The sequence below is a fragment of the Saccopteryx bilineata genome, chromosome 6, assembly GCF_036850765.1.
Source record: "Saccopteryx bilineata isolate mSacBil1 chromosome 6, mSacBil1_pri_phased_curated, whole genome shotgun sequence".
Taxonomy (NCBI): Eukaryota; Metazoa; Chordata; class Mammalia; order Chiroptera; family Emballonuridae; genus Saccopteryx; species Saccopteryx bilineata.
The window spans coordinates 78,961,384-79,105,562 of record NC_089495.1 but is presented as its reverse complement, the minus strand read 5'-3'; positions in this window follow the sequence as shown (position 1 = coordinate 79,105,562).

Genomic DNA, 144,179 nt, shown 5'->3' with positions numbered 1-144,179 from the left:
TATGGACTCTTGGTGGTACAGGTCTCTTTTTCAAATCCTGTTATTTTTTTACTTTGCCTTTTTTCTCTAAAACAAATAACTATTTTTCTTTCTTTTTTAAAAAGTTTAGTGAGAGCATTGGGGGCAGAGAGATAGACTCATGCATGCACCCTGACCAGGACCTACCTGGAAAGACCTTTATGGGGTGATGCTCTGCCTATCTGCATTGATACATTGCCCCATTGCTTCACAACTGAGCTATTTTTAGTGCCTGAGGCAAAAGCCACCAAGCCATTCTTAGTGCCAGGGGCCAACTCACTTGAATTAATGGAACCATGGCTACAGAAGGAGGAGGGAGGTGTGAGAGAGAAGGAGAAGGGGTAGAGAAGCAGATGGTTGCTTCTCCTGTGTGCCCTGAGCAGAAATCAAAATCAGGACATCCACATGCTGGGCTGACATTCTACCACTAAACCAACTGGCTGGGACCCAAATAATTATTTTTCAGTTCACCCTATCTGCCAGAAGCAAAAGTTGACACTCCATTCCTCTTTTCTAAGATTAGAATATTTTTAATACATGGAGGATATACAGTATTATGCAAATAAATGTGTTGTTAGAATTTGATAGATTCCTTATCTCATATCTTGAGTTATTCTGAATCTTTGGAAACCTTGTTTTCCAAGTGGTGACTTTTGGTCCAGATGCATCAGCATCTGTTGGAACCTAGGGGAAATGTGGAAACTCAAGCCTTATGGCAGATTTACTGAATTAGAGTCTGCATTTAACAAGAACCCAGGTGATCTGTGTGCACATTATAGCTTTAGAATCACTGTCCTAGGACACAGCTTTGGGAAGATCTGTTGGGTAAAATATCACCAAGAATACAGTTAGACTAAAGGGTACTGATTCACCTGTTAATCGTGTGATGTCAGAAGGCCACGCCTGATCTAAGAAGCTCCAAGGGGCTTAATTATAAAAAATAATAATAATTTTACCTAACAGATTTTTTTTTACTGGCAACAGTTTGAATCTCTCTTCTTGCGGAATAAGAGAGGGGGCAATGATGTTCATTATTGATTTGGAGTCATTATAGAAAGAACATCATAAGCCAGCAAGAGATGGCAGAGATGGCTGGTGTGCTTATCTGTTAAGTGGGCACCATCAGAGAGATACAGGAGCTGGCATTTACATAAAGAGAGAAGGGCAAGTTTTTGCCTTCATAAATATTTGCCAACCATGAAGTCAGAGACACCCAGAGGAGGCATGTGTTGGGAAGTTAACTTCAACCATGAGGAAAGTATTGCTGAGTTCACGTTGCGATACTTTCAGAATATTATGGCAATTGGAATTCCATGTGCATGAAGCTATTGAGAACATTCTATAAAAATATTTATATTTTCAGCTGCTGTTGAGTAAAATTGTATTCTTTCTTTTGATGCTATTGTCTATTGCACACCTCTTGCCTATTATCAGTCACAATCAGGCCTAAATTATTCTGTCAAGTGAGAATCTAGGAACTTTACACCTGCCAGTGCAGGCTGATTTTTAATATTGTGTGAAAATGCCAAGGAATGACCTGTCAGTCTGTATTTGTGACAAGAGTCCTATTTATGGTGCTCAATGGTTTGTAGAGTGTATCTTTGAAGAATTATTTTTATATGGTCCAGTACATCTCAATATCCCAGACAATAATTATCTTGAATCCTGAGCTCAAATAAAAGTAGTGGGATAAAATTGAAAGGTCATCTTTAGTTAGTAATTATACGTGAATGTGTTGGGAAATTTTTTTCATCTCATTTTTGTCTGAGTCTGTTCAAATCTCAGTTGTGAGCAAACACAGTTTTTGTACATATGTAAGCCTGAGCCGTTATGATAACTGATACAAAACCACACTAAGAAGAGATTGAATATCTGCGGCAGAAGGAGTCAAAATTCTTTCCCAAGTCCTGTGAAGCCCTCTGAAAATTAGAATGAAGCTTTTGGAGCTTTGTGGTAAATTGCTTGTATTATCTTTTGGATACCTTTTTTTATTCTTACTTTGAACAAGGGTCAAAAGAGCAGAGCTAGGAGGTGATAACGAATCTGTTTTATTGATGACCTCTGCTGACAGGCCTGAACCAAAAATACACAGAAAACAAAACAAAAAAACCCCCCTGCTTTTCTGCTAGTTTTGTGTCTGGCCTCAAGGTTAGGTCTTCATGCCTTGCCTGTGCGTACTAAAAGCTTTAGGCTGCAAATACAGGAACTAATAAGAGTAGCTGGCACTCTGAATGCTTAGTATGTGTATAAACTCATGTAATCTGCTTCGAACAGGCCTATATGCCAGACACTGTTCTCAGCACTCTACAAAAATATCAGCTCGTGGAATCCTTATAACAAAACAATGTCCCTTTTACTGATAAAAAGACAAGGACTAAGAGTTAAGAAACTTGCCCAAGGTCACACAATCTGTAAGTGACAAAGCCAAGATATAACTGCAGGCAACCTGGCTGCAGAGTGCGCCCTGTTGCACTGCTCAGCTGTCTGATGCACTGTTCAATGTAGTGTTAAAGCTGGAGTGCTTTCTCCACACCATGCACTGTGTCGCATGTGATCCTCATAGCAACCCAGTGAAATAGATTGCACTATTGTAATCCCCATTTTACAGATGAGAAAGGGGCCCGCGTGGTTGAAGGACACAGAGAGATAGAGAAAAGTTATGAACGGGTGAAATATGACTCTCATTCCCATGTTCTTAAACCAATTCGCTATATCTAGATCTCAAAATTCGGTAGGCTACAATAATGATGCTTTTTATTAAGACAAAGCATATTGATTATGAAGAATGAAAAAAAAATGGATGAGAATGATGATTAGGTTTGAAGTTAGTTATCAGAGGGGAAACCTGATTCCTTTCCTAGAGGGTGGAATCTAATCTGCACTCCAGTCAAGACCTGTGGTGGTGCAGCGGATAAAATGCTGACCTGGAATGCTGAGGTCCCTCGGAATACTGAGGTCCCTGGTTCGAAACCCTGGGCTTGCCTGGTCAAGACACATATGGGAGTTAATGCTTCCTGCTCCTTCCCCCCTTCTCTTTCTCCTTCTCTTTCTCTCTAAAATGAATAAAGTCTTAAGAAAATAATGAAATTAACCAATTCTATAAATAAATTTTTTAAAAACCGTTCAGGTTTGGAGTACGGCTATCCTCGCAGCTCGAGTGCCCATTGTCAGCAAGCTGCTGATGTGCTGGGGTACACTGTGCCCTGCCCAAAGACTTCCTCTCTCCTCTGGCCACCTCCTCAGCTATTGCCCCCCTTCTGGGGAACACTATATTAAGACTCAGTTCAGAAGTCACTTCCGCCAGGATTTCCACCTTGACCTTCTCCTTCATACTGTATGAGGTGCCTGCGTCCCTTCTGTGGGCTCCCCTGTTATCCCTTCTTCATCTCTCTGCAGTGTAACTTCCTATTATGTGTCTGCTCACCCAATGAGAGAATGCCTTTCACAAAAGCAAGGATTTTGTTTTGCTTCTGTTTGTGTCCCCAGTACTTCAAATTGTGCTTGGGAGGTGGTAGGCTCTCAATAAGTGATTACTACATAAATGTACTAACCAAAAACCCCTAACAGCAAGGTTCTAAGAGCCTCCACTGAAAACCATAAGCCTCTCTGCTTGTTTTTCAATTTTCAGAAGACAGATCAAGAGCAAGTCAGAGATTTAGAGTACAAATCATAAATATTTAGGGATGAGGAGGATGAGTCAATGGTTCTTTGTGTGACCCTAACATTGGGTAGAAATAGAAGAAAAGAAGAAAGTACACTAGAGTTTTTTTTATACCATGACACTTAAGTTATCCAGAATTAATGAAGCTCAGACAACATCAAAAGGATTATTTTTTAGTTTTATTAACATTCTTACTTAGAATAATCTTGTATTTACAGAACAGTTACAAATCATTTATATATATTCCTCACCCAGATTCCCCTAATGCTATCATTTTGCATGACCATGGCTCACTTGTCAAAACTAAGAAACCAACAATGGTACATTACTATTAACTAAAGTCCACAGTTTATTCAGATTTCACTAGTTCTTCCCTAACCTCCTCTTTTCTGTTCCAGGATTCCATCCAGGAAGCCACCTTACCTTTAGTTTTCATGTCTTCTTAGCTTCCTTTTAACTGTGGCAGTGTTTCAGACTTTTATTGTTTTTGATAACCTTGAAGCTGTTTTGTAACTTCTCTTTTGACTCAGAGTTCAACAAGATTCTAGCAAAAAATAATATATATATTAGATTGTAATCCTTGTTATACTTTTCTGAAATGCCATGAGCCCTGACAGATACAGTCCTTACCCCACTCTGGGATTCCCTGAGCCAACCAAGTCTGGCTCACCTTGAATGACCTTTTCATTATTGACCCCTGGAAATCATAGCATCACGAGTTCCCTGTGGTTCAGGCAGCACTGACAACCATTTAAGATCTGTGCAAAAGCAGTCATTTTAAAAATACTTACTGATACAAAATGCATCTTTCAATAATAATTCAACCCATGAAAGTATGAAACTTTAACAGATTCATTTTAGAGGGTGCATAATAAAGTGGAAGCACTGGCTTTGAATTAGAAACTCTCCATACATTTTCCAACTGTGCCACTTAAAAACCATGTGGTTTCAATCCTGGCACTTAACCTCAATAAACCTATGCATATCCATCTGTAATTATAAGTCTAAAATGTGACAGCATCTGTAAAGAATTTCTATGACATCTAGAGTTTGATACACAAATTATTTTTATTTGTCACCATTAATCCTAAACTAGGTAAAAACACAAACTTAAAGGTCTCTTGTGTGTTATAATTTTTATTTCAAATTTTTCTTCTTGGTTATATCTGATTTTGGAATAGCTATGAAATGTATTTTGGTTTCCATAACAAAATATTAACAGGCTACTGCTATTAATTCTTACAATGTAAAAAACTTTTATAGAACCTTCACTAACTCATAGGTAGTAGTATGATTCCAATTTCAAATGTGGAAAAACGGAGGCCCAGAAAGCTTTATATGACTTGCCCATGATCTCACTACAAGGAAGTAGAGCAACCATGGTACAAATTCAAGTAGAATGGTTGAGGCGCACCATTGAATGGTCCTAACCATGAATCTATAACACCTTTTAACAAAACTTCTCCAAAGGTGTCATGAGTCACAGAGACTGCTGGGAGATGGTGCTCTTACACCAACCTGGGAGAGCATAACTTGGAGTTGCTACCACATACACTTCCTATCTTTTGATTACAAGCTGAGGACATTGGTCTGTCTCCTCGATTGTAACTCTCATTAAATATAAAATTACTACTTTCCCTTATTCCAGATATTTAATGGTCAACACTTTTCCTACATGGTCTTTCAATTAGTGATATATCTTTAGATCTAAAGCACCTAAAAATTATAACAAATTGAAATAAATAAGCATTAGTCACAAATAATTTATTTATGTAGGAGGAAGGATGGAATATTTTGACCATTTTTTAAAAGATCTGGACCAGGAAGCTTATAAAGCTGACTCAGAATAACCTATCTTCCCTGAGACTCTGTGTGGCTGTGTCAGATGCTTGGAATCTATTTCAGAATGGCCAAAGTGTGAAGAATTCTGCAGCATGAAGCCACCCCAGAATGCATGGTGTGTGTGGAATCATCCACAGTCTGGCTTGTGGTCATTGGAGAGGCTCTAGAATGGCACAATAAGACTCTCCACAAGGAGCAGATGTTATCTAATTGATTCAATAAAGTGAGAAATAAACTTCTGTCCAAGTTTGTTAATAACTGTAACAATTAATACTGGCATGTACTTACTGTTGTATTCTTTTTCCTTTTCATGATGTTTTCACAATGTTGCCTCTTTAATACTAATTCAAAGTGGTGGCATAATAAACTTTAGACATGCTTTGACCTATATAGTATCCATTAAAGAAAGCTCACAACCAGGGATTGCATTTTATAGCATGATTCATTAGCTTATTTAATTAGAAAGATATTCAATATGTAAATTACAAGACCCACTTGGAGTAAAGCTAGTTATTATAGTCTCTTTCTCTACCACGTCCATGCCTCAGGAACCCCAGCCGCCTCAAACTCTTCCCAATATTTCTAAGAGTTCCCAGGGGATGTTTCACCTGCACTTTCTCTGTTGCTGATGCCAACCTGGGTCTGGTCCAAGACGGGCTTCCCCAAGTCCACCAGCCCTACTGTCGTCCATGCTGCTGAGTCCCTTTACTATTGATTTCCCACGGAGATGTTAGCAAAACTATTCTTTAAGAATTTGCTTGCTCTGATGTTATAGATGCACCTTCTCAGTTGTCAATGACGTGCCCAGTGCTATGATCGGACCCTCCCTTCGCCCGATCTCACTGCTCCATTTCTTTCCTGAGTCAAAGTCTTTTCCAAGTAAGCTCCTCATTTACATGGAAGAGGTCGGGTCTTACTTCACAGTTTTCCAGATGTGCCGATTTCTCTGAACCCTAAAGTGAACACCATTCACGCTTCAGTTTTCTACATCGCTATCTACAGAGGCCAAGTTTCCATAACACTGGTAATGCAACAGTCATAATGAAAATGTATTTCCTTATTATGTAAGGGCTGCTTATGAAATCCCAGTACATTTCTCACAGCCAGATTAAACATTTTATTGCCTTTATTTTTCATCAAGTATGCAAATTCTTTTTAGCAGATTTCATTTTTGATTTAAAACCATTTTTCATGAAAAACTAAATCATTTACAGCCATATGGTCTCATGACAATGCATAGTTAAGAAAAACTCAGTGAATTTTATACAGGAATGCTCTTTGATTTCCTTTCAAGTGAAATAAACACACTTTCTAGCCATAGAGTAGGAAAGAACTCTAACTGCTGTTAAACCTGTAATGTGGATGCTAAAGAGAAAAAAAAAATGTATGTCAATACCATCCCTTTCCTGTTATAGAAAAATACATCGTAGTTTTGTCTTTAGCAGAAAGAGTGAAAACAATGTACTACCATATATTATTTCAAGCTAGGAAAGATGCAAGATGAAGCAAGAACCGATTGCTCCAACATGCAGCTTGCACTGACATATCCCACATGCTTTCTCTTCTAGATGCGTGAAGTTCAGGGAAAACCACAAGAACTGCCAATAATAGAAACAGTTATTGTGGAGTAAGAACCGACTATGTCTTAGGCACTGTAATATGAGCTATATATTTATCAACTTATTTACATTCACAACAGTATTGAAAATTCCCATTTACAGACAAGGAAACCGAGGTTCACAAAGAAAACGTAACTTTCCAAGGGTTGATAGTTAGCAAACAGCAGTGCTGGGATCTGAGGCATGCCAGATTTCAAAGTCCACACTCTTCCCACAATTCTATGACACTTTTCAGTAAATAAATGAATGAATAAACTGAGCTGTTACGTACCCTTTATTCTGGACACCTCCCAACTAGAATTATTAGTTAATCAGAGGGCAAGTACCATGCAGTCAGAAAGCAAGTTCCAAGCAGTCAGAAAGCAATGTGGTAGGGTCTTAAGGAATTCTGGTAGGAGAAGTCACCAAGGCTTGAGTTTGAATCCCAAGACCACCATTTATTAACTCTATCCTTAAGAAACTATTTAAACTGCCTAAGTATTTATTTCCTCATCTGAAAATGAGGACAGTGGTTTTATTTTGAAAATACTTTTTAAGGAATTAAATGATGTGATGTATATGTCACCTGCTTCTATTCTGTTGAGATAATATCAATATTTATGGCTACTGGAGCTCACTTTCATGGACAGAGTTTTCCCAATATCCTAGTTATTTGTGAGTTCCCCATCATGTTCTTTACATGGAACCTCATCACAATCTCTTCTTTCTTCTTTCTAGGAAAATGCTCCTCTTCTAGACTCAGCCTTCCTCAGCTGATAGTACTTTTCCTGTTCTGCCAAGGGGTACTACACATGGTGTAGCTAGAGTAGGGAAGCAAATAGCTTTCCCCCCAGTTTGGGGCCATACTTTATTATGTAAGTCTCTGAAGCAGGCTTTTGTTTCCAGCTCAGAACACAGTTTCTTTCACGAATACAATTCTGCACATATTGTTCAGAAACCATCTCTTCTTCGGCTCAAAGAACAGTTCCTCCAGCTAGCACAGCACAGATGCCATGCATTCCCCCAGCAGGGTCATTTCTTCCTTCCCTCTTCTCCTTCCTCCCCCTCACCTCCATCACTCTGCCTTCAGCCGAAGTACAAAAGCACCCTGCGTATTCACTTCCACAACATGATACCTAGAAGAGTAACTACCTCATCCACTTGCCAAGGTCTGGACCCTGAATCCCATTTTGGCTCAAATCAACCTGATGAGGAAATGTCACAGCACAGTGTCTATTATATGACAACTAGTAAATGCTAATTGCCTTTCTTAATCCTAATATTTTTGGGCCTTGAGAAATTTAAGACAATGTAATCAAGTCTTTTTAGGGTATGGCAATCAAAGACAATGTTTTGAAACCAGAGCAAAGTTTAATATACAAATAGCAAGAATTAGCAATAGAATAAATGCTTACAAAAAGACTCTCTATAAAAGTTAGATATGAAAATTTTACATTAATAGACAGAGTTTTTCCTTATCTTTTTTTTTTTTTTTTTTTTTTTTTTTGTATCTGAAGCTGGAAACGGGGAGAGACAGTCAGACAGACTCCCGCATGCACCCGACCGGGATCCATCCGGCACGCCCACCAGGGGCGATGCTCTGCCCACCCGGGGGCGTCGCTCTGCCGCGACCAGAGCCACTCCAGCGCCTGGGGCAGAAGCCAAGGAGCCATCCCCAGCGCCCAGGCCATCCTCGCTCCAATGGAGCCTTGGCTGCAGGAGGGGAAGAGAGAGACAGAGAGGAAGGGGGGGGGGGGTAGTGGAGAAGCAAATGGGCGCTTCTCCCATGTGCCCCGGCCGGGAATCGAACCTGGATCCCCTGCACTCCAGGCCGACGCTCTATCGCTGAGCCAACCGGCCAGGGCCTTCCCTATCTTTTTATTTGGGGAAGATATTCGTGGGAAAGTTTGGATCTCAGAATCTGGTCAATGAAGATTTTAAAGGCTTTCTCCATTCCAGGAAAAAGGTCCAAGGACTTGGTGTGAAGTCTAACAAAAATTCTGAAGTGAAGCATGATGTGTGGAAAACAGCTGTGTTCAGTTTGCTGGCTGGTTTACCGGCTGCACTCAGTTTGCCTGATTGGTGCGTGAGTGTAGGCAGTGCCAAGTGTGTGTGATCTATGTACTGCTGCGGGTGCTAGCCCTCAGGGCTACTCTTCCCGACCGCTCTCCTGCCACTGCGAGGTGCGGTTTTCCTGCTCCCTTGCCCTTACTGCGAAAAAATAGGTTTTCCTCTGTTTATTAGGCCTTTTCCTTTTTTGTTTATTTGCGAGCCTCTCTTTGCAAGCTTCCAATAAACAAGTACGGCCCAACACTTTCCAGCTCTGCCGTTCCTCTACCATCAGCCTGAATTCAATGAGAACCTGGCTGGCTTCAACCTCCAGCATTAGATATGATCATCCAAGAAGTGGGAATAGACAGAAAAGCTTAGGGAAGTAAAAAAAAAAAGAACGGTTACCTCTGTTTTAAACTGACGGTGAACATACCTGGAAGCATAGTGTGCTGGCCTGGGAAATAAACAGATGCGGCGTGAGAAGTACAAAGGGAAACATTGTCATCAGGATGAGGATAGAAAGCAGATGACTATATGGAGCAGCATTGCATCCTGAGCTGAGAGTGAGGGTACATGAGAAGTAAAGAATCTTATTTCTCAATAGAAATAATTAGAAAAATAGTGCATCTTCCTCAAAATGCCAGTGGAATGTCACCATCTTTTTATAAACATTTAATACATCACATTACTCCCCAAGTCCCTAAAGTAGCCTTTAAGACCCTATGTAGTCTGCCGCGTACCTAATTCTCGCAGCTGGAAAGAGTTCCTTCAGTTCCGTGGAATGTGTTGTCTCCCTAAATTAGAGCCTTTGTTCACGCAGCTTTCTTCGATCAACACTTGGCTTCTGGTCTTGGCAATAGTATTAACTTGCTGGGCAACTTCATACAAGCCACTTCAAGTCTCTGAGCCACAACAATGTCTCATATTTTTAAGAGGAAATTGGGTGATAAAAATCTCTAAATTTTCCTTTATATCAAATTGTCTGAGTCTATGAATATTCAGGAGCATGTTATTAGCATAATTCCAAGCTCAGGGAAAAAGAGAAGGTAATTGACATTTATTAAGAGGCTACTACTGTATAATGCTTTATTTTGACCTAGCAAGAGAAACGCATGCTTGACTTACAGAATTTCCCCACTTGCAGGTATTGTAATAAAGGAAAAAGTAATTATATGACATGTAAGTAGATGATAAAACTATTTCTGCTAGTCTGACTGGTGGTAGTGCAGTGAATAGAGCATCAACCTGGGACTCTGAGTTCCTAGGTTCAAAATCTAAGGATACTGGCTTAAGCATGGGCTCATCTGGCTTGAGTGTAGGATCATTGACATGACCCCATGGTTGCTGGCTTGAGCCCAAAGTTCACAGGCTTGAGCCTAGTGATCACTGGGTTGAGCCCAAAGGTCACTGGCTTGAGCCAGGGGTCACTGGCTTGGCTGGAGCTCTCCAGTCAAGGCACATATGAGAACCAATCAATGAACAACTAATGTGCCACTAGAACAAGTTGATGCTTTTTATCTCTCTCTCTTTCACTTCCTGTCTCTTTCTCTCTTTAAAAAATTTTTTTAAAGTACTGTTTACTAAATACATGAAAGTCAATAAAAACTATTTCTATTATAACTACCAACCTTAGTCATCATTTTTTACTGTAGTTTTGACAACTTGACCCTTTTTCTTTTAACCTTTCTGTTACCTTATGTGTTTACTCTGCATGCCTTCTGAAGCTCATTCTAAACTTTTCAGATTCCTTAGTCTTTCTTTTCCACTAAGACTAGGAGATTCTAATTGTTTTCAAATAATTTTTACATATCTTTCTTTAGTATATTCTTTTTATTCTCAGATTTCCTTCACTTCCTTAATAATGTCAATCCTCAGGAAGGAGTTAGCCAATGTGACTTGTGAATTGAGGTAAAGAAAGAAAGGACAAAAGAGAATATGGAGTCAGTCCCAGAGAAAGCATCCCCTGAAAGGGGTTAGTTATCATAATCTAGGTTTGTAGAGATTGTGGAAACACAGTGAGAAGTCTCACAAATCTGGGATGATTAGATCAGGGTCCACTTCAAAACTCTAGGCTGATGCCATGTTCAAGGTCAGCAGCAGAATGGATGGCGGAAAACCTCAAATTTCTACTCAAATCAGGGGAAAAGAAGCCAGTATTGACTGGATGGAGAAGATGCAGGAGCACAGAAAATTGGGGCAAAAACAGGGAACTGAGACAAGCTCAGAAGATATGGACCCTTTCTTTAAAACAAACTGAAATCACAAGGTCTTCTTCAATACTTCTGTCTTCTTAGCGATTTTGTCACAGTCTTGTTTCCCAAATCTGATACATGTGAGAAAATATATATTATACCATATATTGACTAAGAACACATCTATAAATAGACAATAAATGCAGTAATTGTATAATTTTTTTATTTTTGCCAGGCAAATATTTCCTTTAAAAATATTGAGTAGCAGACATTGATATAAATGAGACAATTTAATTAAGCCATAGTATGAACATGATAATATCATTTATTTTAAATTCTGCATAAATTCTAATGTTTGAAGTTTTAAGTGCAAATTTAGACCCCTAACAACAATATGAGGTTTTCAGTTACATATACAAACATGAAATAAGACTCTCAGTCCGGTGACAGAATTATAAAACTGGTCCACCGTTTCAAAGAATTTAGTCTAGGGAAGATTTTCCTGACTTGATAATCCTACTCTACACAGTGTAGAGAAGGTGGAATAACTATAAATAAGAACACACTATATTCCTACCCAACCTCCAAAAATATCTGGCTAGGTTTATGAGTTCTTATTCTAGGTTCTTGAGATCCAGCACAAGAGACCAGTTTGTTATGAAAGATGAATCTGACCGCTGACTCATGCTGGCAAATCAACTAGAATGAAGTCATAATCAAAATCACTTCTATCTGTTGTTCTTTCTGCAAGTAAGGTGTCCAAAAGTTTTACATAGGTTAGGGCACAGAACTTTCAGAAGAGCTAAAGCTGTTTTTTCAGAAAAATGATGGTCCTTTCCAGACATACACCTTTACACCACCTACAGTGAGTTTACATTACCTGAGTGAGAATACTTGCAAAAATTCCAAACTTTCACAGCTTTATCTTGAACAGTTAGTATGAGATATATGTATGTATGTATTTATTTATTTATTTTCAAGTTAATTTATTGGCGGTGATATTGGTTAACAAAATAGGTTTCAGGGGTACAGTTTTACAATACCTCATCTATACATTGTATTGTGTGTTTACCATGCAAATCAAGTCTCCTTTCGTCACCATATATCCCTCCATACCCTCTCTTACCTCCCCGCGCACCACTTCTCCTGTCCCTCTATGAGATTTTGATGTTGTTGTTGTTGCTTAATCCCTTCACCTCTTTTACCCAGCCCTCTTACCCCATCCTCTTGTCCTCTCTGACAGCTGTCAGTCTATTCTCTGTACCTATGAGTCTGTTCCTATTTTGTTTGTTTGTTAGTTTATTTTGTTTATTAATTTCCACATATGAGTGAAATCATATGGTGCTTGTCTTTCTCTGACTGGCTTATTTCACTTATTATCTGAATTTAATCCATAGCTCAGAAGATAGATGGATACTTGAGGCCCGCATAAGCAAATTCAACTTTATTTTGATTGTGATGAACTATTTTTTTTTTTTTGTATTTTTCTGAAGCTGGAAATGGGAGGCAGTCAGACAGACTCCCGCATGCGCCTGACCGGGATCCACCTGGCACGCCCACCAGGGGCTATGCTCTGCCCATCCGGGGCATTGCTCTGTTGTGACCAGAGCCATTCTAGCGCCTGGGGCAGAGGCCAAGGAGCCATCCCCAGCGCCCGGGCCATCTTTTGCCCCAATGGAGCCTCGGCTGCAGGAAGAGAAGAGAGAGACAGAGAGGAAGGAGAGGGGGAGGGGTGGAGAAGCAGATGGATGCCTCTCGTGTGCCCTGGCCGGGAATCGAACCCAGGACTTCCGCACACCAGGCCGACGCTCTACCACTGAGCCAACCGGCCAGGGCATGATGAACTATTTTTTAAATGATCAATGATGATACTATTGTTGAGAGGAGAGCAGTATTTGTTTTTAATATGGGTAGGAAGGGTGGCAACAGAGTAAGGCATTTGACAATCACCATGAGTATTTCTGCACATTCTACCCTGACTGCTAAAAATCTGATATTCAGGTGATTTCATTCCTTGCAAATTTGTCCTCTCTCATTCCCTTGCCTCTCCTAACCTACGTCATCCTTAACTCCCCAAATTAAGCATCACATCTTCAGAATGACTGTTTCTGATAGGATAAAATCCTCTTCCTCGGGTTTATTGAGGCCATTAGAAGACCATAGAAATAAAAATATTGTGGTTTCCACTAACATTAAAAATTAAAATAATCTGACTAGTCTAAATAAAAAATAAACCTAATATACTTAGCAGAATTGCATGTATACAGGAATTAAAACAACATTTTTCTAGATTTTACTTCTATATTCTTTTTCTCTTTTTCTTATGCTTTGCCCTTTGTGTTATCCAGCACTGGTTGGGGCAGAAATATTTGAGGACCATTGATGTAAGGGATGTTAACTTTCTATTCCTCCAAAAATTCTTCAAATGCTATTACTGACCTAGGTGAGGGCATCTGAAAGTAATATACTTGGACCATATTACCTTATTTTCTGGAAAAATGCCTTCACTGAATTATGATTTAATTTTATGCCCTCAGCTTTTATAAAAGGTCATTTTTGAAGAATAGTCATTCATCCATTTGGAGAGTCATTCTGTATCTTTTGCAAAAAGTTAGTGAAAGACTTTGAACATCATGTAACCTAAAGTCTCTTACATGAACATTCATATGACACACATTTTTTCTTATAATTTAGTGACAGGAAATTTTTTTCCCTCTCCAGTTTGTATTCTGCTTTTGGGGGAGCATTTAAAAGTACGTAATTCAAACTATTTTCTACTTTGTTCATTATAAAGTACACAATTAATTTCATTTCTTTATAATTATGACTAGTTCACACTCCCAAAGGAAAATGTTTCCCTGAGTTCAGGATAAAATATCATTCTACCTCTTCTGAACAATACTTTGGTTTTCACCTAATGGACACCGAATCTTAACCCATCATGTGTTTCTCTGCATTACCTTTTAAGAAAGATTGAAGCCAATTTTATATCTTCAACTTCAATAAGTGTATAAGGCATAATGGGGACATTTTGTTAATAATTTCATTCCCCTTCCTTACCTTTGTTATTCCCACATTTCCCCTGCTTAGATCTATTTTAGTATCTCAGACCACATTGCTAATATTTTTGTAAAATGAATGAATAGAAAATGAATGAACAGATAAATTATTTTGAACAGTTACCTTAGATTTTTTTGTTACATTTATTCTTCTTATAATTACTGCTGAAATTTTCATTCTTATTTTTCCATTTTAAAATCATGACTGCTTTCTGGAAGTAGACATGGCAAAATGATATTGAAATACATTTTGATAAAATAATAATAGCACTAATAGTAGTGTTAAAGGTTATATAGGAAGAAGAGAGGCAAAAAGTTTGGTTTAATGTGTAGGCTGAGAGGATGATAAAAGCATGTGGTTCAAGCTTGAGAAAAATTGTGAAAAAATATGGAGGACACACAAAGCATGACTAATTTTTATTGATGAGACATTCTCCAGTTCTCCTTTCCTCCTGATTTCCTCTTTGTCTTATTTTCTTTTTTTTTTATTCCAGACACAATTTCTTTGTTGAAATCTCTCCATTTACTTATATATTTCTTCTTTCTTTAGTATCTTATTTGGTATTAAAAATACTCTGAAGTATGGACATAGATTTAAATTGAGAAAATGTAGATAATACAATAAATAAAATTCCATGGTAGCTACATAGCTAAACTTCAATTCCTCTTAGAAATATAAATCTGGTAAGCACTGACTATGGAATACCTAGCCAAGACAAACTCATTTTACTGTTAAGAAACTGTCCTCATACCCACATGTAGAGAAGTGAATGTGGGCATAAAACTCACAACACCTGAATTTTAGCATGAACTTATACAGATTTGTAAGATTGATAATAGTAATAATTAATGGAAAACTATAAAGATGGTGTGGGGGATGGAAACACGCAGCTCTGAGGATCTGTGCAGATAATCAATGATGTAATTTGGTAGGGCTAAATATTTTGTAACGTGTTTGTGTCACTAATTTATGGCTTCCTTAAGAAATACCATAGTAGCTTATCTTTCAGCATTTTGAATGTTATCATATATATCAGTGGTTCTCAACCTGGGGTGAGGATGGGGAGAGGGAGGAATGATTTTGCCCTCCTGGGGACATTTGATAAAGTGGGGACTTCTCTGGTTGTCACAACTAGGAGGAGGGATCCTACTAGCATCTAGTGGGTTGAAGCCAAGGACGCTACTAAACATTCTGTAATGCACAGAACAGCCCCCACAGGAAAGAATGATCAGGCCCAAAATGTCAACAGTGCTGAGGTTGAGAAAGCCTGCTATGCATTAACCCTGTGTGACCATCTGCTTCTGCACTCAGTTATTTTGCACTTTATTGTGCATCCCATTCTGTGCACAATCCCTGGCTCACTGGAGGGCGCAGCACAGGATGCGGCATAATCTGCCTCCTCACAGAGCTCGCAGTAAATCCAGCCCAGAACTCGCAAACAGCAACAAATAATTTAAAGTCAAAAGCGATAAGTACATTTAGGCTGGTTTTTAAACACACAATGTGAAAACAAAAAGAAGAGATCTTTTATTGCTCCCTTGGCAAAGAGAAGGGAAATCTTCAGGCATGGGTGGCATTTAAATAAGATTTTTAAGGTCAGGAGATATGACCGCATCATATAATATGCGACTACACACAAAAAAGTATTTTCTCAAAAACATAAACATGCTTAAAATACCAAGTTTCTGTCATTTACACTACAGTGGTAAAACATGCATGCAAAGATGTTCCCTATTGTTTATTTTTGTTGTTTAAGAGAAAATATGTGTGACGGTGCCCTAACTGTATTAGCCATTGTGCTGCCTTGGAATTCTCCACTACGCGTTGACCCAAGGGACACCTACTGATGATCTTGAACTACATTCAGCAGCTTCTGAAACCTACCTGACCAAAATGTGCTTTTGCACTTCTGTGTGAAACCGGCTCAGCCAGGGACTGCCTCCCTGCTTTCAATCAGCTGAAGCAGTTCCATTGAGAGAACAGCGTCTATACACAGGTGGCCTGATTAATGCACAATTTTCCAGCAAATTTGATCTTTATGAAAATACCAAGAGTATATTTTAATTTTCATTTCAGGGAACCGAATAACTTGCATGTTTACTTGCGACAGCATTGTGTTTAAAGAAACAAGATCAAGAAATAACGGAGGTCCTAACTAGATAAAAATAGCACGAGGGCACTCTGAAAAGAGTAAAATTCAAATGGAGTAAGTAGCCATCGGTCATTCACACTTTGATTCACCCAAGAGAGGACACTAAATTAAAGATCTGTGGGAAAGTGACTTTAAAAATCCTTCTTTTGTTGGAGACCTTTTAATCATTCTAGACTACAAGCTGTTTTTCTGAAAGTATCTATATCTCAATACTCTGAGAAGCTGTTGCAAACATAATAAAGCCCGTTTCTCCCCTGATGCTGAAGTACTAAAGATCTCCACCTCTAATCATAGCATTTGTGCGTTTTATAAATATGGACAGACATTATGAGCAATAACTCAAATACACATTTGTGAAAAAGAAAAGGTTAAACTGTACATATTTAATAACATCTTAGAAGACGGCATGTGTTCCTTGCTTTATGAACCGCATTGTGCAATATCTTACAAGTTGCACTTTAATCCCAATAAAAAAATTTTTTTAAGTGGAAATGACATTACGACGCGAAGTGGAAGTGCCGACCTGGCTCCGCTGGGTGCGGCGTCAGCGCTTTCCAAGCCGCTGATACAGATCTGCATTCGAGTGTCGCAATCGGGGTCACAACCAATGTTTGGTTTCCACCTCAGAAAAGTAATAACTCTTACAACTGCCCGGCCAGATAAAAATCTGATTAAAGAAAAGTCTAAATGAATCTGAAGATGGTTTGTCTGCACAGAGATGTAAAATTGTTCTTCCTCCTGGCTGGCTGGCGGGCTGGCTGGCAGCAAGGCTCGCAGACTAGAAAAGGAATGTAGGCCACGCGCAGAGAAAGCCAGCACCGCAACTGATGGAGTTTCCGACGGTCGAACTTTTCAGTTGTGTGTTTTTTATATGTTAAATATGGCTCAGAAGATTAAAGTCTTCATTTTAGTCGAAGAAAGGAAATAATGTTTCCTGTCCCATTTGCCAGGCTAAGTGAACAACTGTTCCTGCACAATTAGAATTGTTAATTGATTTGAAAACACAGGGCTTTGAAGGTGGAAAACTGCTGACATTATTTCAATGGGGAAATGCACTCCTGAGAGAGAGCACTGCGGTACAATTTCTCTCCTTGTTTTGTTGAATATACATCTATAAAAACACTGTGAATCATGCAGTAAAAACTGCTGTGCTGATATCATAAATCTCTGATAATAAAAATTTCATTGTTGAAACAATAAAATAGACTTTTATTATAACACAGAGTATCCACCTAAACATTGTCCTTTTAGCTTCTTCGAGTTAAATATATGCACAGTTTTACAGTCTATAAACAGATCTGGAATAAAAGTTAATAAATGTCAAAATTTGCATTTCAAAAAATTCTTGCTGCATTTTAGGGAAGATCAATCTATGAACCTTTCAACATTATGTCAAATGAAATGCTAATTGTACCTTTAGGAATTTCAGAGACAGTGACAAGAAACTAAATGCTCTGTTCCTTTGCATCAGCAAGTCGAGGATAATTGTATATCTACTCCTGTGAACTTCTAAGAAAAAAAAGGAAAAAAAACTAAGAAAAAAGGGTTTTCTATTCTTTAACTCAGGAGGGTAAACTCTTTCAGCCACCCTCCATCAATCTACCTTCAAATAAAGTGTGTTAACATGTTGACAGTGGACAAATCACACAGTGCTGCATTTATTCATTTTATAATAGGTTTGTCAAATGAGCTTCAGTTAAAGAGATTTAGGAGTAAGAAAAATTTTCAGCCAGAAATAACCGACTTATTCCATTCAAAGTGATGTAAGGTTTAAAGGGGTACTTCTAAAAAGCCTAATCTTTATTAAAACGCACAATTTTTGAAGGGTAAGTCACAAAAATAAATACCAGGAGCCCCAAAAGTGCTTTTATTTTTCCTACCCTTAAGATAAAGCACTAATACATTCCTTCTCTATTCTGTAATAAATCTTAGCACTGTATCTCTAAGAGATACAAATTATCCTCTATACTGTCTTACAAGTGTGAGTATAGATTGAACCAATGAGCAATGTTATCTAGAAAATAGCACTTAGTGTAAGGTTTGTACCATTTTTTTGAACATTATCCTATTTGTGGCACTGCCTTCATTTCAGAGTCAGGCTTCTGAAATATTTGGTATACCTCCAGAGCAGTGAAAAACGAAGGTTCATGCAACGGAAAAGCAGCTCATGTTGTTAACCTGCAACATTTGCTCGCCTCTCGCCACTTTCAAAGTAAAATAGGCGTTTCACCTTCTTCAAATACCATTATAGATAGTGTTGGGTGAAAGCAAAGATTGTTCCCCTCCACATTGCTGTATCTCTACACGTGTGTTGATATGTGTGAGGAATATGAGGCAAAAATCACTTCTAATGTTTAAAAGATCATTTGCAAAATAGATTACACAGGACAATTTTCAGGCTCATTTTGGACAGCTGATTTGTGATCCTCCTGCTCATAGGGGGAAAAAAACACCTGAGCATCTTACACAGCAGTCACAGTGGATTTAATCAATTCTGAGTTTTAAAAAATTCAGGTGAGAATAGTACATATTTCTGGCTCTACTACGCCAAACTACTATATTTTATATAAACTGAAAGTTGCCTAACACATTTATATTGTATATCTTAATTTTACTCTACAGATTTTTTTACTACATCTATGGATATATTTTATTTCTAATCCTGTTAATCCTTAATAAAATTTGGAATTGTCTGCAAGTCAACAAAAAATATATCTATTTAATGCAAATATGTAAGTAAATACATTAGCAGAGACTAATAAATATTATCACAAAATAGCAGCTTCAACTTATTTCTAATGTTGACATTCCTGTGGGGTAAGCAACTCTTTGTGATGGCCCACTGGAAGCGTCCTTTTGTACACGTGACTTGGATGACTGGATATGGATCCTATTCCATTCCTGGGTAGAAAAGAGTATACCTTTAGTGGCAATGAAACAAGAGGGGATAAAATAGCCTGCACCCATTTTTTTTCTTTTTAACTTTAATATACAAGAGTGGTTCTTATGATGAACAAGTGGTCCAGTTATAAGAAAACATAATATTTTATGGGTCACAAGTTTTACAGAAATATCTCAGCTCTCTCTAATATGTATAATTCCCAAAATAAATGCAAAACTAGCAGATATTCTGAGAACCCTTGGAGCAAATTTCTCGAGACAAGCTTTGTTATTAATCATCTTAATTCTGTTCATGTTGTGTTACATTGGGGAAAAATAGTTGTACAATGGACAAGTATACTACTAAACAAAAGGCTCATCTTTTTCTTAAGAGTCAAAACAGAAGGCTAATAAAGACCATTTAAAATAAAAGGGCCCATTACTCCTCAGTTTTATATGAGCTTACATGCTTTCATTGTGCAGAGTGTGTTATTAATTTCACATGCCAGATTCATAGGTTTCTGCAATATCAGGTTTGATGTATTCATTATCGGCACTCAGTACATTAATTCACGCTGAAGTCCGGTAAATCAAAATTATACCATCTGGCTTCCTGTTCTTAATGATGAATTTGATGTAGGGGTGATTAAGATTGTTAGGCTTTTGAATTTTAATGTAAAAATTAGGGGATTAAAAAGGCATTTAGAAATGACCAATAGTTAGAATAAACTTACTGACAGGATCTAATTTGTGTACTTGCTAGTAAAGCTCCATTTTAATTAGCAGCCACACTCCTTCAGCACAAGCTCAAAGAGACAGAAGTTTAGTGATTAAGAAGATGAAGCTGTTAAATTGATAAATTGACCTTGAAATACTTGTAACTGTGGGGGACGGCCCAATAACTCAAATTGTTAGTGTGTTGCATCACCACATGGGGAACTGAGTCCAAGAGTGACCCCAGACACAAAATTTCGTTCTTCTTTCTTCTTCCTCGTGGTTTTGTTTTGTTTTGTTTTGGTGGTGAATGTTTGGCTGACCACCTCATCTTGGGGGTGGTGGTGGTGGTGGAGGAACAGAGATAAACAAATGCAAAACCTAAAGACCTGCAGGGTTGGCACTATGCTAATAGGAAGGTAGATTTCATCACTGTTCCAGAACTCCTTGGTGGATGACATTTGAATACTGTGTCTAAACTTGGAATTGCATTGGTCTTCTTGGTTTCCTGCTATAAGGATGCTACACACATGCATGAGATCTGCGAGGGAGACACTCAAGGAGTGAATTAACTCAGGGAACCTAGGGCACAGCCACCAGTACTTTCCCTTCTGTACCATATTTCATTATCTCACGCAAACTCCGTATCCTTTTGTACCATATTTCAGAAGAAATGTGGAAATGGAAGCATTCTAAATATCTGCAACACAGAGCATGTATATAACACATAGCCCGTTGCGCTCAAACTTGACATGAGATTTCTTTTAATTGAAAGACTAATCTGACATGGATGTTCCTTTGACAGTTAAAATTACCTCTGATTTTAACAAAAGCATTTGAAATGTTACACCGAACTCATTACACCTTTTCTGCATAAAGAAGTTTAATAGTTAAAACAAGTTAAGAAAGAATAGACTTTTAATGTAAAATATTATTAGAATAATATAAAGAAACATCCTCATTTTTTTTTCCAAAGACACAAAGCTAAAAGTGCAAGCCATACAATAGAAAAGTAAGGTGGAAAATAAAATTATTTCCCGAGAAGAGAAAAAAAATGTACTACCTTGGGCAGTCCTATAAAATGTGGTGCTTTAGCTCCTGTGAATTAATAAATGTAGTCACTAATGCACTGAAATAAAATACAGTCAGAATGACTTACATCAGAAAACAAGTACATCTATACATATCAACAATTTGAAGGATTCTGATTCCTGGCAAGTCAAGGAATATTTTAGATCTTATATTTTAGAGGAAATCGAATCTTGACTAACCACTGCAATTTATGTCATTTTAAATAAGATATATTTGAATAAGTATATTTTTCATGCCCTAAAAAGACTGATGTCTTCTTTTATAAGCTCATCCTGTGACACACTTGAGTAGGTAGGTATATTGATTTTTTTTTCTTTTTCTGATGGCAATGAAGTGTAAATGGAAAATATCAGACTTGGCAATCACTTAAACCATGTGAAAATTTCAGAGTGAAGGCTATTAGAGTCACTTTGTGATCTCTCCAGATGACCAGAGCGGGGGAGGGAGAAAAAAGAAACATTTCTACATTTCTTCAGATCCTTTGTGTGACAGCTAAGGAGAATAACATTCTTTCTAATACGCCAGTTTTCGTCTCTAGTTGAGAATAACCTCAGTGCTTTTCTTATGTCACTGGCTGAGAGAAGATGAAAGACCCAGCCTTGTGTAAATGGCTTTGTCTAACCATCAGTCTTTAGCTCTGCATGGCAGCTGTACTATTGACATTAGCTTGTGCACTGGGTGAAATTGAAGTGAGTTAAATGTGACCTTGGCTTAGTTGTTGAAGTAGAAATGAACTCTACTGGGAGTGAAAAAAAATAAGACCAGTTTCTCTAACTTCATTTTTTCTTTAATGAGTTTAACAGCACTCTTAGGATTTGATACATTTTATAAAAACGCTTTTATTTCCTTTTTTATTTTACACTGAGTAATCAGCATTAGTAAGGTTAGTATGTCCTTTTGTTATGAAATCCTTGTTTCAGGTGTTTTTGTGTCATATTCTAAAAATTTGGCATATTTATTTTACTTCCCCTTTTATTGATTATAGGGACAGAAGATTTTCCTACATACATGTTCATTGATTTGAATAACAAATACTGGAATACTGAAATTCTTTTAAATGCCAAGAGTTTCTGACAACATTGCATTGTCCACTGGGTTTCATGTGCATCCACTGAGCAACCTGCTGGTAAATCATGTAACATATGGGACCTACAGGTAGACAGGACGTGCTGACATGCTTTTAAGACTGCACTTCCTTTGTTTTCACATGCAATATATGATAGTATTTGTATCAAAAGAACATAAAACTTATGATATTTTTTTAGGTGGAGACAAATCAGAAAGTCTTTGAAGTTTTATTTCTGTTTCGAACATTACTAATTCATATATTCACAATTATATTAATTACATGTTTATACATATAAATATGTGTGTTAATGTGTATATATGTTTATATGCATATTATTTAAGCTTATAATAATGATACATTTGCAATAAATCAGACACTTCAAGTCCAGTTTCTATCATCAAATTTATCAAAGGAGACTCTAGCCAGTTGGCTCAGTAGTAGAACATCAGTCGGGTGTGTGGATGTCCCAGGTTTGATGCCCAGTGAGGGGACACAGGAGAAGTGCTCATCTGCTTCTCCACCCTTCCCTCCTTCTCTCTTTCTCTCTCTTCATCTCCTGAAGCCATGGTTCGATTGGAGCAAGTTAGCCCCAGGTGCTGAGAATGGCTCCATGGCTTGTGCCTCTGGTGCTAAGAAGAGCTAGGTTGCTGAGCAACAGAGCAATGCCCTAGATGGGCAGAACATCACCCCCTGTGGGCTTGTTTGGTGGATCCTGGTGAGGTGCATGCAGAAGTCTATCTCTGACTCCCCTACTCTCACTGAATTAAAAAAAAAGAATTATCAAAGGAGCTCACAATGGGAATATTTTAATAGTCTATTTAATCCAACTTGACCAAGTGTAAGCTAAACTCCTTATACTGTATAGTTCCTATATCACCCATCATGCGTTTCTGCTACTGCCTTATAGTGGTACCATGGTTGGGAGTTAATGCAAACTGCCCTTTTGGCTTCTTTCTTTAATCATTTTTAACTAGTTTAATGTTCCAAAATTTTTACTCACCTTGATTGGTTTTGGTTGAAATGATAGTTCCCCAAAATACCCACATATTAATGCCCAGAGTTGGTTGCCTATTGGCAAAAGGAGTGTCAATGTGGTCAAGATTAGGATCTCGAGATTAGAAAATTATTCTGGATTATCTGGATGGCTCCAGGGTGACCATGAAGGTTCTTATCACAGAGACAAAGGACAGTCAGAGTCAGAGACCGGGCTGTGACAACATAAGCAGAAGCCAATGAGTTGACATGATGAGCTAAGCAATGCTGGCCACTTCTAAAAGCTGGAAAAGATTGGGAGGGAAAAGGATTCTCACTCTGAGTTTCCAGGCAGAACACAGCCTTGTCAAAATAGCATTAGACTTCTGATCTCCAGAATTACAAGATAATACATTTGTACTGTTTAAACCACCATGTTTGTTAATTTGTCATAACACCAGAAAACTAACACATTGATACATTTAGATATTTGTACAGAGTAATATAAACTATAGCATAGTTACCAGTCATTTAAGTAATTTCATTATTATTTATTGTTTTCTTACCTTTAACTGTTTTAGGAAAGGTTCAGCAATATTATGGATTTCAAAAGAAAAAAGAATCACCACCTGCAGTCTTTAAAAATAATTGATAAATGAAAAAGCCTGCAGGTAATGTATGTATTTAACTGTGACACGAAAATGTGACTATATGCAGGTCAACAGGGTATGAACAGCAAGTGGGAAAGGTTTTCACTTGGATGAAGTGTGGGCAGGTGACATGGTGGACAGCTGGCTAGATGCCGTTACTTTCAGAGTAGAGGGTCAGTTTTGGTTAGAATGAGGCCTCTGAGGCGAATCAAAAGGTCAGTTGACCCCAGCCTGAGGGCTGCCGACTCAGTCTAGGGCAGCATGGTTTTGTTTTTTTTTAAAGCTAGAACTAGAGAGAGTTGCTATGCCTGTGCAGGCACTTGCTTACAGAGTACATATCCTGAACTGGAAGATAAGCTGACTAGGTCTGGAGTGAAGCACTTCCCTATGGGCTGTGCTGTATATTTAGAGTGTCTATAATCAGAAGACCTTAGTCAGGCTAAATCAGCTCTGCTCTTGGCTGAGGACTGCAGGCTCAGTGAGGTGCTTGGACATGGAGGACTGAGCAAGGACTGGTGATACATTGCATCAAAACTTCAACTCCGCCCATTGGCGGGGGTGGGGAGGGAAGCATGCTTGAATAAGTGACCCAATCTCTCCTAGACTCACTGTTCTCTTCTACAAAACAAGGCTAATGATACCCACTTCACAAGATTGCTATTGGGTTAAAAGAGAGAGGGTTCCAAGAACATCTAACAATACCTGGCATGGAGGAGGTGCTCAGTGACAGGAGAGAGGCTACAAGCATATCCAACTACCATTGTGACCTGAAGTTGGCTTTGGCCTGCACGCCCTTGAGTTTCTCTTCAACTTTACACAGTCATCATCTCCCCGTACCTATCATTCTGAAGACCTGCTAAAACTATTCATAGTCCCCAATTCTTTCCTTGAATTCTTAGGCCAGAATCATATTTACAACATTCTCAATTACTTCTCTTTAATTCCACTTACAAACGAGAGAAAAGAGATCATAGTTATTAGATGGTTGCTTCATGCCAGGCACAGTGCCCTGTATTTGCATATATAACAAGTATCATTTATATGTTATAAATGTAATCCATTTAAGCACATTATACATATATATATGCACATTATATAAATATATATATTTATTCTGAATATTTCTATGAAATTTAAAATGTTAGATAAATATATTATACCATTATGTGATAAGACCACACTGTTCTTGGTATTTTCATATAATTGTATTACTTATTCTATAGGTATAAAAGTAAATATATATGTATATATATATATAAAATATCTGAAAATTAATTAGAATAAGTTGATTGTAGGATGGTTTTAGGAAAGGAAATATATTATTATGGTGCCAAAATATTGAAGATATAAATTTAAAATGGAGCCATATATAACTTAATAACTTGTGTAATTAGGCAGACATAATTTGTTTTTTTTAATTTTTAATTGAATTTATTGGGGTGAAATTACTTAATAAAGTTATATAGGTTTCAGGTGTATAATTCTAAAATAGTTCATCTGAAAATTGTATATTGTGTTTACCAGATAATTTGGATGGTTGTGTATCATGCAAGTGGTATAAATAAAAAAATTTTCAATCACCATTCCATTCCATTACTCAAGGGGTCAATACAATGATTTTTTAGCTGGCCGGGGGAAACTCATACCTAGAGCCAGTGTGTGTGGGGAGGGGTATCAGAATAACTGTGGGGTTTCTCCAATAACACCGATTTCCTACCCAGATTTTGATAAATTCCCTTCAGCAGAGAAATATCTGCTCTCTCCCAGTTTAGGATTACCCAGATGGGTCAGAGGCATTTTCCAAATTATTCCCCACCCTGATCGAAATGGTTAAATGCTTTCTTGGGAAGGTGCTTATCTTTTTGATGTTGAGATTAATTTCTCCGAGGTGAATCACTGCTCCTAATGAAGTATGTTGGCATCTTGCTTGTGTGCTAGTGGGCAAAGCTGGCTGGTAACCACTTTGGTAGCCAAGCATTCTTAAATTCTTGAAATTGCCCACAAAATCATTATAAGAATTAGAGGGAGGTGTGTTTCTTTAACACACATATAGTAATATGTAACAGAATAATTCTCATTATAGACGCTCTATTACAAACACATAAATGCAATTTTTTAAGCATTAAGCAGAATTAACACACATATACACTCACAGAGAGGAATATAAACAGAGATTAAAATTTTACAGCATCGCGGAACCATACTGGACACTTTTATGTATACTATCTTACATTAGTTTTATTCTGCCTTAGTCAACTGGGATTACCCCCATTATTTAGATAAAGGAATGACTGACTTTCTTATTTATACAGCTGTAAGGTGAAAGAGAGAAGATCTTGGTTCTAGGATATTACTCCATAATACTGTCCTTTGACAGTTAATTAGGCCTTCTTTTGTTGGCCCAGTGATAGAGTATTGGCCTGGCATGTGGCTATCCTGGGTTTGATTCCTGGTCAGGGCATACAGGAAAAGTGCCCATCTGCTCTCTACCCATCCCTCTCCTCCTTCTCTCTCTCTCTCTATCTTTATCTTCCCCTTCTGCAACCATGGCTCAATTGTTTTGAGAGAATCAGCCTGGATGCAGAAGATGTCTTCGTGGAGCCTGTACCTCAGGTGCTAAAAATAGCTAGGTTGCAAGCATAACCCCAGTTAGGCAAAGCATCAGCCCCAGATGGGGGTTGCTGGATGAATCCTGATTGGAGTGCATACGAGTGTCTGTCTCTCTATCTCTTCTCCTCTCATCTGTAAAAGAAAGGAGAATAAAGTTAAATAAAGGCCTGAATGAGAAACTGGGGATGTATGAAATGCTGGGGAAGAGACCCAAGTATAAAGTCCAACCACCAGAGTAAGATTTCCCAAGAGAATGAAGAGCAGCCTTACATGGACTTTTCTGTAATTCTGGTAAGACGTGGATGAAGCATGCTATGGACAGAGCAAGAAAAAAGACAAACTAGAAGGAACATAATATGGAAATCAGGAGCACTGAAGTCATCATTTAAGAAGTTCTCCAGTTTCAAAGTGGACCACGCGGCTTAAACCCACCTCTGTGGCAACATTGGTCACTCACACTCTCCAGAACTTCCTATGTATGTATAGAATAAGGATAAAAAGGCGCCCACATGAGAGAACAAAGCACTTTAGTAGGTGTCTGGCACCTGCTAAACACTTAATAAATATTATTTCTTATGGCTGTTAAGTCAGCAGGGAACAGATCAATTTGTCTCTCATGCACAGACAGGCCTTCGGTCCTTTGAATAAGGCATGACAGGAAGAATTTTGATAGAGTTCTAAGAAAAAGACAAAAACTCAGTTACTAACACTAGAGTTCTATGAGTTTCCTTGATACTGAGTCACCTGAGTAACAGAATTAGGCTTTCCATCCTGTGAAAGTAAGTGGTCCCGTGACCTGGGCAGTGAACCTTCCCTGTTTAGAGGGTCAAGTGGTCTGCAATGTGGGCAGAGACTGCAGGCGTGCAGAGTTTTTGAAATGGGAAGTTTGGTCTTTGAAAGTATGAAATTCTGGGATACTTCTCTCAAAAGATTTTGGAAAACAAGCTAACTGAAAAATTTTACAAACCAACATAACCTTGAACAAATTTATGTATCTGTTAGTGGCACAGAAATAAGGTCGTTGCCCTGGCCGGTTGGCTCAGTGGTAGAGCATCGGCCTGGCGTGCAGAGTCCCGGGTTCGATTCCCGGCCAGGGCACAAAGGAGAAGCGCCCATCTGCTTCTCCACCCCTCTCCTTCTCCTTCCTCTCTGTCTCTCTCTTCCCCTCCCACAGCCGAGGCTCCATTGGAGCAAAGATGGCCTGGGCGCTGGGGATGGCTCTGTGGCCTCTGCCTCAGGCGCTAGAGTGGCTCTGGTTGCAACAGAGCGACGCTCCCTGGTGGGCGTGCCGGGTGGATCCCGGTCGGGCACATGCAAGAGTCTGTCTGACTGCCTCCCCTTTTCCAGCTTCAGAAAAATGCAGAAAAATTAAAAAAAAAAAAAAAAAAAGAAATAAGGTCATATTTTCCAAGTAAATAAAAATTGGTACCTGTGTAAAGAAAACAACTCTTCTGTCAAGCCTGGGCGAGTCATCCCGCTGTCTGGGTGTCTGTGGTTACAGCAGGACAAAGGTACTGTCCCCCCTGAGTCTGAACTGAATGGAAGCTCACTGGAGTGTGCAGGGTTTACCTGAGGTGTAAGTCACAGGGTTCTCCAGACAAGCAGCCACTGTGGCAATAGGCACAGTCTCTTCTTTACATTCTTGTCTTGCTTGTTCCAGTTTACCTTTCTTTTTTTCTTATTTATTGCCGAGATCTAATGCACTACATAATTCTGTTTCTGTCTCTCTTCTCCAACTGGAGTATTCCTATTTCAAGGGCAAGAGTCTTGATCAATCTGTTGACTCGTATATATGTCCAGTTCAGAGGAGAATGTGTGGAATGGCATGGGTGTTCAGAAATTATTTGTGGCCTGGCCAACTGACAAAATGGTTTAATAGTAATAGTAACAGCCTTTGTGGGCCTCTCTGCCCAGGGTTTGCTCTAATAAAGGGGTCGGAACCAATGGCTCGCAAGCCAGATGTGGCTCTTTTGATGGCTGCATCTGGCTTGCAGACAAATCTTTAATAAAAAAAATAATAACTTTAAAAATATAAAACATACTCATGTATTACAATCCATTCATTTCCTACCACTCATGTTCATGGTTGCGGGTGGCTGGAGCCAATTACAACTGTCCTCCGGGACAACACCAAATTTTTATTGGATAATGCTTAACATATACAGGTCGTTGTGAGGTCAGGAAGTAAACGTCCCTCCTTTTAATCAGGTAGACAGCTAGCTAATTGCAGAAACCCTTTTGATGAAGAAGATGGCTAAAAAAAACCATGAGGAGTATCGTACTTTACAGCAGAAATGGACAGAGGAATTCGCCTTTGTGGAGAGAGCAGGTTCTGCTTTGTGTCTAATATGCAATGATAAAATTGCATCAATGAAACGGTTAAATATAAAGTAACACTTCGACGCATGCCATACTACATTTGCATTGAAATATCCAGCGGGGAACAGCAGGAAAAAAGCATGTCAAGAGCTGCTGTGCAGAGTGCAAGCTAGTCATCAGCAACTCCGTGTTTGGACCCAACAAGGTGACTTGGAATTCAGCTAGCTTTGCTGGTGCTTTAGCAATTGTGAGAAATGGAAAGCCATTTACAATGGGGAGTATGCTGAAACATTCATGCTTGATGTTACCCATGAGCTTTTTGACGACTTTTCAGATAAAGACAAGATAGTCAAATGAATAAAAGACATGCCTCTGTCGGCAAGAACTGTTCACAATTGTACCATCATGATGGCAAATCAAATTGAGGCAACACAAGTGAAGGACATAAATGCAGCACCATTCTTTTCTCTCGCTTTGGATAAGTCAACAGATGTAAGCCATTTATTCCAGTTCAGCTTGATTGCAAGGTATGCTGTCAGTGACACACTACATGAGGAAAGTCTTGATGGTTTGCCTATAAAAAAGACAACAAAGGGGAGGATTTATTCAAGTATTTTACTGAATTCACTAAAGAAATAATCTACCAATGCATAAACTTATTTCGGTGTATACTGATGGTGCTCCGTGCATGGTGGGGAAAAACAGAGGATTCATAGTGCTTTTTCATGAACATGAAAAGAGAGCCATCCTAAGTTTTCTCTGCATTCTACATCAGGAGGCACTTTGTGCTCAGATGTATGGCGAGCAGCTTGGTGAGGTGGTGTCGCTGGTCATTCGGGTGGTCAACTTTATTGTTGCCCAAGCTTTAAATGATCGCCAGTTTAAAACACTGCTGGATGAAGTTGGGAATAATCATCCTGGTCTGCTTCTGCATAGCAATGTGCGTTGGTTGTCAAGAGGGAAGGTGCTCAGCCATTTCGCGGCTTCTCTGAGCAAAATCCGGACTTTTCTTGAAATGAAAAACATCAAGCATTCTGAGTTAGCTAACACTGAGTGGCTCCTGAAGTTGTACTATCTCCTGGACATGACTGAACATCTGAACCAGCCCAATGTGAAAATGCAAGGCATTGAAATACAGTCTTATCCCTTCAACAAGCAGTGTTTGCATTTGAAAACAAGCTGGAACTTTTCATCGCTGATATTGAAACAGGTCGTTTACTACACTTTGAAAAACTGGAGAGTTTAAAGATGCATGCATAGCAAGTGACCCTGTTCAATATCTTGATCTCCAGCAGCTAGCGGGCTTCATATCTAATCTGCAGTCATTCAAAGCGCGCTTTGGAGAATTTCGTGAACACATTTGTCTTTTTAAGTTCATCCCCTATCCATACGAGTGTACAGTGGACAGCGCTGAACTGAGTTACAGCCCCGGTGTCTCCGTCAGAGATTTTGAGCTACAGCTGCTGACCTAAAGGCCTCAGACATGTGGGTGAATAAGTTCAAATCACTGAATGAAGATTTGGAAAGACTTGCACGACAGCAAGCAGAGTTGGTGAGCAAACACAAGTGGAGAGAAATGAAAAAACTTCCACTCGCGGACCAGCTGATTGTCAAAACTTGGAATGCGCTTCCCATCATATACCATACACTGCAGCGTATGAGCATTGCTGTACTGACAATGTTTGGCTCTACATATGCATGTGAGCAGTCTTTCTCACATCTAAAGAACATTAAGACCAACCTACAATCATGTTTAATGGATCAAAGTCTCAATGCTGCATGAAGTTTAACCTCACCACATATCAACCAGACTACAAAGCCATCAGCAAAACCATGCAGCACCAGAAGTCGCATTAATGGTAAGAAGTACTTTATTCATCATTGGTTAGCAGAGCATAACAACATTATTAAAAAGAATTCAGAGACTTTTTGTACTTTAAAAGTGTTGGTCTTACATAAAATGCACACATTTACTTGTATTTAGTATTGAACATATTGTATGGTTCTCACGGAATTACATTTTAAAATATGTGGCGTTCATGGCTCTCTCAGCCAAAAAGGTTCTCAACCCCTGCTCTAATGCTAGAGCCCCTCTGATCTGGGCCTCAATTCTGAATTAATTTTATACTTATAGAAAAGTAGCAAAAGTATTACAAAATGTTACTGCATAGCCTTTACCCACATCGCCCCAATGTTAATGTTTATGACATCCATCTTATCTTTCCTCTCTCCTGGAAATGCACATAAGAATTAGTTTTAGCAACACTTTAAAGTAAGTAGTAGACATTATGCCTTTTACTCACTGTAAATCAAGTCTACAACCTCAGCACAATCATAAAAATCATGAAATAATATTGACACAATATGATTTTTACTTAACTAAACATATTCAATCTTTACCAATTGTCCTACTAATGAACTATATGTAACATTTATTTTTTTCACTTCTCAGACCCTGGACGCAATCCAAGGTCACATATTACAATAATTGTCACGTCTCTTTAGTCTCTTTTGGTCCGGAATAGTCTATAAGAAATTCTTGCTCTGGCAGTTTGGCTCAGTGGATAGAGTGTCAATTTGGCATATAAACATCCCAGGTTTGATTTCTGGCAAGGGCACACAAGAAAAGCAACCATCTGCTTCTCCCCCTCATTTCTCTCCCCCTTCTCTCTCTCTTCCCCTCTCACAGACTATGGTTCAATTGGTTCAAGCATTGACCTCAGGCACTGAGAATAGCTTGGTTGATTTGAGCATCGGCCCCAGATGGGTTTGTCAGGTGAATCCCAGTTGGGGCACATGTGGGACTCTTTCTATCTCCCCTTCTCTCACTTCAAAAAAAGGGGGAAATGTTTTATTGTTCTTGAAGCATGCAGTTATTTTCTATTGACTCTCAAATTGGATTGATGTGATATATACACCTGATTGGATTCAGGTTACCCATTTTTGGCAAGGATATCTTAAAAGCAAAATTGTATCCTGCTCATTGGATCATATCAGAAGGCACATGATGCTTTTTTGTCCCCTTAACCTTATTATAAGTTAAGATATATTGACTCAGTTTTACCACTAAAATATCCCTATTTGACTCTTTCTAATGGGAAATTACCTTCAAGGGAAGGTACTGGGAGACTCCCTAATTTTTCTGTTTCTCATAATACTCTTACTCTCATTTTATATAAAGATCTATGACAGTGCCTTCTCTGTGAAAGTTATAACCATGAGCTGGTTTCTGGATATCTGGGCTTAGTGATCTAAGAATAAATTGCCCTTGAGTCATCATTTGTATAAACCTATTATAACTCACCTTCTTATTTTGTATACTCATATTCTTTATGTTATGGGTGAAAAATACTGGAGTACTACCCCTTAAAATAAAGGGACTTGTTTAAGAGTAGAAATCTTCAAGAATATTATTTATGAAACCGGATAATTTGGTCTCACATATACAAACATTTTTGATTAGTCAAAAATGTTGTTTTTATGTTCTCTTGCCTTTCTCCCCCCCTTCAAAAATATTGTTTTTATTTGGGGGTAAATGTTATATAAAATTCTAAGTTTGAATAATATTTTTGGAGACAAAAGTATACCAGAGAGATAACTCTATCAAAAAGGTACATTTTAAATATTTCTTTTTTTATTATTATTCCCTGATGGAGAAATCTAAGAGGGAAACTATCATAATTGTGACTGTTTTGGCACAAGAAGAAACACAGGTTCATGGGCTATTGGATGGAAAACCATTTACCTAATCAAATATTGAAGATGTGAAGAAATCACTGTTGAAGGTGAAAATCTAGAGTTCTCACAGTAGTCATTGTATAGGAACAATCTACTTACATTATTTATTTGTTCATTTTAATTAAAAAAAAAACTAAAATTGCCTGACCAGGCAGTGGCGCAGTGGATAGAGCATTGGACTGGGATGCAGAGGACCCAGGTTCGAGACCCCAAGGTCACCAGCTTAAGCGCGGGCTCATCTGGTGTGAGCAAAGCTCACCAGCTTGGACCCAAGGTTCCTGGCTTGAGCAAGGGGTTACTCGGTCTGCTGAAGGCCCACGGTCAAGGCACATATGAGAAAGCAATCAATGATCAACTAAGGTGTTGCAACAAAAAAAAAATACTGATGATTGATGCTTTCTCTCGGTTCATGTCTATCTGTCCCTATCTATCTATCCCTCTCTCTGACTCTTGCTCTGTCTCAAAAAAAAAGGAAAAAAAAAAAGTGACCCTGCCTGGGTAAAAAAAACCTAAAATTTATATCCAAGTTGATCATCATTAGCCAAACACTGAGCTAAATTAGGCAAAAATTTGAGTCTGTGGCTCACTAATTTGAATTATCTCCCTGCGGTTCTAACAAAGTTGCCTTCCTATCATCCTGGCTCTGTGACTTAACATTGGTGCCAAGATATCTCTTTGTCTTGGTTTCCTCATAATTAAAATGGAGGTGTTAGTAACAGTATTTATTTGTGAGGTTGGCATAACTAATGAGTTCATTTACATAATTATCTTAGCAGAGTGCCTAAAACAGAGTAAAAGCCAGGTACGGGTTTAAGTTAGTGTGTCAGGGTCTCTAGGACCATCCCCAGATTGGTTTTTACTACAAACACTCCTAGGGCATAGCATATAGTCAGAGCCACGGCTATGAGTTACGCTGGTGAAAGGATGCAAAGAAAAAATATCAAAGGGAAAGGCATGTTGAGTAAAGTCCGGAAGAAACCAGACATAAACTTCTGACAGTTCTCTTCTAGTAGTGACAGGACATGCTTAAGCTCCCCAGCAACGAGTTGTGACAACATGTGGGAAGTATTGATGACCAGGGAAGCTAATTAGATACTCAGTGCTCAGGGTCTTTTGTTGGGGGCTGATTAGATAGGCACCTTCTGCCAAATGCATACCAAAACTCTGGACTCTCAAAAGAAAAGCAGGTGTTCAGCATAAACCATATTGTTTGAACAAACAATTTAGATGAGGTGAGCAATTCTACTTAGTTAAGCTATTTGAAACCTTCCATATGTACAAATTCTTAGATTCCTATCAAGGACCAACCTTGTAAGTGGACCTTTCTAAGGACAGTGGGTTTGTTATGTTAATTCTTTTCTGCACAATTAGATATTGCCATCATAGTGTGCCTAGACACATAAATCATATTGGCTGATATGTACCAAAATCAAAATCAGTTGCATACTACCAGGTGTTGTTTCTAGACAATAACCTCATGAAAATATTTTCCATGTACTATGAAACCAAGGTGATATAATTATTACTATCTACAACAGGATAAAGCACCTTTTTTAAAGGAAAAGATATACTATATTTTCTGGCAGGTTGCATTTAATTCCTCAGTTTCTTGTCCTTACATATCCATTTTTCCAGTAACACTTTCCATGCCCCATTTAAAAACAGGCTCAATTTAGAACTCAGAACAGCTGTTTGTCAAAGGTGTTCAGACTAAAAAGATAAGATAAGACCTGCAGTAGGAATAATGCCAATGGAGATAGATGCTCCAGTATCATCTGGAATCTGCAGAGGCAAAAGACTCCAGCATTGATATTTGATAACACATACAAGACTTACTAACAAGCATGTACTAAGAATTTCCAAGCAAAGAACTCAACTCTCGCTTATATGCTGGCATAATTAGAGAGTGTATTAGTCCTAGACTCTAAAAAGGCACATGGTCAGTCAGCTCATCAAACATTTTTATGATACTGAATTGGTACTAGACAATAAGGTCCTGACCTTGAGGGGTCATAATCTCTGGGGGAAACACAGACATGTGATTTGAATACAATTCAGTAAGGTATAAAAATATTGCCGAGAAGTCTCAGCAGAGAAGTTTCAAGTTAAGGTATTTTGTTTTATGAGCTTGAGTAAGTCATTTAACCTGAGTTGAAGTTCCCCCATATGTGAAACATCATAGAATTGTGCTCAAATTGTAAGATATCAGTTAAGAAAATCTCTGTCTCACTCCTTAGAATTTACAAAGGTGTTAAGGGTAGATAAGGTGATTGTGATATCCTATTTTACTTACCAAAAAAAATTATGAAAAATAACCTTTACATCCTAGGACATACAAAATACTAAGGATGTTTTTACTCAACAAATTTTGCTGTGGGAAATGAGGGTTTAAACATTATTCCTTTAATCTTAGTAAATTACTCCAAAAGTAAAGTGATCAGTATCTATCCGTGGTGGCTGTCAAAGGCATGATTGGCAAAGATTGTGCTTGTTTCCATCAAAACATAATTTTAAAGTAAAACTGTTCCAAAATTAATTCTTTCTTCCTTGCTTTATTCAAAGAAACAAAACGTAGGGTGACAGAAGATGATCTGACTTTGGGTGATGGGTATACAGCATAATCGACTGTCCAAATGATGTGGAGATATTTTCTCTAAATCTGTGTACTCTGACCAATGTCACCCTGTTAAATTTAATTGTATAAATATAATAAATTAATTAATTTTAAAAAAGACAGCATAGAACTTTTTGTTAGAAGCGGTAGCAGGTAATAAAGAGAATACTTTCCTGGTGATAAAAGTAGAGGTACACTTTGATTAAAGGGGGTTTTGAAAGAAACAGGGATTTCATAGTTCAGTTCACAAAATGTAAAGAGATATACTGATGTTTGAAAAAAATTCTAAAAGAAACACAGCAGCTTATCACAAAAAAAAAAGTTACAAAAACAACAACAACAACAACAAAATAACTACTGGAGTAGCCAGTTGGTTTCAGAGCTTGTAACAGACCTGGCTAGTGCCACAAGATGAAGTAAGAGCCCTTAAATCATTGGCTTCAAACTTTATTGAAAAAGTCATTTAATAATTACTAAGTTATTAGTATAGAGTTTTAAACAGACACTCCAAAACATCTCACACAGCATTTAAAGATTTAACGAAGTATTCTGGCTGGACAGAATTTTTGCCTCGTAGGTTAAGAAATCACAAGGTGTCTAGAAAACCCGATGTAAGGCTGAGAGAATTGATATATGGGTATTAATTAGGTCTAAAGAAAGTGCGCAGCACTGTGAAAGAAGTTATTGCTTCTATTCCGGAGCAAAAAATGAAAAGCTGGTTATTGTGCAACAAAAAGTTATGCTTACTATAAAATAAAGTATAATAGACTATCTCTCTTATATTTACCAACATACTTATGAGCTAGGCTTGCATAGAATTACACTTTTTAAAAAGCCATGTGGTAACACCTGGTAAGGGGTTGAATCATTGGGCATTCCACTTTGAATTCCTTTCCTACCATGATTGGAGGCTATCAAGCAGATGAAAATGAAACATCTGAAGTTAATCAAATAATTGTCAAGAGAAAGAAGAATGCAAATGATAATTTTGCACTTTGGACAATATCATCTCCAAGGCCCACTTCAATACTAAATTTCTATGAAATGTTAATTTTAAGAATCTAGAATAATTAAAAAGATCACATTAGGATATCGTGATGTAAAGTCACTTTAAGAAAGTATATAAGGGCCCTGGCCAGTTGGCTCAGTGGTAGAGCGTCGGCCTGGCGTGCGTAAGTCCCGGGTTCGATTCCCGGCCAGGGCACACAGGAGAGGCGCCCATCTGCTTCTCCACCCCTCCCCCTCTCCTTCCTCTCTGTCTCTCTCTTCCCCTCCCGTAGCCAAGGCTCCATTGGAGCAAAAGATGGCCCGGGCGCTGGGAATGGCTCCTTGGCCTCTGCCCCAGGCCCTAGAGTGGCTCTGGTCGCGACAGAGCGACGCCCCGGATGGGCAGAGCATCGCCCCCTGGTGGGCGTGCCGGGTGGATCCCGGTCGGGCGCATGCAGGAGTCTGTCTGACTGCCTCCCCATTTCCAGCTTCAGAAAAAAAAAAAAGAAAGAAAGAAAGTATATAAGTAAATGCCTGTTACAGAAGAAGCCATGGAATCCAAAGGAGGCATTTTTAAGCTAGAAAAATATTGAAAGTACCTGGTTTTATTCTTTTCCATTGTTATTTTTTTTCAGTAAGATATTATTTACTTGTCCTTTCATTGCTCCTCATATCTGTTGTTAATGGATTATTTTGGAAATAAAGTATTCTTAGATCAATAAAAAGCACTCCCTCGTGTGTTTATTGTTTAAAAATAAAGGTGACAGCAGGGTGATCACTTATAAATTATAAAAATATCTAATAACTATGTTGTTCACCTGAAACTAATTTAGTATTTGTATGTTAACTTCAATTGAAAAATTAAAATAAAGTCAAAATCTGTAAACTTCTTTATATCACCTTATTTTAAATCTCATTTCCTAATCTATCAGCTCAGAAACACTATGGAACTTCAACTATGAAGTTCCACCAACATTTTTCATGATTCTTTGCATGTTTCATGATGTTCAATCTTCAAGGATGTTCTCAAGACCTATTTAAATAAATGAAATTAATTGTAGCACAGTCCAAACTGATTCATATTTGTTGTCCAAATATCTTTACCATTAAAAAGAGAATTTGGGGTAAGGGATTATGAATTTTGAAATCCAAAGTCAACAATAATTTAAAAAGTAAATTTAGCTAAGATAGCTCTCTGTCTATTAAATTAATAAACTTCTCACATCTGCTGACTAGGATATATCCTAGTCAGCCATACCCAGCTAGGTCTCATCAGGTATTTATGATCACATAGATAATACATTCATGGAAGACATTATCTTTGACATCATGAGGAATTACCCAATAATACATTTAAGCTGTCTTTCCAGATTGGTTACAGAATTTTTTATGTTCTATATCTTCATTCTTCCAATAGTTAGCTCAGTATCATGTATCTCAGAAGATAATACTCGTATGGATAATTTTCCTCAGCTAAGCCAGAAAATCTTTGTCAATGTTTTTTATATCCCTGAGTCTTAAAGCAAGACTGAAAATAACACAAAAACTTGAATATAACACATCTACTTTATTATTCTTATATAACACTGCCATCAAAATTGAGTTAGTAGTCTTAAATCTTATCATTTTAATATTTCTTCATTGACTTAAAAATAAAGTTTGAAACTTCATAGCATCTCATTCACACATGTAGCCTAACTTTCTGGTGACACCTCCTTCTCCTTTTCTCATGTCTGCCTGTAACTGATCAAATTACAGATCACAGACACAGACCACAAACAGCATGATTTTAAAATTTTAACAGAAAAAAAAGGTAAATAGGGCTTTTTAGCATTGAGAAATGTTTAAAATATATATGTAAAAGTATATATTCAATAATCTGTTTAAAAAGAAACAGCCCAAAGAAGTAACAAAGAAACAGCACTGTACATTGTAAATGATACACAAGGAGGTGAGAAGAGAAATGGACAAATATGAATGTTCTGCTGAAAATCATCCTGGGGTAGTAAATATGCAGTGGAGCCTGGGCAAGAAAGAGAAAGATTTTCCTTGTTTTCTGGAGCCTGGATTCCAAGGCAGGAAAATATCTGAAGGTTCTGGAGCTTCAGCTATTCCCCATATTTCTTGAAGAAATTCAAGGAGTTAGTCAGAAATTCCAAGTTGGGTTTGGACCGTGTGGGGGTAGGTTCCTAAGAGACAGCAATTTTAAATAACAGATGCAAATTACCATTTATATGTACATATATTTTTCATATTTTTCCCAAATCCTCCTTAAATATTAATCTCTGGTCACTAGGGGAATTAAAACAGTAGCCATGTCTGTGTTTGGGATAAATGGCATTGACTTAGAGAAGTCAATTACAAGACAAGCGGTGACCGCTGTGTGTGCTGTGCTGCAGCCAATGAGCACCAGGAAGATTTGTACAGAATGGAAACATTATTTGGGTTTCCCAGAAATTTGGAGGCAAGCTATCTTAACAAATAACAGACATACTCTGGAGACCTTGAGCTAATTGATGTTTGGTCACTGAAGTGAAATTACTCACTACACCATCGGAAGAAAAAATTCTGACTTAAACCATCTACATTAGACTTTTAAAATTTAAACAAATTACTGTTTATTACTTCCCATTCAGTATTTGTGTGTATTTTGTTATAATCTATAGCACAGTAAATATTTTCAAAGCTAGAACTATCAGAGACTTTTACAACTTTATTAGATATTTTATTTTCAATGTTTTGAAAGGATAATTAAACACCTATGCACACACTAAACTTTTCAGTCTTATAAATAAGCAGTCCTAGATACACTTTTAAATTTTATTCTCATTTACTTCCCTTTTTTAAGATTTTATTTATTTATTTTAGAAAGAAAAGAGAGAGAGAGAGAAAAAAAGAGAGAGATAGAGAAAGGAAGGAGGAGCAGGAAGCATCAACTCCCATATGTGCCTTGACCAGGCAAGTACAGGGTTTCGAATCGGTGACCTCAGCATTCCAGGTTAATATATACTTTATCCACTGTGCCACCACAGGTCAGGCTACTTTCCCTTTTTATCAAAGGAAAAAGTTCATCTCTTTTTCTACAAGGTGGGTGATTTCATCTGTACTATATCTTACATGCTTTCTCATTTCCTTGAATATTTTCTCATTTGTTTGCCACCAATTATGCCCCCTTGTCTTTTATTTTTTAACTGTTCTCACTAAATCACAACTCTCATTCTAGCATTTTTCCATTAAAAAAAGACTAGATCTAACAAACATTTTGGAACATAGCAGCTAAAAACAGCAGGATACACATTCATCTCAAGTTCTCATAGACTGTTCTCCAGAATAGACCATATATTTGGTCACAAAATAAGTCTCAATAAATTTAAAGACTGAAATCATACAAAGTATCTTTTTGAACCAGAATGGAGTGAAGCTAAAAATCAGTAACAGAAGGATAACAATGAAAAAAATTAAACCATATGCTCTTAAGTAATAAATGTTCAAAGAAGAAATTTCAAGGGAAATTAGAAAACACTTTGAGATGAATGAAAATGAAACAACATACCAAAGATTTAAAGGTTTCCCCCTAAGATCAAGAATACAGCAAGGATGTCCAGTTTTGACACCTCTATTCAACATTGTGCTGGAGGTCCTAGGCAGGCCAATAAGTCAAGAAATGGGACATAAAGCGCATCTCTAGTGTAAAGAAAGATTGGTGGTTGTCACAAATGAGTGTTTTTATAATTATAGTTTTATTTTGTTTTCACTCATTATTATGTTTGAGAGATTCTTTCATAATGTTATTTATAGCTATAATTCATTCTTTTTCACTGCAATACAATGGAAATGAACCAATTTGTCCATTTTAGTATTGGTCAATATCATTAATTTTATTAAATTATTTGTATTACAAACAACATTGCTATGAATATATATATTATATATCTACACACACACATACATATATATTTTAGCAAGAGATCAAGAGACAGACAGACAAGAATGGCGAGATGAAAAGCATCAACTCAGTTGTGGCACCTTAGTTGTTCATTGATTGGTTCTCATACGTGTCTTGACAGAAAGGGAGGGAAAAGGGAGGAGCTCCAGTTGAGCCAATGACCCATTACTCAAGCCAGCGACCTTGGGCTCAAGCCAGTGACCTCAGGATTTCAATTGTGGGTCCACAGTGTCCCAGGCCAATGTACTATCCACTGTACCACTGCCTGATCAGGCTGCTATGAATATTCTTATATTTTTGACATGGTGCAAGAGATTTGATATAGTATTTTAGAAAAGAGTCAAATTGCTATGTCACAAAGTATGTACATAATTAACTTTAGTTGGTGTGAAATAATTAAAACTGCCCTCAGTTCAAGGCACAGAGCTGCTATAACCCTTGTAATTTTCTAAGTGATGAGAACACTAGAAACATCTTATATCCAATATTTTATCTTTGACAGAGAACTCTTTAACCTCCTGGAATTTCCAGGGTGATAAAAGTCCCTTTTGTTCTAATAAACTTACTCCTGGTGGGCTCCTAGATAGCTTCAGAAAGACCAAACTATATTAGAAGCCTAGAACTTTGAGTTCCACTTCCTCCATTCCAGAAAGGGGAAAAGGGCTGAAGATTGGAGTTAATGATGAAACTTCCACAAAAGTTCCAAAATATGGGATTCAGAGAGCTTCTGGGCTGGTGAACAAGAACACATTTGTATGTTTGTAGGGTGGCACACCCCAAATGCCACAGGGACAGAAGTTTGAACTTTTCTGGACCTTGCCTTGTATATCTCTTCATCGAGCTGTTCATTCATATAATATCCTTTGTAATAAACTGATAATCTATTAAGTAAACTGTTTTCCTTAGTTCTGTGAACTACTCTAACAAATTAATTGAACCTGAGGAAGGGGTTGTAGAAACCTCTGATTTATAGGGATTCAGCCAGAAGCATAGGTAACAGCCTAGACTTGTGAGTGACATCTAAAGTGTGTGTGGGTTTGGCATGGGCAATCTTGTGGGACTGAGCCCCTAAACCTGTGAGATTTGATGTTATCTCCAGATAGATAGTGTCAGAGTCAAATTGAATTGTAGGATGCTCAGCTGGTGTTGCAGAATTTCTTGATGTGGGGAAAAAAACCCTACAATCACAAACCTAATATCATAACCCACAAACACAAATTTAATGTCATAACCCACAAATGCAAATCTGATATCATTAGTGTTTTGAGTGTGAGTTTTTCTTAGATACTAGATAACAGAAAATTTGTTTTCAACATTGGTTAGAGCAATTTATATTCCTCTTGCTGGTGTATGTAGGAGAAGTTGACATTTCATGACTTATGTCAATAAGTAGGGTGTGAAATGGCATCACATTATAGTTTTAACTTGCATTTTCATTTTTTCTTAATAAGTTTGAACATCTTTTATATTTGAGGTTCATTTATGTTTATTCTTCTATGGAATGTCTATTTATGTCTTTTGACAAGATGCAATTTGCTTGTTTATCTTTTTCTTACTGATTCATGAGTATGTTTTATATTTAATGTACTAATATTTTCCAGTTATATTTGTCATACATATTTTTTCCAACATTTAACTTGTTACTCACATTTAGGTGTCTTTTAGTTTAAATTTTTAATATATTCAAATGTATCCCCCTTTTTCTTTTTGATTTGTGCTTTTTTCTGTTTTAAGAAATCAATTAGTACTCATGAAGATAAGTTCTCATAAAAGTTTTTATATTTCACACTGAATACCAGTCCCTTTGGAACTTATTATTATTTATGATATGTAGTGGGGATTCACTGTATTTTCCTCATAGATAACCTGTTGTTATCCAAACATTATTGAATAGCCCATTCTGTCTCCACTGACAGTGAGAGTTTTAATATAGTATTTAGGGACTCTGGTAATCTTTATGTCTATTCTTTCAATCATATCGTACTTTTAAATTTTAAGTCCACCTCTACTTAGTTCTTAAGAGAGTTTGGTTCTTTGACAGTCTAAATAAATATTAAAATAACTAGCTAAGTTCCATAAAAAAGTCTTTTTGGGATTTTGACTAGAATTTTTTTGAATCTATAGATCAATACAGAGAGTTTCAACAACTTCTTGTTTATCAATAAGGTATGTCTCTCCATTAATTTAGGTCCTCTTTCATGTCTTCCAATGATTTTTTATAATTTTTTCCAAATAAAAGATATGTTTCTAGGTAACTTATTTTTTTGTTCTAGCAAAAATAAATGGTATGTTTTTTAATTGCCAATTTTATTTTATTGATAGTGGTTTAAGGAAACACAAATAGCTTTGTAGTTCATAGCCGGAAAACTTGCAAGCGTCTCTTATGTTTTTTATTGATCTATATATAGATTGAGGTTTTCTAATAGACTATCATATCATCAGTGAATAATAACTGCCTGTTTCTTCTTTTCCAATTTTTATACATTTCCTTTCTCTTATTAGTTGTATTAGTGTCCTAGAACTGCCATAACAAATTACTGTAGAGTTTGGGGTTTAAGACAACAGAAATTTATTCTGTCAGTTCTGGAGGCCAAAAGTTCAGAATTGAGATCATGGGAAAGCACATTCCTTTTTAAGGCTCTTGGAGAGAATCTTTTTATCCCTTTTCTAGCTCTTGTTGGTTCCTGATGTTCATAAGTGGGTGGCAGAATAACTCTAATCTCTATTATCCATTTTCACATGGTTTTCTTATGTCTGTCTTTGTGTGTGTTCAAATCAAATTCTCCTTTTCTTTTTTTTTTCTTTCTTTTTAAGTAAGAGGAGGGGAGGCAGAAGGATCTACTCCCTTATGCGCCTCGAATGGGATCCACCCAGAAACCCCTGTCTTGGGCTGATGCTCAAATCAACCAAGCTATTTTTATCACCTGAGGCTGATGCTCAGAATAACCAAGCTATTCTCAATACCTGGTCCTGATACTCAAACCAATCAAGCCACTGGTTGTGAGAAGAGAAGAGAGAAAAAAAGGAGGAGAGAGAGGCAAAGAGAAGCAGATGATCGTTTCTCATGTGTGTCCTGACCAGGGATTGAAACTGGGATGTCCACATGCTGGGCCAACACTCTATCCACTGAGCCAACCTGCCAGGGCCATAATTAACAATTTCAACATTTCCCTATTGAATATGACACTTTGCTGCAGCTGATGCAGGTGTTTTTTATTGAGTCAAGACTGTTTCTTGTCCTCCTCACTTGCCTATATTTGGGTGTGTTTTTAAAATCATGTATGCTTATCAAATTTTGTCAAATAAATTTTTGAATCTGTTGAGAAGATAACATTTAAATTTTCAGCTTTAATCTGTTACTTAGTAAATTATAGTAATAAGTTGTCTATTATTGAACCAAAAACCTTGCTTTCCTATAATTAAACCAATTTAATTATAATGTATTATTTTTTCCTTTTTAATTATTGGCTTTAGTTTGCTAATATATATTTATTTTTTATTTTTATTAATTTTACTATGGTGACATCAATAAATCAAGGTACATATGTTCAAAGAAAACATGTCCAGGTTATCTTGTCAATCAATTATGTTGCTTACCCATCACCCAAAGTCAGATTGTCCTCTGTCACCTTCTATCTAGTTTTCTTTGTGCCCCTCCCCCTCCCCTTTCCCTCTCCCTCTCTCCTCACCCCCTGTAACCACCACACTCTTATCAATGTCTCTTAGTCTCACTTTTATATCCCACCTACATATGGAATAATGCAGTTTTTTCTGATTTACTTATTTCACTTCGTATAATGTTATCAAGATCCCACCATTTTGCTGTAAATGATCCGATGTCATCATTTCTTATGGCTGAGTAGTATTCCATAGTGTATATGTGCCACATCTTCTTTATCCAGTCATCTATTGATGGGCTTTTTGGTTGTTTCCATGTCCTGGCCACTGTGAACAACGCTGCAATGAACATGGGGCTGCATGTGTCTTTACGTATCAATGTTTCTGAGTTTTGGGGGTATATACCCAGTAGAGGGATTGCTGGGTCATAAGGTAGTTCTATTTTCAGTTTTTTGAGGAACCACCATACTTTCTTCCATAATGGTTGTACTACTTTACATTCCCACCAACAGTGAATGAGGGTTCCTTTTTCTCCACAGCCTCTCCAACATTTGCTATTACCTGTCTTGTTAATAATAGCTAATTTAACAGGTGTGAGGTTTTTTTAGAATCCATTTTTTTGCACCCATGTTCAGTAGTGTGATTAACCTATAAACTTTTCTCTTGTGCTCTTCCTGTTAGTTTTGATATTAAAGTTATTACCATGATTAGAATGAATTTGGCAGTAAATCTTACTTTTCAAAAAGATTTTATTTTTCCTTGAATGTTTGGTAGAGCTGAATGACTTTGGTTCTTCCCTTTTGGAAAAAAAAATTATAATACTGATAAAATATATTTAATAAAGATAAAATCATCAAATGTCTTTCATTTTTTAATTAAACTATTTTTTCTTCTTATGAATTTTACCTAATATTTCAATTATATTGAAAACATGAAATATTTTCATTACTGTTTCTGTAGTTGTATCATCACTTCTAATATTTATTGATGACTGCTCTTTTTTTCCTGTTCTAATTTCTCAGTCTTCTCAAAGGTCTGACATTTGGCTTTGCTGATCCTCTCTACTGTAGGCCTGCTTAATAATTCATTAGGTCCTACATCTGTTTTTGTTTTCTGTTTCCATTGAATTTATTTTATTATTTTACTTATTTAATTCTTGTCTGATATAGAAGGCCCACTGGTTCAATGTGAGATCAACTTGAATTAAGTTGCCATTTGTCACTTGGCCTCTACAAGCCTCCACTCTGGAGAGTAAAGTAGGATGGTGTTTTGAGTCTCCTAGTTTTCACGTCAGCTGAAAGTCTCTCTGTCCAGTGTTCAGTTAATCTGATAAATGGCCACAGGTTAATTCAGGGAAAGATGGGGAGAATACAGAATTGGGAAAAAGTAGATTTATAACTGTTTATATGAAAAATAATACAATTATTAATAAATAATAATACAAGAATAAACTTTGTGTTTTGCCTGCTCATAACTGTAAACCTACTTTTGCCCCACCTTGCATTTCTCATATACACTGTGGCAGTGTTTTAGGGTTCCCACTCAAGGGAACCCAGTCTCCCCTTCAATCAATTCTGACTTTACCATTTACCTTATCAGCTCTCTATAAATTTCTGGTTATATAAGTCAATGAACATCCTTGATTGATTATCCATGTAACCTCTAAAAATACCATGAGCTATCAGCTGTCTCCTTAGATCCTTTCCAACTAGACAAGTCATCTAGTTGTCATTCTGGTTTTATTGTCATTGGTAATAATTATACCTACCTTGACTCTGTTAGTTAATTCTCACATTTTGGCTTCTACCGTTTGAATCATTATTCCTACAGTTAGTAAGAAACCCAGCATCATGTGCCACAAGCTGTTTTCAGCTAAGGCCCCTAGAGGTTAGACACACCAAGTTCTCAAATGAAGCAGCTTTTTAGCAGTGCATTCTGTATTAACTTATTAAATTAGCAGAGGGAATATTTTGGACCCTCCCAAGGAACCCAGGTGTTGGGTTCTTTGATTTTGCATTAACATCATGTCAAAGCACTTATATTTTATAATAAAGTAAAGAAATTAAAGCAATAAAAAATATATATGAGGTATGAAAACTAGTATGTAGGTTCAGAAGAATAAAGAAGATAAGGGGAAGTGGCATTTACGCACCATAGTATACACTATTAATATAAGATAAACAGGAAATACAAATATCAATGGGTATTAAATAATATGAAATAAAATCATTACATGACCTTAGAAGAGACTGTCTCTTGCCAAATTTGCTTCATATATAAAATATATGATAAATACATATAATATATAATGCATAGACACATACATGTATATATATTTAATATGCCAGTCAGTATCATGTAAGAAACATATTTTTTCACAATGTAGTACTGCTAAAGTTTTCTTAATGAACAGTATCATTGATGAACACATGTAGGATATAACTATCTCCCACCCAATACTTTCTATTACCTTTATTGGTTTATTTAAAAAAGAATCTTTGCCTTTCTAACATGCTATACAGTTTATCCATGTATTTTCTTTATTCTCTCCTCCATCTAGAAATAAAGCTCCAAGAGCTTACAAAGTAAATCATTAATATTTACTGAATAAATTAATATGGCCATTTTCAATCAGTCTTCAGTTCAGGCTTACCATGAAGCTACATCACTCTCACTGCTGACATTGCTTACCATTCTATTAAATTGAGAAAGGCAAGGAAAACTGTATAGAGACTTGCAATTATTTATATTGTGTATAAAATTAATATACATAATTATGTAAATATATTAGATATTACTATATATTTAATTAATTATTATGATTGCCTAGAGTGAAATGAACAAAATTCCTCATATTTTTAAACTAAAAGAGATTATGACTATAATAAAAGCATTTGACTTGGCCAGGTATTTGTAGGGTTCTAATAAAGTCACCACTTACTTCTTATGTACTTAATTGTCAATTTTAAAAGGACAAGATGAAAGGCTTCATACAGCACCCTCCACTTAGGAAACTTACTGAAATTGATATCCATTTACTTGGAGGAATTACATTAACTATATTATAAAAGGGATCACAGAATTATGTTAAGAATTATTTCCAACTGCTTACTCTTAATTGATTCTATATTAGAAATGGAAAATAAAGAGGACAGAAACACCATTCAACATTTTACCAATTAGACTGTACTACCCAAGAGAAAATTAAAAACACTCATTTCTTTTATGTTTTTAATCCATTAAAAGTGGTATTACCGTTCAGACATTCAAAATCAGCAGTCAAACAATTTTTTATATTAAAAAAGAGAAAGTCTTTTGAAGCTCTTTTATAAATCAATTCTTGCTATCAAAATAAAAATTCTTAAATGTTTAGGGGGATATCCTCCACTTGCTTTCCTGAAAACACTACTATCTAATGAAAAACTAGTGTCCGTCAGATGTTAATCAAACTTTAAAAAATGTATTTGAACCAAGTGATTTGTAAAATTCTGCATTCAGCATATTTTAATGAGTTTATTAATTGAAAGATGTTCCACATCCTGTCCCAAGCTTCCCTGCCCTTGTCGCCCTGAGAATGCTCACCCCACCCCTCCACGCACAGGGATCACCTATCTTGAGACACACTTATGTTCCAGGAACTGCAGGATCTGTACAAACAGCACCAAAATCATTAATTATTTTACAATTATAATTTTTATGGAACTCTTGCTTAGTCTAAGAAAATTTTTTTAAGACAATAAATATTAAAGTGTTGTAGCTTGCTGATTATACTATTCTTTATTTCATCTGAAGTCAGTACAAAAAGGAAAAGAATTTGAATTACATTTGGAAGGAACTTTTAATGGTTATAATGAAAAATGAATGAAAATCATTACTTACAATTGGTATCAACAGTGCTTATGTAGAAGATTTTAAAATTAGGCTGTAGAGGTATCGTTAATAACAATACTGATTTTTGGCTAGTTCATAAAAGAAAGGGCACCTTTCTGCACAGATAGTTGGAGTAAAAACTAATGCAAAGACCTGGGAGAGAAATGGGACAGTATCTAATGCTCAAAGGGTGTGCCTTCCCTTCAGTTCCCTGCCAGGCATAACCCTGTGACACACTCATATGTATGCACAAGCAAAATTTTATAATAAAACCTTTTCAGTATTATTTATAACAGGAAATATTAGAAACAATCCAAATTTTTATCAACTTGAAGATGGATATATGTATGGCAAATCTTGTTTTAATGGAATACTGTACAGTAGAGACTTAGAGATCAAATCTGTATTATTAAATAAGCTCACACGTATATAATGCTGGGCAAAAGCATATTGCATATGCATATATAATATAATGTAATATTTAATGTAGTTTTGAAGCATGCAATATGATGCTATATATAGATGTAATAACAATATATGTGATAAAATGTAAGTACATATAAACATGATAAACACCAAATTTCAGATGATGAATACCTCGGAAGAACAGGAAATGCACTTAGGGAAGAATAAACCAGAGTATCCATCTGTATTTGAAACATTTTATTTCTTATGTTGTGTGATGGTGCCCAGTAATTCTTAAGTAAATACAGTAAATAAATAAATACAATAAATAAAAAAGATTTTATTCATTGATTTTTAGCAAGAGAAGAGAGAGAGAGAGAGAGAGAAATAGTGGGTAAGAATAGATATGTGACTTGACTAGGCAAGCCCAGGGCTTAGAACTGCCACTTTAGTGCCCCAGGTCAGTGCTCAACTCCTGCACTATCACAGGTCAAGCCACTACAATACTTTTTTATATTTTTCCTAAAATATGTAAAAATTTAAATATGTAAAAAATAAAAAAGACACTTAATTGAAGCATGCTTTGGGGAAGAGGGATAAAGTAGAAAATCTTTCAATTATACCTTATGTCTAATATTTTAATAAAATTAAAAACAATTTTCAGTAATCTTAGAAACTTCATTAAAAATAATTTTGTTTCTTTTTTTTCATGAAATAATTTATAAACCTAAATAACTTACATATATAAAAGTAAACCAGTTAGGCATTCCCAAGCATATATATAGCCATTTCAAAATCTTACCTAAAGAAACAGATTTTGTTGGGCAACATTTTAAGTACAAGACCAGCAGAAATAAATTTAACTGTCTTCCTGTAACTTTCAAATTTATCAAAGCAATATTGCTATAATCTTGACTACTCACAAATATTTTCCAATGGACTCATTTCAAATATCCAGTATAGTAAGTCAGAATTACTCATTTTTCTATTATGCTGACTCTTCTTTTTAAGAATTATGGGACTTGGGTAAATTTTGAATGGTCCCCAAACTCCACAATATTTGTCCATACTCATTCACTAAATTCCTCATTCATCATATCTCCTCACTTCTCTCTGTTTGGGCTCTCACTCCTGCTGCTGTATGAAAGCCATCTCTACTATGGACATCAGCAGTGTATATCGTGTGTAAGTTCATGGTCATTACTTTGCCTTTATATTACTCAAAACCATTCCTATTTACTGATTCCTTGTATTCTAAACTGCTCCTAAATTTACACATGACCTTTATGTGGCAAAATCCAATCATTAATTTTCAGTTCTAACTTGTGATAGTTAATTTATTTGTCAACTTAACTAAAAACAAAATGTCCAGAAATCTGGTTAAACATTATTTCTGTAAATGTCTATGAGGATGTTTCAGGAAGTGATTAGCATTTAGGTCTGTAGACTGAGTAAAACATATTGCACCCTAGTGTGGATGGGCCTCATCCAGTTTACCGTATTTAGGACCTGAATAGAATAAAAAGGTGGAGGAAAGGAGAGCTTTCTCCCTCTGACTGACCACCTGAGCTAGGAAGTTTATCTGTTACCCTTGGACTAGAATCAACACCCTTGATGCATCTGATTTTCAGGCCTTCAGATTCATATTGGAACTACACCAGCTCTCCTGGGTTTTGATCTTGCCCGTAGTAGGACATAGGACTTCCAGTTTACTTAATTGTGTGAGCCAATTTCTTATAATAAATCTCTTTATACATGTATATACATATATACATATATTCACACACACATATATGATATATATGTATTTTATAAGGAATTATTGTATACAGAGTGAGCAAATGTAAGTTTATAGTTTTTCTTATAAAAATAATATAACAATTAATAATAATAATGCAAGAATAAGTTCTGTGCTTTGTGTACTCGCAACTGTAAACCTACTTATGCCACACCCTGTATATAAGTAAATATAATTTACCATTCTGAGTCACTACCTTCTTCCTGAAGTATTTTGTTCACTTGATTTTCAAGATCACATACTTGTATGGTTTTTCTCCTACCATATTGCCTGCTCCTTCTCTGCTTCTGTGCAGATTTTTCTTTATTTTCATAGCATCCCTGACTGTGTGCTGATTTATTTATTCACACACTCTCTCTAGGTGACTCAATTTTATGTGCCGTCTTTATGCTGATGACTTGTTATCTCTACACTAAAGATTCTTATATTTACACCTCTGATCCTGACTTCCCAAAGACAAATATATCCTATTGCTTATGCATTTCCACTTTGATACCTAGTAAGCATTTTAAATTAAGGAGACCTAAGCTGAATGTTGCCTTTACTAAAGTAAACTGTAGGGTCTCCTCCAACCTCTACATAGCTTTTCCCCAGGCCGCTCCATCTCCATATATGGTGCTACCATTTGCCCAGTAGATCAAGGAATTTATCATAGTCGTCTTGGATTCTTCTCTTTCTTTTAAAATTCTAATCCATCATCAAGTCTTTTTGGTTCTACTTCCTTAATATACCTTGAGTCTGACTACTTTTTACCCATTTCACTGGCTCAACTTCAATTTAAGTAATCAAAGTTTATTTCCTAAATGACTGAAACAGCCTTGTGAGAGTCTTCCACTTTTCACATTTCAATGTTAACTTTGAAAAGTATAAATCAGATTATTTCTCTTTCCTACTTAACACCATCCAATAAATACTTAATAAATTTAGAATAAAATCAGGATCTCTTACCATGACCTAAGACTCTATGTGATCTGACCCCTAACTGACCTTCTAGTTTTACACTCTAATTAGAGTGGCTTTTTTCTGTCCCTTTAGACCTCTAGTCTTTTTTCCTTTTTAGTACTTTTACCCTTATTCTTCTTTATGCCTGTTCTATTCTACTCACTCAGCTCTTAATATAGCTGTCTTCTTTCCACCATTCAGATTCAAATTAAATGATCTCTCCTTACAATACTCTTCTGATTTCTTATTAAATAATCTCCCATCATTTAAAATTATATCAACATATTTTATTTTCCATTTAGAATTTGGTTTTTTGGTTGTTGTTTTTTTTTCATGGAAGATATGATTTTATTTTTTATTTTTTTAATTTATTTATTAAATTTAATGCAGTGACATTGATAAATCAGGGTACATATGTTGGGAGAAAACATCTCTAGATTATTTTGACATTTGATTGTGCTGTATACCCCTCCTCCAAAGTTAAATTGTCTTCTGTCACCTTCTATCTGGTTTTCTTTGTGCCCCTCCCCTCCCCCAACCCCTCTCTCCTTCTTTGCCCCATCCCCCCTCCCCCAACTCCCCACCCCTGTTGCCATTACATTCTTGTTCATGTCTCTGAGTCTCATTTTTATGTCCCTTCTATGTTTGGATTCATATAGTTCTTAGTTTTTTTTCTGATTTACTTATTTCACTCTGTATAATGTTATCAAGGTCCATCCATGTTATTGTAAATGATCCGATGTCTGTTTTCTTCTAAAATTATATTTTTTACACATTGTTTATCTCTTTACTTTAGAAAATAAGCTCTTTGAGGACAAGGACTAAACTTTCTCATTTGTCAATGAACACCCTCCATTGCTTGGAAAAATTCATGACACAAATATTATATTTGTTGACTGTCTGTGAACATCCCCCAAAGTTACCAGGTAAATAAAAAAGCTAATTTCATTTACTTTTGAGGTTACTTCCCTCTTCCTATCAGTCATATAAGGGTCCTGGGAGGCTTAAAAGATGTTAACAGAAAGAACATTTTGGCCATCAGTGTGTACTGGTATGGTATTAATCTACAGGATGGTCTCCAGTGATCCTCATCTTCAGGAACTCACACTTTTGTGTAGGCCCCTTCCACATTGTATCTGAGATAGTCTACGTGGCCAACAGAATGACATTGTGTGACTTCTAAGCCAAGTCACAAAAGATATTGTCACTCTCACCTGGGATCACTCAGTCTATGAAAAGCCAACCCCTGTGGAGATGTCCCAGGGCTAAGAAACAAAAGCCTCTGGCCAACAGCCAGCAGCAATTGATGAGCCATAGTAGCAAGCCATCTTAGAAGCAGATTGTCCAGCTCCTGTCAAGTTTTCAGATGACTACAACTTTGAACAACATTTTGACAGCACCTTTACGAGAGAGACCCTAAGTCAAAACTACACAGCTAGGATGCTCCCAAATTCCTGATCAAAGGATGCTGCAAGATTTGAGATTACTTATGAGACAACAATAAGTAACTAATAAAACTTGTCTCTGCTGATGTTCATTTCCTAAGTCCCTGCATCTCTTTGAAGGTTAAGAAATAATATGTGAAGTAATAATCTTGCTGCTTCTGTGTCCTCCTTTCTCTCCCACTAGGTTCACTGCACATCTTAGACTGTTAGCACACTCTTTCTTATGATCTCTCTCAATGAGCCTAGGATATTGCAATTAAGAGAGAAGGGAGGAGCATCTTCTAGGAGTCTGAAAACTTTGCTTCAGCCCTATAACATAAAGGCGCTCCACCACAGATGAAAAAGTTGACTACCTACCTTCTTGGGAACTAAGAAAAAAAAGAAAATACTACACAGATTTAAAAAAAAAATCAACTTTGCACATGTAAAATGAAAATTAAACAATAATATCTACTTTATAAGTATTTAAAAATGAACAATTGAGAGTCTACTTATAAAGTTCTTACCATGTTGATTGATCCACAGTTATTGCTAAATAAATACTAGCTATTATTATTGACTTTTCTTTTGCTTAACTCCTTTTTTATTTCAACAAGCTTTTAAGTCACTAAAATAGATTAGTGAAAATAGTGTGTTATAAACTCCTAACACTGCACAATAGCTGATGATTTATATGAGAAAAGTGTTTTCTAAAACCTGTTATCATAAATTGAGAATAGACTTTTTAATACATACATTTTCAGAGAGACAAAAATAGGCTAAAAATTAACCAAAGGCTATGTTATCTAAATTATAATAAGAGAATGTCATCTTAACATATTGAAAACCAGAGAGGGATGAGCAAGAGAGACTTAAAATGTAGTAAAAGAGTAAAAGCAGCAAGAGATTGACTTGAATGTCATTATCTTATTGCCTTTTGGAACTAAAAATGTATTGTTTCTCATAAAAGGCAAAGCACTGAAAACTATTTGGCAGCAAGGTTATTATTTCACATATAATTACATCTCATATGGAGGTACATTGGCAGACATGTGGTGGCTAAATTGTCCATTTTCAAGTAGAAAAAAGAAATGTAGTTCTTTTTTCACTTACATCAGTCAAGAAGATAGCCGCCCACAGGAAGAGATAAAGACTTATTTGACACTAGATCTACAACCAATGATTTTAGTTATCACTTGAAATTAGTGAGAATTTTGAAATAGGCTTAAGATTTTTTTTTTGTGAACGATTTAGTATCACAGCGAAATAGCAGATGAAATGGATAAGTGGAAAAAGAAAAAAGAGTAAGTGTTGTTTTCATTCCTTGACTGTGTTTGGATTTGGGGATTTTCTAAAATAGAATTTCTCAAAGACAGATAACTCTAAAAGCACAATGTATTAATTTACTATTTTTGAAAATACATTAAGCATTTTATTAAATTATCTTCTCTATAAACCAATTAGATAAATCCAGAGTCAGTGAATATATTTAAACATGATCCAGGGTGACAAAAACTAAGAGTATTATTTCTAAAAACCAGATAACTAAATTCTAACCTTTTAAGTTGCTTGTTTTGAATATTTATTAAATTATCAGAAGATTTCTAGTAATTGTAATTTTAAATAAATGTGGTCTGCAAGTATCTATAATATAGATGTGATACCAACTAATAATATACTTGGAATTTTGGAGAAAATATTATTATCTGAATTCCTTTTAGGGAGAGCTCATATCTGTGTGAAAGAAATATTTGGGTTACTTAGAAGTTGGAGACTAATATTCCCAGTTTTTGTTCAACTCATAAAAATGTGCCTCTGTAAGTTACTACATATGAGATAATGAGAGAAATTTTTTCCTTTTTATTTTTGAGGTTGGAAGGAAAGAAAATAATTGGAGGTGATAGAAGGAGAGACTGGAAATAAAGAGATGGGAGATGGTTATATAGCACAACAGCCCTCACAATCTTCCAAGTTTAGTAAGGGCAACCATATTTACAAAATGTGGAGTGTGTGTGTGTGTGTGTGTGTGTGCGCACGCGCATGAATGCACATGGTGTGTGCATGCTGATAAAAGATTTGATATTCAAGGATGAGGAAACATGTAGCAGAAAGGACTGCAAGAATGTAAGCCTTAGAAACTTCTCATGAATCATGGGAAAGGATAGCTTTGGATGTCCAGAGATTCTAGTACTAAGCATCTGTGGTAAGTTGATCTTCAAAGAACATAAAGGCACCACTTGATTTTAGAGTGCCTAATCCTCTGTCAATGGTTTGTTTTTTACACTTTTCCACCTTCCCAACATTAAGTGAACAATCTATTAGCTATGCTTCTCAACTCACCCTCCATAAATTCTATGAATTTTTACTGCATAGTTTATGCCATAATTATTCAGTTAGCCAGTAGAATAATAGTAGAAGGAACTATTAGAATATTAAAAAAATTGGGGGGAAGAAAATCAAAATACAGACAATAAGCAAATAAACATAAGAAGGCTAAGAGGGCACAGAGTGAACAAGTTGAACCATTTCATACTAACTTTGTGCTGTTTTCCTAAGAGATTACTTTCCCTCTGAAAAGTTGCAAACCCTCCCCAAATTCTCTGATGATTGCCAACTTTTTCCATTTTCATGGATATTTATATTCAGTGTCCTTATATCTACTGAACTCTCAATCTCACCTCATCTTACCTCCTCCAGTTTGTATATACTACTCATAAACCCAGCTAGGAAACAGACCATTTTTCTGATTTCAGCAGTGTGGGGAGCATATAAGTATAGAAAGTTTTACCGAAGGCTTCAGGTAATTGTGAATTAAATTTCAGAACCTCATAGTAAACGCCTTACTTTGGAATACTAAACATTTCAATCAAAAAGGAATGTCACGACCTGTATCCTGCGTAACTCTCATGACTTCTTCAGAGTGCCTTTCTCTCCACTCCTCTCTTCTCTTATCATCTAAGCTTTGCCCTTTCACCTTTTAATTCACCTTCATTTCTTATGTGGAGAAGCCTAGTTACCTTTTTGTTCTGAGGTCTCCCTCTAAAACCTACCTTAAAACCGTACTTTCAAAACCATCTACATTGGAGACAAATCATACTACTCACAAAGGGGCAGAATTCTATTTTCAAGTAGCAGAGTAGCATTTTCCCTCTCCTCTACAAGTATCTTTTCTGAAAGGCCTTAGCAAGGACCTGCATTTTTAGTATGTTTCCTTCAGCTCTGCCTATTTCAGGGTTTCAAATGTAATCAACACTTGCTGAAGATTTAACAAATTTGATGATCAGATGCAGAGAGAAATAAAAAAAAAAAACAAACCATGAATGCTATCTACCTTAACTTCTAATATAGTTTTCTTTGCTACTTGTTAAGGGCTAATTTTTTTTAATTTTTATTTTTTTACAGAGTCAGAGAGAAGGATAGATAGGGACAGACAGACAGGAACGGAGAGAGATGAGAAGCATCAATCATCAGTTTTTCGTTGCGACACCTTAGTTGTTCATTGATTGCTTTCTCATATGTGCCTTGACCATGGGCCTTCAGCATATCGAGTAACCCCTTGCTCAAGCCAGCGACCAAGCTGGTGAGCTTTGCTCAAACTAGATGAGCTCGCACTCAAGCTGGCGAAATCTCGAACCTAGATCCTCCACATCCCAGTCCGACGCTTTATCCACTGCACCACCGCCTGGTCAGGCTATTATTTTATTTTTTTATACCTCATTTTTCTCACTTGCAAAATAGAAATGATAATATACTAAGTATATCTAAGGTTACTTTATGTATCAAAAGAAATATAGATATGAGATTATTTTGAAAACCAATCTGTTACAAACATTTGGCAAAGTTACTAATCTCTATTTTCTACACTTCAAATAAGACTGGTATATAGAGTACACAGCATTTTCTAGAACAGAAGCCCTGCTTTTGTAAAGAGAGAGAGGGAGAAATTAGTAGAATTCTGTATAGTATACACAGTATGTTTTCAATAGACATGAAATAATAAAACTGTTTGCAATGTGCATTGGAGTATTGGAGGTTATCAGTGGATGGAAATAAAAACAATCATTGATGAATGTGACCTCAGAAACTATTCCAGTAAGTGATTGTCTCTCTGAAGCCAGTTAAACATCAGAGGGAATAAGTCCTAGTCACTATGGTTCCCACAAAAAATCCAAGTGTATTTCTCATTTACTAGAAAAAAAATGGAAGTAGATATTTTTTAAAACTCAAAGCCCAATGCAGAAATCTGTTCATTATAACAGTCAGATGAAGATAATGCTTATGCCAGTCTAACAGTTCTATTTCTTCATTTTCTTCTTCAGAAACACCTCTTCAGTATCAGTGGCCTCTTACATCTGAAGTGAAATTTTATCAGCTTAATATTACCTTTTCCTTAATTCTTCCTGGCTATGTCTTGCTAGGCACCTAAAAAGGATAAAGCCAGCACATCAAAGGCCCCATCATGGCGTTTAGCAGGACTTTGGGATGAAAAGACAGCTGGGGGTGGAACCCATCCACAATTAATCATGGATGGTGATGTCTTTATTGGCTACTGACCTTGCAATGGGTTGCATGAGTTATAAGACGGTTCTCTGTTAGCCCGATCCCTATTTTCTTGAAGGAGGATATAAATCACTTGAGCCTCATGAATTTCTCATATTTACAAAGTATACTTCCAAATTTTCCACAGAGAATGCAGTGTAACCACTTATTTTTCCAATTTAAAAAAAAATAATTTTTCAGCTTGTTCACATGTCATATAAGGAGGCTGATGATTGAGATGATCTGACTGAGAGTGACCTGAGGATCCAAGGTGGATGTCAGCAGGCAACCAAAGAGAGGCGGATGTTTCCATCATCCCCAGTTTGAGGTTGTTTGCATTACTTCTTCTCTAACCTTAGGCTCGAAGCAACAATCATGGTAGATTGCCTTATTCTGTTCCATTAAGAACTGAAGCGTGTGATAAATCAAATTCCATAGTGACATATCCTGTTTCGGTGGCGTGATAAGTTGCTTCTTGGCTGAAATTCAGATGAAGAATATCTGGATTTTGTAAACATACTTCTCCATAGTCTCTTGAAACATAAAATATAAGTATTATATGGTGCTTGAAAAAATGAATGAAAAGAGAAAAGAGAGAGGGAATGTTGGTTTCAGAAATATCAGGAGATATCAGTGAGCAAGTACTGTAGTATGTATTTTAAACAAATTTTCCCATATTTGTAATTATGCCCATGAGAAGAAACATAGTATAAAAATATTAATCCTTGCTCTTAAAAATCCTACATATTAAATGTAAATGTCCATTAATAATACATAGTAATGTAACACACAAAGCATCTACTGTACCCTGTAGAAAAAATCTAATTTTACAAAGATATGATTTCTTTTTTTTTTTTTAACTGACAGAGGGGGAGGCAGGAAGGCAGAGAGACAGACTCCTTCATGCACACGGACTGGGATCCACCTGGCAAGCCCTCTATAGGTCAATGCTCTGCCCATTGCTTGGCAACCAAGCTATTTCAGTGCCTGAGGTGAAGCCATCTTCAGCGTGTAGGGCCAACTTGTTAGAACCATTTGAGCCATAGCTGTGGGAGTGGAAGAGAGACAGAAAAAGAGAGATAGAAGGGGGAGGGGTGGAAAAGCAGAAGGTTGCTTCTCCTGTGTGCCCTGACCAGGAACTGAACCCAGGGCTTCCACACACCAGGCCTACGCTCTACTATTGAGCTAACTGGCCAGGGCCACTAAGATAGAATTTCTCTCCCAAGAAATTATTTTAACTTTGTTTGATTAAACCTAGGGGGAATCTGATCTTAACAAAGATAATTTACTAGAGAACTTTTAAGCAGATGTTAAGATTTCATGCTACAAAATGCAATATAGTCACAGATCAACATGAGATTCCCATTTTGAAAGACACTGTATTAAAATATTTAGTAATTATAGAGATATATATTTTCAGTATTTCCTATGCGTAGTTGCTATTTTGATGCATAGAGAAGTACAACATATAGACTTTCACTCTCTTCCAAAAGTTTCAGCCTCCTGTGGACAGAAGATACCCATGTATGCAACTAGAATACAGGGTAGGCTAAGAGAAGTGCATTTTGTAAAAATAAACCATGCTCTAGTCATTTAGAGAACAAAATTTAGTTTTTTAATAGAATATTTTTATTTTTTATTGATTGATTTTAAAGAGAGAGAGAGGAAAGAAGAGACAGACAGAGAAAGAGAGAGAGAAAGCATTCATTTGTTGTTTCACTTAGTTGTACATTAATTTGCCACTTTCCATGTGTGGTATACCTAGACCAGGAATTGAACCCACAACGTTGTCATTTTGGGACGATGCTTTAACAAACAAAGCTAACTGGCCAAGGCCCATAATATTTAGTTGTGATAATCATACATATTTCATAAAGACAAAGAATCTGACCCAGTCCTTGAAGAGGAATGGTAATTTGATATGCAGAAACAGTGAGATGTGTCAGATAGTAACAGCAAGAACAAAGTCAAAGAGACAACAGACATTTAAGAAGCACTTACTGCATGCTAGGCACCATTTTAAGAATTTACCTGTTTTAACTCACTTGTTCTCACAAAAGCCCTCGAAGGTGAGTACTCTTGTTGTCATCTCCATTCAACAAATAAGGGACAGAGGCACAGAAGCTGTAAGGAACTTCCCTGAGTGAATGTTGAGTTTAATGCTTAAACTCAGTTTAATTCACATTCATGCCATTTTCAGCAAGGTTAGTAGAACACTTGGATTTTGAGAGAACAGTGGGATAACACTCAACACATATTATGGACAATCTCTGACAATGAGGACTCACTAATTACTTTGATCAGAGAAATGACTAAAAAATATTTTGGAAAGACATCTGATAGCAGCTGGTATACTAGATTTGGAGGACAAGCCTTGGAATCAAAGGAACTGAGTAGGAAACTATTGCAATAATCTCAGACATTGTAAGAATAAGAAAATGCAATTGTGAAGAAAAATTAGTAACTGCTAGTATGCAATCCAGTTCTCTCCTCTCATTTTAAAAACATATTTAAGTACCGGACAGTTGGCTCAGTGGTCGAATTTTGCCCCACATGTGGATGTCTTGAGTTCTATTCCCAGTCAGGGCACACAAAAAGGGTGACTATCTGCTTCTCCTCCCTCTTCTCTCTCTCTCTCTTCTTCTCTCACAGTCAGGGCTCAATTGGTTCTAATGAGTTGGCTGCAGGTGCTGAGGATGGCTCTATTTCTTCTGCCTCAGGTGCTAAAAATAGCTTGGTTGCTGAGCAATGGATCGATGACCCAAGAAAGGAAGAGTAGGGGGGTTGCCAAGTGGATCCCCATAGGGTCACATACAGGAGTCTGTCTCTCTGCATCCCCTCTTCTGATTTAATTAAAAAAATAAAACAAAACATATTTACCTTCTACTCCCATCACAGGGTTATCTAAACTTGACAAGATGACAAGATAGTCTATCAAATAGTATAGTCTTACTTTTTCCTCAGTGTAAATTACACATCTATGGAAGTTATTACTTACGTAATTTTACAAAGGTAATAATACTACAGCTGTGCATGCCTCGTGACTTGAAGGAATTAATATGCTTTCGAGGGATTAAATTATATGTATGCAAAAATAATTAAAATTTACTATTAACACACAAACATGCTGAGTAAAATTTTTTCCAATGTCTTGAGAAATGCCCATATTTTAAAAACTTTACAGAGACAATTCAATATTGATATCCAGTAAGCATGACATTTTCATGGCAATAGATATGTTATGTCCCTTCTTCATTTGTCAAAACTAAAGTCCTAATGAATTTTGTAAAGTTCTTATTTTAACGTTATATTTCTAAAAGGTTTTCTCTGATGAGATGTTTTATGTAAATGTTTTCTGCATTTCAAAGAAAACCCCAGGATTTCACTAGTTTGTTGTTGGTGCCATCTGTGTTATTAGCAAAGAACAGCTAACATAGGCTTAAAACAATGCAAAAGAAAACTATGTAAAATTAAGCTAAAACTGTCACAGTGAAACTGCTACATTTCACAGAGATCAAATTCTAGTACACTCAAAATATTTCTTGGGCCTGCCTAGAATTTATCACCTTATTAGGTGTGAAAAACATAAATTGAGCACTATTTTTGTTGTGGTTCAAATTTTGTCCATGATGAGAACAGTTGGGGAATGAAACTATAGCCCTTGGATCTGGGAATTGAAAGAAGGAGGGAAGTTATTGAAGGCTACACCCCTCTTCAGAATAAGAGCACTTGTTCAATGATTGTTTTTGAACCTTCAAGTGGCTTAGGAAATAATTAATTCATTCCTACATTCCCATTTCTTTAAAGAACACAAAATTAGCACTATTTTTATTAAAGAAAAAATGAGCCTGACCAGGTGGTGGCGCAGTGGATATAGCGTCAGACTGGGGCACAGAGGACCCAGGTTTGAAACCCCAAGGTCGCCAGCTTGAGCGGGCTCATCTGGTTTGAGCAAAGCTCACCAGTTTGGACCCAAGGTCACTGGCTTTAGCAAGGGGTTACTCAGTCTGCTGAAGGCCCAGGGTCAAAGCACATATGAGAAAGCAATCAATGAACAACTAAGGTGTCGCAACAAAAAACTGATGATTGATGCTTCTCATCTTTCTCCATTCCTGTCTGTCTGTCCCTATCTGTCCCTCTCTCTGATTCTCTCTCCATAAAAAATAAATAAATAAATAAATAAATAAATAAATAAATAAATAAATAAATGAGGGGAGGTTGAGAATCAAAATACCCGGTCAAATGTAATGTTCCAATACCATTTCTGAGGTCCAGAGCTCGTGTTGTCAGAGTCAGATTATTCAGCTCCAGGTACTGCATTTCTTTAATAGTCTCTATCTTTAAATTTCAGTAATAACTCTCTGCTTTCCAGACATCTAAGTGGGATTTAGCTCTATGTGAATGTTAATATGTTCAATTTATAAAGGTTGAAAACTCTGACTCATTGACCATCAAGTTAAAGCACAGATTCAAGATTTTTAAGTACTTGATCTGTATCATGTAATGAGATTTATATTATAAGTAAAAAAAAAAAGAAGTGCACTTAGGATACAGTCCAAAATAAAACTACCTAGCATATGTGTGAATGTGTGCTGTACTCTTTCTTTATCTTCCACACATTTTCCCCCAGTGTCTATAAATGGAACATTTTTACTATCCCTTAATTCTGTACCATGAGATCCCACTGTCCTACATGTAGTATCAAATGCTACATTATAACACCCAAAACTGTGCATTTTTTAATAATAGTGTTTAAGAGCATTTTGTATTTCCTATAATTTAACTCAAACATTTTTTTCTTACTCAATAGAATGATGAAGACCACTAAACACACACCCACATTTGATACATATAACCATCATCCATTTCCATGGCAACTTGTACATTTTACTGCAACAAGTGAAATATGGTTCAAAAGTGAGTAATAAGGTCATTTTATATTCCAATACCCAAATTATTTTTAAACCAAACCTCCCATCTACTCCCACCCTCAAAAGCAAAAGACTTTTAAGATTGAAATAATAAAGAGTAATTATAATGGAGTCTAATGAAGTTGCAAACTAAGGTATTTTATATTAGTGAGTGTGTCATAATTGGCTCTGGTAAATGATACCAAAATGAGAATCAGTATGAGTACCAATAGCTTTCACTATTCCAGGCAAACACCTAAAGGGAAAAATCAGTATAAACATGCTTTCTTCCATAACATAAAGGGGAGGAATAAATCTATGTTATTTCTCTAAAATACTGTTTTTAATATATTGTGTTTTAAAAAAACTGCCAAAAAGGAGCTATCTCAACAATAATATTTATAGAGAAATCATAACTTCCAGCCAATGGGTTAATGTTGATAGATAATGTCCTATGGATATTTCAGAAGACACAGTATTGATCCCTTATCTGCTTACTTAACTAGAAGATAAGGGTTTGGCTTTACAGAGAGGATGAAACACCTTTTAGAATTTGTAACTTTTCTTTAAATAAAAGCAATCCACTTTTATCAACTGGAGAACAGTGAGAGAGAGAAAAGGGTGGGGGAGGATGCACTTTGATTGCCAACAGGGTAAGAAACAATGAGAATTGAAAATGTATTACATAATCAATAACATACTAGAATTTGTGTGAGAGCACAAAGGAATTATTGTCCTCACTGAGCTTGTACTATATGGAAGGAAGCACAAAACCAATACTATAGAATACTTACAATGCATCCCATCGGCACGTGTAGGAACCTTTTCCCAATAACAGTGCATAGCAGGTGCTTCTGCCTCAAGATTCTTAGGTGCCAGGATGTTTACTAAACCTGGAATCCTGCTAAGAGGGAATGTTAGAAACTAATATTTCATTTCAAATGTTTATCAGTAGGATGCACTGTTGAGACCAGACACCTAAATAGAAACACATCATGTCAATTTTTGCTGGTTCTATTTATAGTTATAATAATTATATATTATATCGAACGTAGAATATGCCTTTTATCAGAAACATTCAGCTTCTTCTTGCTATTTATATGTAACTGAAATCCTATGGGTTTGGGGCTCCATTTGTGCAAACTATCAAAGCACCAATATCCCAGCTACATTCTGTTCAAGCATCAGCTCTTATTTTGGAGCTCTTTCTTCTCTCAGGTCTTTTTTTTGTGAAGGGGAAATGGTCATCAGAACATGGAACTTTCTGATGTTTGGAACTTTGCACTCATTGTTTCGCATTTGTTACCAGTATATAACTTTTCTCTTTAGGCACACAGAGTTCAAAGATGGTTTTCCAATGCATCTCAGGAATGCATTGGAAATGCCAGAGTACAATCCACAGTAAGGAGACCTAGCCTTCCTGTTTGAGGTTTGACTTAAAGCTATGAAGCCTGTTAAAATGGGTTTGGTTCTCAGACCTGTCATTCAATTTATAGCTTGCAATGCCTCTATACTCAATTCTATCTGCAGATTTAGAAGAAAACCTTCCTGTCTTTGGAGGACAGAGTGAGCAAGCCTTAAGCTATAGTAATAGACATAGGTCTCCTCTCTTGGAGTTCTGAGTATGTGTCTTGAGTTTAAATTATCAGCCATATATGAAGGCCCCTCTGATAATCCAATCAGCATTTTCTCATTTTTGCCACAATGGTTCCATAACAAATTGCCACATATACCCTGAAGCACTTACTCCATCCCCAATCTAACAACACTACCTGAAAGGAAATGGGATTACTACAATTTTTTAATTCATGCTGACTTCTAGTGTTACTTTCTGTCACTGACTATTCTAAAATACTAGTAGGAGCAAAGAGTAAGATTGTCAATTACCATATTTTCCCGTATATAAGATGCACACTTTTTAAAAAAATTTGGGGTCTAAAGACTGGGCGCATCTTATACAGTCATTGTAGTTTTTTTTACTTGCATTTTCGGCTTTTTCACGCTTGTCTTTGTACTCATTGTTTCGCATTTGTTACCAGTATATTACAGTAGGTTATGTAACACATTTTTTTTTTAATTTTGGGCCCCAAAATTAAGATGTGCCTTATACATGAGAGTGTCTTACACATGGAGAAATATGGTATATATTTAAAGTATTTCCTTTTCTTTTTTTTTAAGTTAGGTCAATTTTCCTTCTATAATTCTTTTTTTTTATCTTTAAAAAAATATTTTAGATTTTATTTATTGATTTTAGAGAAGGAAAGAGAGAGAGAAAAAAGAGTGCTGAGGAATGGGATATACCAGCTCGTAGCTGTTGCTTCCTGTACGTGCCTTGACCAGGCAAGCCCAGGGTTTCAAACTGGCAACCTCAGCATTCCAGGTTGATGCTCTATCCACTGCATCACCGCAGGTCAGGCGCCACCTATAATCTTCAAGCAATTATTTCTGTTAAAGGTTATTTATTGACAGTAATACTGAGAAGACTCCTAAAATTTTTTTGATCTTAGAAAATAATGGTGTACACCTGATACCAGATCAGAATGAGACTTGATGCAGAGATGCTTCATCCCAAAAATGGCACCACTGGAAAAACTCTGTCATGCATATAACAAGGCTTCCCCTCAAGCCCTTCTAACAAATTCATGACTTAAACCTACTCCAGGGAAAATGCACCCTCACTGCTCTTCCTGAGCCTCTCTCCTCTCGGTCTACAGAGAGGTGGTCATAATGGGATATATTTGGACACCCTTTAGAAAGGTATTCCTTGTAACTCTAAGATGAATTTTTAGACACAGCAACAGAATTGCTCCCAGATGTAGAATACCTGGTTGAATACGTTAATATGTCTTAATATGTGTATTGTATTACTTAAAAGTAATATAACACACAAAAGTGAGAGCAAGGTGATCAGCCTCATATGTCAAGAAAACAGAGAGTGACAGGGCTGAGTACCTACTTCACTCATAATGGAACTGCCCAGGGCATAGAAAATTTTCACCACCTACACTTAATCAATTTGGTTCCTTTGGCTATTTGGCTTAGAAAAGTTAAGACCTACTTGACCTTATTTTATTTTTTCACACTCATCAAAATTTTTTATGATATTATTTCTAGATATATATCTATATGTATAGATATATGATAGTTAGATAAATAGATAGATATCCCAGTATGAGCCACTTCACTAAATCAAGTTCTCAACTTATACTATACATGGCTCTAAGTGTTAGGTATGAATTTTTCAACCTTCATAACAATCCTATGAAGTAGTTATAGCCACAATTCTTTCTCTCTTCCTGTTAATTTCTTGAAAACTCACACTGTTATTCTTTTCAACAGGAGATTCTGGCCCTCATTTGTGACTGTTTTGGTCTCTAATTGTCCAATCATTCTGAACCACAACTGGGCTTACTATAGACAAATCTACCTTCTTTCTTTTTAAATTAAATTTATTGTGGTGACATTGGTTAATAAGATTATATAGTTTTCAAGGGTATATTTTTATAATATATAATTTGTATATTATATTGTGTGCCCACCACCCAAAGTCAAATCATCATCCATTCACTGTATATTGGCCTCCTCTACTCTTTTTTTTTTTTTTTTCTGAAGCTGGAAACGGGGAGAGACAGTCAGACAGACTCCCGCATGCGCCTGACCAGGATCCACCAGGACGCCCACCAGGGGTGACGCTCTGCCCACCAGGGGGTGATGCTCTGCTCCTCCGGGAGCGTCGCTCTGCTGTGACCAGAGTCACTCTAGCGCCTGGGGCAGAGGCCAAGGAGCCATCCCCAGCGCCTGGGCCATCTTTGCTCCAATGGAGCCTTGGCTGCGGGAGGGGAAGAGAGAGACAGAGAGGAAGGGGGGGTGGAGAAGCAAATGGGCGCTTCTCCTGTGAGCCCTGGCCGGGAATTGAACCTAGGTCCCCCGCACACCAGGCCAACGCTCTACCACTGAGCCAATCGGCCAGGGCCTCCTCTACTCTTTATTACACCACTCTCCCTTATTTCTGGTAACCACCATACTGTTACTATGTCTATGAGTTTCAGTTTAATATCCCACATATGAGTGAAATCATATGGTTCTTAACTTTCACTGACTGATTTATTTTGCTTAATATAACATGCTCAAGGTCCATCCATGTTGTAGCAAATAGCAACATTTCATCTATTCTTATGGCTGAGTAGTAGTCCATAGTACCTATATGTGTACCACATCTTCTTTATCCAGTCATCTATTGAAGGACAATTCAGTTGTTCCCATGTCTTAATCACTGTGAATAATGTTGCAATGAACATAAGGATGCATATGTCTTTGTGTATAAATGTTTTCAATTTTTTTCAGGTAGATACCCAAAAGAAAGATTGCTGGTCCATCAACAAGAATCTGTTTAGTTCACTATTGGTGCTGTTGTTCATATACATCATTGTTGAGAATTGATTGTGCCCAGTTTTACAGATACTTTTCCATGACTGCTATAAGCCTCAAGATATACTGAGTTTATGTTCATGTTTGCAGTAGTTTTTCTGTAAGCATAATATAATGCCAGCAGTTCCTAGTCCTAAGGGGCTGTGACCTCAGTCATACATGGTGCCGGTCTGCTTACCCTCTCAACACTTATGTCCTTGGATTACACAGATCACTGGATAATAGTTCCATTGGGGAGCCATTGATGTCTTCTCTTCACTACAGCTTGTATTTTAACCATGATAGTCCACTCCAATGGGTTTCCCTAATTTTTTACCTCAAAAACTGGAAATATGAGGTCTCAGTCTCATTTTCCAGAAGGTTCCTGGACTGTAATTGCAAATGATATTCCTCCCTATATTATCCTATCAAGTGTCATTATGTAGAATTTACCTTTGTCAGGGTATAGAATATTTTATTACACTTTTCTCCAAGTATAATGGGTAAAATAAGATCTTTACGTAAGTAGGAAGCTACATGTGTCACTTTTATGAAAAAGACAGGTGATTTACTAAATTCTTCTTGAACGAGAATGTCAGAGGTTATTTATTTTCATGTAAGTTTGTACACTATCAACTTTACATACTTTCATTATATTTAGTTAATTAATGTACTTATTTCAATTTCCCCTTAAGAAACGAATTTGCTTTTTCTGCATTAGAATGACCCTCATAGGCAAAGATAAAGAACCAAAGTTAGAACTATGTTTAATTGAGAAGAATATACAACTGCACAGTTCAGTCACACTGAGCTACACCTTTGTATGGTCAGAGTCCCTCATTCCTGAAGCATTTATACTCCCACTCACCCCAAAAATCTCAACTGGATATCACCTCCTTTCTCAGAGGAAGGAAACATCACATTTCCTTTTATGCAGTTAAGTTCTCTACTGTCTTGCATGTTACCAGGCACATAGTAGCTATTATATAATAATGATTATTGAATAATTTGCAAAATAACAACCAGATTTCCCCAAGTGACCTCACTGTTCCATACTTAATCAAACTTTCTCATCTTATACTTCCTTATCAAAAGGACAACATTCTCCTTGTCTCTCTGAACCAAAACCTTCTAATCACCGTGGACATATCATTGCCCTCTACGTTACTCTAGTTACTTGATAATTTCTGATTCTTCCTTTATAATATCTTTGGATTTTGTCTTACTCCTGCTGATTATGCCATTATACCCTTTTGATCTAATATATGAATTACTTCAATCAACTCTCAAATGGTCACCCAGGTTTCAGACTCCACCAGCCTTCCAAATGATCCTAAATATTACTGCTGCCCTCAGTTTCCTAAAATACAATTTTTGTTATGTCACTCATTTGTCTACTAAATCAGGAAAATATGTTCCTACATTTTTTAAGGCCCTTCATAATTGTACCCATGCTAAATCTCCAAATTACTTTTTATTCATACTCTCTGTTCCAGTTAAAGAAAATTACTCACTATCCCAACAGATAATGGCATCCTGTTTTCTTTATAGTAATAAGGAGTGACTACTACATACTTACTCTATATTGTAAGATGCATAATGGTTATCCTACACTGCAATATGTATAACATGTGAGACAACATCCAAGGCTAAGCTCAAGTGCAGTGTCTAACTAAAGATATCTGTCATTAAACCATGTGAATCTCCTATGTCATCATAAGATCATTTACGACAACATGGATGGACCTTGATAACATTATACTAAGTGAAATAAGTAAATCAGAAAAAACTAAGAATTGTATGATTCCATACATAAGTGGGACACAAAATTAAGACTCATGGACATAGACAAGAGGGTGGTAGTTACCAAGGGGAGGGGAAGGGAAGAGGGGGAGGGGTGGGGAGAGGGGAGGGGCACAAAGAAAACCAAATAGAAGGTGACGGAGGACGATTTGACTTTGGGTGATGGATATACAACATAATCAAATGTCAAAATGACCTGGAGATGTTTTCTCTGAATCTATGTACTCTAATTGATCAATGTCACCTCATTAAAATTAATTGCCTAAATAAAATTTTTTAAAAAGGTTGCATAGTGTTTTATTGTCAGTATGTACCACATTTTCTTTATCCACTCACCTGTTAATAGACATTTGTGTTGCCTTTACCTCTTAGCTATTGTGAATAATACTGCAATAAACACTGGTGTGCAAATAAGACAAAACAAAAAAAATGTGAATCCCTTGGTTTATTAAAAAGAATAATTTTTCTACAGTAATTTTCTTGCATTTCATTATAGATTGTCCTTTATGCCTTTCTAATCATTGCATGTGGTCTAAGCACAGCTTCTTGATTTAGTCTATCTTGATATCACTAGTACGATATTGCACAGTGTAGGTATTCCACAGATTCCTGGAATTATATTAATTAAATTAGTAAATACTCCTTAAGTAACCACTGTATAACAAGCACTGATGACACAGCAGAAAAGAAAACAGAGCTTATGTTTTAATGGTGAATATTGAAAACACAAAAGAAAACAACATTTCAGGAAGTGGTGAGTATTAATAATATATTTATATTACCTTGCAAGCAAAATAGAAGCTTCCTGGATTTACGTGTTGTACTTGACAATTATTACTTCTTCTTGCCATTATTCCAAACCCAGCTTCTACTTTCATTGTTTTTAAGGCATGGATTATTAGTTCCTTGTTTGTGCAAATAAACTTTGGTGAGAACTAATGTCTTCAAACCAGAATGGAACTGAAATATTATTTTTAAGAAATAATTATAGTTGAATATATGCCAAAAGTACATAAAGAAAAAAAAGCTCTAGCACGCTAATTTGCCAGGATAGAAATAGACTTTGGATCCAGTTCAGTTTCTGGTAAATTAAAGTTCGAAAGCACACAGGAGCAAATGTGCGCATGTTTGTTATCTCAGCAAAGAAGCCAGGGTGTGCATGGACCCTTGAATTTCATCTTTCCCTCCCCTGCAAATGTTATCTCCTCTGTGGTCTCTAGGTAATGTCTACTGGTCTTGGTGTCTCTATTGTGCCTCCTAAAGTCAGTTCTTTCAAATAATTCTGCATATATGAACTAAGACTTATTGTTTTTCCTAAGGAATGGATCTACCCCTTCCTATACAATGAAAGGGAGGCATAATTTGCTTCAAGAAATAGTTGCTGTGTGATAGTCACTAAAATATTGACATTTATCAGAAGGCTCATAGTTGTGTGTGTATGCATATATATATTTTTAAATGTTTATTGTATTGATTTTAGAAAGAGAAAAGGGAGAGAGGGAGAGAGAGACAAGAACATCGATCTATATGCTCCCATATGTGCCCTGACCAGGGGTCAAACTGGTAACCTCTGCACTTCAGGATGATGCTCTAACCAACTCAGCTATCCAGCCAGGGTTGTGTATACATATATTTTTATTTCACCACATCTTATTAGGTCATGACTATTTGCCAGGCCTTGTGCTTAACTCTGAGAATATTGACATTATATGTTACGATTCTTACCCTGGAGGAATTCAGAGTCTAGTGAGGATGACAAATGCACAAATGATTGAGTATGGTGTTGGCTGAAATGTGCTGTCTTAGAGATATAAATAGTTTCATTTTCAAAGAATTTTAGAACTAAAAGAAACCTAAGTGCCATTGACTCCAACCCAAGTGAGGGACAGGAAGTACACATATGCTGTGTGCTCCTGAAGGGCAGTTAGACCCTGGGTCTCCTGAGACCAGGAAGAGGCTCACTCTGCTCCTGCTATCTCATTCAGCCATTTGCTAAAAGGTCAATTTGTGGGGGTTTTTTAAATCAAATCAGGTGGTTTTCACAATCAACAAATTAGTGCAAAGGTACAAAACTAGCTTTAAAATACATTAAAGTAGTGACACAGATATTTTTGTTTATGATATTTTTCAAAGTGTGATGATAATTGCTGGTGTGTGATACGTAGGATGCACTACACTATCTGTTACCTCTGTCTAATTTCCTGATGTCTTCCACTGTTGTAGGTTATGCGATTTATTAATTTAACTTCAGGGTTTAGGTCATACTGTACCAAAGCCAAATTCTGTGGCAGAGGGAAAGAGAAAGGAGTGGTTGTATATAAAACTACTCTACAGTTGGGCAAAGCCAATGATTGTTCTTTGGTCATTAAAAAAAAATGCACACTCTTCTGCTGAACTGTCTCATCCAAATATATATATTGAATATTTGGTTTTTTTTTTCCTTTTATAATTGCCTGTATTATCCAAAATGTTGTTTGCATGTGAGCAACTCTGATATAAGTACACAAGTCCACCTTTACAAGCTCACTAGGACTTGAAAGCCAAGACCAAATCGGGCCATTTTTAATAAGATAATTATTGTAATATTGCATTTGATTTGTTAAAGTGATTTTACTAATGCTTCTTTTCAGAAAACGTTGATGCTTTCTGATAACTTCTAAGCTTATCTTTCAATAGAGAATATTTTTAAATGATTATTTCAGATTTCAGTCACTTAGCTTCTTATATTTTTTAAGTATATGCAACACTCTAAAAAAGCCACACAGAAAGAAATGTTCTTATAGTAACAATGATATCAGAAAGGACAGAAAAAGGACAGAAAAACACTTTAAAGCAAAAGAGAAACATCATTTATTCAGGAAATGCTACTTCTTAACCAATGGTGGAGACACATATTTACAAAGAATTGGCACTTTAAAAAATAACCTTGGGTTCCAAAGGCTGTTTTTAAGAATGTAGACTAAAACAACAGGAATTAGTTTAATATCTTATTGATTCAAATCAAGCATTTTCTTGTGAAATATCCAGATAACCAGAGTAATTTAAAGGAATGTTTTTAATTACTTAGAAAATTGCCTCAATCTTCCACCTCAATCTTCTCTTTCACTTTGCAGATTAAATAGTCCTTTAAAAAAAAATAAAACTATTTCTTCCAATCACTCCTTTTGGGTCATTGTCAGTTCCCTGTGGAGTTGTAAGATTAAAGGTGTCTAGGATATGCGAGGAGACCCCAACTATTAAATAAATCTGATTTCCAGATGATTTCCTGTTTTAATCAGGTAATTACCATATCAAACCTTCTTGTCTGTAAGCCATGGGAAAATGGAGTCCTGAGTAGTTTCCATGGTAACTTCTACTTGTCATCTTTACATTGTTTAAGTAAACTAAAGTTTGTTTAAACCCTATCAGCAAGAATATTAGTAAAACATATATTTTCATTATTATCAATTTCAGTTAAAGCGCCTCAATTTATAAAATCCTTCAAACATTTGCTCCCAACATTTACTTTCTGTTCATTGGGACAGAACAGCAGTCAGCTGGAGGCCACAGGCACATCTGTAACTATATAGGCCATATGATGATAAGTCTGTTCGGAAAGTAATGTTTGAAGAGTAACAAAAATCATAGTTTATCCGACCTGCATATAAAACCACTGAAGTATGCTACATTTATCATATTAAAAATGCATCATTAAAATTTAAAAGCAGGTGCAGTTGCTCAATAAGCTAATGGTATAGTCTGAAGGCTCTAGTCAAGATTGTATTGTTGAATTCCCAGTTGGCTAACGGAGGAGGAGAGAGGGAGGGAATGTGAATGACCTTGCGCCAAGGTGGTGGGGCCCTGAGACCCTGCGCTGTAGGCTGTGGTTGAGCTCCCCTCCGAGGATCTTGCCTGCACTGCATTCAGACGGCTGAGAAAGAAACTGGCCTCTACAGATGAGCTTGAAAATCGCTTCACCTCAGAGCAGAAACCTCTGTGCGTCTCCACAGGCGTGGGAATGCGAGCACATATTTGTATTTATGGGCTGAATTTATGGGCTGTTTGCCTGTGTGCACCAATGACGAGACTCTTGTCAGAGAACATGTTGTAGAAAATGGCATAAAGAAATTTAACGAGAAAAAAACTAGTGAAAGAAAATTTAACCTTCCTAAGAGTTATGTCAATCTATAAACTATTAAGTGATCACCTTTATTACTGGTTGGTTTATTCACCTCACATCATCTTGGAAAGAACTAGACAAGATTCTTGAAATCTAGTAATTAGTTTCTTCTAGCAAATATTAACTCAGCAAAATCCTATTCTTTCTTTAAATATGTTTAGAATTTTAAATTGAAATATCTAGATCTGTCTAGTTATTTCCTGATTAGAGAAATCTAACTTTCAAAATCCCTTTAAAAAATATAGTTTAATGACAAATTTATTTAATTGGTTTTTATAATTCTTTTTAAACAAATGATGCACATCTAAATTTAGTATAGTTAACATAAGTATACCTTAGTAGAAAGAACAACACAAAATAATAATAAATATAATTTTCACATAAAATCTTTTACAGGGAAGATTATCACAGAGTAGAAGTTAAAAAGAGAGAGAGATAAAAGAAAAACAGTTAGCAACTGCCTTCTAACTCCTTGAAACAGTCTCTTTAAACAGGTGGCTGTAACATAAAATAGCCAGTATATCTGTCTGTGTTGGTGGTCTGTTAGGATGACACTTCCCTTGACAAACATTTTAAATATTTTATGGAGAAATAGTCATTGTTCTCCCATCACTAATATAAATACTATGGATTATAAGTCCAATTTGTAAACTAGAAAGAAATAGATCTACTTAGATATTTTTTGTAGCAGTAGAACCCTTGGGCTTTCAGGAACTATCCTCAATTATTAAAAATAAGAACATCAAATCAAAATATTTGTTGAATTACTATGTTACCCAAACTGTCAGAAATATTATTGCTTCCTTTTGGATAAATCAGGAATCTGGAACATCAAGATAGTCTTTCAAGGGCAAAAGCTTTAAAAATCTAAAATCCTTAAACATTATTTAAAGTAAGTCTTTATTTTTTCAGGTTAACTCTCACTGTTTCCCTGATTTGTTATTTTAGTTGTTAGTGTTTAAGAACTGCTTTTTTTCCTTCTCACCTATCAGATTTTCTTGATCTTTTTACATTCCTCTTCTGGTTTTTCTCTGTAAGTAATTGTTTTCTTGCCTTTATAAGTTGATCAATAACCTACTGTGAGGTAATTTACAGGTCTTGTGAAATATCTATCCATGTGTACACTTTTTAATGTAATAGATTTAAGAGCTATGCAGCTCAAAAGATAATCTTCAGTAGATGTATTTTATATTAAATATTAGCAATGCCTGCTCTGAACACTCCAGTGTCGACCATAACACCATTTTCTCTTCCACCAACTTTGTATCTGCTTATACGTGCATGGCAAGAAGCAAGATGTTCCTCCATTTGTGCTCTCAAAAAATCAGGTAGTCTTCATGAAATGTGTCGCTTTTAAAAAAGGCAAATGTATTGCTGGATGTGAAAAATTAGAAAGTGATTGTTTTTATCCAATGAGATATTTTTTGTTAGTTATTGTATTTTGCTAGTTAAGATAAAGTTCTCAAACACTCCTAATGGTGACTACTGATTTTACTCATTTAGGCAGATTATTTAACCAAAATAAGATAAGATTTTCACAAAAGGGAGTTGGGCAGAATGAACAAAGCATCCATCCTTTCATTTACTTTGTTTATTTATTTGTTTGTTTAATAAACTCTTATTTAGCATTTTCCATGAGCCTGGCACTACAAGGTATTTACTGACATACATAATCCCAGCAGCTAAAATAACCCTGAAATTCTCAGCTAAAATTTTGAAGTAAATTTTTCAAAGACTATTTAAAGAGGTGTGAGCAAAGTTAAGAAAGACCAACAATAAATTATTTAAGTCTCCAAGATTAGAAACAATGGAAATTCAGAAAGCCATTAATGTCACCATTAGTCTTGAACAGCAAGAAGAAAAAATAGTAGAAGAATCTGCTGAGACCTGCAGCCATGAGGGCATGAGGAGGAAATGCCACCAAACTGGGGCTTCCTCTTTTGCCCACCATTTCCTGCCTGGGATTCCTACCAACTGGACTCAAGAGAAGCCTGAGAAAGGGGAGTCCAGCTGGTGCTGCCCACAGGGATCAGCCTTCAGGGGCACAGAGCAGGTCAAAGAAAAGTAGAAAATGGAGGAAGTTGTCTGCACCTGAGACTAGCCAGCTTGGTGCTGATGACAGGACATAATAATAAAAGGGGCTCACAGATTAGCTAGATACTTAAATATGTACATAAATATATGCAAATAATTTCAGCACTGAGTGGAAGTGGTCGACTAAAAGAGGTTTTTTCGTAATGACATAAAGTGGGCAGGGATTAATTTTCTTGATTGCATCCATGTAAGCTTCACTGAGAATCAGAGGCCAGTCCTCAGAACACACTGACTTGAGTTTGGTTAACACACACAGCACGTGAACCAGCTGCAGGTTCCATCATGAAGATAAAATTACCAATAACCAAATTTAACAATCAAAAATGATGTGAACCAATGTAAAATCCTACACTCTATCTCCTTTAAAAATACATCGTTATTCCTTCACTCAAAAATATTTAAAGCATTTCCAAATATTTAAAGGTACCAAGTACAGTGGTACCTTAACACACAAGTTTAATTTGTTTCATGGGCGAGCTCATTACTCAATTTGCTCGTGTGTCAAATTGAATTTCCCCATTTAAATTAATGGAAATGCAATTAATCCATTCCGGCCCGCAAAAACCACACAAATTTGTTGTTTTATATGCTTTTAAATAAGAAAATGTACTTTATAAATAACAAATATATATACATAATTAGAGAGAATGTAAAGAAATAAACTGGTTTATGGAATGTTATTTACCTTCAAGGTCAGGCGAAGATGCTGGGGGAGGGAAGGAGACTAGGGGAGGAGGTTTTCATTTTGGATACTATCTCTTAATATAGCTTACTCTCTACACCCTTAACACTACATTTAATTGCAAAATTGACCTTACACACTACGTACAACACTGTATGTACATTTTATCGATTTACTCATGTAACCTGTGGAACCGAACATTCCTCAGGCTATCTAACGGAGGGTGGTGGAAGCTCATGATTCAAATATGTGCTCTTGACTTAAAGCAAAAAATCCCATGAGTGACTTCTCGTCTCTCAAACTGCTCATGATTTCAAGTGTTTGTGTGTCAAGGTACCACTGTATTGTGTTAGGTTCTCACAACAGGATTCCTAAAATCAAGTTAAAGGAAACAATAAGTTGAGGATGTGAAGGATATTTGGAAGCACTTAGTAACGGCATTGGGCCTACTATCCAGGTATCAGAGATGTAATCTGTCAGAAGGGATGATCGTTGAAACCCAAAGGATGACTAAAATTTCTTTAAAGAGGGAAAGAAAGATTTCTGGGGGGCAGAAGGCGGGGAACACCTGTGAAGGTAGAGCAATGAGAGGGATCACAGAAAACTCAGGAAACTAAAAGAAGTTCAATTTGAAAGGACGTTGGTATCCATAATAAGTGAGCACATTTTTTCAGCACTTAATGTGTTCCAGGCACCCCTGCTTTCTCCCATTGAAAACAAAACCATGAGGCTGCCGGCATCTTGCAATGGAGGACACTGAAGAACTTGGAAATTGAATCACACCTGTAGTAAGAGTCCTGGAAGTAACATGATCAATTTTGGATGTTAGAAAGATTCCTCTAACAGCAAGGGAGGGAGTAGATCAGAGGAGCGCAAGACTGGATGCCGGGAGACAAATGAAGAGACAATTGCATTAGAGCAGACAGTATCTGATGAGGACTTAAGGTATGGCCATGTGGCTTATGTAATGTAGAGAAGAAAAGAGATGTGGGAAAGATCACCAAAATAGAATAGCGGGATGTAGTCATGGAGGAAGAACAAGATGCTGAAAAAGGAAAATCTAAGGAGAGCCTATGCCTCTGGCTTGGTTAACTCAGAGCAAAGCAGCATCGTTAATCAGTACATAAAATTTAAAAAGGAACAAGTTCATAAGAAAAGACAATAAGATCCCTTTAGAATATGACAAGGGGTACCTAAGAGACATGAATTTTAAAATGTCCAGGGAAAGTAGTCTGAAGCTACAGATGAGGGAGATATGGACAGAAGGGAGGCATTTTTTTGAGAAGGGATAAAACTTTTGAAGAGAGTATATCGCATCACAAGTGAAGAGGATCAAAGGTAGAAGCCTGGAGAATACCAGCATCAAAGGGGTAGGCAGAGGGAGCCAGTCAGAAAAGTGACAATTAGAAACAGGAAGAAAAGCAAAAGAAATGATTAATTGAAACTAAGCAAGAACAGAATTTCAAATAAAAATGGGAAAACCTCATCAAATATCATAAATGGGTTCCAAAAAAGCATCTTTCAGGGTTGGGGATTTCAGTCATTGATAAATTTGTGTGTCCCATACAGAGCCAAATCCTTCCAGTGTATGGGCACATCCCTGCTCCTCAACCTGTAAAAACAACTTTCTAAGCTATGGGCAAGTTGTCGGGGCGTAGGTTTCTGTATCTGGTTCTACACCTCAGAGCAGCAGGGGACAGCTAAGCTGCAGGAAATTTATAAAAGCGTATGATCAAGGAAAGGTAGTTAAAGGGGGAGGTGGCAATGAGCTTTGTAGCTGCTGATGACATTCAACTGAAGATAAACAATCAACCTGCAAAGATTCTTGCCCACGCAGGGCTGAGCAAACCCGGTTTAAAGTGTAAAACAGACTTGGGGAAAAGGAGTCCAGAGACTCTGGTCCACAGTTGAAGCTGCCTGCTCAATTCTTCACTCAAAATTCTGCAAAATACCTGACTTTAAAAGACTCATCCTCATTCAAAGATGGATAATCATTATAAGAGAACCAGCATAAAATTATGTAAAAATAATAACAAGAAACACAGGGAGATTATCTACCAGCCAATCAAATAAGTCATGGAACAAAAGAATAGTTTTAACACACTTCTTCGTGATTTCAACAAAGCTGAACAGACAATGAAGTAGGGTGGTTTAATACATGGACTTTCTTCCAGACTGTGAAGGTTCAACATAGTTTTGCAGTTTATTCGTCTGGTGAACTGGCAGATTGCTTATAATTTTTGTGTTTCAACTTCTTCTTTGGCAAAATGAAGAAGACAATAATACTACCTACCTCATAGGTTCTTAAAAAGGAAAGAAATTATTTGATAGAAGTGAAGTGCACCATGCAGTGTTCACTAAACAGCAAAACACCGTAAATGTTAGCATGTGCTATTACACTTATCAGCTTTGAAATAAAAGTAAAGAGTTAACAAGTCAATGACAAAGAGATTGAAAGTGATGCAACACAACTTAAGAAAAAAATAGTTTAAAAAGCAAATAAATCATTGCAGAAATTATAAGCCAGCAGTGAAAATACCTGTACATAAATATTGAAAATAGGTAAGGTTGACCTTTTGAGGCCATTAGAAGTTATTTTAAAATATTGAATAATTAAATGTTTAGAATTTGGTAAATGTAAAATGTATTTGAGGTTTTTTTTTTTCATGTTGTGTTTGTAGGGATTTGGAAAAATTATGTGCTTTGGATCTTTTTACAAACCTTCAAAGCATTACTTTAAATGCACAATTCGAGTCCTTTCTTTTCTATGTTAATAAGCTCTTTTTCTGAACCTCCATCAGTAAAATGAAGCAAGAGCAGAGCCAAGTCATAATCAATCAGGGAAGACACTAAATCATCATATTTTTAGGTCAAAGCTTTCTCTTTTCCGTTAATGGCAGCTTATTAATATATTTAATTTTAACTTTACCTTTTCAATATAGATTTAAGAAATAAACAAAATAAGTAGTTCTCATCTTAGTACCAGAAAGGCATTTCTAAAAGCTAAAGAAAGCACCTTCTGTCTGGAGGGACATGATTCCCTAAAATAAAATTTATTTAGTATTTTTAAAACATCTCATAATATGATATGTATATATTTTATTGATATCTTATTTTGACTTTTTTTTGAAAGGATTATCTGTTAATTAGTAAAGTGAGATAATAAAATTTTAATTGATTTTTTTCTCTAGTCTATATCTTATTTTTTATATCTGTTTTTTTCCACATGAATATTTTAATTTTAGTGCATTTTTAATTATACTTTTCTGTGACATTATATAGTTAGTGTTAGATATAGAAATTTTAAAAGGCTGTAAAGTTCATTTCAATTCATCATGAAAATGTGATGCTCTAGTTTTTAAGCAAACTTACTTAAAATGTGCATAATGGAAACCATATACAACAAAAAAATGTTAATTTTGAAAACAGATGATTATTATTTTCCAATAATGTGACGTACTCTGCTTCTTAATCTGTGTGTGTTTAATATTTTTAAAAAAATTGGGATGTTGATGTGATTTCTGTCAAAAATATCTTTGAAAAATTTGGGGTATGTTTTTCTAACACTCAAAATAAAACTCACTGCTTTTCTATAAATCACACTAAGTACCATATAAATTAAGTTAAACATTTACCTGATTTTTGATGTAATTTTTAAAAAGGAGATAAGGCATATGAAACTCTTGAGCATCATGTGAATAAGTAAACAGCATTGAGTGTAAATACTGTTTATGGGATAGTTGAACTACAAGTAAAGAAAAGTTATATATTTAAATAGAGCCAACCATCAATAAAGACTTTCTGGACAAGGTGAGTTTGTTGAAGTTCTGTGAATAAAAGACAAGAAAGAACTCCTGGCTTCCTTTTCTTACTGGCTGGTATTTAGATCAACATGAATAGGTGAGATAACCCAGCCAGGTGTATTAAAGTCAAATTGAGAAGGGTGAATTGGCAAGCAAAAAGGATCAATGAAATAACACAAGGGAGAGAGACCTTTAAACATCAGTGACAGAGACACTAAAGAAACTAAGAAGAAGTAACTAGGGAAACAGGGCAAAAATAGGAGAAAACAGTACCCAAGAAGGAAAACACTGGAGCAAAAAGTATCTGAAGCAAAAAACATCTGGAGCAAAGGGGAAACAGATGTTTAAAAAGGAGCAAGTGTTCAACCTATCAAGATTGGTGTCAAGGTCAGAAATTTACCTGCTATTGAATAACTTGAAACACACTGGTTATCTTTACCTGAGCAAAGACCAGTTAGCGATATTAGAAGCCCTATTTCAAGGTAATCAGCACTGGTAATTATTGATGAGAAAAGAAGGAGATAGATAGACTATTCTTTCTAGAAATTTGGCTGTGAATGGCAGGGGATAACCATGGAAATACGTCCCATAGTCTTGAAGTTAACATGAGGTCACAGTGATGGTAATAAAATAATTATTTTTGACCATCCTCAAAGACTTTTCAGCATTTTATGGAGTCCCTGTAAATGTATCATTTGCCATCAAAACCCTAGTCCTTGAGCTCCATGGAGGCCACTCTTGCCTCCATCATGTATTAGTGAAACTCTCCCGGTTCTGATAAGCCCTGTCTTCTCTCCTACTTAGGCTGCTTTTGCTGTTGCTGCTCTGTTCTGTGTCCAATTTCTTTCTTTGAAATGTACACCATAACTTAAGTCATCGAGCCTTCTCTTCCTCCCCTCTGATGTGTGTATGCTGTCTTCTTCCTTATCTTTAATTTCTGCTTTAACAGCATCCCTCTCAAGAGGGGAAAACAGCTTTTACTCTATTTTGCTCTACTTTTTGTGTGGACAGAGTGGCTGAGATTTATTTTTTATAATAGTGTTATGTCATTTTTAATATCTTCTCTTCTTAGGCCTTGAACAGAAGATGTTGGTGTGAATAATAGAACCATAAAATAGTGTGAGCAGCACACACTGAATCAGTATGAATGGAACAAAGAAATTTGGATAAGCAAATTTTAGATAATCAAGCAGAATGGAAATGGATGGGAATAGATGGATTGAGAATATTTATGCTTTTCTTAGATTTTGTGTAGTACAACCATTATGGAAGAAAGTATAGTGGTTCCTCAAAAAACTGAAAATAGAACTACCTTGTGACCCAGCAATCCCTCTACTCGGTATATACCCCAAAAACTCAGAAACATTGATACGTAAAGACACATGCAGCCCCATGTTTATTGCAGCATTGTTCACAGTGGCCAGGACATGGAAACAACCAAAAAGCCCATCAATAGATGACTGGATAAAAAAGATGTGGCACATATACAGTATGGAATACTACTCAGCCATAAGAAATGATGACATCGGATCATTTACAGCAAAATGGTAGGATCTTGATAACATTATACGAAGTGAAATAAGTAAATCAGAAAAAAACAGGAACTGCATTATTTCATACGTAGATGAGACATAAAAGTGAGACTAAAAGACATTGATAAGAGTGTGGTGGTTACAGGGGGAGGGGGGAGAGGGAGAGGGAAAGGGGGAAGGGGAGGGGCACAAAGAAAACTAGATAGAAGGTGACAGAGGATAATCTGACTTTGGGTGATGGGTATGCAACATAATTGAACAACAAGATAACCTGAACATGTTATCTTTGAATATATGTATCCTGATTTATTGATGTCACCCCATTAAAAAAATAAAATTATTAAAAAAAAAAAAGAAATGTATGTTGAGTGTCTACTGCTCTGGAAGAATAAGAAAAAGATTTTTCTCAATAAATCCTTGCATCACCTTAATACATTGTAGTGGGTAGGACTCAATACATGTTTGGAGACTAATTTACCCTAAAAGATTCAAATATTCTAAAACAATATTAGTCCATTCATATTAAAATGCCAAAATCAAATCTCATTATTTTTTCATAATGAGAGGGATATTAAATTCTTACTTTTCAAAATTTGTTTGTAATTATTCACTAAAGAATATTAACTGTTTTATTATTTATCATTAATGTCCCATTTATATAATATGACTGGTTGACATGTTTTATTTTTCATCTTTGAAAAATTAACAATGAATTAAATTTTATTCAAGCACCAGACACTTATATTTAAATGTGAAAGAGTTCATATAATCTTTATGTTATTCTTTCTGAATAAAATCATTTTTTATGATTTTAATTTACTGTGTTTACATAGATTCAAGTGTCCCACAACTATATCTCCCCCTACCCCCGTGTTCTCCTCAGCCCCTACCTTTGCCCCCTCCCCCCAATGTCTTCCCCCCTTTCCTACAGAATTTGCTGTCATGCTCTCTATAACGCTGTGTTATGCATATATATATAATTTCACTAATCTCTTTCCCTTCTCTGATCCCATCTTCTCTTCCACTTTCCCTCTGACCACTTTTTCTCTGGTCTCTTTGAGTCTGTCTCTGCTGTTCCATTCCTCAATTCACATTGTTCATTGGACTCCTCAAATGTGTGAGGTCATATGATATTTTTCTTTCTCTGCCTGGCTTATTTCACTTGGCATAATAGTTTCCAGGTCCATCCATGTTGTCACCAAAGGTAAGATTTCCTTCTTCTACTTGGCAACATAGTATTCCATTGTATATATAGTATTCCATTCTTAATCCACTCATCAACTAAAGGACACTTGGGCTGTTTTCAGATCTTGGCTATTGTAAATAATGCTGCAATAATCATGAAGGTACATTTCTTCTTTTGAATAAGTGATTTGGTATTCATAGGATATTTTTCTAAAAGTAGGATAGCGGGGTCAAAGGGCAGTTCCATTTTTAATATTTTGAGGTATCTCCATACTGTTTTCCACAGTGGCTGCACCAGTCTGCATTCCCACCAGCAGTGCAGGAGGGTTTCCTTTTCTCCACACCCTTGCCAGCACTTACTGTGTGTTGTTTTGTTAATGAGTGCCATTCTGAAAGGTGTGAGGTGGTATCTCAATGTGGTTTTAATTTGCATTTCTCTGATGATTAGTGACGTTCAACATTTTTTATATGCTTATTGGCCATTTATATGTCCTCTTTGGAGAAGTGTCTATTCAGTTCCTTTGCCCATTTTTTAATTGGATTGTTTACCTTTCTGGTGTTCGGTTTTACAAGTTCTTTATAAATTTTGGTTTTTAACCCCTTATCAGACGTACTGGCTAATATATTCTCCCAGTGTGTGAGTTGTCTTTTTATTTTGTTAATGGTGTCTTTTGCTGTGCAAAAGCTTTTTAGTTTCATATAGTCCCATTTGCTCATCCTGTCCTTTATTTCACTTGCCCATGGAGATAAATCAGCAAAAATATTGCTACGAGAGATATCAGAGAGTTTACTGCCTATGTTTTCTTCCAAGATATTTATGGTTTCACGATTTACATTTAAGTCTTTTATCCATTTTGAGTTTACGTTTGTGAATGGTGTAACTTGGTGATCCAGTTTCATTTTTTTGCAAATACCTGTCCAATTTTCCCAACACCATTTGTTAAAGATACTGTCTTTACTCCATTGTATGCTCTTACCTCTTTTGTTAAATATTAATTGCCCATATAGGTTTGGGTTTATTTCTGGGTTCTCTGTTCTGTTTCATTGTTCTGTATGCCTGTTCTTATGCCAGCACCAAGTTCTTTTGAGTACGATGGCCTTGTAGTTTAACTTGATATCAGTAAGTATGATACCACCCACTTTATTCTTCTTTTTCAGGATTGTTGAGGCTATTTGTGTTCTTTTTTGGCTCCATATAAATTTTTGGAATATTTGTTCTATATCTTTGAAGTATGTTATTGGTATTTTAATAGAAACTGCATTGAATTTATAGATTGCTTTGGGTAATATAGACATTTTAATGATGTTTATTCTTCCTATCTGTGACAACGATATATGCTTCCACTTGTTTGTATCTTCCTTGATTTCCTTTATCAATGTTTTATAATTTTTCAAGTACAGGTCCTTAACCTCTTTGGTTAAATTTACATCTAGGTACTTTATTATTTTTGTTGTTGTTGTTGCAATAGTGAAGAGGATTGTTTTCTTAATTTCTATTTCAGATAGTTAATTGTTGGTATATAAAAATGCCATTGATTTCTGAATATTGATTTTATATTCTGCCACCTTGCTGAATTTATTTATCAGGTCCAGTAGTTTTTTTACTTAGACTTTAGGGTTTTCTATGTACAATGTCATATCTTCAGCAAATAATGATAGTTTTACTTCTTTTTTTCCAATTTGAATGCCTTTTATCTCTTCTTCTTGTCTGATTGCTTGGCCAAAACTTCCAGAACTATGTTGAATAAAAGTGGTGAAAGGGTTCACACCTGCCTTGTTCCTGATCTTAAGGAGATTTCTTTTAATTTTTGCCCATTAATTATGATGTTGGCTTTGGGTTGGTCATAGATGGTTTTTATCATGTTGAGGTAGGATCCCTGTATTCCCACTTTACTGAGAATTTTGATCATAAATGGGTGCTGGATTTTATCAAATGCTTTTTCTTCAACTATTGATATCATGTTTATGTGTTGAATCACATTGATTGATTTGCAAATATTGCACCAGCCTTGTCTCCCCAGACTAAATCCCACCTGATCATGATGTATAATTTTTTTGATGTATTGCTGGATCTGGTTTGCTAATATTTTGTTGAGAATTTTAACATCTAAGTTTATCAGGGATATTGGTCTGTAGTTTTCTTTCTTTGCCTGGTTTGGAATCAGTATTATGCTTGACTCATAAAAGGAGTTTGGAAGTCTTCCCTCTTTTTAATTTTTTGAAATAGCTTGAGAGGGATAGGAGTTAGTTCTTCTTTGAATATTTGGTAAAATTCACCTGTGAAGTCATCTGGCCCAGGACTTTTGTTTGTTGGGAGTTTTTTGATAACTGTTTCAATCTCATTTGATGAAATCAGTCTGTCTAGGTTTTCTGATTCTTCTACATTCATTTTTGAAAGATTATATGTTTTGAGGAATTTGTCCATTTCACCTAGGTTGTCTAATTTTATTGCATACAGTTCTTTATATTATTTTGTTACCATCCTATGTATTTCTGCTGTGTCAGTTGTTACTTCTCCTCTCTCTTTTCTAATTTTATTTATTTGAGTCTTCTTTCTTTTTTTCTTGGTGAATCTGGTTAAAGGTTCATCAATCTTGTTTAGCTTTTTAAAGAACTAGCTCTTGGTTTCATTGATCCTCTGTATTGTTTTTTTAGCCTCTACGTCATTTATTTCCACTCTAATCTTTATTATTTCCTTCCTTCTACTTCCTCTGGGTTTTATTTGCTGTTCTTTTTCTAGTTCTTTTAGATACAGGGTTAAATTGTTTATTTGAGTTTTTTCTAGTTTCTTAAGGTATACCTGTAGTGGTATGAACTTCCTTCTCAGTACTGCTTTTGCTGTGTCCCATAAATTTTGAGCTGTTGTATGTTCGTTTTCATTTGTCTTGATTTCTTCCTTGATATCACTATTAACTTATTTGTTACTTAATAACATACTATTTAGTCTCCAAGTGTTTGGGTGTTTTTCAGTTTTTCTATTATAGTTGATTTCTAGTTTCATGCCATTGTGATCTGAGAAGATGCTTAATATAATTTCAATCTTCTTAAATTTATTGAGATTCATTTTGTATCTTAACATGCGGTCTACCTTAGAAAATGAACTATGAGCACTTGAAAAGAATGTATATTCTGTTGCTTTAGGGTGAAAGGTTCTGAAGATAACTATTAAATCGAGTTAATCTAGTGTGTCCTTTAAGTCTACTGTTTCTTTGTTAAATTCTTTCTTGAAGATCTATTCAGTGATGTTAGTGGGGTATTAAAATCCTCTACTATTATAGTATTGCTGTTGATCTTGCCCTTTATGTCCATCAAAATCTGCTTTATATATATATTTAGGTGCTCCTATATTAGGTGCATAGTTATTTATAATGGTTATATCTTCCTGTTGGATTGCTCCCTTTATCATTATGTAGTGACCTTTTTTATCCCTTACTATAACCTTTTTTAAAGTCTATTTTGTCAGATATAAGTATTGCTACCACAACTTCTTTTCATTTCCATTTGCATGAAATATTTTTTTTTATCCCTTTACTTTTAGTCTATGTGTATCTTCTGTTTTGAGGTGGGTCTCTTGTAGACAGCATGAGTCCTGTTTTCTTATCCACACAGCTTTCCTATGTGTTTTGATTGGAACATTTAATCCATTTACATTTAAGGTTATTATTGATATATAGTTGTTTATTGTCATTTTATTCTTTAAATCTACATTTCTCTTTTATCAGATTTTTCTCCTTTTTTCTGTTTACAGCAGGCCCCTTAACATTTCTTGTAGCATTGGTTTGGTTGTAATGAATTCCTTAATTTTTTTTTTCTGGGAAGCTTTTTATTTCTCCTTCAATTTCTTTTTTTTTGGATTTTTCTGAAGTTGAAAATGGGGAGGCAGTCAGACAGACTCCCGCATGCGCCCAACTAGGATCCACCCAGAATGCCCACCAGTGGGGGATGCTCTGCCCATCTGGGGTGTCACTCTGCTGCAACAGGAGCCATTTAGCACCTGAGGCAGAGGCCACAGAGCCATCCTCAACACCTGGGCCAACTTTGCTCCAATGGAGCCTTGGCTGCGGGAGGGGAAGAGAGAGACACAGAGGAAGGAGTGGGGGAGGGGTGGAGAAGTAGATGTGCCCTGACCGGGAATCTAACCTGGGACTCCTGCACACCAGGCTGATGCTCTACCACTGGGCAAACTGGCCAGGGCTCTCCTTCAATTTTAAATGATAGCCTTGCTGGATAGAGAAGTCTTGGTTGTAGGTTCTTGTTTTGCATTACATTGAATATTTCTTGCCATTCCCTTCTAGCCTCTAATGTTTCTGTTGAGAAGTCAGATGTCATCCTAATGGGGGCTCCTCTGTAAGTAATTGCTGCTTTTCTCTTACAGCCTTTAGTATTCTTTCTTTATCTCTTAATTTTTGTATTTTAATTATGATGTGTCTTTATGTGGGCCTCTTTGGATTCATCTTTAATGGGACTCTCTGTGCTTCTTGAACTTGTTTGACTTTTTTCTTCATCAATTTAGGGAAGTTTTCAGCTATAATTTCTTCAATCAAATTCTCTATCCCTTGGTCTTTCTCTTTTCCTTCAGGAACCCTTATGATGTTGATGTTGTTTCTCTTCCAGTTGTCACAGAGCTTTCTTAAAGTTTCCTCAGACTTTTTGAACGTCTTTTCTTTTTGCTGCTCTGCTTCCATGCTTTTGTTTATCTTCTCCTCTAAATTGTTGATTTGATCCTCAGCTTTGTCCATCTTGCTTTTAATTCCTTCTCATGTTGTCTTCATTTCTGATATTTTATTTGTCATTTGTTTTTTTATTATTTCCATTGTATATGGACCCCGCAGGCAGGACTGTGCTCATGTGCCAAGGCCGCAAGCTTTGGCCCCATGGACAGGGTTGCGCTTGCACGCCCAGTCACACACCTCAGCCAGTAACCCAGCTTCCACCTTGCCCTCATGAGCAGGACTGCTCTTGTGCACCTGGCCTGCAGCCACGAGTCACACTGCTTTTGTGAGCCCCATGTGCAGTTGCAGCTGGCCCCTGGCTTCCATACCCCACAGGCGGGACTGCATTCACACACCTGGGCCACAGCCGTGGCTGTGACGGCGGCCAGTCCCCTGCTTCTTCCCCTGTTGACAGGACCACACTCCTGTGTCCCACCATAGCCCGCTTTCTGGTGAGCACTCAGAAGTGTGGGGGTGGTGACTTAGCTCAGACCTTAGCACTCAATACTGTATCCCTGATGGATCCCTGATTCTAAGCGATTCTTTGCTCTGAATGCAGCAGGAGAGCTTCTGTTTGACTGGTGACCTGCTTCACTTTGCTAATATTGCTAGTTCCAGAAAAATATTCACTTTAGATTTGTGGAGTGACTCAGCCCAGGGGTTAGGGTGGCTGTCCCTCAAAGTGTTTCTCCCTGTGCCTCCTAGATTACACTCTCTTCCTGCTACTCCTGTCCTCTCAGCTCACCCCATACCCTGGAGCCCTGGGTGAGTGGCTGTGAAAGAGGTTTTCTGTGCGGTCCCTTTAAGATGAATCCTGGGTCTGAGAAATCTGTCTCTTTCACACAGACAGTATCCTGGCTTGTTTCGCAGCTAAATACTGCCCATATGCCTCTTTGAGGCTCTGGGGCTGCAGGTTGGAATTTTGTTCCTGGGGCCTAAGGCCCTTCCCTCTCCACTAAACTCACCTTCTGCCACGTGAGTCCCTCCGGGCTGTCGCTCGCTCCCGGAGCTGGGCACCCCTCTCCGCATTTCCACTTTTCCTACCAGTCTCAGTGTGGCTTCTTCAGTGTTCCTTGATTAAAATGTCCTCTTAGTTTAGTCCAAAGTTGGATTTTCCAGATGATTGTTCTTAAAATTAAGTTGTAATCCACTTGGTTCTGGGAGGTAGAAGTTGGTACATTCACCTGCTCCATTGCCATCTTGCCGCTATCCCTGAATAAAATCTTAAATGATCATTACTTAGCACTTTCTTCCTAAAACCTTTGTATGCTCTTTTAAAATCCTTATCCAGATGATTTATCCTTTGCTGATTAAAAATGAAGAAAACCGTAAGTTTATTAATTGTTAGATTTATATCTGTGCCCTTAAAGTGAGTGAATCTAATGTAAATTCTATGTCATATGCAAATATATGATAGATTTATATAATCTAACAAATCTACCAAGGAAATTTAATGGATGCACTAAAAATTATTTTGCAGCACACATAACATAAAATTTACATTGTAAACCAAGGTACTATCTGCAACTCACATATGCACAAACTCATGTTTTAGCCTGAGAGCCGCTCTAATTCTACAAGGACACATAGAGAACTTTAAAGTATGGAGAAGGCACTGCCATTTTCTCAAATGAAAATTATTAATTTTAAGCCACAAAATCAAACCAAAGTCAATCACACATAAAACCTAAAAATCTACAGTCCCATGAGGTCCAATATTCTCAAAATTCTACCTGTAATTTTTATACTTTCTCATGTCTTTGTATTAATTTTGTTCATATCTACTTTAGCATAAGACAGAGATGATCATTCACTTATTTTAGATGATACCTTGTTTATGTAAAGCAAGTAATTTCATACTCTGAAAATTAAAATATGATTATGAGGCTTCTAGTCAAAATCAAGATTTATCATTAAAGAGACACTGAAATGATCCCCTCTAACTTTATAGTCATCCAGCCAAAGGGTACTTTGGTTTTATAGATAACTATGTTAATGATTATTTTTAATTTTCCTATTATTAGTGTAGCATTATACTTAGAAGAGTTAGTGAATAAAATAATTATCTAGCTCAAGTGCAGGGTTTGTCTTTCTGTCCTACATAAAAACGTTAGACAGAAAAAAATCAAAGCCTTGTAGAGCAAATGAATTAATTGTGAAATTAATTGGGCCATGTTTCTACTTTTAAAAATCAAGTTACATTTTAGTGAGTCTGTGAAAACTTTTACCAAAAAATAAATCCATAACCAGGCTGAGTAAACTAATTTAGTTGGCCCCCTACACTTTTAAAAAATATAATATTTTCTGTATCTTATCAAGGATGCTTAACATATATTATAAAGCAAAATTAAGAAAAGCTATTAATAATATAATTTAATATATGATATTAAAGCAAAATTAAGAAAAGTTATTAATAAAATAATTTAATGTGTAATATTATATTTTATATGTTTACTGTAGATAAAAATACCATTGATTTGTTAATGATATAAGTGCTTTTTTCATTAGCTTTTACATTAGAAGGCTCAATTTCCAGAAATTTCTCACTAAGAAAATTTTCAGTTTCTACAAATACTAAATCCACAACAAAAGCATGAGAAAATATGCTTTGTATCTAAATTGGATGACATTTTACTCATAATTTTTTTCACTGATTTTTAATCTTGTTATATTTGCATCACAGCACTGGAGGAATTAACAAAGACAATATTGAAGAATTTTCAATACTGTGAAATACTTCTACAAGTTTTGTGTCTGTTGTTTTAAAAAGTGGAATCATAATGTCATTCTTGTGCCCTTTAATAAAGTAAATATACATCATAATTGTTTTTTAGTGAGCTTCATAGTGCTGAGAATTAGAATGCTTACTTTAGATATAAAGATCAAGGTTCTGACATACAAAGAACCAGAGGTGTTATGAAAGAAGGGTGAAGGAATGGGGAAAGGGAGGGAGGGAGGAACAGTTATTCTTGCCAAAATAACTGTATTTTTCTTACAGGACTACATATGGTGTTTTAATTTTCCTCTTTCAAATTTATTCTTTCGTGTGATTTTTATGAGATGTCTTCAAGAGCGTCACTTTCCTAACAATTTCCTCCACCATCGCATGTCCTAAATATGTGAATGTCTAGAATACTTTAACACTACCACATACACAAATGGAGAAAATAAAGAACTCACTATTCTTGCACAGAGTGCAAGAAATCATAAATATTTATTGAGAGGGTAAATAGAGCTTTGAAATGAAAGAGTGGCTTTGAAATTGAGGTCAATCTGAGTTGCATTCTAGCTAGTATTAATACTTAATTGCTAAGTGACTGTGACCAAGTTTACCATTCCCACCACTGCTGTTTGGCACCATCTCTGCCTTTTTGACTTGATTCTTGTTTTAACTAAGGTATAAAGCCTGGCTCCAAGTAACTATTGTTGAATGTATTAATATAGAAACATACCCCAAAGTTATAAGCCAGGTGACAAAATTGGTACTGTAACAGATATAGCTACAATTATATAACTAATGTTTTTCAAATGGAAGAATCAGAGATTCTGAGGCAAAATGGCATTTCACAGTTGGCAAGACTGAATCATGAAGGACCCTGAATGACAGCGAAGGTGTTTGAGTGCTTTCTTGGGCAACTTAGTGTACTGACTAGGATGTTGTCTTTGCTTCTACTTTATCTGTTACTTTATAGAAAGTTCCAGACAAGGGGAGTGAGACAGGGGAAGAGAGAGGTCCAAAAGTAGGTTTCTTTTTTGACGAACTTACACTGAAGAATTACTCAATCTTGCTAGAACTTCCTCCAAGAACTATATAGACTACAAATCAGGATAGTTGCATCTAAAAGAAGAAATGGGAAAAATTAATCCACTTGCTCTGAGGAGTCCAAGTGTGTCCAAGGTTCATTAATTCTGTTGAATTTTTGAATTTGTCTTGCAATCCTGAGCAGGACAATTAGCCTTCCTCTTCTCATTCATAGGGAAGTCCCAGAGTATCATGTAAGGGATGTGCTCCCTTGCTTTGGAAATTGTGTAGGTGGGGTTGGGTTGAGATTGTGTAGCCATGAGGTTGATACAGTCAGAATTACTGTGTGGAGTGACTAGATGGTTGTGCTGGTGCCCATCCAAATCTTTTATGACATAAAAATCAAATTTGGGAGATTACATGCCTGAGATTTTTTTAGGGATTGTTTGCTATTGCAGTGTGATCTAGTTTATCCTGACTAACACAGAAATTGCATGTAAGCAGGGTGTTCCAATAACAAAAAATTAAATACGTGGTGTTAGCTTAGCAACTGGGCCAGGGCAGTAAGTAAGTAGATATTAAGATTTGGAAAGATGGCATTCCATATTTTGCATAAACAAAATATTTGGTGGAACTGTTGCTTGTTATAATTTGTGAAGTAGCATATGTGTCTAATGAACTTGAGGTATCAGGGAAAGAGTTGAAGAACAGACTGAGACTGTGCCTTTTGTGCAAATGGCTGCTTTTGGCATGATATTAGAAAAAGGAGTGCATCAGGAAAGGACTATCTCAAACAAAGCAGAGATGAAAGATAACCAAGAAATTCCAAAAATTAAGAGACTTATAATTCTAAAATTGGTGACTTATTTGAGAATGAAAACAGTTAATCCTGCCCTGGCTGGTTGACTCCATGGTTGATAGGTCTAGTATATGTATGTCCTGGGTTCCATTACTGGTCAGAGCAACAGAAGAAGTGACCATCTGCTTCTTCACCCCTCCCTCTTCCCCTCTTGCAGCCAGTGGCTCAATTAGTCTGAGTGTGACCCCGGGCACTGAGCTCGGTTGGGTCAAGCATAGGCCTCAGGTATTAAAAATAGCTAGGTTCATTAGAGTATCAGCTCCAGAGGGGCGGTTGCCAGGTGGACTCTGGTTGGGAGGCATGTGAGAGTCTGTCTGTCTTACTTCTTCTCATTTAAAACAAAACAAATTTAAAAAAAAAAGTTGACCTTTTTACAACAAAACCTGAAATTAGGTTTTGAGACAAATGACAAAGATCAAACTTAGGAAATGGTCCTCACACTTACTTCTATAATCCCTTACCACTTTAAATTGACTCAAGGGAAAGATCAGTTAGAGTATAGGTTTGATTCAGAAAGCCAGCTCATCTCAGAGGAGCCTTCTTCAAATTGAGAAATAAAAAAGAATGTGAAAAAGCAGAGAAATAAAATAGGTGTATGAATTATATTTAAAAAAAAGAGGCCCTGGCCGATTTGCTCAGTGGTAGAGCATCAGCCTGGCGTGCAGGAGTCCTGGGTTTGATTCCTGGCCAGGGCACACAGGAGAAGCGCCCATCTGCTTCTCCACCCCTCCCCCTCCCCTTCCTCTCTGTCTCTCTCTTCCCCTCCCGCAGCCAAGGCTCAATTGGAGCAAAGTTAGCCCAGGCGCTGAGGATGGCTCCATGGTCTCTGCCTCAGGCACTAGAATGGCTCTGGTTGCAACAGAGCGACACCCCAGATGAGCAGAGCATCGCCCTTTGGTGGGTGTGCCAGGTGGATCCTGGTCGAGCGCATGCGGGAGTCTGTCTGACTGCCTCCCCATTTCCAACTTCAGAAGAATGCAAGAAAAGAAAAAAAAAAGAAGAAGAAACATAGGTGTATAAACTATGTTAGAAAAAGAAGAAAAATATTTGTGGATGTGGCTATTGGCATGTAGAACTAAATGGAATTAATTTTTTGAAATAGTTAAACTATCAAAGAAACTGTGAGCTTGAACTAAAATATGCTGTGGTTTAGAGATTTAGGTGACTCTCAAGCCCTCAACTTCTTGAGCTTGAAGTTGCCTGATAAATCTGCTAAGTCATCAGTAGAGCATGACAACCAATACCATCTCTGATGTTCAAGAGGATACTAGAGAAGGGATCCCCAAACTTTTACACAGGGGGCCAGTTCACTGTCCTTCAGACCGTTGGAGGGCCGGACTATAAAAAAACTATGAACAAATCCCTATGCACACTGCACATATCTTATTTTAAAGTAAAAAAAAACAACAACAAAAAAACAACAACAAAAAAAAACGGGAACAAATACAATAATTAAAATAAAGAACAAGTAAATTTAAATCAACAAACTGGGCCCTGGCCTGTTGGCTCAGTGGTAGGGCATCGGCCTGGCATGTAGAAGTCCCAGGTTCGATTCCCGGCCAGGGCACACAGGAGAAGCACCCATCTACTTCTCCACCCCTCCCCCTCTCCTTCCTCTCTGTCCCTCTCTTCCCCTCCTGCAGCCAAAGCTCCATTGGAGCAAAAGTTGGCCCGGGCACTGAGGATGGCTCCATGGCCTCTGCCTCAGGCGCTAGAATGGCTCTGGTTGCAACAAAGCGATGCCCCAGATGGGCAGAGCATCGCCCCCTGGTGAGCAGAGCATCACCCCCTGGTGGGCGTGCCAGGTGGATCCTGGTCGGGCGCATGCGGGAGTCTGTCTGACTGCCTCCCCGTTTCCAACTTCAGAAAAATACAAAAAAAAAAAACCCAAACAAACAAACTGACCAGTATTTCAATGGGAACTATGCTCCTCTCACTGACCACCAATGAAAGAGGTGCCTCTTCTGGAAGTGTGGCGGGGGCCAGATAAATGGCCTCAGGGGGCTGCATGCGACCTGCAGGCCGTAGTTTGGGGACCCCTGAACTAGAGGAAGGGAATCCTCCATCACGGTGAAGCTAGAAGCCAAAAAGATAATTGGATAAGGCAGGTCATCCCAAGACAGTAGAACTGTGTCTTGATCTGCCCTTAAGATCCTTAATCAGAAGGTTGTCACATTTGCTATAGACAAGAGGTTGCTCTCCCATTCTGCTCTTTTAAACAGAAATATTTGCTACTCTTTCTGCCTTGTATATCATTGTCTAGTGTGTAAATGCTAGGGGAAGGCAGACAACTTGTCATATAGGTCCTATCAAAACTGTCACCAGAATGGTAACTCATTTCAAGGTCAGATTATGAAAATCAAAGAAGTGTATTGTTTGCCCTCAAACTATAAGTAAATGTTATAGAAGATGCAGAATGCAGAGAAATGAGACAGACAAGAAAACTTGGATGGTAATAGCTTATAGGTTAGAAATGATCTAGAGTGCTTTTCATAATGAAGGCTCTGACTGCTTCTCATTTAGCTGCCTTTCACTTTTTAAGAAAAATTAGTCCTTGACCTCCATCCAAGATCATGATCTTGCCCCATCCCCAATGGTCATTTCTCAGCAAGACAAGTGCTGACACTAAGTCTTCTTAGAAATGAGCCTTCCTAACACTGTGGGACCACATCATTCAACCAAAAGATTGGTCATCAAAAAATCCTTTGGCTTGATTTATGACTGACCCAAAAAGGGAAGTGTGAATGAAAAGGAGGCCATGTACTAAACCTGACAAGCTCAAGAAAAGCTTACATGGTGGCCTAGTAACCATATAGAATGGTCTGAATTTAAAACTTTCTAACCATAAACAGTTCATGGCAGTAGTCAAATCTTAGGCTGGTATTTTTCTTTGACAAGGGTCAATGTTTACCTTAAGTGAGCCTGTCTGTTGCTTTTTTACATCTACAACAACTTATTTGATAACATATCTTTGAAATTTAAGAGTAATTTTCTTTCCCAGACTCGACAGGGCATAGCCATAACACTAGAGCAGAGACCACAAATCCCCTCATTGTTATTATTATATTAACTGTCAACTATTTTTTTTTTATCAAGGGAGAGGCTGAGAGGTGGAGAGGCAGACTCCTGTATGCACCCTGACCAAGATTCACCAGGGAGCCCCTATCTGGGGCTGATGTTTTACCCATCTGGGGCTGCTGCTCCACTGATCAGCAACTGAGCTATTTTAGTGCCTGAGGAAAGGCCTTGGAGCCATCCTGAGTGCCTAGGGCCAACTTGCTCATTCTAGTGATGGCTACAGGAAGGGGAGAAAGAGAGAGAGAGAGAGAGAGAGAGAGAGGAGAGAGGGAGAGGGAAGGGAGAAGGGAAAGGGTGGAGAAGCAGATGTTTACTTCTCCTGTGTGCCCTGAGCAGGAATTAAACCTGGGACTTTCACATGCTGGGCCGACACTCTACTGCTGACCAACTGACCAGGCCCAACTGTTAACTATCTTATACTTATGTGTTATGTGTCTGTTTATTTTCACCTTTATCCAGTCTCAGAGATTTCCCCAGCTTTGCTTTCTTCCACCTCCCTAATCTGTCACTAGTGTATTTTATGTAACCCCCTAGGGTTTCCCCTTTGATTCTGATGTGTAGAATAAGTGGTGAAACTGCCGTTTTCCAGAGCATTTTTTCAATCTGTTGAGATTTTGCTTTCTGATAATTGTTGATTGACTCAAATAAATTCATAAATATGAAATAATAAAAAATGTCAGAGGTCCCAGACTTTAATCTCCACAAAGTGACTGTATAGAGTTTAGAGATGAAATATTTGATGAAAGTTTCACTGTTACAGGTCAGCTCAATATCACCTAATTGTTGTTGGCCATTCTACCTCTGAAACTTTCTAAGGTCACCAAAATCCTTCTGGCTCCTGAATCTGGTAAACTTTCTATATGGCATCTTCAAAAAAATGCCTCGACTTCCTCTCAAGTGCTAAATACTCTTCTAAACAGTGTAGATGCAAAATATAATATAAAATAAGAAGAGAAGAAGATCTTTTGGAACTAAAATTTTTATGAGAGAGGCCATAAGTAATTTTTAATATTTGTGTAATAGAAATAGTAAAATATCCTAAAATAACACACTCAAATGTATACATGTAAGGATGGATGGATACAAGTACACAAAAGGATCAAAAGAATTGGAAGATAAATAAGATAAGAGGATAGGAGTTATAAAGGGGTCAGGGAAGGCTTCTTTGAAGCTGTGACTTATCATATTTGACATATCATTAATATTTTAATTCTAAATTTGAAATTTATGACATTACACTTATTTTTTACTTTTTAATGAAGATTTTTTTCTCTGGTATCTCCATCTCTTTTTTTTTTTTTTCCTTTGCACTGTCTGCCTCCAAAATATTGGTGAGCCTTGATGTTCTGTTCTTGGCTTGCTTCCTTTTTTTCTTCCACCTACTCTCTTGGGCAATTGCATCATTCATTTATTCACTTAACATATGCTTTGAATTCCTACTATATGCCAAGCACTGTGCCAGGCTCTGGGAAAACAATAATTGCTCTCATTGTGTTTGTAAGAATAGAAGATGTAGCAGTTAAAAAATTATTGCATAAATAATTATTTAACTACAATTGTGGCAAATGCAGAAAAGAAAAAGTTCAGATGGCTCTAAAAGTATGATAAGGTCTAAGGACACTTAGAAAGGATGAGGTAGTAGGGAGCTTTATAGACAGGGAGAACAGTCTGTGCAAAGACCCTGTGGCAGATTTGAGCCACTTCTGAACTAATAACCCACTGAAAGTAAGGATAAGGAATGCCTCTAATTCTTACTAGTATCCCCAGCACTCACACAACATTTTGAGCAGAGCAAGCACTCAGTTGTTCTTAAGCAAATATCTTAAACAATTAGCGATGAGGAAAATTAAAGTCAGTGAAAAAGCACTTGGAATAATTGAGAAGTTAGCAATGACTACACACAGTAATACTTACATAACAACTAGTTAATGAGAATCTGTTAATTCTTTTACTAAGGTCAAAATATAATTTAAAAATAAGTGTTAACTTTATGAGTAACCCATGTGCTTTATAGAACTAAACTAATTTTCAAATTCAAATTCAACTCTCATGCCTTACAAAAGAAATTATTTTTTCTTGCTATCTGAAATGAATGTATGTTAAAAAGAAATATAAGTTGAGCTTACTTATGCAGTATTCCTAACATGAGGTTTGGATTTATAGCCTACATTAATTATATAAACTATAAAACAATGGTTTTGTGCTCTGCTTTCAATATTCACTTCTACTCCATAGTAGTATAATGATTTTTTTATATGTTCTTATATTTTGTGAAAGTCAAAGGAAAAAATAATGAATTTTAGAATCTTGTATTTTCCCAATCTGAGACCAGCTTATTTTACACTGTGCACTAAAATTTAATTTCAGCACTGGCCAGATAGCTCAGTTGTTTAGAGCATTGTCCTGATACTCAAAAGTTACTGGTTCGATCCCCAGTCAGGGAACATGCAAAAATGGATCAATGTTTTTGTCTCTCTTCCTCCCTCTCTAAAATCAATCAATAAATTATTTTAATTTAATTTCAAAATTCTTCTCCATATATTATCTCAGTTAAACTTATCTTTAGAGAAGAATAGAATATTTACATTCTGTTTAACAGTTGAGTATTCTATACATTCAGATGGGATTAGATATGGTTGCTAAGGTAAATTAATATTATAATTCTATCTTCTAAATATCTCGTTGAATTCTCAATACTGCCCCATGTTTTCTAATGATCCTTTTCCAGCTCTTAGACCTCTAGAAAAGTGTCCTAAAGCCTGCTCTCATAAGTAGTTTTGTTTAGTAACTAGAATAATTATTTTTTGACTGAGAAAGTTATTTTTTTTAAATTGTTCAGTAGAGCTGGAACAACTTAATCTATATTTTAAAGACATAGAAAGGAGACTTCAATTACAGTAAATTAGGAGTAAATATAAAGGAAATAGAGGCAATGAGATTAAATTTTTGGTAACTTTGTCCAGAAAGAAAAGAAAATGGTAAGTTAAGGGAACCAAGGAACCAAAAGAAAATGTGTTAATTAGAGAAGATCTTAGAGGATCTCAAGAAATGGGACAGAAGACATAGATAAAGGTGTTAGTCTCAGAGAAGAATGGATGGATAGGTTGAATATCTTGCTTATAGAAGAAAAAAGTTAGAAATGATACTAAAAAATTAAAAAAGGACAAAAGAGAAAAAACATATAGAATGACTTTCACCTTTCCATTTAGGAGGCAGGATTATCCACAGAAAAATAATACACTATCCCTAATGTTTAATAGTATGTGACTCCTTAATATCCAACAATTGTTAAAACGCTAGTACTTCTATTTTATAAACTGAACAAAATGCTCTGTTATTTTTCTCTGAGACCAATACCAAACAACTTTTTCTACATGGCTTTCTAAGTAATCCTAGGTGATAATGAGCACAAACTATGAATATAATGCTATTGGGGATGAATTACATGCCTATGCCATAACCATAGAAAAAGAATCACTACAGAAGCCAGGGTTATGGTCAAAGACTCTTGAGTCTAAATTCAAACTATGCTCAGATCTAATGTGAGACACTTATCAGGTCATTTAAAATAATTTTAATGATTATACTAACAGTTAACATGTTTTTGAATATTATATTAGGGTAAATTATTTTCTTTAAAATGGTAAAATTATTAATTAACATTTATATGATTTAAAAAAAAAGAACAACAAAGTCTGAACAGTGATGATGACAGACAGTAATAATATTATTTAAATTAGCATAAATCATTGAATATAAACCTGATTATAAAATATAAGACCTGTTCTGGTCAGGTAGCTCACTTGGTAAGAGCATCATCTTGATATACCAAGGTTGCAGGTTTGATCCCAGGGCAGGGCACATACAAGAATCAACCAATGAATGCATAAATAAGTAGAACACTAAATCGATGTTAGTCTCTTTCTCCTTCTTTCTCTTTTTCTAAAATCAATTTATAAGTAGAAATTAAAAAAAAAAACTTAACACCTGATAAGAAAAATGCAAAGCAGGTTAGCACGTGGCCATATTTCACATCATAAAGCTGAAATATTATAATTCTATTGTCTATTCTTTCTATGAAAAGTTGGCTCCTTCAGAAATGTCTTAATGAATAATAAAACTGATTTGATTTTTCCCACTGCAGTCAACTTTTCTGTCATGCTATTAATGATTAATAATGACTGTATGCTCAATGTTTTTTTCTTCTTCAGATAAAAGTAGTATTCTAACACAAGGCTTTTATTTTTTTTTTAGTTGTGTAGGGGGTAAAAAGATTCTGTGAATGTACAGAAGAGCTGAAATAGAAAGAAAAAATGTCAATCAATATCTCCATTCTACTCAAAATAGATAACTTATAATACCTAGGTTTCAGTAAGTTATTTTATCGTGTTCTAGAAGAGACAGTATATTTTTTGCAGGTATTACGCTATCTTTATTGGTATTTTTATATTATAATACAATAGATCTGAACATCAAGCTAGACATATTTTAATAAAAAAGTACAGTGGCAATTCAAGAATCTCTTAGCTGAATAAAAAATGACAATCCATATATTTTTTAAACTGTAGGAATTCATGCTTATATAAATGTTTTTCTACTCATTTACAAGAATGGCATTCTTTGTGAAAGGTTTAAAAATGTCTGTGAAGACTAAACATAATAACATTGTTATTCTGCTTTTTATTAACAGAACAGCACATCCTTTAACAATTAGGTATGAATATTGCAAACTGAATTTAATATTAAGCTATCTCTAAAATGTTACTTTGCAGCAGGTTTTCAAATGCTTAAAGCACAGCAGGAGATTAACTCCATCTTCAAATATTAAAGCAAAACCTTTCTTTAACCTGATAAATATTACTGAAAGCAAGGGCTTCTTTTCAAGGGAGACTTATTCAATTACCAGAAGAGAAAACTAAACCTTCCAACTATTGTTGTCACATAGTCTGTTTCCACAATGACATACAAAGATATAAAGAGTATGTAGATACATGATATTGTAGATAGATAGATGATAGATAGATAGATTATAGATGTTGTAGATAGATAGATGATAGATAGATAGATAGATAGATAAATAGATGATAGATAGATAGATAGGTAGATAGATAGATAGATAGATAGATAGATAGATAGATAGATGCAACAATGATCATACTTCTGAATTGGTTTCAATGAACATGTGTTGGCATGCACATTTTAATGACTGCAGCCCATTTTTTGTCTTAAAATGTAATTAAGCATTTTATCATTTAACTTTATGTTTACCACACATCTATATAGCTCATTGAAGGTCTTATATTTCTTTGTATTCTTTAAGGATACCAACATTCACTGGTTTGATAGTTCTTCATAAGATGTTACAAATACATCTATGATCGTTATAAAGATATCTACAAAGTACTTTTTTACCTATGCACTTACCTACCTACCTCCTATCCATCAAAGTAGCTAATTTATTACTACCTACCTATGTATTTATCATTAATTTTCCTTCTCTGAAAAGTGGAATTTCAGCTGAGGTGACAGTATTCAATTCTTAAATTCATCACACAAACTCTAAAAGTCAGCCATCAACCATTTTGCACATGTGTCAAAGGCAAATTGTTCTAATGCTGACTGGCAGCCTAATGTGGGTAGTACCAGTGTCCCATGTTAATTAACTCCCTGGGGAGCTGGAATTTTTTTCAGAACTAATCCTTAGAACTATCCACCAGGAAGCTTGAAATAATTATTTTACTTGCATGATAAAAAAAATTCAACAAAAAGCCAGAATAAATACATTGCCAAATATTGTAAATCTCTTAAATAATCATACCTAACTCATTTGAGTTTAGGAAAGTTGCTAATATAATGTTAGTAACCACCTAAATCACACTATTTTTCTTTCCCTGAGTTTACTAATTCTTCATTTTTTCCAGCAGAGACATGCCAAGTGTGGGCCAACTGAAAAAAAAATTTTTTTTAAGTAGATGTTTATTTCCAAGAATTTATAATGAGATGATCAGTTTTATTTCTTAAAGCCGAACAGCTCAGTGATAGATAGTAACAACGCACCCCTAACTTATCAAATATAGAGAGGCAGATTCACTTTCTACACGCGGCTATTTGCTTTCCCTACTTTATGAGCATTGCCACTCTCTTTAAAATTGAGTCTATAAATAATATGTAAGTGGGAATCTATCAGATGTTGCTTGTTTACTTGTATAATACTAATAATTCAAGATTTATATCTTGTATTTTAACCGAGAGAATCTGATTAAATCATAGAGCTACTGAATATATTTTTTCAATTCTATAGATTTTGCTAAAATATTAAAGTCACAGAGGCTGAATAGATTTAGTAGTTGAAATAAAATGCCGAAGTGGGAACGTGAAAGTGGTCTCAGTGAATGATAAACATGAGTCCCAATCTTAGTGGAGCCGATTGCCAACTACGTAATGTGAATCTAACTCCTTAACCTTTAAGAGACCCCAGTTTCCTTATCTCCAAAACTGCTTCCTCCAATCATTGCTTCTTCAAAAAAATATCAAATTTGCTAATATTCTAATAGACTATTGAATGGTATTTTCCACATGCCCAGAATTGGCCATTTCCTTCTCCTAGTTCTGAAGGATAAGGCATTCAGAAGTATGCTTTCTTAAACAAATTCCGACCAATGCTAACTAAGAAAGAGGAAGAACAGGTTCTATCCCCAGCAGATATGCAATCCTAACTTCTCTGGCTATGCATAAACAGACTGAAGGAGAACACCTAGTTCTGTTCTACCTTGGAAAAACTGTAGTGTTTGGACGCAAGAAGGTTTTTACTTAGCAGAGCTTGATGACATCTCCCTATTTCGAAGGGGTTATAATTATTAACGCTGATGTCTACCTGGTGTCTGGATGTAAAAAAGACTTCAGGCCATGAAATGAGAAGCAGTTGTAATGTAGCATGTATGGAAAAATATCAGGCCCACCTCTACTTCATCTCAGTACTTCTGGAAAGCATGAGAAGAGAATAGCCAAGTTTCTCTCCCTCCGCCTAAAAGAGCACGGAAGCCAGAGGAAGATGAAGAGGTTGTGGGACTGCGCAAAAGGTTTCTAGGCCAGGCACAGCAACTACATTCTTGGGGTGTGGCTTGGGGAGCTTAGTCTTCTGGCAACAGGGACGATTGTTTGCCTTTGCTACACACATCTTCACCTGGAGGCTGGGAGGGTTAACCTGAATGCCACCCAAGAAAACAATAGGCCACATCAGCAAAAAAACAAAACAAAACAAAAACACCCCAGAATAAATGAACAGTACTAGTACAAATAAGACCAGAGGATTTAACAACAACAAAAAATTTTAAAACCACTTGAAAAATAATAATACATTGCATAACTCTAAGTAATTAGGACAGAAAATTGAGGGAAAAGAAGAGTATAGGGAGTCTCAACTTGGGTTAGTCTAGTAACTTTATGGTAGATGCTTTTACCCCAAACTATATGACATCCCTATGCCTGAGTCTTAAGTGTGCATGCATTGTGTGTATAGGATTTGACTATTGAGAGAACTAGAGATTATTATTGCCTCAATACCAAAAAAAAATTATATTCTATTATTACTATATTCTTGTTACTATTTGATGCTACTATAAACTAAGCATTTTTCTAAGTCCTTTACTTACAATATATCATTCCATACTTTTACTACCCCCATTTTGAAAGATAAAAAAATTAACACTTGAGAAAAATGTTTCATGTATCTAAAATTGCAGTTATTAGGTTGAGACCCAGGACTCAAACTTATTTGACTCAAAAAATCTGTGCCCTTAACTAGCATATGTTCTGTCTCCCAATTTTTTCTCCTTAATACTCCAAATAATCCTTCCTCAGGACTAGACCAGCCTTATTATGTGATGACCTTCTCATCTTTGTTCATGTTATTCCTTCTACTTGAAATGCCATTTCCTCTTCTGTCCTGCACAAATCTTTGTCATTACTCAAAGCTCATTTCAAACCTCATTGGTCTTTTAAGAGTGCGTGTAAAGCACAAAAATTGTATGTAGAGAATGGAGTGATATATGTACATGCACATAAGTAAATTTAGAAACTATATTTGACTGATTTTACAAAAGCAAACAGTTTCAATTGTTTACTTTCACATTAAATTACATTTTTATTACCCTAAAGTATTTTTATATCATTATTTTCTTCTACGTAATTTTAAAATTTCTGATGTTCACTAAGCAACAGCTTGGCATTATAAATGTATTCTTCTGCTTGCAGGAAATTTCTTCTATAGGTTCTCCATTAATCAGAAAACTTTATAAACAAGGTTATAAATTATGGAACAGTGGATCATTCTGGAACGAGATACCAAGAAGAGGTTTAACTATTCAAGGAAAACAATCAGTAAATAAAACAAAATACAATGCCAAGATAACCTTTGGATACAGTTAAATTTTTAACACTTTTCCCCCTTTAGAAGCAATGATGTAATATAAAAGTAATAATCTTCTAGCCCTGGCCAGCTGGATCAGTGATAAAGCATCAGCCTGGCACATGGATGTTCCAGGTTCAATTCCCAGCCAAGGCACACAGGAGAGTGCCCATCTACTTCTTCACCTTTCTCCCACCTCCTCTCTATCTCTCTCTTCCCCTCCCGCAGCCAAGGCTCCATTGGAGCAAAGTTGGCCCTGGCACTGAGGATGGATCCATGGCCTCTGCCTCAGGTACTAGAATGGCTCTGGTTGCAATGGAGCAATGTCCCAGATGGGCAGAGCATCACCCCTTAGTGGGCTTGCTGGGTGGATCTCAGTGGGGCACATGCAGAAGTCAGTCTCTCTGCCTCCCAGCCTCTCACTTCAGTAAAAGAAAAAAAAGAATCTTCTTATTTCACTTTTCTGGAATTCTTTTTCTCATTAATGTGGCTGATTATCTGAATTTCCCAAATATCAGCAAGTATATGTCTCAATTGACTTTATTTATTAACATGTCTTGATTTTTCCCCCATCCTTGAAACACACAAATCCATCAACAGTGGAAAACTCAGAAGTCAAAACAACTTTATTCAAGGTCCTGCTTGTTCCAACATCACATATCTATTGGATTTTTAGTTGATTTCTCTTGCCCGTGATTTTCTCACCTCAAAAACTGGGGGAACCTTAATTAACTCATATAAATGTTGGGAGGTTTACCAAAGTAACATGAAGTGTTTAATAAATTGTTTAGTTCATCAGTAAGAACTTACTGTTTTATATATCCAAAATAGCTATAAATTTCAGATATTTGTTTATTAAATATATTCTTCCATTAATTAGTCCCTAGTATATTTATCCTTCAATTCCTTAAGCCTTAAACCACAGGATATTTGAGTCACACAGCACAGCAAACATCTAACACCTTTCACTAATTGCAGTATGCTACGTATTGTATAAATACTTCTTATAGATAATGCGATTTAATCATCACCAAATCTATGAAATGAAAAATGACAGAGACTGTTAGTAAAAACAAAAATATATCTTCCCTTTTCTTCCAATTACATGTCTTCTCAGCTAGATCATATTTCTCAGACTTTCTTGTTGTTACATACAGCCATGTGGTAAAGTTTTTGCAAAGGATCTTTGAGCAGAGGTGATGTGTGCAATCTCAAACTTGGGCCTCAGGTCGTAGGGTTTTTGTCCTTTACAGTATCTTCTATTTTTATTCTCACAGGAACTCAAACATGGAACTATCCAACTTCTATCACATATATGACAATATTACTCTAGGAACTGGCAGAGTAACCTAATGGAAGGAATCTGGGTCTCTGAATGATCACACAGAACTGTGTAATGAATGGTACTTTAAACCATTCTATTTTGGTGGCTTTTTAATTATAGCAATTTAGTTTTATCTTAATGATACAAATATTGTCAACCCATTTTAAGATATAGAAACAGATTCTCAATGAGTTTTAAAAATTGTGTAAGGTTACAAAGATAATAATTGGTTGAGTTAAGATTTTAAATTTAGATGACCTCTACACTATTTCTCCTGGTAGTCATGTTCACTGAGAAGGACTACTCAATATTTGATTGTGTTAAGTCTTACACTTGGGGAGGTGGCATTCCTGGTTTTTCTAAATTTTATCCTTCAGTGTTGTCTTTGAAATTTAGAAATTTGGAAGAAATAGAGGAAATCTCAAATAGGACATATAAAGTAAAAAATTTAAAGAATATATTTATTATAATATAAAAGTTAAAATTTACTGAGTACCACTACAATCAGAGAAAACCAGAACTAATCAGAGGATAAAGTAGTGAAGGCATTTTTTATCCAGGAATTATTGCAATTGGGCAAGAAAGACCTTAGTATAGAGCTGGGATCAACTCCAAATACAATAAAGGCAAGTGGATATTTATAGCTAAGGAGCAGGGTAGAGGTGAGTGAATGGAAATTTTCTAAGAGAATGGGTAGAGGGATTCTGGCTAAACTGATTTGATAGGTTTCTTTCTGAAGGGTGGCCAAAATGATTAGATACTGAGGGTGGAGAATGAGAAATATGATTTGATATGGAGTTTGGTCAGATACCAAGGGTAGAAGATGACATTTTTGATCAGATATCAAGGGTGGGAAATTTTTGCAAAATTCACCTAACAAAATTCTTGATAAAACTCTACTAAATGGGTCAAGGACAGAGAACAATAGAAAGGCCCATACAAAAAGAATGTGCTGGCCCTGGCCAATTGGTTCAGTAGATGGAGTGTTGGCCAGTCATGCAGACATCCCAGGTTCAATCCCCGGTCAGGGAACATGAGAAGTGACCATCTGCTTCTCTTCTTCTCGCTCTCCATCTTTTCTCCCTCTTCCCCTCCCATAGCCAGTGGCTTGATTGGTTTGAGTGTCAGCCTAGGACAGTGAGGATAGCTTGGTTGGTCCCAGTGTTGGCCTCAGGTGCTAAAAATAGCTCAGTTCATTCAAATCAGCCCCAGCTGGGGTTACCAGTGGATTCAAGTCAGGGCACATGCAAGAGTTTGTCTCTCTCTCTCCCCTCCTCTCAGTTAAAATAAAAGAAAAATGAATGTGCTAAAAAGCCCGACTAAAGTTTGGTTAAGGAAAAAGTACTTTATTATTAATACCTCCATTTTACTATGGGGAAATAAGACTCAAAAATGTTACACACACTAGCAAGACACTGAGACAAGATTCCAATCAAGTCAATTTAATTCCAAAGCCTACGGTTTTCCTACCATGAAATAGTACCTCTCAAGAACCAGGGCCTTTGAGTGTGTGTGCAAGTATTCTACTAATATAAATTGTACAAGAAGAAAATGTACTTCCAGTCTAGATTCAAAGTTTACTTTCATTCACTTTTATTCTATAATTTGTCACGGGGAGTCCTCTCAGTTCATGAACTGGTTTACCTTACAACATGAAGATAGAAATTATAAGGAGCCTTAATCTTATAATTGTGCATCCCATTTGTGAAGTTATATATGTTAACCCTTGTGTCTAATTGTACAATTAAAATATTAGAAGTTTGAAAATAAAGAATGAAAATGTTTTGCCACTTCTCGTATTAATTATATGGGACTAGAAAAACAAAACAAACACCAAAGGATAAAGTTCCAGATGTATATGTGCAACAATATGAGCTATTTTTTATACCTAGTACATAAATCTTTTTCATAGTTGAAGAAACATCTATGGACCCTTATTTGCCTGGCTGGACTCTGCAGGGAATTAAAAGCAAGTATAATATATGTACCCAAATGATTGCGTTAACACTATAGTTTAATAAAAGGCTATGAAGCTCAGGCATAGAGCCAACAGGCAAAATGCATAAGAACAAAATAAAATCTGTGCAGCTCTTGACTAGCTTTGCATGTAAGTCTTCCTTTCAAGTACAAGTCATTGAGGACGATTTAGTTAAAACGTTAAGAAAATAAGTCTAGAATCAGCTTTTCAGACTTTGAATCCTGGCTCTGACTCTCCAAAGGACCTTGGAAGTTATTTAATCTTTATTAATTTCTTTATTTTTAAAGTTCAGAGAATTTAATAACATACCATTGAGAAAAGACATAGAACATTGCCTGGTACATAGTAAGTAATATACACTAGTTGTTATTTATAACACCGCCTACCATGCTCCATGCAATCTTTCCTCATATATGGTATCTATTCCTTCTAACTCAATGTGGGCAGAGATAAAGTCTTCTCAACTAGAAACAATATTATACAGTGGTACTTTGAAATACGAGCAGACCAACATACGAATCTTTAAGATACGAGCTGCACGTCGGCCTAGCGTGCGGAGGACCCAGGTTCGATTCCCGGCCAGGGCACACAGGAGAAGCGCCCATTTGCTTCTCCACCCCTCCACCGCGCCTTCCTCTCTGTCTCTCTCTTCCCCTCCCGCAGCCAAGGCTCCATTGGGGATGGCTCTGTGGCCTCTGCCCCAGGCGCTAGAGTGGCTCTGGTCGCGACATGGCGACGCCCAGGATGGGCTGAGCATCGCTCCCTGGTGGGCAGAGCGTCGCCCCTGGTGGGCGTGCCGGGTGGATCCCGGTCGGGTGCATGCGGGAGTCTGTCTGACTGTCTCTCCCTGTTTCCAGCTTCAGAAAAATGCAAAAAAAAAAAAAAAAAAAAGATACGAGCTGCAACTCAGTCCATATTTTTGTTCAAGATCCGAGCAAAATTCCAAGATACAAGTCATGATTCGGGAAGCTGCCGCTAGTTGGCGCACTGGCGCACAGGTCAAGTATTGTCAGCACAATACCAGCATCTTGTTCTTTCTCACGTGTTACCTGCAGAATCAAGTCGAATCTCATGCGCTGTACTCGTTCTTGCATCATTTTGGCATTTTTTACTAACTTTTTTTTGTGTGCTATTATGGGGCTGAAGAAAGTGAGTGTAAAGGACAGTGGTGAGAAGAAGAAGAGAATGATGTCAATAGAAGTAAAGCAAGAAATAATAGAAAAACATGAGCATGGTGTACGAGTGATTGAATTGGCAAGGCTGTACGACCGCAATACATCTACAATTTGTATCATCCCTAAACAAAAGGATGCCATCAAAAGAGCAAATCCAGCAAAAGGAACTGCAATTCTGTCCCAATTAAGGACAAATATCCGTGAAGAAATGGAGAAGCTTCTGCTGGTGTGGGTGAAAGAGAAAGAGCTGGCAGGAGATACAGCGACGGAGACTGTAATATGCAAAAAGGCACATATTATTTACAGCAACTTGAAGAATGAAGAACCATCAACCTCAAAAGAGGCAGCAGAAGATACGTCTAAGGCAAATCACAGCTGGTTTGAAAACTTGAAGAAGAGATCTGGCATCCACTCGGTGGTGAGGCATGGTGAAGCTGCGAGTGCTGATGTTAAGGCAGCTGAGGAGTACATCACACGTTTTGCTGCGCTTATCGTAAAGGAAGGCTACATCCTCCAACAAGTGTTCAACTGTGACAAAACAGGATTGTTTTGAAAAAAATGCCCTGGAGGACTTTCAGCATCGCAGAGGAGAAGAAGCTGCCAGGCCATAAACCCATGAAGGACCGTCTGACCCTTGCATTATGTGCAAATGTTAGCAGTGACTGTAAAGTAAAGCCACTGCTAGTGTATCATTCCGAATATGCTTGAGCCTTTAAGACTCACAAGATTCTTAAAGAAAAACTGCAGGTTATGTGGCGCACCAATGCGAGGGCATGGGTTACGTGGCAGTTTTTTATTGAATGGGTAAATCTCGTCTTTGGTCCTGCAGTGAAAAAATATCTTCAAGAAAATAAACTCCCAATGAAAGTATTACTAATCCTTGAAAATGTTCCAACCCACCCACTTGGTCTTGAAGATGACATTCTTGATGAGTTCAAATTCGTAAAGTCCTCTACCTCCCACCCAACACGACTTCAATCTTGCAACCTATGGATCAGCAGGTTATTTCCAACTTTAAAAAGCTGTACACAAAGCACTTGTTCCGCCACTGCTTTGAGGTGACTGAGAATATATTTCTAACCCTTTGAGAGTTTTGGGAAGATCACTATAACATCGTGATATGTTTACATATTATTGACTTGGCATGGCAAGAGGTTACAAGAAGAACCTTGAACTTGGCATGAAAAAGTTATGGCCTGATGTTGTTGCAGACAGGGACTTCGAAGGGTTCGAACCAGAGACCGAGACCGAGGTAGAAGCGTTGAAAGAGATTGTGTCCCTCGGAAAATCAATGGGTCTGGAGGTAGATGAGGGTGATGTAAATGAGCTAGTCGAGGAACATGAGGAAGAATTCTCAACTGAGGAGTTGAAGGAGCTACAGATGATGCAACATATGGAGCTTCAGCAAGAGATTAGTAGTGAGGAGTAGGTGGAGTCGGAGGAAGTGATTTCTACAAGTGAAATTAAAGACATGCTGGCAATGTGGGAGAAGTTTTCAAGTTTCATTGAAAAGAAACACCCAGAAAAAGTTTCAACTGGTCGTGCTTCAGCACTTTTTAATGACACGTGTTTGTCATATTTCCGTAACATTTTTAAAGGCAGGCAAAAGCAAACCTCTTTAGATAGATTTTTATTCAAAAGTCCTGCAAGCGAAAGTTCTGAAAGTGCAGCCCAAAAAGCAAAAACAGGTGATGATTAAATGAAAAATAGGTAAAAAAAAAAAAAAAAAGAAAAGAAAAATATGTAATGTTAAGCTTAGGTTAAGTTTAAAGTTAAGAAAGTGCATATTTTTACAATTAAGTTTTTGTGGTTTCATTTTAAGTAAAGAAAGTGCAGTTTTAGTTTAGTTTAAAGTTAAGAAAATACAGTTTTAGTTTACATTTAGTGTTAAGAAAGTGCAGTTTTAGTTTACGTGTCTACAGAGCCTGCATTTCTTCTTCGCTCCCTCCTCCTCTGCCATTCACCTCTGTTAGCTGCACTCATCTGTCTCCAAGGTAAGAATACAGTACTAAATAACACTTTTTTCTTTTCTTTTATATATTTTGTCATGCATTGGTAAAGTATACATGTGTGTTTCTTAATTAAAAACATGTCTTTTTTCATAATTTGGGATGGTTTGGGGATGTTTCACAGGGCTGAAATGGATTAAATCTATTTCAGTTATTTAAAATGGGAAAAATTTGTTTGATATAAGAGTTGACTGACTTACGAGCTTGGTTACAGAATGAATTGAACTTGTATCTCAAGGTACCACTATATTTAGATCTTCTTTTATTTAAGTTACCCCCTTTCATATCCCTTTTAAATGAAGTAAAACTCTCTTTAAAATAAATAAGGTATTATTTTCATTATTCTGAAAGGAGATCTTTTTCTATTTGATCTATTTATGAAATCAGGAAGACTCCAGGGCCCTGGCTGGTGGCTCAGTGGATAGAGCATCAACCAGACATATGAATGTCTTGGGTTTGATTCCCAGTTAGGGCACACAGGAGAAGTAACCATCTGTTTCTTTCCCCTCTCCTATTCACCTTCCCCTCTCATAGCCATTGGCTCAATTGGTTTGAACTTGTCCAGGCACTGAGGATAGCGCGGTTGATCCTAACGCATCAGTCTCTCAGGGGCTAAAAATAGCTTTGTACTCACATGGTTGCTGGGTGGATCCTGATTAGGTAACATGCTGGAGTCTACCTCACTTTCTCTCACTAAAAAAAGAAAAAGAAAGAAAGAAGAGAAGAGAAGAGAAAAAAGAAAAGAAAAGGAAAGGAAAGGAAAAGGAAAAGAAAAAGAAAAAGACTTCAGAGTAGGAAAATTAAAAAATTCCTGGGCCATGGTTTACATTGTAATTAAATTTATATTCCAGTTAAATTTTAAATGGCACAGGCTACTCAATTACAATACAAGCAACAACGGAGAATAAAATTCATTCTACTGCCATCACAAAAAGAGAGGCAGTCAGGGCTGGACCTGTGGTGGCCCAGTGGATAAAGCATTGACCTGGAACTCTAAGGTTGCTGGTTCAAAACCCTGGGCTTACCTGGTCAAGGCACATATGGGGTTTGGTGCTTCCTGTTCCTCCCCTGATCTCTCTCTCCTCCGTTTCTCCCCCTCTCTAAAATGAATAAATAAAATCTTAAAAAATAATAATAATAAGTTTAAAAAAAAAAGAGAGATTCACTCAGGCAGCATCCTGAATGTGACCCTCTATCTAGATCTAATTACCAGTATACAGAATTACAGAAGCCAGAGGAACTCAACAAATGACACCATGGAGATACAATCTGAAAAGTCCATAGACAGAAAGTTCCATAGGATACATGACCTGGTTTCTTTACAAGTAAATTACTGGTTAAAAAAAAAAAAGTGTGGGAGGAGATCTATAGATTAAAAGATATTAAAACACACTTCAATCATTCAAAGTGTATACACTTCATTTGGATTCTGGTTAAAATGAACATGTGGCAAAAAAATATGACATTGATGAGAAAAATAGAAATTTAATAATACCTTGATATTTGGTGATAGTAAGGTATCATTAGGTTTTTAAAGATATGAAGGTGGTAATGTGTTTCCATTAAAATAAAGAACTTTTTTATTTTAGATCTCTATACTAAAATAGGTATGGATAAGTTACAGGAATGTGGGATTTGCTTAAACAGAGTTATGTAGAGAAGAAAAATAAGTGAGGGATAGATAAGCCTAGACTGGCTTTGACAATTGATGGCCTTTGTGATGAATATATAGAGTTCATTATACTATTTTGTTTAATTTTGTATGTTTGAAATTTTGGGGTTTTTTTAAATTTTAATTTATTGATTTTAGCAAGAGAGGAAGGGGGAGAGAGAGAGAGAGAGACCAGAACATCCATCTGTTCCTATATGTGCCCTGACTGGGGATTGAACTGGCAACCTCTGTGCTCCAGAGTGACACTCTAACCCAGGTATGGCCAAGATATGGCCCACGGGCTGGATCCGGCCCACATAATGAGTTTACATGGCCCATGATTAAATTTTTAATACTTTTCGCTGCTTTAAAATCTCAGCTACCCAGAAGCGGAAGCATCTTTGATTATTGGAAATAAAGATATTTAAGAAGATAGTGATACGTGGAAAAGAATTCTGCATGTGACTAATCTAGGGTTAACTTCCAATAATTGGTCGAATGGTTTCACAATACTTCATTTTTTTTTTAATTCTATTATAAAGATTTACAACTTTTGTACTCATCTGTACTCGATATGAACTGTTTAATGTTTAGTGACGATGTGAAACTCACGTTCTTTTAGGCGGAGTTTGCCAGTATGCACCCAAAGTCAAACAATTCGTTATTTTTGTCTTCAAGTGTGCTGAATCAAGTGGCATTGTAGCATATAGATGACAGCTGCAGTTGATAACTGAAAATGTGTCCAGGCTGCTTGTAAAACAAAATAATTGTTTTATTTGCGATATAACCCCTTCAAGCTCATTCTATTAATTAAATATTGTTTCAATTGATTGTGATACAGTTTGGATATTTATACGGTATGTAATTATATTTTTATTAAAATAATATTGTATATTAAAATTTTTTCATTCACTTATATTTATTCTTAAACAAATTACATAATAAAATTTTGTTTACTTAGAGGAATCATTTTTGTATTTAATATTTTTTAATTTTAATATTTTGTCCAGCCTGTGAAAAAAGTGTTCTTTCTAATCTGGCCTGGGAGCAAACCAGTTGGCCACGCCTGCTCTAACCAACTGAGCTATCTGGCCAGGTCTTGAAATTTACATAGTAAAAAGATTTCTTTAAAATGTAAATAACTTCTGATTTTATAACAATGAAACATAATACATATGTAAATATTAATTATTAATTACTAAATTTACTGGCATCATCAATTATAATTTCAAAATATGTTTGAGATGACCAATCTAAAACATTTAATGTTAAGTTTGGTAGGCTACAATTCTAATGTATCATATTTTCTTGATTATTTCTTCCAATATTCTTTGCTGGCAGTTATGGACCAGTGATAGGAAAGGTCATTTTTCTATAGTTCCCAGGAAATTACTAATACCTATTTATGAATAGAAACCATCAATGTACAATAGTTAGGTGCATGCTAAAGTATGTTCAGTACATTACTTTTCTATTTTATTTCAACAGTACAGTTGTTGATAATACATTTGAAAATAAAAAATAAATTATATAATTATACAATTAATAATTTTGAATTATATTCAATTACTAATTTTTTTGCTAGAGAAACAGACATAAGATTTAATAGAAATAATCAAAGAATATTTTCTATAAAAAATAAGTCTTTTAGGCCCTGGCTGGTTGGCTCAGTGGTAGAGCTTCGGCCTGGCGTGCAGAAGTCCCGGGTTCAATTTTCGGCCAGGGCACACAGGAGAAGCGCCCATCTGCTTCTCCACCCCCCCCCCTCCTTCCTCTCTGTCTCTCTCTTCCCCTCCCGCAGCTGAGGCTCCATTGGAGCAAAGATGGCCCGGGCGCTGGGGATGGCTCCTTGGCCTCTGCCCCAGGCGCTAGAGTGGTTCTGGTCGCGGCAGAGCATCGCACCCTGGTGGGCAGAGTGTCGTCCCTGGTGGGCGTGCTGGGTGGATCCCGGTCGGGCGCATGCGGGAGTCTGTCTGACTGTCTCTCCCCGTTTCCAGCTTCAGAAAAATACAAAAAAAAAAAAGTCTTTTAGCAGATTTTGTAAAAAATGAAGCATAAATTCATGAAAGCAAAATGTTAAAAGATGTATCTTATTTAATTTAGTGTGTAAATGCAGTTTTCTATAAGGTTAACATTAAATATTGTAATTTTATAAAACATTAACTTTGTTTCTAAGTAATTAAAATTTGAAAGTTCAGAAGTTTTTTCATTGTTCAGACATATATAAATCTTATATTTTAAAAAGACAATTAGCTTCTTATTGCTGCTCTAACAAATTACCATAAACTTTGTTGATTGGCACAACACATTTATTGTATTATAGTTCTGGAGTCTGAAGTTCAGGATGACTTTCACTGGACTAAAGTCAAAGTGTCAACAAGGCTGTGTTACTTTCCGAAACTCTAAAGAGGCAGCAGATTTCTTGCCTTTTCCAGCTTCTATAGGCTGCCTAAGTTCTTTGGTTCATGGCTCCTCTATACATTCATATCCAGCAATAGACAACTGAGTCTTTTTCACATAGCACCACTCTGATGCTAACTTTTCTGCCTCCTTTTTAGGTATTTGAGGACTCTTGCAATTACATTGGGCCCACCTGGATATGCAATATAATCTTATTTTAAGCTCCGATAATTAGCTAACTTTATTCCATCCACTACCTTAATTCCTCATAGCCATATAACCTAACATATTTACAAGTTCCAGGAATAAAGATGTAGATGCAGACAACTTTGGGGGGCCAACCCATGATGGAGTAGACCCTGTCAACCACATAGCCCAACTAAACTCCATAATTTTTAAGGTTTTATTCACAGATACTTCTTTTCTACACATAGTGTACATGGCTATTTTTCTGGTAGAAACATATGGCCGCTTCAAATTAGTAGTAATGAATTCTTTCACGTTACTCAAATAAAAAATCTATAAAAGCTATTTTGAATGCATATCCAAACTCAGAAGAAATGTTTACTGATGTGTTCAAGTGACATCTATAGTTTTAAAACACTAAGCAAAGTACAGAGGACTAAGGAATACCCTTACCTCAGCAGCATTTGTTTTTGACTTAGGCATAATGGATGATGCAGTTTGGGGGCTGTGTGACTTATCCAAACATCTAAAAGAAAGACATAACATTGCCAGAAGCCTATTCTGGAGTGTCAGAGCAGATTCAGGTCTTTGCATCACTGGCTGACAATCCTGGATCTTTTGCTGAGGAGGCTGTCAGAGCTTTTCAGAACTTGCTCTTTTAACAAAATTCACTACAAACGATAAAATGTCTTAAAAGAAGTGATGGAGAAATTCCCATTAGTCCTCAAGATAAAAAGACCAAAATGTTACATAATGGCATTCTTTAAAAATATTATTTTTTTCTACGATAGTTGAATGCAAAATCATAAACTATGTCATGAATTAACATATCTTCTGAAAACTATTTTGATACCTGTACCAAGAAATGTACACCTAGACGCATGCCCACTTTCTTATTTAGACTTTACAGTTTTCAATAAGCCTTTCATTTTTAGATCCAACAGTCATAATAATTGCTTTTGAAATATATTTCTTACATGGGCTTAATGATCTGCTCCTAAAGTACTTGCATTTTGATAGAAACTCCTACAGGTCATTTGATGAAGTACAATATAGAAACACATTATATGTTTAGCTAAATCCACATTAATCATTCAGTATACGGGTAAGGTACAGTGTACCTTAATGGATATTACTCTAAAATTAGAAGCCTGATTTAACAACAGAAGTCCTCCTCACCATGTAGTCTTGTGAATTGTTTTAGTGCTCCAGTGTTCATTCTGGTTATTTTTCCTGTTTTCTTCCAGGGAGATCTATCATATTTATATTCCAAATTTACTAACTTGTGCACAACTTTGTTAGCTATTAAATAAAAACACATTCAAAAAACAATCATTTAATGTAATAGATGTATTTTAACTAACTCAACTTTTGCCTTCCTAGGTCTTTCAAGGGCACCACAATCCACTCAGTTCCAGGGATTCAAGACAACACCCATCTCCCATCTTCCCATCTTATCCTCATATGTAACCATAATGAGAATGATGAGGTTTACTGCCATCTATATTCTATTTACAAAGTTGTATATTCTCTCTAATGCTTACACTGTATCAAGGTAGATATTATTATTCCTTTTTGACAGATGAAGAAAATGAGTATCAAGAGGGTTAACTGACTTGCCCAAGGCCATATAATAGCTAGTATGTACTAAATTTAAGATTTAAACCTGCAAGGTCTATTTGTTCAAAGTATAAGCCCGTTCCATAAAACAACAATGTTTCTAGTCAGCCAAGTCATATCAACTGTCTTTCTAAAGTTATCTGTATTGGTTCCTCCCTCTCCACTCTGTTTGCTTTGTTTTTTGTCCAGGCCTTTATCAACTCTTAGACTTCTAAAATAGCTTCAACTGGTTTCTGCATTTCCAATATTTCAACCTTTAAAAGTCAGATTAAACGACTTTGATCATGTCCATCCCCTGCTCAAAAAAAGCTCCAATGGTACCCCACTGCCTCTAGGTGAATTTTCCAACAGGCTGATCACAGATCATAAAACCACATCACTGCATTTTTTGCTGTCTTTCCCCTCTCGGATGCTGTGACTCACACATTTGAAATGCACAGGGAGAGCTGCCACACTAGTCATTTACAGTACTTGCATTTCAAATGCCCCAGATTAAAGAGAATCTGAATGATTAGAAGCTCTCAGCATGTCCTTCTCTGCTGCCATATCCCATTCATTTGGGGGAGTTGTCTAAAACCACACACATTGAAATACCAAAGACTGCCTGAAAACTCTTAATTCTTCCCTTGATTCATGAGGTAGTATGACAGAATTTTCCTTTTGTCAAAATACCTGATAGGTTCTCAATTTCCTTACAGTATTTCTGAAAAATACTTAAAATATCAAACTGCCCAATTCAAAATGCATGCTCCCAGTCTATAGGATGCAATGCTAACTCTTTACCCCATTTTCAAAGATCTTTATAATTTAGACCATCTCCCTTTTAGCCTTATTTTTACTGCTTTCTAACACTCACCCTGACTCTAGTGATTCCTGGCTAATTTTTTCACTGTCACCATTATCCACATGCATTCATGCTACTATATGTTTGTTCAAAGCATCTCTTCTCCTTAATTTGTTATCTGAATTTACCTTAATGTGAAACAACTTTATCTAACTAAAGCTGTAAAATAGAGAACTAAAGCCTCCACTTAGGTAACTGGTCCAATAACCTCTATAGTCTAATCCTGAGAATATGAGTTTCTAAGTATACTCAACTGGTTAGTGCATGGGAAGGTTTCTCAATGAGTATTGCTAGACTTATCACTCTCTACTGAGAACATGTCCTTGTTCATAAAATCAAAGACCCAGTTCCAGAATTATAAAGCTGGAAAATTTTAGAGATAGTCCAATCCAATCCTCTCACTCAGCTGACACATATTATAATTTTTGTATTGATAGTTCTAGTGTATGTGTATTATGTGTGTGTGTGTGTTTTATGACTTAAATTAGATTCCTCTTTTAAGGAAGGAAATGTGTTTTATACATCTTCGTATTTCCTAATCATAGATACTCGATTATTTCATATATGATATATTGACTGAATGGCAAATGCAAGATATTGTAAATGACTAACCATTACCACAATTTACATAAAGTGTTAAATATAACTTAAAAGGGGAATGTATCCAAAATTAAATGTGAAAATAAACAAGAAGGGTAATTTTATAGAGGAGTAAGTCTCACATTTCCTCCAAAAACCTAGTCACAAGAGATATACAAAAGAAAGTATATGAATAAAAAGTAAAAAGTTGAAATGTTTCCATTTGTTTTTTTCTGACATATGACTTTAAATAAAATCATAGAATAATATTTTAAAAAGCAGTAAGAACACAGTTTTATAAAAAGTCCAACTTTAGTACAAAAGCTGGAAAACAAAGTTAAAAAATGAAGTCTCTTTGTGAGGTTTCAAATTTTAACAAAGCCACACAGTAAAAATTCTAAAAATTATCACCTATAATTTTCACCAAACTGCTTATTTTCAACAAACAGTTGCTATTCTAAGGTGAATTAATTAGGATCTATATTTGTTTTCGTTGGATGTACAATTGCAACCAAGTCATGTGTAAAGTTTATTAAAGCTTGGTAATTTTTAACAGTGCTTCAGGCTCTACATCCAATCCAAATGCAAATATACCAAAAATATCCACCTCCACTTCAAGTACTTCAATAACCCAAGGTTTATTAAATAATTCTAAAAGTTTGGTTGTCAAATTTCTTATCTTAGAAAGAAAAAGAAACATTTTAAAAACTAGAATCTCCTAATTTTACAAATCAATCAACACATAACGATGCACCTTCCATCACTGAATCTGAAGTATGGGATCTGTGGCTGACGTTTTCCCTCCTTGGCTCAGCTATACTACGAGGAATTCAGGAACGTGCCATTTTGTGCTTGAGAAGAGGAGCAAAGGAGAGAGCACAGCATCTCCCGTGGACCAGGAGAACAGTGGTCATGGGAGTCACCAGGAGGGTAGGATATGACATTTGCTGGGGGATCTTATAAACTAAGTTGTTTTTTTTTTCTCTATGTAATGGTCAGACTCTAGTGCTCAGTGTTCTTTTCACTCAAACATTCCTGATTTTGTAGACTAAGACCTGGCCTGAAGAGCTTTCACCGACTCAGTCTAGGAGTCTACATAAATATTTCCAAAACTCTTTCAGAAGTTCTTTTTAAAGATCAAATGTGATCATTATGATGGCAGAAAGAAAGTTGGTTCGCCTGATTTTAACAGAGTGCCATATTTAAAAATTTTGATTCCTTTGCCTGTAGAGTAGGTCCTCAAATCATATAATTTCACTGAGTAATGTTTCATTATGATGTTGTTGAGATGCCATAGGAGCTTAACTTATTTTATATCAATTAGCCTGTGGTAAAACTGGTTTTATTATACTGTATGTTGTATTGCTTAGAGTCAGAGAATATATCGATGTTATTAAATGAGAACTTACTATATTTGCTGTACCTGGTATTATACTAGTGAGTAGAATTACATTGATGAATAAAACATGTTTGTTTGTTTTTTAGACTCATAATCTAGTGAGAGAAAAACAGATAAGAATAATAGAATAAAATTGCTAGAAGAACACTTGGAATTCTATGGGAACTCAAATTAGGTATGCATAATTGAGCTTTGAGAAGGCTTACACAAATCAATGAATCACTTGGACTAAATCTCAAGAGGTGAAAAAAAAGAGGTGGAAATTATGGGGTGGGAAAAAGCATCTAGGAAAAAGGCATCAATATATGCAAAGTACTGGAAACACAATAACATGTTGCAACAAGTGTAAATTTGCTCACAACTCCAATACACACATAAAAAACATAAGTTTTAGAATTTTCTTTAATGAATTTCTCCTTGCTCTGGACCTCTCTCCCATCCCATACCACATTCACTGATCAGTAGAAAGAATATCGAAACAAAATTACTTGAGAATTTATAACAGGCCTTTCTGCCCTGAGATAAACTAGATCTCCTTTGAGAAACATTTCAAGGCTTCTTCACCCCTTCCCTTCTTTGCTACTCCTTTGGTGGCCTCCAGAGGGTGCAGAGGAAACTCAGGACAGGTTATTCCATTACAGAGATAAGAGGTATCTTGTCTCTCTATAGTGCTTCTCTACAGGCTCAATCTGATCTCCACCCAAGATATCATTTTCTTGACTATAGACATCATCCAGCAGCTATAGCTGGTAGGAATTCTCTCCGTATGGACTAGGGTGAATGAGTATGGTGCCTAAAGAACTAAACTGTTCCCTGTGTTGAGCTCCTTGAAACATAGTTCAGTTTTTATTTGGCTAATGATTTTGGAAGGTCTAACTCAGAGCCTTTGTTATGAGATTCACACACCCCACACAGTGGCTTCCTCTAGGCCAACACCCTCAGACACTCTCTGAGACTCCCACAGCATCCCGAGACAGCCTCTAAATCTCTCCCGTGACATTTGGAGGCCGTGGGAAACAAGGAATGCTCTAAGTCAAGTTCTCTCACACTCTCTACTCTGCTCTCCACCATTTCTGATCTGATTCAGGTATAAGGCCTCTCAAATGACCTTGAAATTTTCTCATTCTACGGGCTTGAGGTCCAGAGGAACTAATTCTGGAAATTCCCCAAACCATTCTTGTTGTTGAACAGACTTCACTAAGTGAGAGGTGGAGTTCAGGACAAGACATTCATGGCTAATTGATTGCCTGAGCTTGCTTGCTCTCTTCCTCCCTCCCTCTCTCTCTGACCTTCCTTTCAGAGAAGGATTTCCTTTGCATTATTTTTGTTATTATTTCCTTCATGTTCTCCTACCTTTACCTTAAAAAAGAAAAGGCTGCAAGAAAATATGTTAGATGGCAGAAAAGGGAAAATAAATTGGAAAATATTTCAAAAGTATTGCCTTCATTAAACATATTTGGGGAATTATAAATAGTTCAATATAGTGGCTAATTAATTACTAAAAGCACAGACACCTGAATTGGGAAATAATGTGCCTAGGCTATTTCAGCTGATACTACAATCAGGAAAACAGCTTTATAGTGACACATTTTCTTGATCTAGGGAGGTGGTTTATTGGTTCGGACCAAGAACTCTGAAGTCATATCATCTACGCTCACATTCTATATCTACCATATACTTACTGTGTGCCCTAGGGAAATTCGCATCACCTCTTTTATTTTTTTTTTGCTTTTGTTTTCTCATTTATAAAAGAGCATAAGTACTAGTATCTATGTTGGATGGCTGTTATGATAATTCATTGATTGTGTATAAAAAATTAGAAGAGCGGCCGGCATACCGAGAATACTCAAAAAGAATTAGGTTTATTAACATTGATATACTGAAAATAAAACTTGTTATTTTCTAATCTGGTGAAAAAATATCTAGCATGATGCATGGTGATTATGTAATATAATGAATTCTTGATGATTAAAGTTATTTCTTGAAATTTGATCCAATTTTCTTTTAGCAGAATAAGAACAAATAAACACTATGCTGAGTCACAACAGTATTTAATCATGTAGCCTAGAATGACAAGGCTTAATCAAATCAGTGTTCGAATTTAGATCATCAACATACATGTTTATTTCCCTAAAAGGCAGTAGTCACCCAATGCTTTCGTTTTTCTTTTCTTCAATTTGAAAAATAACTTCATCCTTCTGATGTAAGTTTTCAACTTTCATTAGAGTTCATGGAAACTTTGGGGTCAAGCCAGAAGGCAAATCTGGCCCCAAGAGACATTAGGCAAGCTGCCATCACAATTTGCTCACCCTTAATCATGTGGGACAACTTGAACAAGCATCATTATTGCATAGTTTGTTCCCTAGATGCTACTGTAACTAGTGAGGTACCTTGAAGTTATCCTACAAATTACGTTTTAATGAAGATCTGACTTTGACTTGACCCATCTATGATTGTACTTTAATTTCTCTTTACTATTCCATCTTATACAAGGATTTGATTTTAAAATTAGCTTTTTTTTGCATCTGAAAACAATACAAAGTTGTGTGTGACAATTTTTTAACCATGTTGATTTTGAAAATATTTAGAAACTATTTAATAAAATGTCAATATGAAGCAAACTTTTAAAAATTAATGGCCATTTAAAGCTGGACATTGGAAAGTGTGATAATAAACCTCCATTTTTAAAGAAAGATAAAAAACTGGCATAATTCACTTTAAAATGTTTAATGTAATAGTGATTGAAAAAATAAATGCCAATACAAATGATTAAAATAATATTGCACACCAAAGGTATTTTCAATTTAGAAAAATATACCAGTAAGGTACCTGTATCATCTGTATCAAAATTCAGCAGACTAAAACACGCCAACTATACACAATAAAAGGCATTAAGAGATGTGAAGCCAAACTTCAAACCTGTAATTGCTGTAAAAACCTACATTATTTCTAGAGAATGGATGATTTGCTGAATAAAAGATTTACAGGCAAGAAGTAGCCTCATGCACACTTAAAGATATTTCAGCGTGATAAAGTTCTTTTATTCTCACACAGAGTAAGGAAATTCTCAGATTTGATACAGCGAGTTTAGAGTGGACCGCTCCCAATGTGAAGTTTCTTGTCTTTGAATCAGTTTTTTTCTTTCATATCATATTTTGTAAGTGCCACTGTAAGCCCTTGAGAAAGCTTTGTTTCGCTGATATGAATATTGGAAATTGCTGTGTATAAATGGCATAAAGAGAATTGCTTCAATCTTTGAGAAGCAGATCAGACTCTTCTCCACTAATGAAATTTGATAATGCATTAGAAGTTATAGGATAGCTTTCTGCTTTTCGTAGAAATAATCACTGAAAGTATTTCTGAATGAATGAATGAGAAAAATAACAATTATCGAGTTGTGAAATTTTACACTAAAATACAGAAGCATTGAAATGAAGCTACTTATTCATAAGATTTATACATAACTTAAAAAATGGAACTCTAGAAATCAGCAGTGTTTTTGTATACTTGCTATTTCATCCCGAAAATGCCACACTCTATCTTACTTAATAGAATGGGTCACTGGACACCTTGTTTTTATAATGACCTAAGATAAAATTTTGATTACTTTATGTGTCTGTAATAAGCTGAGAGTTGCCTAGAGCCTCAAGTCATTAGTGCCCTCATCAAAACGTGGGACCATAGGGTTTATTAAACTAGAAGCATCTGGTTTTGTCTCCAACTACTGTCCTACCATTTTACTAATTCTACTCCCAAATGTAGTAAAAAAAAAAATCATGGTCAAAAAAATCTGCTCAAATCAGATACTTTACATTGGTTACAATTTCTGATCCCAGCAGTCTATGTGTTGGACATGTTTGCTCCTCTTAATTGACACATTATTTTCAAACCCTAACAGCAATTTGTCAACCACATCCTTTCTTCTTAAAGCACCCACTTGTGTACATTCTCTTTCTTATGCTATCAACACCAATTTCTAAACAGAGTTAGGGTAAGTGAAGATAGAAAGAGACATACATATAAATGTGATAATGCCAACTGAAAACAGCACTCTAAAAGTAGTTTTTAGGAGCTGAACAATATAGAAACCAAGACATACCTCAAAGTCATTTATCTTAGCAACAAAATTTTAATAGAAATTGTACTTTATAATCTGATGCAATATCAAACAAAATTTTAAATTCCCAACATGAATAATAATAGCAAGTCTCATAGAGCAAAAAATATTTACTGTCAGTACAACTTTTCAAATAAAAGGCTAATAGGAAGATGACAGTATGAACAAAACAATTAAATCATTTTATTATATCATGTTCATTTGCATTAAAGTCAGAAAAAAGGTAATTAAAATTTATAAAATCTGAAGGAAAACATATTTGTAGCATTCCCTTTTAATCTACAATGTCTCTATACTGCATTCAATTTATGTAGAAAAGTCATTATATATTTTCTATACAAAAATATACTTGACACTTATCCCAAGGTTATCATTTTTAAGCACGAAAAGATCAAGATATTTTAAATGTTTCTTAAACTTATTTGAACAAAACAGTCAAAAGCACTAAGAAATATTTCATTGGCCAATCATTCTCATCTAACTCTATATATTACAGCTTAGACTAACCAATCAAAATGCAAAATATTAGCAAGGTCATAGTAGTATAACAAAACATACTACTATATTTCACAGATTACAAAAGACATTAAAATTCTGATACCCCATTCATAAGGAAAAGATTGTAATGAGAATAGAAAATGGCACAACATTAATTCATTGTGTGACAAAGAATATAATGAGAATGGGAAATAGTACAAACATAACTCATTCTCGTTACAGTTTTAAGATTGTAATGTCATGGTTCATATCACATACTTAGCAAGAAGGTGGTAGTCAACGTGTTGCAATATTCAATGGCTATACTGAATTAAGTAAGAACATTATTTTAACTATATATGTGCATATATAAACACAATATTTAAAATTTTTATTTTCAGAATACATGTTTAAATATTAAGCAATATTGCTAAAAAGTTTTATTTGAAAAGATAGCATGTGTGTGATTAAAATATGAAGTGTTCATAAATCCACCAGACAAGTGAAAATATGAAACTAAAATGTGCTATTGAATACATTCAGGTTAATATTTAAAAATAGAATAAATTATATTGGTAAGCAATTGCTCTAAATCATTTTATAAAGCTATATGCAGTTTTATAAGATTTTCAACTATTACATTGCAAAGTCAGGAACGTTTGCAGCACGGTTGCAAAGTCTTCACCCAATCGGCTCTGCTCTCCGCTTCTCTGAGGAGAACAAGCACGTCTCTGTAAGCACTGGAGGCAGTATCCTAGTAACCGTGGAACACTGGGAAAGCAGAGCTGGTATTTTGTAATAAACATAATCTTTAATAGCAATGTAAAAAAAATCTAGAGTACTGGTGACCAGGAAGATGTTTCAAGAAGAACCTAAAAAGTTGCTTTTAGGTATTCTAATTATGATGATAAAAAATGACATTTCATCAACTTTAAATTATCCACCCTGGGAGAGTAGCACATGTAGATCATCACAAATGCTGTGTGTGCATGTGTGCGTGTGTGTGTGTGTGTGTGTCTATTTAAAAATGCATTCTTGTTTTCCCTCTAGATGATTCTACTTTGTAATTACATAAGCAGTGGTTAATATTAAGATTAGATTTAAACTTATTTGCATTTCTTAAATAAATGTCCAATAACATGCTGAGATGTGGGGTCAAATTTAATTAACCCAAGATTTTTAAATTGACAGGAATTATCCCCCAAATAGATAACCACACATTTTTAATTGAGTAGTTGGCATGGGAATATTTCACTTTTAAATATTTTTAGTTTATGGAGAAAGTTGAATGTAAAAAATATTTTTTTGTAAAAAGAATAATTACCTATATTAAAAATGTGTTCAATAGGAAAAAGTGGTAGTCCCATTATTAAATCAAAATTCATATCTAAGAACATGCTTAAAAACACGTTTACTATTTTTACAAAATATAGTTAAATGATGCTTTTTCTTAATGTTTCATGTATCTAAAGTTCTGGTAACTTTCAAGGTTTCACTGATTAGTATATGAAAAATCATTTAAAATAAGAATGTCTTTGTTTTATAAATTACATTTCTGTATGATATCTAAAATGACATGGAAATATAGACATAATTTTTTTGGTTGTAAGGATATCACTCATTAATTTGATTGGTTTAAAACTATTTTGGTGAAATTAATATTGGTCTGAGGGAAATAGTGTCAGTAAATTTTTAAGGAGATTTTAGAATTTAGGGATTATATTCTCTAAAAATAATTATATATTCATGGATTGTTAAGATCTCTTTCTTTACAACTCACCCTATCGCACAGAAAACTCATATAAATGAATTACCCCCTAAAAATTGTTTTAAAGAAAGTGAATGAAACCTGCATAACTCTGTGTTAGAGGGTCTTTTTATAATGATCGCAAAGTACAAACAGATTTTAAAAAGTGAGATGATTTCAATATTTAACACATTCCTTAGAAAATAAATTATTTTGTCCAAAAATTTACAAGAAAAAAAGAATAGATTAGTGTTAACTATGATGAATATAAATAAACAACTATGACGAGGTAAAAAAAATCAAAAATCAAAGAACAATTTTTGTGTTTTTTGTTTTTTTTTTTTTGGTGAAAGAGACAGAGAAAGGGACAGACAGGCAGGAAGGAGGAGAGATTAAAAACGCATCAGTTCTTTGTTCCGGTTCCTTAGTCTCCTTAGTTGTTCATTGATTGTTTTCATGTGCCTTGATGGGGGTGGGGTGGTGGAGGGGCTACAACAGAGCGAGTGACTCCTTGCTCAAACCAGTGACCCCACGCTCAAACTGGTGAGCCTGTGATCAAGCCAGATGAGCCTGCGCTAAAGCTGGCAACCTCAGGGTTCCGAACCTGAGTCCTCTGCGTCCCAGTCCAATGCTCTATCCACTGTACTACCACCTGGTCAGGCCTCAAAGAACAATCTTGAAGTGTAATTACAATGCTTAGAAATAATAAACCTGTTGTGTTTTTTTGTTGTTGTTATTGTTTACTAAATCTGTATGTTTTAAACTTGCTATATCGGACAAGTGTTCCGTATTGTAATATTGACTAAGATAAGTCTAGTTTACCTCATTTTTCCAAATAAATGTTTCAAGTAAAGTTAATATAATGCTTAAAACATTGTGATGCTTTTTGTATGTGTGTGACAGAGACAGAGAGTCAGAGAGAGGGACAGACAGGAAGGGAGAGAGATGAGAAGCATCAATTCTTTGTGGGCACCTTAGTTTCTCATTGATTGCTTTCTTATCTGTGCCTTGACTGGGGGGCTACGGCAAACTGAGTGACCCCTTGCTCAAGCCAGCAACCTCGGGCTCAAGCTGGTGAGCTCTGCTCAAACCAGATGAGCCCGCGCTAAAGCTGGCGATCTCTGGGTTTTGAACCGGGGTCTTCTGCATCCCAGTCTGACGCTCTGTCCACTGCACCACCACCTGTTCAGGTTGTGATGCTTTCTTAACTGTGGAATATTGTTCTATAGTTTATACACATAGCAGCTTTATATATCTAATATGATATTGACTCTAACTTTTAATTCACCAATTAAGACATTGAAACCTCAGATTTAAATAGCTAAGACTACTGACACTTGATTTATTTTCTGATAATGATTGGAGCTGCTAAGTGAAAAAGCAGAAGAAGCATCTCTTTAAGAGCACTGCCCTTTGACATAACGCTTACTGAATTCGAACTCTGTGATTGTGACAAGGGCAAAAGTGAGTGTAACATTTGGAAAATCTGAAAATTTCTCCCTTTCTTGGTGAATTGTTTCTTCACCATGTAACAAATATTTTTGAACATTGTTAATATACGAACCATTGCAGGTGATTTGGTATTTAATACCAAACTTCTGATTAATAAGATTGGAAATACACTACGCATTTTAATAATTTGAGATAGGCGATGAAGGTGGAAAGGCTGGTCAATCAACATTTTACAAGTAAGCAGAATGTATTTATCCCGTTAGGCAGAATAATGGCCTCCAAAGATGTCCACAGCCTGTTGCCCAGAACCTGTGAATATGGTATATCTTAAATGGCAAAAAAGACTTCACTTTCATGATTAAGGTAAACATCTTGAGATGAGAACATTATCCTGGATGATCTAGGTGGGCTGGCTTGATGTAATCACAGTGGAGACAGGAGAGTCAGAAATTTGAAAGTGCTCCTGACTTTGAACATGAAAGAAAAAACCAGGAGCCAAGGAATGCAGGAGGCCTATAGAACTTGGAAGAGGGCTTCCAGAAGGAACACAACTCAGCTAATACCATGATTTTAACCAAGTGAGTTCTATTTTGACTTCTGAATTCCATCACCTTAAGATAATACATTTGCGTTACTTCAAGCCACTAAGTTTTTGATTATTTGCTATGCAGAAATAAAAACTACTGCTACTCTCAACACTTTTTAAAGAGGATTGAATGTCTTTTATGGGCCAGTTTCAACATACTATTTTTAAACTATGCAAACAGATAAAATTATTTTTTAACTATAATTGCACAGTAGCTATATTAAAATTTACCACTGCAAAAGACATTTTGCATTTTAGAGCTGAAAAGCTTACTCCTTAGAGATCAACGAATGACTTAAAATTAGGTGCATGTTTAAATATATTTCTCCTGAAAATCAAATTGCAATTTTGCAGTTCCTTCTATTTCTTCTTTAGCATACTGAATAAAAGTTACAATAATAGTTAAACCAACTAAGAAACAAAAGTGTTATTTTTAATTCCCCTGTAGCTGGCAGGACCAAGTAGTGTTACGATCATATTTATTCTTTGCTGCAATAATCCTTGGTGAATACAACTCATCACCTGATTATACCCTTGGTAAATTTCCTTATTTTTCAGTCTTTATAGAGGAAAGATGCCCATCATCGTAAATCTTAAATATCTTTGCAAGTACAAGTGAAAATACAAGCTCATATATGTTAACAGCTGTACAACTGCCTCTTGGGATAAATGTATTATAGATGTAGAGCAGTCATAATAGCACTCACAATCTCATTTTTCCCATTTCATAGGTTTTATACCTGTGCCATCTGGGCTCTACACCTGGATATATACTACCCGATGCTTACTAGGCCTGGGTTTCTCAGTGCCTTTCCCTGGCCTCTGACTTTTGTGGAATTCTTTTAATTTTTTGATTTGCACTAAACCTAAGTGTTTTAAGTGTCTTATATATATTGCCATGCTTATAGATACTATTATTACAAGGAATCATTCCTTGTAATTTCTGTAGTGACCAAAAAGAACATAGGATTTCATTTTATGAGACAGCAATAGATGAGATCAAGCATTTTCTTTCATACTCTAAATTAACAAGGAGACTTCAGACAACTTTTTAAAGTAATTTGTGTTCATTTTATCATCTTCCTGAAAATTAGAGCAACAGTTGAGGTTATTCTTAGAATTAACTGAGACAAATGTGCCAGAAGGCATTTTTTGAAGTAATATTTACATAATTTGCTGTATCATTTTAATGGTAATAGTTCTTCAAATTAAATAAAATGTAATAAGTAGAAAAAATACTTTCATATACCTCTTTCCAATTTCCTTTCATTCTTATTCCTCATTCAAGGCTTCCCCCTACAGCAGCAGCATCACCATGTCAGTCTTCTACACATTTTGCATAGAAAAATTAGAGTGGTTAAAAATACAGGCTGCTGCAACCCAAGTCAACATAAATCAACTGTAAAATAATTCTCTGTCATCATCTATTCTTGCTTATCTCTTTCAAAAGAGTGAGTTTGGTGACTTTCAATGATGATCTGGTCTCAAGGAAAGTCTGGTGCATTCAAATATGATTGCTATAACAGCACCATCACTTCAATTATACTATTTCTGGCAATGACACAGTTGAATATTTATTTTAACAAAATTGGTCTGTGGTGTTCTTTCCCTCTATTTGCTTCTACCCTTTTATTTGAGTATTTCTACGCTTTTGAAATGTTTTTCCATCTTCTGGTGGCAATGTCTTTCAACTATTCTTGAAACCCAGTGCCACACTCAACTAGCCACCAAAGCAATCTTCCTGGAAACATTCTGTCTTCACACATTTCCCCCAGAATAGCTGCATTAACACTTTCTGCTGGAGGAGACCAGTTCTTCAAGATGCTAATTCATTAACATGGAACATGTCTCATTCATTACGTCCCATCTCATTTCAAGTCTTGAACCTGGCATGACATATGTCCTAGTTTTTTCTTCCTGTGAATGATTTTCACTAAAATAAATGTGCTTTAGTTTCTAGAAATAAGAAATGTTAATAAATGCAATGTCAATGTTATTCTTTTTTTTTTTTTTTTTTTTTACAAATTATGGTTATACTAAACAAATATTGTGTGGTGGGCAGAGGGGCACATGAAAAGCTGAATCAATATCACTGTATTATTGAAATATAAGTACATATGCTCATATTTTTTAATCCAGCTTGCAGAAAAAAGTATTCACAGAAACATCATTATAGGGCATTTAAAATGTTTATCTTCAAGATATAATGCTCACATGAAAGTCAGTGCAGACACTGCGGTTTTATCGTTCTATTTCACTAGTTGAATGTGCAATTGCTGGTCACTGTCTCATCCATTTAGGGGCTATAATGCTAAAAAAAAATCCAGACAACTTTCTCCCCGTTATGTGTAGTTAAGTTCCTGTTTGCAAGTGTTATTTATAAGAAAGACAGCAGGACTGGGAAACAAACCAAAGAAAACATTGTTAGCATAAATGCTTTGAAGGAGACATGTGTCGCTAATGGATTTTGAGAAACCATAGGGGAATGAAGGAGTAACACTTCCACTCCACTGAGCTGTCTTAATTTCTTAAAGTCAAGTGAACTATTTGAAGAGCTTCGTAGAATCTCACTTCTGAATCAGGACTTTGTTGCTTTAAAAGTGGCTGTTATTATTCTAATAACATGAATGGCAATAAGAAAACAGGAAAAAAATATTCAAGATGTAACTTCTGGACATTCATCGGCCGTTTGCATGGTGGTCAGGCACACATCCAGGGCAGCATGCATTCTTCCATGGTGATAAATATAAAAGATGACTTTGAAGAAAACTATGCATGTTGATGAGGAGTACACTAGGACAAAGTCATAATTTTTTATATAGCTTAGGAAAAAGGTAGTAGTTCAAACTTTCCTCGACACCTACTTTAAATGAATACACACCAGCCAAATCATTTCTGCAAATCATATCAAGAGTGGTTTTTTTATTCAATTTTTTAACGTTATTAGAGTTAATATATTTAACTTAGGTGGGTGAGTTAATGAGACGGTAAGTTCAGATCTTTTGTGTGGTGCTTATATGTGATATACATTATATGAGAGTTACCTGTTTACCACTCAGGATATTTGCACACGTTTAACAGAATATATATGAGAAAGGCATGTGTGGTGAAATGAGGGATTCAGAAGACTTGGGGCCTAAAGATTTGCTCAATGAATACATCTGCCATGAACCCATGGTGTTATTCTGAGCAAGTCATTTAATTCTTTTCTGGATATTTCTGTCTGTGAAAGAAGCATTTTTAATTTAGTTAAGCTGTAGCCTCTCTTCTGTCACCAGAATTCTATGACTTTTATTATAAAGTTACTATTTTGAATTAGAATAGATGTTGATTTCAGGGGTCCCATGAATACATTTAGAGAAAATAGAATTTCAAGCTTCTCAGTAAGCACAAACAAGGTAAAAATCCTTACTTGGGTAGCTCCCAGTCTTATTCTGGTTCCGTGGGCCTAGAAATCTGTAGTAACACCTTACTTTGTGTCCCAGGTCTGCCATCCTGGTCTGTACTATACACAGTTGTCGGGTCATTTTAAATAACAAATGTTGTTATTATCTCTTTTATTTTTTTGACAGAGACAGAGAGAAACAGAGAGAGGAACAGATGGGGACAGACAGACAGTAAGGGAGAGAGATGAGAAACCTCAATTCTTTGTTACGGCTCCTTAGCCATTCATTGATTGCTTTCTCATATGTGCCTTGGGGTGGGGGGTGGCTAGAGTAGAGCGAGTGACCCCTTGCTCAAGCCAGCGATCTCTGGACTCAAACCAGCAATCATGGGGTCATGTCTATGATCCCATGCTCAAGCCAGTGTGCCCACGCTCAAACTGGTGAGCCCATGCTCAAGCCAGCAACCTCGAGGTTTCGAACCTGGGTCTTCCGCATCCCGGTCTGTCACTCTATCCACTGCGCCATCACCTGGTCAGGTTCATTTTTTATTTCTGTGACATCCCAACAAAGACTTTGGACATACATTATTTGAACAAAACTTCTGACATTGTCTAACACAGTTAACTTTAAGAATTCTTAGCTTCTAACCAGAATCACCCTCTTCCAAAAAAATAAAAATAGAAAAGTTACTTAATAAAATTATTATGGAAAACTTAGTTTACTTTGTAAGTACAGTAACCACTGTCTTCCTGTCTTCTCGAATTTATATGTCACCAAAATTTACAGGTTCTCAATTCATTTGAGAACAATTTGACTTTTATAGACCCAGACACACTATGTCATAAAGGGATTGATACTAAGGAAGACCTATAGCCCAAAGGTACAGATTTTTATCTATCAGTTTCTAAAGAAATGCTTATAACTTTGAGGTGGGCAATTCTTTGAATAATCATCACTAACTAGCAAGGCTTTACTGAATATCCATTTTGACTTCTAGGTCATTAATTCTCAGCATTCTATTCTCAGATATAAAGTCAAATCTGGTAATGGTTATTTAAAAGAAAATAAAGAGTTGGTCTATCTGAAGTTTAAGTGAATATGGACTTTTATGAGGTGTCTGGAATTTCCTTCCTGTACTAAGCAATGACAATAATGGAAGATAACTAAAGAAATTAGAAGAGTATTTATCCTCTCTGGGTTATGAAAGCTCAGTTTTCTAACACAAAAAAAATGCTTTGATAGTTGGGTGAAACATTGAGATGATTTATTTTATGGTTTTAATTGAGCCTCCCAGGTCATGCCTACTGAATTTTGGATCTTCCCCCAAGCCATTCATCATTTGATCTTATGGTTTATATTGTTTCCAGAAACTTTCAATAAAATCAAAATTGAATTGTTCACTTGGATAAGCTTAGTCTTTCCTCTTAATAAAACAAAGGAATGTTCTCCAAATCAAATAATTTAAAAATGTTATGAAAAATTAAAAAGTTAATTTAGTTTCAAATCTCACACATATATTAGTAATGAACAAAAATTAAATATACAATAGATACAATAGAACTATTTCATACGGGGTAAATATTTTTGGTTTTAAATTCTATACAAATAGGAGCATTAGAAATGAAATTCTATTTTAAATCAAATTTTATATGGCAGGTATTTTTAAATTGAAAAGAATGAGGAAACATGCACACTTCTGAAAGAGGTAAATCAAGGGAAAGAGGGAGTTTCAGATTTCACAAATTCTTTCTCCTCCTCCCTAAGATTTCAGCACATCTTGCTGTGGACACACCACGCAACCTACCTCAGAATACTACCATTGTCAACAATGAGAGTCTGTGCTGACCTCGTGTGATGATGAAGCAGAAAATTTGAGAACCACTGCACCCATAGTCCTTGCACAGTTAAATGCCTACGAGAACTAGACACAATTCTAAATTCAGGATTTGCAGGTGGGAAAGAAAACTTTTTCTTGAAATATGATTTTGTTTTTCCAATATTGAGAGACCCATTAGTACAAGAACTATTTCCATTTCCTCTAAATGTCACCCTTAGAAAACTGAACTGTCACTCGCTCTCGGCTATGTGGAATCAATGGGTTCAAGGTGCACGGGCAGACAATGTCTTGTCTAAGGACAAGCAGCTGCTACTCATTTCCTTCTAATGATTACCATAAGGAAACGTGGGTTCAGAATCGCCAGATTCATTTTTTTTAAACATGCTATTTATAGATACTTTTAAATAAAATCTCATATATTTTTTATGTTTACTACTGATTTTAAAAATAGTTTAATAGTGTAAGCCAGACAAACCTCAATTGTAGGTTACTTATTGGGAACTTCTGATCTGTAATCTCATTTTTGTTTTATTTTGGCTTGTTATATTAAGATATATATAACATATATATCTATATAAGTCCTCAAAATCAGGGATAAAGACTAAGGAAATATGATGGAAAAAGAAAACAAAATCAATGTTAAAAAGTGATGTGTTATGAGTTATTTTAGACAAGTCACAGTATGCTGTGCCTCCATTTCCTCTTCTGTAAATAAAGAATTGGATTAAATGACCTCTAAACTATATTCCACCTTGATTTCTGTAACCTTCACATCCTTGCAGAGTTCTCCACAGTAGGCTGGAAATGCATGAATGTCTAGGTAAGTATATTTTTTTGCTGCAGGTCAGAATTTACAAGCACAGATGTAGTTAAAGATGTAATTAATACAGCTATTGATCCAATCTACTCTACTAGTTTTCTTTTGTAGTAGCCAATGTCCTATGTCACCTATGCCCACATTGTTAACTATGCCATATTGCATTACCTGCTCAAGCATCTATGGAAAGAAAATAGAACTAATACGGTACTTCTCTGCAAAATACATCACTCTGGAAAACAAACCCAAAGTTATTTTAGGAAGATTTTATTTTTTACTTAACTCTAAAGTCTACATTAAATAACTACAATTATTTAAAATTTTATTTATTCATTTTAGAGAGAACAAAGAGTGAGAAAGGGGAAGGAGCAGAAATCAACTCCCATATATGCCTTGACCAGGCAAGCCTAGGGTTTTGAACAAGCGACCTTAGCATTCCAGATCAATGCTTTATCCACTGGGCCACCACAACTCAGGCTAAATAACTACAATATTTTTAAAAGTTATTTTTTGTATTCTTGTTTTAATTTACAATGTTTGTGTGTTTCTTTAGGACACACTACCCAGTAGTTTACTTGTAATCATGTTTCCAGCTAACAAGGCTCTGACCATTTTCCCTTTACATGCAGATTCTTCAACAGAAAAGAACTATTATACCTCCAGAGAGACATAGAAATTAGAACTGGATTACAGTTGTTTTATTAAAGAATAAATATGCATAACAGGTAACTAATATACTTAGGTATCCCTCTTTTGTCTAATCTAATGGCTCCCAAAGCTAAGTGAATATGTGAATCAACAGAGTGCTGTTAAAAATGTCAATTCTTGGGCCTCTTTCCTAGAGATTCTTATTTCTGGTTCAAGTTCAGGGAACCACTTTTCTAATATAGTGCCTTTATTCACAGATGAAGAATTGGTTATGCAGACACATTCAATGGTTTTGAAGATAGGAATTGATCTCTGCCTTTTCACTTGAACAGACTGTAATTGGGCTAACTGAAAGCAGCACTTCTGGACCTGGGATGGCTTCAAATTTAAGTCTTGTTCTAAAATTCTTTCCAGTTGGTTTATTTTTTTTTAATTCAAAAAAATTAATTCTTTCAAAATACATAACTTTTAAGGGAATCATACTCAGAGACTTACAGTCATTATTTGGTAATATAAAAATTGACAAATAAATATAAAATGTATAAGTATTCATTTCAGGCTTAAATGTGTCCCCCTAAAATCCATATATTGAAGCCCTATACTCCAATACCTCAGAATATGACTGTTTTGGAGATAGGGCCTTTATATACGTGATAAGGTTAAAATGAGACTGTAGTGTGAGAATTCATCCACACTAACAAGTGTCCTTGTACAAGGGGAAAATTTGGGTACACTAAGCAGTACCATGTCCATAACAGAAGAAGAACTGTGTGAAACCATACCAACCAACAGGGTTCAAGATCCAGATGAGCCCAAGACCAACCCAAGTGAAGATTTGTAGCCAATTTGTTTACCCTAAGGGGCATGATTTTCCCATCCATTATGTATTTTCTAAAGCAATAAAATTCACTTTTACACTAAATTGAAATACTCACTTTATGTTAAAGCCGTAGAATCTATAGGTGAAATTGAGGTTACAATTAAAATTTTTTGTCTCAGCCCTAGCCAGTTTACTCAGTGGGTAGAACATTGGACCAGCGTACAGATATCCTGGGTTCGATCCCCAGTCAGGACATATATGAAAGCAACCATCTGCTTCTCTATCCCTCTTTCTCCTTCTTCTCTCTTTCTTCCCCTCCTGCAGCCAGTATTGATTGAAGTGTCAACCCAGGCGCTGAGGATAGCTTGGTTGATTCAAGCATTAGCCCCAGACAGGGTTGCAAGGTGAATCCCAAGGCACATGCAGGAGTCTATCTTCCCTCTTACTTAAAAAAATTTTCTTTTCATCTCACAGATGAAAGTATCCAGGACAAGAAAATTAAATGATTTTCCTTCTTATAAATATTTTGTAAAATGGATATAAATACCCTTGCTGATAAAAAGGAAACTTCTATATAATGTATTCTATATAATGAATTCTATATAATGTGCAAACATCACACACAGAGCTTCAAACTTAATGATGCATTAAATGGCCTCAGCTAAATCAAAAATACCAACTATAATAACTTGTAAGCCTAAATACAAATAACTTTCTTTGTCCATTAGAAATATATATAAATAAGTTCAACTGCACCTAAGATCACTTGGCTGAGAAATAACCTGGAGGAAAGACATCTTTGCTAGGTCACCCTACCTGCTGATTGTTTCATCCTGATGAACAGGCATGACCAGCAGAACTACCCAATCAGTGCAGAGAATGATGAAAACAATATACTATTGTTGTTGTTCCAAGCCTCTAAGTTTTAACTCATTTTGTTACACAGCAAAGAGTGAAGGAAATAGAACTTCTAAAAAAATTACACAATAGCCACAGAAAGATATAAGCTATTTTGACCATTAAATAATAAAAATGTTGTAAGAAAACATAACTGAGAATAGGAAAAAGTGCTTAGAAATTATAAAATAACCCAAGTGAAATTATTCAGTAGAAATCTTGGAAGATAAAATTATAAACTCACAGAACTAAAAAACTAATTTAAGAAAAATTGGAGAGAAAACAATAAAAGAGAGAATCTGGGAGGTCCTAAAATATATATATATTTTTAATATTCCAGAAAGAGAAGTCAGGAGAGAAGTTACCAGAGAATTTCAGGGGGAAAAATATCTGATGTAGAAGGATCCACTTCTCCAGATTGAAAGGGGCCACACAATCAATTTTTTTTGAAAAGTGACCTATGCCAAAAGACTATCACAACATTTTGTAAAAGCTTACAGGGAGGAGAAAATAGGTCAGATATACAAGATTATTGATTGTAATGACCTCAGATTTCTCAATAGCTATTCTGGATGCTGAAGATTTGGAACAATATCTTCAAAAGGTAGAGAAAAAATGTATTGTAAAAATAATATACAATTCAGTTCAAAACTTTCAATCAAATGTACAGTAGAATAAACACAGGTTTAGCAAATAATGGCTAAACAGTACTGCTGTGCTCTCTTTGTTGGGCAGCACTAGAAGGGATCTTCTAGCAAAATAAATGAAAAAAACACACCTAGGAGTATACCCTGGGATTCAGAAAGAGCAAGCTTGGGATCTCAGGTGTTAGAGAGCAACAGGGGAAGTCCCAGGACTCCAGCCACACAGATTAGAGATGAGGGGGTGGGGTGTGAAGGCAGAGAGTTGTGGAAGGGAGATGTCTGGGAGGAATAAAGGAAGTGGTAAATATTATTTGATTTGTCTGGGCACATGGGGAAAAAATAGAGAAAAATATAATAGATCTATTGGAGTATTTGGGAAAAATAGTAAAAGATCCATAATAATCTAAGCAAAATTTTAAAACAATAATCTGCAAAACAAATATAAAAAGTAAAAAATAAAATTAACCATAGGCTTATTTCTACAAAAATTTTCTCAGTGTAAACTTGATATAATTATTGAATAACAATTTGATTCTTCTAGCATCTTTGGGGAATAATAAGTGATTTGGAAAGAATATAAATTTCCTGAGGGCAGGGTTACTTCTTTGCATGGATGCATTCCAGAGCCTGGAAATGGGACCTAACCATGTTCAATAAAAATTCACCAAATGATGAATATTTGGGTTTCCAAATACAGCAAGCTTACCACTGTTGACCAGCAAACACTTTCTAAGTGCTTTCAAAATGAATTACGCCATTCTCCGCCTTATTTAACGGATTATCTTAGATTACTCAGGATGTTCATGCAGCTGTGAATGACACTACTCTCTGAGACAGGGAAGTTTGTCCTGTGAGGCAGATGAAAATTTCTGTGCTTTGTAAATCACCAGTTTGCCTTTTATACTTTATTTACTTAGCACTTATTTACCAAACACCTAGTATGTGTCAGTCACTATGCTAGGTCCTGGGGGGAGGGGAGGGAATGTCCAAAAGATACTCTCTTATCGTCATAAAGGCAAGCATTAATACTGAAAAAGGCAGACATTAAAAAAATAAATGAAACCATAGTAAGTGTTAAGAAAGAAACTACAGATCTGACCAGGCAGTGGTGCAGTGGATGCAGGGGTAGTCAACCTTTTTATACCTACCGCCCACTTTTGTACCTCTGTTAGTAGTAAAATTTTCTAACCGCCCACTGGTTCCACAGTAATGGTGATTTATAAAGTAGGGAAGTAACTTTACTTTATAAAATTTATAAAGCAGAGTTACAGCAAGTTAAAGCATATAATAATAATTACTTATCAAGTACTTTATGCCAAATTTTCGCTAAGTTTGGCAGAATAAATCTTTATTAAAACAACTTACTATAGTTAAATCTATATTTTTATTTATACTTTGGTTGCTCTGCTACTGCCCACCATGAAAGCTGGAATGCCCAGTAGTGGGCGGTAGGGACCAGGTTGACTACCACTGTAGAGCATTGACTGGGATGCAGAGGACCCAGATTCAAAACCTTGAGGTTGTTGACTTGAGCTCAGGCTCATCTGTCTTGAGTGGAGGCTCACCAGCTTGAGTGCGAGGTCACTACCTTAAGCATGGGATCATGATCCCGTGGTCCTTGGCTTACACCCAAAGGTCGCTGGCTTGAGCCCAAGGCTGCTGGTTTAAGCAAGGGGTCACTCACTCAACTGTAGTCCCCGGTCAAGGCACATATGAGAAAGCAATCAATGAACAACTAAGGTGCCACAATGAAGAATTAATGCTTCATCTCCCACCCTTCCTGTCTGTCTGCCCCAATCTGTCCCTCTTTTCTCTCTGTCTCTGTCAAAAAAATAAAATAAGAAAGGAAAGAAAGAAAGAAACTATAGGATACGGAGACTATCACAGCAGCAACATAGTGATCAGTGGGTGCAAAAAGGGCTTCAATCTGGTAGTACATAATAGTACCACAGCTTTGTCCTTTAATATTAGTAAATCCTTACTCTGCAAGCTTCTAACTGTTTTACATGTAATCATTATGGTAACTCTATGAAGTAGGCAGCATCATAATTCCCATTTACATATAAGGAAAAATAACCTAGAATGTACTTGCATGTTTATAGGTCAGTAAGTAGCTGTGATATGGAGACAGATAATTAGTCTCCAGAACCTATGCTGAACTACTACACTATTTCTATAATAGTCTCTATGAAGATAGTTAACAATTACAGTTTACTTATTACATTCAGGCATTATTTGAAGGGTTGTATAGGGATATCCTATTTAATTCTCACAAAATCTTATGAAGTAAACAATATTGTCATAAATTGAAAAATAGGGGTACAATGTTTTACAATTCCTTCCATGAAGAGATGGAATCCTTTTTACCACCCTTAATCTGAGGCTATTTTATCCTCTCCAGTCCCAGCCTGTCCACCAGCAGACTGCAGCCACCTTAGTGAGCCCAGGAAAGACCGGGAAAAGAAGAAAAATACAATCAACCCACAGAATAGTGAGAAAGTCCTTGTTTAAGCTACTAAATTCTCAAGCAGACTGTCATGTGGCAACAGAGAGCTGCTGCAATTATTTGTATCCCCAAGAAGGGGGCTTACGTATCTTGTCCAGTCACATAGCTAGTAAGTAACTGATGGAAATTCAAACCCACACTGCACTGCCGGAGTCCAAAGTGTTCGACCCCTACCCTATACCACATTTAGGGGGGAAAGCAAGGTGAAGAAGCAAGGAATAGACAGATTGTGGAGACAGTGTCAGACAGCAAAGAGAGTATCACGTGCAAATTTCAAAAGTGCAAATTCCCAAACAGAAGTCAAAGTAGCAAGTGTGGGTGTGGCTACAATTTAGTGAAAGAAATAATTTCAAGGCCCGCAGGGATCAGCCCACAGCCCTTGAGTCTTGTGAGGTTGAGAGGATAGGCCTTCACCTCTCTGTTCTGACTAGGGTGAATTTTAATCAGGTCTGCGTTTTTTTTTTTAATACTTCTCTCCCCACCTCTGCTAAAAGGTAAGGTTTAAATTCTGTCTCCTTGAATTTGAGCTAGCTTATAAGACTTGCCTGTAATAAACCGGATGTGGCAAAAATGAGTGTTAGTGACAGAATGCCCAACCCCCAATTGATATGCTGAGGCCTTAACCCCGAGTGTGGTGGTATCTGGAGGTGGGACCTTTGGGAGGTCCTTAGATTTAGATGAGGTAGTGAGTGGAGCCCCAGGGTGGGATTAGTGCCCTTATAAGAAAAGGAAGAGAGACAGACCAGAGCTTCCTCTCTCTGCCACGTGAGGATACAAACACTCTGGAAAGAGGGTTCTCACCAGAACCTGACCATGGCGGCACTTGATCTCAGACTTCTCAGCCTCCAGAACTGGGAGAAATAAATTCCTGGAATGGGCAGCTGGTTTTCTTTGTTTGTTTGTTTGTTTTTGAGCCATTCAGTTTATGGCATCTTGTAGCAGTAGCAGCCTGAGCTGATAAGATAGTGAAGCTGTGTTACTTCGAAGGCTGTCATAAAGGCCATGTGCCTCACGCGTTTCCCTCCCTCTCACAGAGGTACTGCATGAGCGCCTGAAGCCACCATGCTGGAGAGACCACTAGGAGACACATCGAGTCGGAGGACAAGGCCTAGGAGAGCCAGCTATTTCAGCCTGTCTGAGTCTTGCCAGCCCAGGCGCTAGACCTGTGAGAGAGTCAGCCTTCAGGTGTCCCCAGTCCCAGCCTTCCAGCCGCCCCATCCCCACTCAGCTCCACTCTCATCTCAGAGCCATGAGCAAAATAAACGCAGTTGATGTTTTAAGCCACAAGTGTAGGGGTGTATGTTACACAGCAATAAATAACTGGAACACTGTTGGGCAGATAAAATATATTCTGCTCACTTTGTTAAAGATGGCGCTGCCCACATGGAAGCTGTCGCCCAGGTGATATTAATGTGTGTTGGGGAGGGGCAGAATCCTTGTAACCTGGGGCTTGGTTTTGGGATTAAGCCTTTCCCACCCTTTTTGATGTGGGGTGGTACAATCCCATCATGTCTCTGAGAAGTGACTTTGTATTAGAGACTTCCCTATTTTGTATATTGGATTAAAGGTTTTGATTTCTACACTATAAAATAAGGGCAGAACAGTAACTTGCTTTCTCGGTTCCTGAGATTAGTATTAGAGGAGAGAGCAGAGAGCAGAGCAGAGGGAGGCCACATGGAGGAGGCCAGGAGAAGCAGCCAAGATGGTGGAGTGTTGAGTGAGAGGCCAGTTTGTGCAGAGTTTGTATCTGGGAGAAGGAAAGAGATGGGGAACAGAGGTGAATAAGTCTGGTGAGCTAGAAACCTTTGATTCTAGGAAACTCGGATAAGTCAGTGGCTTTGTGAGCACTGAATGTGAGTGGGTTTTGGAGCCCAGTGTGTGTTTTTACTTGCCTGCTGGGTGCAAGCTAGGATTAAAGATGATGGCCCATCAGTTTTTGGCTCCATTGTTTCTTTACCGACTGTCTGAATCCAATGCGAACCTGTATGGGCCAGGCTGCTGTGATGGTGGCCTTGGCCACTGGCTGTACAAACACTCTCATTGTATTTGATCTCAGCAGCCCTCTGCTTCCTTTTAATTTGCTTTTCTATTCCAGTTTAGGAAGCAGGTAAGCAGGCATGTTCAAATTTTGCATTAAGTAAAGGTAAAAATACACTAACAATGAGTCCAGAATACTCTTTTTTAAGGTATGTGACATTTGTGTCTAAAGTTTACAGTATTGACTGAGATATTCTGGAATCCCTTTCTGCTTACATGTTAAGTTTTAGTTTGTCTTGTTTTGTTTTGTTTTTCAAAGGCATATAGATGAGTCCTAGATAATAAGTTGGTAATATTTTGCAGGATTTTCTTTTTCACAACACTATTTTTCACAGACTATGTTCATGATAGTTAACTAAAGGGGGGGGGAGAATTGTTAATACTGATTCTTCTTTTTGTTATGTAAAAACAATCTTATTATAGAATTAATTCTTTAAATGTAGAGCCTGCACGGAAGAAAATTCTAGCCACCTTTGATTTGGGAAGGGCAGATTCCACAATGAGACCACAAATGCTGAGAGCATTGAAATCCTTGCTTTTATTCCATTAAGCTGTTTAAAGGACCCAGTGAAAACATGAAAACAAAGAAAGAAAAAAATAACTTTCCTGTGGGACTCAAGCTCTCCACAGCAGAGTCATTCACTTTTTATGATCATTGTAATTATTACTAGTGACGGTGATAACAATATATCATTTATATAGCACTTTAGAATTGCACAGAGCTTTCCTACCATCATTTGTTAGCTAATCTTCAGGACACTCTTAGTAATAAGTCAATACTTCTGCCTTCATTTAACAAGTAGGAAATTGAGGAACAAGGGACTCAAGTCACTTGTCTAAATTCAATCAAAAGTTAGTTTCTGGCTCAAGTTGTACACTCCTGAATGTTTGTTAAAAGATAAACTAAGACATATTAAAATTTTTAAGAGTTTATTCTGAGCAAAAATCAATTCAAATCAGGCAGGATCTAATCTAACAAAGAGAAAGGGGTTCCAAGAGCTGTACCAAATGAGAGAGTTTTCTAAGCAGAAGGGAGCAGAAACAAGGAAGTTATACTAGGCAGATATTGGATTAGGCCCTGGCCACTTAGCTCCATCAGTCAGAGCATTGTCCTGAAATTACCACAGTTGCAGGTTCGATCCCTTGTCAGGACACATATGGAAAACAAACAATGAATGCACAACTAAGTGAAATAACAAATGAATACTTCTCTCTGTGCCTCTCTTCCTCTCCCTGCCTCTCTCTGTCTTTCTAAAATCAATCCATCCATAGGGTCTGTCAGGGAGATGAGTTAACTAGTGCTGATCTGGCAATTACTGATTGACTGGCTTAAGATTCCATTTTGGGGAGAGCTAAAACTAATGACATAAAGTCTCAGTTTTATGAGGTGGGGCTTAGTATAAGTGACTCCAGTTTGGACTTACTGCCTTGTTTTTAATGAGTCACTAAAAGTACCATCTTCCTAGGCCAACCTAAATCTCACTCAGCGACTCTCATTTACTACTTCTAACAGCAGTGACAAACTTGAATTATAAATCAAATTCTCTGATATTTTAGGAGGAAATTTTAAGAAGATTCTCCTAAAATGAAAATTCTTCTCAACAAAAAAGATAATTTGAAGACAAAAATAAACATGTAAATTATACCTCTATCTGCGTGTTGGGCAAATGAGTTTGTAAAATTTGTATTTTTTAAGTTTGCTCACTTTTATTGTTACAGAATGGCGCTGGGCAGCACCAGGTATATGTGGTCTAAGAAAGTGCAGATTACCTTTCTCCTTGGGAAGGGACATTGTTTTGCTAATGTTTACTGGAGGAGAGAGAGGTTTTTGCGCCAGAAAGTTTGGAAAAGAGAGAGCAGAAGGAGGAGAAAGAAGCCGTGTTTGCAGAGTGAGAGGAGAGAATGCAGGGTGCTGAGGACGAAGCCATGTTGGCAGGGAAAGAGAAGGTGTGCAGATGGGGAACCAGAGCTGAGGGGCTTTTGGGCGCTCTCCTGAGACTGGTGGGGCCTTTGATTTTAGGAAGAAACAGAGAAGATTCTCCTGGTTGTGGAACCAGATAATAATATGTCAGGGCTTTGTGAACTCTGAATGAAGAGGAAAGTGTTTTCCTTGTGTGGTTGCTCATCAGCCAGTGCAAGACTTTAATAAAGGAATGGCCCACCATTTTTTGGTTCCACTGTTTTTTTTACCATCTGTCCAAATCTAATAGGAACCAGCAAGTGAATGGTCAGGACAGCAGCAGCCTCTGGCCATACACTGCGTAAGGTACATTACTTAATAAATAAACGTTTTAAGGTTAATGTCAGAACTCTTTGAAAATAATAAACTATGTACCTGCACTGTATCAAGTAGAACCTGGAGAGGTCATGGAATTATCCTCCTTTGTTAATTTTAGGAATGGCCTCCACCTCAATGGTGTCTCTTATACTGCTACAGGATATATAACTAATTTAAATAAGAAATGTCAAGTTCAACAGGAAACATTAATACAATTTTCAGGTTCATACCAGAGGCAAATATTAAAATCTTTGTTGTTAGAGATATTGAAGATGTCTATATTTTACTAATATGGTGCCAAGGCTATTAGATCAATTATTAATTTATATATATATAAATCAAATATATATATCAGGTAGGCATTGCATATACTGTCTTGGGATAGATTTCTTTATAGACGACTCTGCCTCTCCTTTCTCTACCTCTCCCCCATGCCCTATCTTTCATCCATTTAGTGCAACATAATAAGTATATAGCTAGAGTGGACCACCTAGGTTTTCCCCAATGCAAACTGACATTCTGTTCTCAAACAGTGGAACAGAATAGTATATCTTAATATGCTCTTGCAAAACTCATTGAAACTTGGCATTTGTGCTTTTAGCACAAATATGACAAATCAAGGACCCATTCTCCTGGCCTCCCCTTAGAGATGCCTATCATCCAGCATCCATCTCGTGTCCTATGGCTGACACACTAGCCCACACACACACAATCGTGGCACCAGCTCTGTGGAGTCAGAAGGTTTCTTTTCTTTTGCTGGCTTCCTCATCCTCCAAGCAAGAATTCAAATGTCAATCACTTCTAGTTGGATTTCATGGAGCAGCATCATAAAAATGGTCACCAATCCAATTGCAAATCACTTGATGAATCTTCTTTGAAGAGTTGCCAATAATGCTAATCATCAAATGGTTGAATCCAGCTTTGTAAAGATGCATTTGTGAAGAACAGCAATCTCTGTGACTTTGACAAAGGAACTGCTGACTTGCATCACTGTTTGTATTTTGATGTGAAAGAGCAAATCGATTTATAGAGCTTTTGCTTGCAGATGTAGGATATGATTAGTATGCAGAAAGACCTTTCCACAGTGTCATTTGTTTATTTAGCTGCCTCTGCACTCCGCTCTGATTGTGTATACCTAATTAATGTATACAAAACTAAAGGAAATAAAGCCGGGGCTCTGCAATCACAGAATACTGTATAGCACATTATTTGTCACCGTTGGGTAGGGGGACACTCCAGTTTTACTAGCTGCGCACCAAAGAAAGCATTTAGACTTATGAAACATAACAAAAAGTACAATGCAAGACTTTTTTCATCAGCGTTCTTCTTAACCATTTTAAATCAAATAGGTGCAAATTAACGTGTTTAAATATGAAAAGGATGCACTTTCTTTTCTATTTTGGATTTTAATTTTTATTCAGAGCAGTTGTTGAGTCTCTGTGAAAAGAACCAGTGATTTTTTCCAGAGGTCAAAGTACTTTGTAAAACATCCTGTGAGACCTGAATCATCCCGTTCTTCAAGGCCTCACTATTCAGATACTTGGAAATTTTAGCTGAGAAAGAGTTTAAAGTGAAAAAGCAAAGACGCTAGAGACCTTCATGTCAATAATGAATGATCAATAGAAGTCACACACTCGAAAATTGACATCCAGTCAGCAGTTCCCTGTTATTCATGCACATTTCACATTGTCTATTCAGGTTTTGCAAGAGGCTTTGGTAGCAAAATGGCAAAGCTGCGGAAATCTTTAGACTGCCAAATAATGAAATCCAGGGTGACATCTAGTGACATCCTACATTAGAAGCACTTGCTTTGTGTCTCGTAAACGCAGCCACATAATCCAGCACCATCAACTAGTTCAGCTTTCAAAACAGGCACCAGCACTTCCAGCCTAGTCCCTGACAACTACACTCTACAATAATGTTCCTAAATCCTCCTTGCCTCCAGTGTTGGCCTTGGCCTGGTACAAACGTCTCTTATTTTCAATTACCAAATTATGACAACTTCAATCGCTGATGACAAGTTTAAATTGCTCCTTGAATTTCTCCATGGCTATTCAATCCGCGGCAAGCAGGCCTCACCCAGGGCCCGGCACTGTTCTGTCTCTGCTTCCGCAGGAGCAGCGCGCCAGAATCGCTGCCTTAAATCACGCCAGCGAGCCGCCAGCATAGTTCAAGCCTCTCCAGGAGCAGAGAAGCCAAGGGAGCTGTTATCTTATTGCTGAAACCCAGAACATGCTATCCCATCTAAATCACCGGTGTCATGCTCTCATTTGCAATAAAATTTCTTTGATCTTCTTTTTTTTTTCTTTTCTTCCTAGTATATCGGGGATTTTTTCACACCCTCCTCCCCAAGCAGGATCGTTCTGAATAATGTGGCTATTTTAGAAAGAGAGAAAAAAACATTAAGTAGAGGGATGAAACTGATCAGCACATGTTTTTCATGAATATAAGGCATTTTACAATGACTCTCTAACCTGGTGTGAACCTTACGTGGAGTATAGCAAAGGTATGTTCACTAAACTTCTCAATACAATGTCTGTCTTTTTCTCTCTCTCTCTTTTTTTTAAAGTACGTCTTTTAAATAGAACTGTTCTCTTTTCCCTGGGCTCCTCCTCAAATGGGACATGAAG